The following is a 144,179-nucleotide window of genomic DNA, read 5'->3' on the forward strand; positions in this document are numbered from 1 at the left end:
TTGCAGTACGCTGACCATTTCAGTTGAGAATCTAATGTAACTCCAAGAAACTTTGTTTCATTGCTTTGTGGTACCGTTTTGTCACCATTGCGCACATACAATGACCACGCATTATTTTTACCATACACCGATAATACCGTCTTTTTGTGATTTAATTCTAAGGAATTATTCCTACACCATTGGTCCATTTTATAGACAATATGAGATGCTCGGGAGGATAGTTGGCAAACATTGGGCGCCGATATTATACATGAAGTGTCATCAGCAAATTGATAGACTGACGTTACGGGGAGTGAATGACTAAGATCATTGGTATAGAGTACGAATAGAATGGGACCGAGTATCGACCCTTGGGGTACTCCATGGTTAGTAGTTTTTGTTGTTCGTTTTACATAGGTTGTAAGGATTTGCTCTTTTATTTAATTATTCAAACATAATATATGCAATTCAGTTCTAAAAGAGTTGTAGATTTGAAAGAGACAAATTCATCAACGTAGTAACGTTCGAAATCGTAACTATATAGCCCTAAACTTTCGACCATTCTAGACGCACTTAGATAATTGAAACTACTGTAGGTAATTATCTGACCAATTCGTCCGAACTTTTTTACCACAATCCGAAGCAGGTATAATGAAATCACCGCAAGAGTCGTAGAAAGAGCTATTAAAAATCACAATCCATTTGCCAACCGGACAAGTAATACAGCAGAATAGATTGCTTCATATGTTGTCGATTATAGATCGAATTCGAAGAGGCTATACGTTTGCCGGTGGACTCAGTAGGTACCTAACAGCATACAGTAACATCCATCATTTACTGAAGTAATACGCCAAACAGGTGCTTTTCATTACATAGAAACATTCAAGACCATTTTCCCTAAATGTTAGCTGTCAAACCAGAACACAAGTAACCTTTTTAATTTCAATCAGAATCAAACGAGGCATTTGTCATTTTCTCCGAAATTGAGTAAATTGTAGTAAGTTTTAAATGAAAATGGCTACGTACAAAAGCACTTTATAATTGAGTGTCAAAAGCTTAAAATATTAATCATTTTTGCTCACGCGAAGAATAACAATTTGGGAGCTGCTAATGTTTCATAAATGCTATAGTTCATTACGGCAACAGTTTTAATCAACTGAAAATTTAATTACAACCTTTAACCCACAGCGACGAACAAAAATAGCAATGGGGAATAAAAGACGCGCTCATTTAACAAAGAATTGTTAACATTAACCTATTGAGATTATGTTGCGCGTAAATTTAATTTAACGTCATCTTTTGTTACAAGTAATAAGATTGTTTGAATGGTTTACTTTTAATTTTTGGCACTAAGTTCAAAGATGTGAGAGAAGTTTTGATCCCTCTTTAACAGATGCACGCGCTACAGAGCTTTCACATCCTATTGACCCTTTATTATATGACTCATAAGTGACAACCTTTTTTTTAGGTATAGTCAGGAACAAAGACTTCAGTTTCACCAGGTCTCATACGAAAAGTCATCATTTCTCCAATACTCCTGACTACAGGGTGGCACGGTTTTCCTGACCCTCTTCAGCCAGAGAACGGGAATGTAAGGATAGGGAACGGAAAGAATGTTAGGGTGCTGAGAGGGAAGAGTACTGCTCCAGCATTCGCCTCGTAGATTTCAACATAATGCATTATGCGAAGCTGCGTACGTCTGAGGAAACCCCCCTGACAAAACCCCAGACAGAGCAGTCTGCAGCAGGATTCGAACCCACAACGGTCAACGTTACCTATTTCAAAAATGATTTGACAAACGCTTATTATGTTTGTCCGATACTAATAAGTCGAAAGTAAAACGCACTGTATATCTTCTACTACGTGGCCGTTTTGGTTTGGTGGCCATTGTCAATAAATGGCCAAAATAAATATTTTTCATTTATTCCAATAATAGGACAAAGAAAAATAAAGTTTGTCGTGCTCACGAACAACATAAATAAATGTTCTATATAAAATAATACATATTGAGTGAACAAACATATTGTAAACAGTGAATAATGCTTAAATTGTTAGTAAAAGAGAGAGAATTGTTGGAAAAGTTTATTAACTCGGCACATCTTATTGGAAGACGACTAAGGACACCACTACCCAGTATTGTATTGCATATGTCTTCCAAATGCATATAATTAGAAAATTCTTTTGGGGAGGATAACTCTTTCTGTAGCCACTTCCGGGTAAGTTATGCAAACATCGCCCTTCTGACGTAAGGCCTGACACACGTAGGAACGTGTAACATCAAAAGATAAAAAACAGCAGGAGAAATCTCGGAATATACGGGTCCTCCAATATCCACATGTTTTGCAACATTTTTCATGTAATAGTTTTATTATGTAAAAATATGTGCTATTGTTAAAAGAAAAATGTCAAAGAATGATTTATACCACCATTTATTCATAGCTGCCACTGATATGATTTGATATAAAACGGTTTTTTTTCGATTCATTCGTATCGCACGCAAGAAGGTGGAATTTTTTGTCACTTGAAGTTTTATAATAGTACAAGGAGACGCGAGCAAGGTATAAAGTTTAGCTAAGAACATTATTTTATACCTGTCATAAATTTTAATAGATTTTCAAAAACGACCCCTGAATTATTCATTTATGATACGGAATTTTCTTAAACTTATATACTTCTTTCTTAGAGCTTTACGATCAAACGCAACCCTTAAAACCTTGAATAAATTGAATATCTATTCTTTGAACTGAGTAGGTATTAACTGGATGAAGCTTACGTTGAGTTACTGACATATGCTATCGAGAATCGATGCGAAATTTTTTACATCTACTTAATGCGTTCCATAGACTTTCGCAGGGATTTATGGATAATTTAGTGTCATCTTTTAGAATATATGGTACGGTACACAGAACATGTGCATCTGCTGAACAGTCCTTCATAAATCGAATTGCAACTCAGTACCTTCACATTGTTTATATATACTCTAGTTGGGAGATGTTTTCTACTACTGAAGAGAATAAATTGCGTTCGCAGTTATTATTATGCAATACAAATAAAGAAGAAAATGAAGAGTTTGGACGGATTCAATCCGCTTGTGCATACTAAAAATAACACTTCATAAGAGCGGAATGAATAACCATACCTAGAGGGTTTAGTATCGAAAAGGGAGCTTTTCTGAAGCGGAATAGTCGAAATTTATAAAAAGACGAACCAGTTATCATAACCTCGCAGGTAGGTTCATGATTCGGAAAAGACACACAAATGGACTTATGTGCGTAATAGTTCACTCATTCTAGGAAATATAGAAAAAGCAATTCGTGTACTTCTGCAGGGGCACCTCTAAAAAAGCATTATGCGGGTCACTCTGTAATTGGGCGTAAGCCTGTTGAGGGCCTAGAACAAGAGGACAATAAATAAATAAATAAATAAACTTCCAATTTTTTCGGGAATGTGTTGCTGAAGGTTCCCTGATGATTGTGTTATCAAGTCCCGAGCGACTTAGGTGCCGCCGAAGGGAGGGGAGAGGGTTGAAGGTACGGTTTTTCGGCAATATCTCGAAAATGGTGGGCCGTAGGATTTTATTAAATTAATATTGAAAGCTTCTACAATTTTCTAAACATCAGAGTTGGATTCTTTTCTAGATACTGTATGCGGGTATGCCAGCGTTTCCAATTTTTTAATTAGGCACGAGCCGACATAGTAACAAGAATAGATGGGAGTGGTCGATTATTTATTTTTAGCGAATTTTTTTAAGAATTCTGCCGTGTTGAACTACCTTTAGGGGAATTGACCCAGAGTCCGGGAATTTTTTGCAATAGATAGCCTATACCTACCTTGAAGGTGTGCCAAACGGCAATCAAATTTTATTTTCTTAAGGGCCCCCCGATGAATTATTTCCTGAGATACCTGTTTTTGCAAGTGAAATATAACCAATTGGTCTTAGATTATGCATGCCTTTAGTGGCAGCAAATCAAACTTTTGAAAACGAGGGGCGGGGGAGAGGGGTGAACAGAATTTCTACCCGTCATGATATTCTAATGAAAGGTCGCAATGAAAGGAATTAATTTCTATAAATTATACTTCTTGTTGTCCTCGATCCCTTATAATGGGCCGGAAGAAATATTTCCATTGTATCTCTTAACTAAAAAAAAAGAAATATCTCGGTAACGGTTTGTGTGAGGAAAAAACTCACAAAGGCAAGATGAAGGGTCTGGATAAGACATATGTATTGTTGAAGGTGAAGCGAATATCTTGAAAACGATGTGTCAGAAGAGGGTACACATAAAGGGCAAGACGAGTCAGATCTACTGGTGATGTCAAAACTTTCAATATCTACAGAACGCAAAGTCGGAGGAGAGTACTCACAAATGGCGGAACAATGTTCTAAACGAAACACATCTCTTGGCGATGTAAAAACTTAATTGTGAATATCTGTGTTGGGAGAAAGTACCAACAAAGGGAAAAACAATATTTAGGAGAATTCCTTTAAGAACTCGATTCTTGTGGCATTATATAGCGTAAATTTTGAATGCATGCGAAGCGGCCTTTAAACGTTTATGTATCTCCTCCTCCCCATTAATCATCTAGAAACATCGATAAATATACCATGCTAATACCTCATATAACCAAACAAACTATTCACTAAGCTATCTCGTTTTTAAAAAATGCACTGTATCTGCACAAGATTTGTGCTCCATTTATACTTGTTTATTACGTTGGATGTTGAAGTTTGGTCAAACAGCGGTTTCTTCCAGTTTAAGATCTAAAGTTGAAGGTTTTTTTGTGGTTGCACAGTTTTTTTAATTGAGTCATTCAAGATAAAGGGTGGTCTTATTAATTGGCAGGATTTCCTAAACTTTTTGGTTGTGTTGAGTGGACGAATGGTCCTTAAATGAGTTTAAGGCCCAGTGAGTTGCGGGATGTGGCGTGATTGGTTCAGATTACAGGAAAATTGTTGTTTACCTTGAAGTCGCTGCCGCAGTGGGAAGTTGTCTGTTCTGGGAAAACCGCCAGGCCCGTTAAACCACGAGCGAAGTTAGGTGAAGCATCTGCCAATTAGCGCAGGGTGGTTTTGTAGTAGAGATGACACTCGAAGATTAGAGTGTTAATCGTTTTTTCCGAGAGTACTATCGCTGATACCTTAACGAAGTTAACCTGTACAATTAAAATCGAGGGTGAATCAAATTCTTGGGACCAGTTTAGGTATAATTCGCAAAAAAATCTTATTGCGAATACGGACAAATAAGTAAAGTTTTAAGCGCGTGAAACGCCTGAAAACTAGAAAACTTTTTTTATCATTTTGATCAATCAGTATTTCGAGTTTTAACGACCAAGGGATATATCGCCATACCATTAGTATTGCTGCGAGGGGTAAACCGCGATGGGAAATCAGTGTACACGTTTGGGGAAATCTATGGGAAATCATAGGAATTCCGGAGGAACTCCTAGGAAAGCTAAGAATTCCAAGGAATTCCATGTGTATTCAGGAGGAATTCCAAGAAAATCACAGGAACTCCGAGGAAATCAAGGGAACTCTAAAGAAATCAAAGGAACTCGTGCTGCATTTTATTATTTAAATTGGTCTTAACTAATTTTTTTATTTGTTTATGGTATTTTTCTCATTTAATAATGAGTTTTTCTCATTGCAAATAGGTCTATTAAAATATAAAATAGTGTTTCGTCTAAGGTCGTGTCTTTATCCGTCCGTCCGTCCGTCCGCTAACTTTCCGACGCTACTAAGAGCTATTGTTCTACTTTTTTCGCTATTTGGTTCGTTATGGTGTCGAGTCTTGTACCAAGGAAGGAATTTTTTCTGTACCGCTTACAAAAAAAAGTTATTGTAAAAAAAAACAAAAAACCGTTTTTTACATGTTCCATAATTTTACCCTTTTGCCGTTTATTAACGATCCTAGAGATCATTTATAATTTTGCATTGCTATCTGTCGCCTGCCGGTTGGTCTCTCCGTCTGTTCCTTTGTCTGTCTGTCCATCTATCTGTCCGTGTGAACGATAACTTTGTTTAGAAATGTTCTATCGCTTTTACATCTCCGTTAGTTATGAACTGAATTGCATGAAATTCAATATGGGCATAGATTTAGCCATATAATACGCAATGCCAAAAGTTGGATCGAATTCAAAATTCACAGTGCCCTTTTCGCATCTCGACCATTTATAAACCGAATTGCAAACTTTTTTACTTATAAAAGTATTTGAATGAAATTTGATACATAGGCACTTGAAATAAAGGAAAATCTAACGCCAGTTTCAAAATTTGGTTTTGCGCATGCGCAGTGCCAACTTTTTTATTTATGGAAGAATTTAAACGAAATTTGATACATAGGCACTTGGGATAAGGGAAAATCAAACGCCAATTTCAAAATTTGGTTTTGCGCATGCGCAGTGCCAACTTTTTTATTTATGGAAGAATTTAAAACGAAATTTGATACATAGGCACTTGGGATAAAGGAAAATCAAACGCCAATTTCAAAATTTGGTTTTGCGCATGCGCAGTGCCAACTTTTTTATCTATGGAACTATTTAAGTGAAATTTGATACTTAGGCGCTTGGAACAAAGGAAAATCTTAGTTTATTAGTTAGTTATAGTAAATTAGTTTTAAAATTTTGGGTTGCGCATGCGCAGTTCCAACTTTCTTATTTAGAAAAGCATTGAAATGAAATTCTTCTCATAAACTGAAATTGAAGTAGCACGTCAACAATGGATTGCCCATCCATGTGCAACGCTATCTTTCATATTTGTGGGCGGATTTTTACGATTTTAACAGAAGTTGCATCTTACAAATGGGAAATGAATGCAAGTGGAAATGCGCGCTTTATGTAAATCGTTTACGATTACTTTTTAACTTGACACTTGACACTTGACACTTTTATATTTTTTTTATGGTTTTACCTCGGGTTTTACGTACCAGGAAATTGTTAAATCAACGGAATAACAATGAAATAATTAAAAAACTTTAAAAAATCAGAGGAACTCACAGGAACTCCAAAAGAAAATCGAGGGAACTCCAAGGAAATCAGAGGTTTTCCGTGGAAGTTGGAGGAACTCGGAGGAAATCAGGGAAACTCCGAAGAAATCAAATGAACTCTGAAGAACTCGAAGGAACTCAGAGGAAATCTAATATTTATAGGAAATCAGTGTACAAAATTTGGGTTGCGGTTTACCCCTCGAGTCACATTTTTCTGTGGCACAGCTAAATATCCCAGGCGGGTAAATCTAGTTCCAAAGATGCTGTATCATTCAAATGCTTCATGGAGTAGAGAAATCCAAAAGGGTTTTCGACGATTGCTCATTAAACGTAATATAGAAAACTATATCGACATGAGTACCACATCTTTCACGCACGTTAACTCCTGAGGCGTGCTGTAGACGACAATTTGGACACCTTCCGAATTCTATTGAGCCATTTGCCGATAGAGTTTCGAATAATCGGACTAGATCATGACTTGTTAAATGTGATAAAGGAGACTTTATCGACACTAGTACTCCTTTGGACTCTGAGGGGTTGTAAAAGTAGCTTGATGGTAGGGCAAAGAAAATAATTGTTTTCTTCGTCGACAAATAAGAAAACTGCATACAGCTTTGCGTGAACCGTATGTTGCGGGCAAATTTTGACTTAACTGTGAATAAGTTGCCATCACGCTTAAGAGTCTTCTGTTCGACTGCACCCAATGTAAGGTTCCATAAGAGTGCCCGCCATAAAGACTGTTTCTCTAAAAAAATTTGTTTTAAGAACTACTTTATAAATTTAGACCTTTATCTACAAAATGTTCGTAACAGAAAACTCTTAAAGTGGACATAGCTTACTGAATGATCTCCATATGATAGCTTCGATGACCTAAAAACAAAGCATCTTAAGTACACATTCCTTTTAAATAACTACATTTCTTGTAAAAAATCTAAGCTTAACTTAAAAACCTACAAGACTTATGGCAGTTTTCTGATGAACAAAAATCTGTGTTTGATGCAAGAAATATTCCCAACATCATTTCATCAATGTTTGGCAGATTTGCTGCTATCAGCATTCGCATACCCACTTTCCATTCCTATCTGGTTTTAAAAACTAAACTTTAGGATAATATAATCACTATAAAAGGAACAAGCACTAAATTAAAAACGTAGACAAACTCTACAAACGCACAGAGGATTAGGATAATGACGTCACGCGCTCTGATTGGCGTTTGATATCACGTGACAAATGTCGTTATTTTTTAATTTTAGTTTTACTAAAATATAATAGTTTCTCATGTACATTACCAAAGAAAGTTATTTTGGGATACCCTGACACCTTACTCTATCTTATGAAACAGAAATTTATTTATTCCATTTCCACTGCCATGTACCCTATTGCACCGTCAAAATTAAGTAGGTATCACCAAGGATACTATATAATATAAGGATTGCTCGATCCCTATACTTGTAATGTTGCCCAAGTTTAAGTCATTTGTGACGTCACCAACGGACCCGGCTGTCAGAATTGACAGTTATAATTTGCTAAGTTGTGAACGTATTTGCATGGACGCCAGGACGCCGATGTGCTGTAACAACAGCCGTGTTTGCACAAAAATCACTAACCCGGAAGTCATTTACCATAACTTCCCTAAAACCGATGGATTAATACGCAAGGAATGGATATGGTGCTGCAAGCGAGATTAATGGACCAGTGTTTCTAATTTAAATGCCTGCCTACAACACCCATTTGAACGTATTTTATGGTAATCCTAAAGGTCGATTCTCATTAGAGCAGCACCCAGCGGCGCGCCGCAGAGCAGCGCGGCGCGTCGCTAGCAGCAAATTGTAGAGGGGTATTCCCACTTAAGCACCATTGGGAAGCGTGACGAAGCAGCGTTTCTGTTTGTGTTCAGTTTAAGGGAGAATGTATTCTTACACGCTCGAAGAAGAGTCATCATCGTCATCATCACCAGATGATTTCATATTTATAGCGGCGCTATGCCATGTATACGACGAAAAAAGAATAAAAAGAAAGCGGACGAGTACAATTAATTTTTCTATTCTTTCTCCGTCCATAGCGAATCTACTAACACACGTAAGCTCAACACAGAAGACAAATAAATGCTTTTCACAAGCCGCAGCACCACGCTGATTTGGCTTCGCTTCTCGATTCCCACTTGTCCGTCTACACGCAGAGCGGCGCGTTTCAAAGCAGCGCCGCGTATTCCAATGCTTCCCGACGCGTTTAAAATTTGCTGCGCTGCACCGCGCCGCTCTGCTCGGCACCGCTCTACCTAGGTGAAAACGGGTCTACTTATTTACATGCGAACAATTGAGAGCAGGTTTTCACCGCGCCGCGCTGCTCGATGCTGCTATAATGGGAATCGGCCTTAATCAAAGCATGCGCTGGTACTGGGTCCGCGAGTGACGTCACTACACGCGGCGAACAAATTCAGTGATCGAGCAATCCTTATATTATATAGTATCCTTGGGTATCACTTAAAGTTAAGCACAACTTAAATGCCATAGAAACGATTGTATTAATACCTAATCGTTGCCATAGATTTTAAGTTCGACTTATCTTTAAGCAAGGCTTAATTTTTGTGGTGCAACTGGACATACTCCTCAATTAATATTAGGGGAAAACTACCACATTTTCCTTGATGAGGATGTGGCATCTCAACCCGACATGTTCATCTTCACAGATGGATCTAAAACCATGGAAGAAACAGGCACTGGCATTTTCTCCAAAGAACTGAACTTCCTTATCACCCAACCACTAGGCAAGCTTCTACCTGTATTCCAATCTGAGTTAGTAACCCTTAGTGCAAGAAAAGTTCTTATGCCATAAAGAACAAAACTATCAGAATCTCCAGTGCCAGCAGGTCACTGTAAAATTACCTCTATGTTGGTTTCCGAATGTCACCATGCATTACCGCTGAATCTTAGAAATTTTCGGTTCAGGCGTTTTAGTGTAACACTCAAAAAATTTTTAACTAAATTGTTTCTATAGTGTTAATGAATTTATGTCTTATGTTAATATTGATTTAGAACCTTAAATTCTGTTGTAGTAGTATGTATAATCATATTGTTTGGCCTTTGACTTGTCCTATATCCGTTTAGGATCTTTTGGATAAATATATTATTATTATTAAAATAAAAAATAAAAAAAAGAGCAAGTAGCAAGCAGCTCGCATGGGTCAAAGGGCATACTGGAATGGAAGGTAATGAGAAAGCCGATGGGTTAGCCCGACTGACCTCAAAACAGGTGTTTTATGGTCCAGAGCCGGCTCTTCCACTTACAGCTGCAACTGTAAACAACTTAATAACTCAGGACACCTAAACCCAGCACATGGCTAGATGGAACATGATGTTAGATTGTCGCGATGCGAGAGAACCCTTCAAAGGACCATCTCGTAACCTGGGGCGTTTTTGCACAGGGCTATCAAGAAAGAACCTGAGGTTAATCGTGGGAATACTTTCTGGGCACAGTAAACAAAACAAACACATGCACCGCATGGGTTTGATAGAATCACCATCTTGTAGTGGAAGTTACACGGACGATGAGACGGCACACCACATACTTTGTTGAATGCCTCGCTCTAGTCCAACTCAGACGATCCATATTAAGGGTGTCCTGACCGGACATGGCTACGATGATTAGAACCGCCTCCCCTTCCAGCATCCTCAGGTTCATCTCACGTGTGGGATGGCTTGATTGACGTTGAGGGGTCGAACGAATCTAGTCAGAGAGGTAGTACAAAGGGCCCGAATTTGAGACGTAGGTACGCGTCTACCTTCCTATCGTAATCCAGAATCAAGAATAGGGCACAAGAATTTGATATCATCAAACATACATTCATTTTATTTCGTTCGTGGCCGTAGACGGAGAGGAGAATCTACGGGTACCTCTAGAGCGCACAGTTCGTGAATACACGACGTGGAGGCTGGGAGTCAAGACCACCAACATTTGTGTGCAGGAGCTATGGGGTACCTACCGTAAGACTTTTTTCAAAAGTTTGAACGGCACAATTCAGTAAGCATCGAGCGCAAATGATTGCCATTATTGCATTATTCCATATCTTCAAAAAAAGGTGGGGCCTAGGAGTCAAGTTGGCCCCCGAGATTTGAGTGCAGAAACTACCATGTAGCGGAAGACTATTTTCAAATATTTGATCGGCACAATCCAATATGCATCGAGCACAACTCGTTAAAGTAGTATTGGAATTTGTACGTTAAAAAAACCGGGGGGTTGAGAGTCAAATTGGCCCCCGAGATTCAAACGCAGAAACTACCGTGTACCGTAAAACTATTGTCGAATATTTGAACGGCACAATCTAATATGCAGTGAGCACAATTGATTGACCTTATTTAGAATTCCATATTTGTAAAAAACGTGGGGGCTGAGAGTCAAGTTGGCCCCCGAGATTTGAGTTCAGGAACTACCGTGTACCGGAAGACTATTTCCAAATATTTGGCCGGCACAATCCAATATGCATCGAGCACAACTCGTTAAAGTAGTAATGGAATTTGTACATTAAAAAAACCGGGGGGCTGGGAGTCAAATTGGCCCCCGCGTTTCAATTAAAAAAAAATTTATTTTCCAGATGAGCACAAATTAAAATGGAATCAGTACAATTTAGCACAACCCTAGCACTATACAAAAATGATCATTACATTTTTTTTTTAATTGCGGGGGCTAACTTGATGGAGCTCTTTTTATTATCAATACAATTTATTTATTTTTTAAGGAGCTGAACTGCAGAACTACTTGCAATATAATCAGTAAATCATTCTTGAAATACGACCCTGTGCGGATCGTGTAGGTATGACTCAAATGGCAAATACCCAGAAATGTGAGTTACATCTTGCAGCCCCCTTTGTGTGGTGATTTTGTAAGGTGAAGCGGGGAAGAAACAATAATATCACCTGCATACAGAATGTTAGTCATCAAAGAATAAACAAGAAACAACCCCCGGTTGTACAGCATCTTTTCCACGAATAACAAAAGATGAGTCATCTGTATTTTCTCCCTCACATTTTACTCACGGTCGCAGTTCCTGTCAGTTCAAACAGTTTTAGGTTATGTAAACAATCTTTATTTTGCCGCTAATTATTAATAACAAATTATATAAGAAGATGCTGGCCGAAGTTAATCAGACTGAAGAATTTACCTCTTTATCAAAACAACATGAAGCTAAACGATTTTACGTATTCTGCCATCACGTATTTCACATAAAACACCAACTGATGTGTTCGATATGGTAACATTTTTAATTTATCGCTTACAGTATTCCACGTTAACCTGATTTACAGCTTAGAGGTATATAATTCACCTACGGAACTCACAGATTGTAAACACGTATTTTGCAAAGACTGCATTGTGGACTGCTGGGAGTATTCCAAACCAAAATCGACATGTCCCGTCTGCCAGAAAGCATTCCAGAAGAATCATATTAAGGAGCATCTGTTCTTTAAAAAGCTCTCCGAGTTTATTAGGAATGCCCTGAAACATATTTATTTAGTGCTGGGAGGTGAATGCAATAGTAAGTATCTAGTGCCGGTTTTTCTTGTATGTATCGTTTAAGCTTATCTGATAGACAACCCCCTGTGTGAATACGTTTGTTTCCTTGTAAATTAACTGTCAGGTCAGTTTTAGTGGGACAAGAAAGGTTGGCCCTCAATTTAATAATTTAGCTATGTGCGTCTTGTGGTAGTAAGTTACCTTAAGAACATAATGTTTATAACCAATTAATGTGAATAATTGAGGGAAGGAAAATTTTTTATACATCCTCCCTGATAGCAGAGGTCCCTTCCGCCAAGTTTTAAAATACAAACTTATGTAGATTTGCGATTACTAAACAACTTCATTTAACGGCAAGTGTGGTTATAACTTTATAAGCATACCTTACTGTCATGAGACTCACATTCATTGGCTGCCGAGTATGCAGGTTCTACTTAGCAATCATGTGTGCTAGTGCGTTACTACCCTAAAGTGTACTGATCTCATTGTTCAACAGATTAAGGACCTATCTTGTATATTTCATGTTTTATTTAATAGATGCAGGCACCTTATATGTGAATGCATTGGTGTCCTGGAAATGAAAGCAGAGTCCTAAACACTTCTGTACCTACAGTGTTAATAGTAATAGCCATTGACTTAAATCGTTATTTTTTTGTTATTTGCGAGTTTGCGACAATGTTGATTAAATTAGATCACTCACTAGTAGGCGAGGGACACTTTGTGACCGTAAGGCACAATCTTCAAATGATTATAACTTTTGTTGAAAACTGATTCTAAAAAACTGTTCGACAGTTTTGTTCCTTACTTCATCAAGGGTGTACACAACAAATTTCGTCCATTTTTGTTGTCCAGCCAAGAATTGCAGTGAAATTTGTTTTTGAATTTTCAAAAACTAATTTCAGATTCCTGATTATCATGTTCAAAAAGCCCCAGATACCACTTTTCGTCGAAATCAGAATTTTTTTCGCACGCCCATTTAATAGGGGTGCGCCCTTTCATTGTAGGAATTTTGAAAAATTGTTTGCAAAATTGGAAAAGGCATATCCGAAAACCTATTCAAAGATGTGGCACCAGTCTTTCTAACTCATATCGTTGCTGAGAAAAAAATTAAAGAAGAAATGCAAATTTCACGTGACACTTTTTGGGGGTGGTTCCCAAACAAAACAAGTTGGACTCTCGGTTTATTTGGAAAAAAAGCTTGTTTTGTTCCTCTCTAACGCTCTTACATACTTATATGTAACACTATGTATATCTATGTGTTAAGTACCTATTTTATTTAGTAGATGTCCTCCCAAGATTTCCCCAGATCTCGCGTTTGAATATACAATGTGTCCCAGATCGCGTGGGATTGCATGGGTAACTTTGTTATTATTAAAGATAGAGAATTGGTTAAATGGGCAATGTTTTGCAGTTTTAGATGCTCATTTAAAATTTCCTTTTAGAAATTCAAAATGTCGCATAGGTTCGACGTAAATTCAAAAAAACTAAAATTGGTCATTTCCTTGAATGTCTTATATCATCGAAAGTATAAGAGATATAAGTAAAAAAAGTTTTATATAAAAGTGACTGTCTTTGATATGCTTAATTTAGAATTGATGTCAAAAAAAAATTCAACATGACTACTTTTGAGGAACATTTACCAACTTCCTAAAGTTGCGCCATATGGGATTTTTAGATTACTTGATAGATTTTTTAATTCTCTTTTCAACAAGCCATCATAACATAAGATTGAAAATAAGATACCAGTTATATCAACGGTTTTTATATTTTAATCAAGTAGGCTGTGATGAATTAAAAAAAAACAAAACAAAATCAATTCGAGCCAACAAAACAATGAAAATAATTACATCAGATGTTTAAAATACTGGCCATTATTAGTGAAACACACTCCAAGATAGTTTAGTTTAGGCAACGTGTTGCAGAAAGTTTAGTTTAGGCAACGTGTTGCCATTGATGATTATTATTGTAGTGGTAGCTACTTCCACTTTACTTTTATTTTTTAATTAAATCCTTACTTTTATAATTTAATGTACTGACCTAACCATAAGGAAATTTTAAATAAGCATCCAAAACTGCAAAACATTGCCCATTTAACCAATTCTCTATCTTTAATAATAACAAAGTTACCCATGCAATCCCAGGCGATCTGGGACACACTGTATGTAATAGTATATCACTGAGCGCGGTCAGAAATCATAAGTAAGCAAGTTGTAGTACACATAAATCGAGACATAAATAGTATACCCACAAATTGCATGAGATGCTGACAATTTTTGCGGCTCGACCAAGAATTGCACCAACAATTTTTTTGTTTCGAGTTTTAAATGAGACTGTTATGCTCTCTCCCAATCAATTACGATGAAATTTTGCAGGTGGGTTTTTAATCAAATTTGTAGATTGAAGTTTGTGAATTGTGTAGGCCAAAAAATAAGAAAGGCCCTTTTGACATCTCCGTTAGTTATGAACCGAATTTCATGAAATTTTGTAGGCACCTCAAATGAAAGTAAAACTAATGCCGAATCAAACAAATTTGTTTTGCGCATGCGCAATCCGATTTTTTTATTTTTGAAGATATTTCAATAAAATTTGGGAAATGTGCTTTTTGTAAAATCATTTGCGATTATTTTTTAACTTGTCATCTCGGCCATTTACAAACAAAATTTCATGAAATTGAAACTGGCCCTAGCCAGTACCATATCAAATGTAATGTCAGCGCATTGGCACTTTTGATTATGTATTGTTAGGGTGGAAAAAATGCTTTCCAACCATACCAAATAGCATTACATTTAGGTTAGTAATTATCGTGCAAATCAAAAAATAAGGTAGGTAATATGATACATTTGAAATCTGTCGTATTTAAAACGCAACCGGCGAACATAGACGAACTAAGACAGATAATAATTCAAGAATGTCGAAATATTGCAAAACCAATATTATTGAAATAAAAGCCAATTTTAGAAAATGCATCATATTAGTTTATTTTTTGATTTGCACGATAATTACTAACCTAAATGTAATGCTATTTGGTATAGTTGAAAAGCATTTTTTCAGAGCTTTCCAACGACATATCACACATGGGGGGTCACTATTAAGATTTAAAAGTTGAGGTGGCTGGGGCGCAGGGGGTTGGAGGGGGTGCGTCGCCAACTATGTCATTGTGATTCCCCCTCGGAATTACCGAAACGGATTTTGATTTTTTTAAATATCTCGTTAATTTACTAAGACATGGGGGGGTGGTAAGTTTTCAAATTGCCACCCTGTATATGTATGGTGTGTCCTTTTTTGGTTGGGACTGCAGTGTATCTCGGCTGACATTAAAGATAGACTTGTGGTTTTCGCGACCATGTGCCACGTTATGGCTACATTTGTCTCTGAGATACAGGGGAAAACGAAAAGTTTGACCTTTTGGGCCATTATCATATCTTACTATCCATGTAAGATGGATAAAAGGTAAAAACTGCCTAATTTAGATATTTGTACGTAGAATCCAGTGGCATAGTCAAAAAAATGTGTTGGAAGACCGTTTCTGAGATATAACCCAAAGTTTGTATTTTTGAAATGCGTGCATTTATATATTTTTTTTTAATTTTAGCCATGAACCAAGAAAAAAAATTTCATTTTTTTACGGGTTTGAAATAGTAGGCCACGGACTTTTCGTCTTCACCCCGTATTTCAGAAACAAACGTAGCTAGATTGATTCTGTTTGTGGTATTAAAAGTTTCACAAAAAAGGGCACAGAGTCGCGAAAACCGCAAGCCTCTCTATCTTTAAAAACAGTTGAGAGACACTGCAGTCCCGATCAACATAACATGGTACAGTCTAAAAAAGGCTCAGCCCAAAAACTGAACATTTTCAAAAAATTGCATAATTCGATTTCTTTTTAAATATGGCACTTATTAAAAAAATATCGCAAAAGAAAGAATGGCATCGAATGTTATCTTTTTCCCATACTGCAAGGTTTTTGACTTTCTCTATTTTTTCTAATGCAAAGTTCGGTATACCTAAATAACTTCTATTGGTTGTTTTGTGATATTTTCAAAGATAATGATCTGGTTCTATCCCCTTAGGTCACAGTGTTAAATAATTGATTAATGAATGACAAGTTAACACCGACATAACGGTAGCTGTTTTTGGGATAAATTCTTTGCTTTCACTTCCTTGTCTGTCCTTTTTTAGATTACGGTACTTATGAACGTAGCTTGGAAAGATGCAAAAGTCACAAAGATCTCACATTTCACTTTTGACACCCAAAGGCAAAAGATTCCCTCTAAACAACGGCGTTACCTTTAAGAAAATTCGGCTATGCCATGTAGGAAACGATTGTTTTCCCAGCCGACACAGCATATTCTGTTATCTACATCCAAAAATTAAAATTTAAATTAATTGTACAATCTGTAATTGGTCTTAAAACTCAAATTAATTAAATGCGCTTCTTTTGAGACCCCAGGCGACTATGTGGAATGACGTTTACTGCAACCCATTTACTGTTCATTGTCCTTACTTAATTGGCCAGATTGAAATGTCTAAAATCGGTAGTTCAATTAACACCTATTGCTAATTGCAATTCCTCGGGTTGGTACACAGGTCGCTGCATGACCTTGTAGTCTTAATGCTCGTTTTAAATTAACATAGGAAACCAAAATAATTACTTAACGGAGCTGAAATTCTAAAATATTAATACGCCCTCGTCTTCTAAATGACAAGAGCTTTCGGACGCAACAAAAATAATAAATTATTGAAATATCTTGACGGGAACGGTTGCAAACGGCGGATTACCTTTAGCTTCTATCTTCAATTCCAAAAACCAACACAGTTACGTTTGGCACGACACTTTTCGTAACGAAGTGCCAAACTTAAAACGCTTCTAGATACCGGGTGCTCATATATGGAGGGGTCACCAAAACTGGTGACTTGACGACAAAAAATAGGTGCTTTGTTACAACTGTATTTTCGTTACACAACAATAACAAGAGAAAGGAGAGAAAGGATAATGTTAACTGTCACGAAATTTGTCATCGCTGTAAAAAGTAGGTGGTACTAAAAGTCATAGTTTGTTAGATAGAAGGTGTGGTTTAATTTCAAGGTACAGAATCCTGTTATTCAATTACCAAGCCTTCTTCATATTCAAAATATCTTGCTCCCGTCCTAAAGATGCATTTTTTTTACAGAATTACCATCATATGTGCAAGTGCATCAGCTATGGGCGGAAAACTCTCATTTAACTGAAATATTTAATAATATTAAAAACATTATAGAATCTCCTGTCACCGCGATAAAAGGCAGTGCTGTTTTAAATAATCACAAAATTGTAATTGAAGCAAATCAAAAATTTTACTCAAACTCCAGCACAGCGAAAGGTAAATTTATTTCCCCATGAAATCATTATGAATCAATCTTTAGTTACAGAAGATCCATTTGATGTCCTTTTGATGACGCCTACAGCAAATACATTTTTCAAAAAACCAAGACCGTCTGCTAGTAAAGTATATCATGCTAAAAGGAGTGAAAAGGAATACACAAAACCTCGGAATACGGGCACTGTGCTACAGTTTGAAAACGAATCACATAGGACAGACATTTTACATTGGCTTGAGGACAGCAACAACCGTTTCGATTGCAAGGTATTTACGCAAACTCAACAAATTGTCCCGGATATCCCTGACTTTGATATGCCTTCGGCTTCTCAAGCGGTTAACTTTATGAATCCAAAATTTAACAGCACCAACAGTACGGAACTAAAACGTCAGAAAGACATGCAAAACGAATCTAGGGTAAAATCCAATATGTTAGTTCGATTAAGTCGACCTGTGCAATTTGTTAGTAATAAGGTTGAGCGACCTGAGAAACGCACACGGTCTTTAGAACACAATGTGACCACCTCAATTGCGAATACACGCCCGAAGCGGCATAGTTTACATGTATGTAGTCAAGATGAGGAAATTGTAATTGATCAGTTTGATAGCGAGAAAGATGCTCTACCGACAGATAATCCGCAGAAGGTGGCTCTTGTAAATTTAATGGAGAACGAGTATATCAACGCAATTGACAATGAGGTGCGTGCGTTGAAGACGGTGGATAAACGCAAAAGATCTTTGCGAAATTCTAATGAGAAGGTCGACAGCAATTTAAATGTTTCTCGTGGTTGGAATAGATTGAAAGCGGTTAAGAAAACCTTTGCCCAAACCGAAAAGAAGTCTTCCAAATTAAAGGTGGTGGTTGGAAATGCGGTCAATCAATCACAGAACAATTTGCGATCGAAAACCAAGAAGACTCCAGCGAAAACTGTTAAACCGGTTGAGTCACCCGTGAAGCAGAAACCTAAAAGTTATCCTTTAAATGAAATTGAACTTTACTTCAATTCTAAATTGCTGAATGATGAAGATCACGTGAAGGTCAATGACGAAATTCTGCAAACCACGCCCAAGAAGCATATGAGCGAGGAAGAACGGATCGAAGACAAAATCACAGTTGCCCAAAGTGGTGACAGTGGCAAGGTGGCACAACGAAATACTGAGCGGGCTAGCAGTGGTGGGGGAATGGAGAAAAATGAGAGTATATCTCACCCTGAGAGTATTAGAGATTTTATGGGGGAGCATCGTGTTGCAAAGTTAACTCAGGTTAAAAATGATACAAAAGAACACAACCGTCCAAGTTTTGAAGTAGTTGTAACGAAAGCGGTTATAGAAAATCAACATCTGCAAGAATCACATCCGATTGAAAAATCTGTGCATTGCACTCCCGCTCCCATTGCGGAAGATAAGTGTAAGGTGCAGCAAATCGATTGTGAAGAATTCATATCAAACACTCATCCATCCCAGACAATATCTACAAATGAACTACTCCGTGAAATTGACAACGATTTCATTTTTGCCTTACCTACTCCAACAATTACGAATAGCAGTATAATAAACCAGTTAGGTAGAAAGTTATCATCAATCAGTGATATTGTTAATGACCATCGTGACGATCCCGCACCACTGATGTACCAAATAAGGCAAATACTGAATGGAGCGCCGTTGCAACCACCTCCCGCGCCAGAAATGAAGAACACACACGTACAAACGGCAGTTAGTGTGGACGATACCTGTACCGTTGGCACACAATTTCCTGGTTTTCACTGCAAAGATATTGGTATACAAACGGATTCCTTCGATACTTCACATGGCTTTAGAATTTCATCAACGGAAATGTTCAATTTACAGCCGGTCGTTTCTTCTGCCATTCAAACTGATCCACTCGTTTGCGTGCATTGCAATCGCGAGGCGACAGGTGCATTTGAAGAAAATAACGCGCAAAGGTATGAGTTCTCGGCTAGTTTCGATAATCTCAACTTCGATACTCAAGATATCGTCTTGGGTCAGCAATTTGCTATGAGAAAAGGTACCCAGAATTCGAACTCCGCCGCGCAGTCGCAAGCGTCGAAAAATTTCAAGAGAATTCGACAGCCAAGTTCTGGTAGCGAGTCTGATAATGAGAAGGTTAAAGCGAATACTACCAAGAAGAATAAAATCGAGCATGCAAGTACAATTCAATTACTCATCGACACGAAAGCTAAGCTTAGAAGAGATTCTCCAGGAATTCGAATGGAAAATAACGATGTTTCAATTAAGCACGACAGTGCAGTTCAGTTGCTCATCGACAGAGAGGCCGAGCTTCGAAGATGTTTTCCGGAAATTGTATTGGAAGATAATGATCTTTCCCTTGAGTTTCTTTCTGATTTTAATATGAATGTTAGAGAAGAATCTCAGAAGGGTAACAACAAAGGACCTGTGGAACCTGAGGTATGTGTAATGTGTAATTCTTTAGTTGCATGTCAAGAGTGGGAACAGTGCCCCATACTGTTTCTGCACTTAATGTACAAGCACTTTGTGTCATTTAAATTTTATAGTTTTATTTTGCATTTTTGTGTGGATTGTGGTACAGTGATTACTTTAATGTACAAGGTGTATGAAAGAGGGCCTCAGTTGTCAAGAATTTTAAAAGTGACCGAATGTATAAACCTTTAATTATAAATTACCACTTTGCGCTATACCGTTCTTCAAGGTGGATCTACAGAAGGAATATTGTTTTTTATCTCATTTTTATTACATAAGAAAGACAAAGACTTAAATTCATTCTAGCAAATAATCAGACAATAATGCTCGACAGCTCAACTGAGTCATCACCAGAGTTGGACTGGGTCAAGCATAGAGTGACCCGGTGACCCAGTTAGTTTACTGATCCGGTGACCAGTTGACCCGGTGACCCAGTTGACCCGGTGACCCAGCTTGACCCGGTGACCCAACTTAACCCAGTGGCCCAGCTTTACTCGGTGACCCATCTTGACCCGGTGGCCCAGTTTAAATCGTTGACCCCTAGGTTGATCCAGTTGAATCCGGTGACCCAGTAATTAAATTATTGTTAGGTATCAAGTATTTAGAGGAAAGATTTATTTGGATTAAGCTAACTATTAGAAAAAAATTAAATGTGAATGAACACCTGTAAGCAAACTGGTAAGCCCTGAACCAAAGAAATGAAGGAGGGAACTGTTTAGAAATAACATTACTATAATACAATTCGGGACATGGAAAGTTTTTTACGGCAGTATTAAACATCAGAAGAATGGCAGTTGTCAAGCAATCAAGTATTATTTTCAACAAACCAGCATTAAGTTTCATTTATTTCATAATCTGTACACTTGAACCGACTTGAACACTGACTTAACTGCGTTATTCGATCAAACTAGGTTACTGGGTCAAATTGGGTCCCCAGGTCAAACTGGGTCGCTGGGTCAAACTGGGTCACTGGATCAAACTGGGTCACTGGGTCTAACTGAAAAGAGTATGACGTGACCCGGTGACCCAGTTTAATTAGGTGACCTAAGTGACCCAGTTGACCCAGTGACCCAGGCCAACTCTGGTCATCACATTCTGCAAATTAATTCTTATGTAGTGCCTTGATTACTGCCTAAGTACCAAATGTTAGGTAGTGGGTTTCTCAGTATACATATTTTGACACCCACTTATTTTCATTAATTTTGGGAAAATAATCTTTCTTTTTTTATGTAAAAGTATAGAGTGTAACACGTCATTATTTTCCTTTTTTGTCCCGTTTCATTCCTAAAAATCCAATATGGTGCCCATAAGAAAAAGAAAGTAGTAGCCTGTAACTTCGAAATCTATCATGCTATGGAAATTCTGATAACAGATTCAGATTCTTCGAAAAAAAATGCCCATAGAAGGGGCTAACGGGAACTGTTCATTTCTGACCAGTTGCTAGGGGAAAATGAAAACAAGATTTGACATTTTTAGATTTTCGGTCAAATCCCAGTTACTTTCAAACATTTTCTAAAGCTTTTTTCACAAAAAGGGGCAACGTTGTCCAATCGTGAGCCACGAATTTGAACCAGTGTAGAATTTATATTTTAGAATACTTTTTCGTAATCCCCCCGTACAAATTTGAAACTGTCTGAGACAGCGATTTGAAAGTTGGAGAAGGGGAGTTATACAATACTATTTAGTGCGGATGTAAACAGCCGTCCCCTCTATATTGAACAAAAGTAAACCGTTTGAAACGATTTGAAAGTGAGGGGGGTTGTAAAATACTATGTCTTGGCATAAAATTAGCAATTGTGATGGCAACTGTATCCCATTTTGAATTTTTTTTATGTTAGGAGGTAATGTGATACCTCATTTTGAAGGTCTTTTAATCCGCAGTTCACCTCCCCATTTGCAAATCGCCCAGCTAAAATGGCGCTTTGTCAAAATTTATTTTTTTTAATATACGAGGGCTATCCAGAAAGTAACGGACGTTTTGAAATAAAGAATTAAGAAAGTGTAAAAAACAACTTTTATTATATGCATTTGGAAGCTACACTATTTCTTAACATAGTCGCCATTCATATTGAGGCACTTATAGTGTGGTACAAGTGTTTTGATTTCAACTTTGTATACATCCGCCGCCTGAACCTTTAACCACTGGTTAACGCCGGCTTGAAGTTTGGCATCACTGTCCATGTGCTGTGTTGCGAGCGAGGTCTTCAACGCTGGGAAGAGGTGGAAGTGGCTTGGCGCTAGATCCGAATTGTATGGAGGGTGTTCCAAAATCATCCAAGAGTTGTCCAGTATGGTTGACTGTGTGCGGGCGAGCGTTGTCGTCCAAAAACAAAAGTTCCACCTCTTTCTCAGCTATGAAGACCTGACTCGCAACGCAGCGGTTAACTTCATGTCAGCGGTACCCAGTGCAGGTTAAAATCTCAGGCGGCTGATACACAGTTGGAATCAAAACACTTGTACCACGCTATGATAAGTGCCTCAATTTGTATGGCGCTTGTGTTGATAAATAGACCAAGAGTGTAGCTCCCAAATGTATATAGTAAGAGATTTCTTTACAAATTTACAATTTTTTATTTCAAAACATCTGATACTTTCTGGACAACCCTCGTATGTTGACCACATATCTAAACTAATTGTGTGTGGTTTTCGCGCACAACTGTAAACTGCGGATAAAAAACCTTCAAAATGACGCAAAGTCGCCGTCTTGGAAGTTTTTAAACAACCTGACACATAATTAAGTGGTATTTTTGTTATTAGAGAGCTTTTTATGTCAGAATAATTTGAAACCTTATGATTTGTCCGTTATTGGTTTAAGAAATTGTATTTGAAAGGTTGCGCCATTTTGGGCTAAGGGTATAAAGTTTTTTTTATTTATTTATTGTTATACTTATATAATATTAAAATGAATCGACCGTTTTGTCGCCCAAAACTTACTTTCGCTGGATTCTGTGCCCACAATTAATAGTGTTCATCTACGAGACAACCTGAACACTTCAGTATCAAATATTAGTACAGAATTTTTTTCGGTTATTATTTTCCCTTTGTAAATACCCTCTTCCGACATTCCATTTTTGAGTTATTCTCATTTTGAAGTTTTACTCCACCGACGAATGCGTTTCGTCGATATGTATCATTTTCGCTTTTCAAGTACCCTCTTCTTACACTCCTTTTTCTAGATATTCACATTTGAAGTTTTCCACCGAGAGTTGCTCTTTGTTGACATATATCATTTTCCCTTTGTAAGTGCTCTCTTCAAACATTCTGTTTCAAGATATTCACGCTTGACTATACCTATGGATGAGTCTATTGACACATTCTTACTTTTAAAATTTCAGAAAGATTGCACCACCAATAAGAAAGTTAGTTCTGCACATGTCGTAAGGAATCGTCTTCCTTTAATAGAAGGGGTCACTGTTGAAATTTAAAAAAAATGTTCCCGAAAGGAACTTGCTTCAATATATTTTTCTTCATTGGAGTTTTCCCGAAAAGTGGTTTTTTTTAAGGAGGAATGTGCTCAAAATCAATACAATATAATACACCGTAAACAATATTAAGTAATAAAACGTATAAGTATATGCTCTATTATGATCCATTTTTCTGTGTTCTGTCTTCTCTTTCAAATTGATCATAATACCTAAAACCAAAAGAAATTGCACCTAATCAGACAGACGCGCATCGGCTTTATGCATTCATAATCAGTATCACTTTCCCATAAGGAATGCTAATTTTGAAGTACCTACTTATTACAGAATGGTACTCTATGCAGTACACATACTGTGATACAGTATGTACTCTTGATTGTCGGCAAAAATTTATCAAACGCGAAATTTATTGGATATATTAGCGTCTCCTTAAACAATTAAATTACTTCATGGGTTCATGCATTAATTATGCATTGCATTTTTACTAGGTGATTGCAATTAAGCACCAACCAACTACAGAACCTACAGCGAAAGTGGTCACATCCGTCTTTGAAGAACCCTTACCAAAACGTGTTAAAACACAAGATTTATTAAAAGAATGCGAAATGATTATTAGAGGGGCTTGTTCGACGACTATGCGCATAGAACACACTCAGTCTAGTCACGGAAGTGTGAAGCTTTCGCTCGATGACATAGCGGATGAATTTAATCGTAATTTTGAGGATGGCAACAGTAATAAATCGTCTAACAATCCCGTTAATAACAACAAGCACTCTGAGTCAATTTTTGGTACCATTCACAACAAAAACTCGCAAGTGAAGAAACCGACAAGTTCCGCCCCAGGTGAAACAGATAATAACAGTATCGTTAATCACTTGGAAGGGTTGGATGAATGCTTTCAAGATGATTATGATCCAGAAATAGAACTGATCACCCGCCCAATGTTAAAAAAGGACGAAAATAAAGTTCATGTTGTTCAGGATATACTAATTCCAAAGCAGGTTGAAAATGGTTCCATGACTGAAGATATCCATGAAATTGTCGATTCGGATGATGAAGTGATTGAATCTACACCCCAGAAAAATAGAGTGATGGCACAACCTCTAGCAGCTGTGTAAGTATATTACCGCAATCTTCAATAACTGTGCCTTTTCTATTTCATTTTCCGCTTCTCTTATTATTGCATTGAAAAATATATATGTATTTATTTCTGTTTCTATTTCCACTCTTTCACATTTTCTTCTACCTGTTTCTTTTTCACCTGTTTCAACTTTTTCCATTTTTTATTCACACATATCTCTGATCCGTAGCCTTTTCTTTATCCTTGCATAAATTCATTTTAACATGCCCTACTTTAGGGATCAAAATGTTTGGCTCAGTATTAAAATAAGGGCTGTGAAGTTAACTGTACATAAAAAACATATCTCAAGACCTCATGATATCCATACTTGCTTTGTTAGGAAATCAAAATGGCGACCCTTGAGGTAAGTATACTGACTCGATTAGAACTTTTTGGCACAAATCTCACGACCATACGCGATGGTTAACGCCTCGTTTGGTCAAATTTGTGCCACGTTCATTTACCTCAAATCTTACAATCGAGGGCGTTAGTTAGTGCCTCGTTTGCATTGGTTAAAAGTGACATACAGGTTCCATTATAAAAGTAGTGCGCTTTTCTGGGAAAAATAGTTTTATTGATCATACCAGTACAAATGCTTTAAATTCCTCAAAATATCCCCCCCCCTCTCTCCCGCATCAATACTTTTGGGGAAACGGGTGTACCACGCCAGGAAGGCATCACTGAAACTCCTTGGCAGGAATGAAGACGATATCAGAAGTGGAGGAGTAATACCAAATAATTATTGGTCGATAGTTATTATACAGATGACCTCTATCTTTCGAGTTCCATAAGGTCTATCTGCTTGAAACTCTTCAATATTTACAATTCAGCTATTTTGCATTTTAAATATTCGTACAAGAACCATTTTTCACTCACATTGTAAATACTACGCAATGCATTCAGTATCTTTATATATAAAAATAAACCCCTGTTTCTTCTGGTCACGCAATAACTTTAGAACGACTTGACCGATTCCATTCATCTTTTTTTTTTTTAAGTTTTCTAATACTGTGTAGAAGGTTCTTACGGCAAGAAAAACTAAGAAAATCGCCCAGAAAATTGGAAAATTGGAGAAAATTTATCGACTATTTAAAACATCGCGCGTTTGACGGTGCGACGGCAATTGTTTTAACAGCTACATCGATCGGCATAATATATCCGTCAAAAAAATTAATTTATTCATATCATAGTGTGCTGTCAATTCGATCGGATCGTTTATTCAGATTTCAGTGAGTTTTTTTAGAAGTTTCGAAGTTATTTCACCGCAATAATATTTGATATACCTAACATCCATTTTTGGTAAGTGTTGATAGACTAAACGCGTGGTATACATAGTTAGGTATACAGAAACACTAAGGGAGACAATTTCTATTTTCAGTTGAATTTTAGTTTTTTTTAAATCCTACTTATGAGATATATCAACATATGGTACCAACTTAGGTCGCAGAATTCGTAATCCTACAAGTCAAACATATACCGGGTGGTACTCGGTAAGTAAGAGTAAGAGTTAACAGTTGTTCAGAATTAAAAGGTGCATGCAAAACTGTTTTTATTAAGCTTTAGGTATACCCGCAAATTTTAAAATAACCATGACTTTTGTTGTTTTATGAATTGCTACTAATAACAGAAATGTTGTAATTTATTTTTAAATTTGCGGGTATACCAAAAGCTTAATAAAAACATGTAAAAACAGTTTTGTATGCACCTTTTAATTCTGAACAATTTTAAACTGTACAGTTTTTTCTGTAAAATGTACAGGAGAGCAGGATATTGCTTAAAACTAATTTCCCTTGTTAAATCCCCATGTTCCTATTTACCGTGCACCACCCGGTATACGAGTAAGTCAAACTGGCGAGCAAAGCGAAGCGCGAAACAAAGTTAATGGGATCGATATGAACAACGCAGAAATGTCCCCTTTAATCCCTATCGAGCTGCATTTAATTATAATGTAGCAATCGATTATAGTTTACATTAAATCGTTGCTATTAGACCAAAGAACTTTGTGTGTCCACATTGCAAGGCTACTGAAGCTCCTGGATTATGTTGCGCCATTGGCCAAGTGAAATTGATGCCATTGGTACGGCCACCAGAGCCACTACATTCCTTGGTTTCCGGAAATGGGTCAGATTCTATACATTTTTTTACTCATATCCTGAAATACAATAATTGCCTCGATAATTGCTTTCAAATTACGGCATTTGGCGCAAAAAAAAGGTACGTTGCTCGCTCTGAATCACCAAAAGCAACTATAGAAGTGAGTGCGTTTATTTTTTATTATTTTTGGGAGAGATGGGGAGATTTTGGGGCAAGTGTGTCAAAATCTCTTTTCCGGCTAAACAGTTGAACCGATTTAAACCAAATTTGCTACACATATTCTTAGACATAAAAGGGTAGAATCGCGCATAAACAGGTGGGGCGGGTGGTACCTGTGCTAGCCACAGCAATTTTTTGTTATTATTTATTCCAGTCCGAATTGAATAGGTATTCATAGCTAAGAAAGAGGACAACGTCCGTCGAGTCAGCTAGTTTTCTATATGAAATTCATTTGTAAATGAACTACCTTTACCATCACAGGGTTTAACTTCTCGGAAAAGAAATGGGTGCCAGGGGGCCGCTTACGTTTTTGCGTCTTTGTTACACTTACTTGTGGAATTGTTAACCTCTCCTCTCCTCTTAAACCTTACCATTATCGATCAATTCACCAGAATTTTTTGCTACCATCTCTTTCTCGCTCATGTGTAGACGTGATAGAGAATAAAGAACTTAGTTCACAAACTACTGACGCAGAGCACACCTTTCGTGAATTCAACTGTATATGCGATTGATTACCTTTCAAGCATAAGCCATTAGAAGAAATAATCCTTTATTTGCAATTTTGGATTTACCTATTTTTATATTCTCGGTAGATTCTTCTCTTTTCCCAAATTTTTTAGGAAATATCTAGCAATACTTAAAAATTTGAAGTACCTACTCTTGCATACCAAGACTGGGCCACCTCACCAAAACATGTACACCTACTTCGACCTCTTCGAAGTACTCCTAATACTTCGACAAGTACTTTGTGACTACTTTGAATAGTTCGAGAAGTACTTCGACTCCGTTCTCGTAGTTCTATTGTACCGTCGCAGACAAAAAGTTGTAACGTGCGCATGCGCGATCACCGTCAAGCTTTATGTTTCCGTACTACTTCGACTACTTCAAAAAGTACTTCGAGTGACTTGTACACCTACTTCGACTAGTGGACCAGTCTTGCTACATGCTAACAAAGCTTGAGAGAATCTTTTTTTCTAATCAAATAATTTTTGTACTTTCAGTTCCGCATTGTCTCAGGCGTACTACAATCCAAGTGCTCTAGAAAAACGACCACCTTTGTTACAAAACAATGATTTGATGCCTTGCGAAACTATACAGCCTTTAGACGCGGATCCTTTGACATGTTTAAATGAAGCATTTACTCCTCCTCCAGAATTTCAAGACCCTGATATTGAAATTGTCGAATCTCCGAAACACAATAATGTCGAAGATGTGGTACCTAACGCGTCTGTAACTCCCGATTTGTTAATCCATGACGCTGAATTACCAAACGAAAACGCCGCTTTCATAACGAGCACACCTTTTTCCTGTGCTTCGCAAGCACTGTCGTTAAAAAGATTGAATTTGTCGCCCATTCGTTCATCGCACAAATACGTTAATCCGATATTAGCTGCTCAAAACGCATCAAGACTACCCTTGAACATAATAGAAACTCCTTCAAAACAGCGCGTGGTATCTCTTGTTACCTCTACACCAAAACGAAAACAAAAAAGCATTTTAAATTATGTGAAACAAGACGATACACACAAGGAAAATATTATTTCGCAACCGGATTTAATAAATAAAAAGCCTAATGTTTGCTACACTAGGCTATCCATGAATGAGATGATGCACGTAAATTCGTTGGCTAAAAGGAAACTAATAACGGTATCTAACACTTACGGTACATCAGTGACTCATATGATAGTTTCGGTCGACAAGCGCAACTGTTTAGAACATCACACAATGAAGTACATGTTGGCGGTTGCCGCTGGAATTTGGGTCCTTAGCTTAAAGTGGATCGAGGAATGTTTGAAACAAAACGAAATTGTACCCGAGGTGCACGGTATAAACTTGACATCATTTTGTAATTTAACCTGCGTGTCATTCTAGGAAGCGTACGAAGTATTGGACGTAACAGGCACTGATGGTCCTCATCGCTCGCGTTTAACCAGATCGAGAGCGCCTTTGCTGGAACGTTACAAAATATATGCAGCGCCCCCATTTAGGTCTGCAACAAAGATGGAGGTTGAGGTAATTTCTGGCATGTTTTACTTTTATTATGTAATTACATTTTTAGCATGTAATTCAGCTACTTGGCGGTGACGTGGCGTTGAGACCGGAAGACTTGTTGAATAAAAATGGTAAAATTTGTCTTATTGTCACCGAAAACAGTGAATCTCACGATGAAGAATATGAAGGTATGTCTCTAAATATGAATTAATGCTGATTAATTTCATAGTAATTTCGAAGTTGCAACTTTTTGATTATTACTTTCGTTTAAACTTGAAATTCTTACGTCATCTATTTATTTCCTTTATAATCAACTAGTTTAAACGTAAATTATTCTTGTAGTAGATTAACTTACTATTTTAGTTCTTTAGTTTGCCGTTAGAGGCCATTCGAGTGTTTGAAGTTTCTTTTACAATACTTCTGAGTCTTGTTGCTAGAGTTCGCGCTTTGTACCTTTCTGATATTAATTCTATTGCGCGCAGTTGCATTTCTTTTCCCTTCAGACAAGTTTCTGCCGTCGCATTGGTTACATGCAAATTTTCTCCTCCATTACTTTTACTGACTTCATGTCTTACATGGATAAAGGATTATTGTTTTGGCTGTTGCCATTTATCTTTGAAGTGGTTTCTCTTTCTCTTTTTGATGTCTGTAGCTGTGCTCCATTGAAGCATTTTTATGGTTTAAATCGTTTTTTAGGGCTTTACCTTCCCTTGGAACTGTTCTTATTGTTTCTCTTAAAATAATTGTCAGGGATAGAATCTCAAAAATATTACAAATAGGACACTAATGATATAGATCTGCGATGGCAATACTTAAATTTAAATTAATTTTAAGTAAAAAGAGTATCAACACGTGGTCAGAGCGAATATTAATATCAAAACAGGTTTCCGAAAAAACAACTGAGCTATAATCGTTAAATGACTCAAGCAAAGTTAAGAATTATAACTCGATTGTATTGAAAGCCAGTATGTAATAAAACGTAACACCAAAGAGTCGTCGACAAATTAAAAAATTACCTTTAAACTTCGGGTCGCACCCTTTTGAGCTCAAAGGGGCGCGTTTAGCCTAATCTGTAACAGACACCAACACAAACAAAAGGGGTAGTGAATAGCGCGGCACAAAATATATCGCATAAACAATGCTAACGTCTAACACAGGGTAATCGAATATTACACTAATAAATACTGTTGTATATTAATAGTAGTAGTGGGTTGTGAAATAGTTACTATGGTTTTTATGTTCAATAATAATAAATCTGTCATACATAAAAAAGAGGTGTATGTCTCGTGTTCTTTCCAATTCGAAGAATATATATTAATAATAATAATAATAATACAACACTACATGCTCACAAAATACTGTAATATCTCCACCAATAACCCAAGCAACCACACAAAAACAACTTACTGAACAAACAAAAACAATAAATACAAGTAACGCAACATGCACTACAAAGACAGGTCCACCCAATAAACGCTCTAGCATAGTTAAAAAATACAAAACTCCTTCTTCATAGAAACACATCACGTTATCACAACCCACTCGTATTCAACCCAAACGCAAATCCAAAGAAACACTTGACACAATAAACTGCATTTAATAAAATTGCTAAACTTACAGGAAATATTATAATTATTTTTTTTTTCCTCTTTTCTGATAGCGTTGGCTATTGTGCCCCTCAATAGCTATGTTGGTAAGATCAATAGCTATGTTGGTAAGTATGAATTACATACTATCCCTAGATTTGGAATGTGCGTGTGTGAATTTTTTTTTTTTAGGACCCTACATAACTTCACCAGACACACACACAAACACTAATCGTTAGTTGATTTTAATCCATGCGATTAGTTAACCAGGCTAGACCTGAGTTCTCACAAGAAACACCGACCATAATAATTACGGAATTCACCTGTTACATTAAATACCACAAAAAAAAACATGTGCTTAGCTAATTTAACATAAATTGATTTTCAACCTAATAAACCTTCGCTAAAAGACAATACAAGTAGAAAACTAGAAATCACACAAAAGAATAAAAACAAAAAATATTAATAGGCGCGGACGAATTTAGTTTCTTCTGATTAGAATTTGATACCCCAAAAACGAGTCCGATTTACAGTTTACACATCCAGGTATGAAGATTTTTTGCAACCCAGCCTCTGTTGCAATTATCATCGTTCAGTAGCCAGTTATAATTTCTCTCCAAAACTTTCTTATATGTAGAGCAATTTGATAGACATTTTTATTGTAGTAGTAAAAGCAAACAAAATGGACGTGCCGACAATTTTTTATCGTCCCACTCATATGATACCTGACTTGGATGCCTTTTTAGCGCATTTCCACAAAAATAAAAAAAAAATGCGCTATTGTGGCCACTTTGTCCGTCCGTCCGTCCGTCCGTCCGTAACTTTGCGACGCTACTAGTTTTTTATCTTAAGAGCTATTGTTCTACTTTTTTCGCTATTTGGTTCGTTATGGTGTCGAGTCTTGTACCAAGGAAGGAATTTTTTCTGTACCGCTTACAAAAAAAGTTATTGTAAAAAAAACAAAAAACCGTTTTTTACATGTTCCATAATTTTACACTTTTGCCGTTTATTAACGATCCTAGAGATCGTTTATAATTTTGCATTGCTATCTGTCGCCTGCCGGTTGGTCTCTCCGTCTGTTCCTTTGTCTGTCTGTCCATCTATCTGTCCGTGTGAACGATAACTTTGTTTAGAAATTTTCTATCGCTTTTACATCTCCGTTAGTTATGAACTGAATTGCATGAAATTCAATATGGGCATAGATTTAGCCATATAATACGCAATGCCAAAAGTTGAATCGAATCGATTCAAAATTCACAGTGCCCTTTTCGCATCTCGTCCATTTATAAACCGAATTGCAAACTTTTTTACTTATAAAAGTATTTAGATTTGGAATGTGCGTGTGTGAATTTTTTTTTTTTAGGACCCTACATAACTTCACCAGACACACACACAAACACTAATTTAGTTGATTTTTCCATGCGATTGGGCAACCTGAGTTCTCACAAGAAACACCGACCATAATAATTACGGAATTCACCTGTTACATTAAATACCACAAAAAAAAACATGTGCTTAGAATTTAAATAAATTGATTTTCAACCTAATAAACCTTCGCTAAAAGACAAACGCCAGAAAAAAGAAATCGCATGCGCAGTGCCAACTTTTTTATTTATGGAAGAATTTAAATGAAATGTGATACATAGGCACTTGGAATAAAGGAAAATCTAGCGCCAGTTTCAAAATTTTATTTTGCGCATGCGCAGTGCCAACTTTTTTATCTATGGAACTATTTAAGTGAAATTTGATACTTAGGCGCTTGGAACAAAGGAAAATCTAACATTAGTTTTAAAATTTAGGTTTGCGCATGCGCAGTTCCAACTTTCTTATTTAGAAAAGCATTGAAATGAAATTCTTCTCATAAACTGAAATTGAAGTAGCACGTCAACAATGGATTGCCCATGTGCAACGCTATCTTTCATATTTGTGGCCGGATTTTTACGATTTTAACAGAAGTTGCATTTTACAAATGGGAAATGAATGCAAGTGGAAATGCGCTTTATGTAAATCGTTTACGATTACTTTTTAACTTGTTTCTGTTTATCCCTTCTATCCCTTTTGAATTTTTATCTGTAAAGGCTGGGCAGCAAGACGATAAAATGCAGACTGCTCAATGGCTGAACCTGACTGGAGCAGCACAACAGATTAACTTGAGAATATACTAAAAAAAAATGGTAGCCACCTGACCAAATTTTGTTTTCCACAAATGATTAAAAAACTAAGCAATTATTATAAATATTACCATTGTTACAGCGTGGTTGGAAAAATTAAAAGTGGTTACAGTGGACTTGGAGTGGTTAAGTCGATCTGTTGGGCGGTTTCAAGTTTCAGGACTACGCCCATTCGCATTGTGTTCCGAAGATTCTTTTAGCGGCTTATCATATCCTGCCGAACTTCTCAGTGATGTGCCTTCCATGCTTACGTTAAATTAAAATAAGATACTTATGTTACTCTCTTTTAAATTTATAGATGACGCCATATTAAATACGTTATTTTTTTATAAATGTAGTTTATATTCAAATCTGTTTTATAACAGTTAGATGTCTGTTGTATGTAAGTATATGTATGTAGGTTTTAAAAGGTAATTAAATTTTGTTTGATTGTACAATATTTGAACATTTAGAACAAGGTTCATTCTCCTAGATTTACCATAATAGCAACTTATGTGTTCTGAGGTAATAGCTAATTTCATTATCAAAAAATATTAATTTTAAATTTTTCCTATTATTCCCCAAGTGCTTGAGAAGAACGACAAAACACATTTTCTTAATGTGTCATTTCTGGCTTACTAGCTTGTTCGTTCATTTGTTAGAACAAAATTTCCCACCTTAGTGCACGAGAACTACATGTACATTTCTCTTCGTGCTGTTTTAGTCAGTTATTGGGGAATCAAGCTTAGAAACTGACCGGTGCAATTTGACTACTTGGAAATAATTATAACCTGGAAACCAAGATGATGAATATGTCTTGCTAGACACAATAATTGTGACATTATTAACAATTGTAACAAATCAGCTCAATGATAAATTGGAAAAAACAAGGTGACATATGGAGCATTATGTTATGGCCACACTATCTTTATCTTGAACTATAAAGGAAAGGGGAGTGATAATATCCTATCAAGAGCAGTGCTGATATCCTATCAAGAGCAGTGCTGCACATTGAGACAAATTTTCATGTGGCGGCCATATTCTCTGTGCATAAGATAAAAACTGTTTACTTTTTGCATACACCCTGTGTTCAAGATAGGATGTCTTATCACGGGGATCTACGAAACCATAAAAGACAGGACTATGGTCAAATTAGAGAAAAAATGGCGCAATTAAAGTCATTAATCATGCTTTAAATAAAACCAAAAAATTCTGATTGTGTCCAAAGTATGGCAGAAAAACCGAAATTTGCGTAAAAAAAGTACACCATATCTAGTAGCTTTTTGTATTGCAAATACAAAAGTATATTGAAACTGTTGGTTTCAACAAGATGGTGCACCAGCGCACAACGCCTTAATCATGTGAGAATACCTATCGGAAATATTACCCGAGGAACCTGTAAAATAGGTATCTTGCCTCGATTTCAGCGTTTGTCGTGTCATGCACAATTTCTACTATGTACCTACAGTTGCTGGTTTTATTGTATGCATAGGATTGGGCAAGGAAATGAAGGTTTGAGTTTTGTTTATCCTACACCCCTACACGGTAAGGCGATAGGGTAACCAATAAGCTAAAAGTGATACCAATAAATATTACACATTTACTATTAGATACAACTTTATCAAAACATAAAATCTGAGTTTATTGAATTTGATGGGAAACATTATCCTCAAGAGGATTTTTGTGATCGTAAACGTTTGGCCGAGCCTCATAAGTACAAATGGTGACACCATGCCGATGAGCCTCTGTAAATTCGCCTTTCAAACCGATATAATAAACACGTGTTTGATCACCGCCGAAGTTACTTGGAAAATGGATACTTAAATGATGTACGGAACTAAAGAGTACAATCCTACAAACAAATACTGAGATCTAAAACCTATAAACTATCAGGTAAAAGGCATACTTCGTTGCATACTCTAAAGTGCCAGATGAGTCAGTGTGTAAATCGAACTCTTGATCTGCAGGTATACGAACATCGTCAAAAGTCATATGAGGCCTATTTTTGTACCTGCAAAGCCCATGGTTCTTAAGGTTTCTGAATGAATAGAGACTTACAGCCTCATTTTGGAAGGGTGTGAGTCGCTATCTTCTCCTACCACTATAATTCCTTTGAGTTTAATATTTCCCGTAAATGGAATATTAAAAAGTAATTCCTCATCTGCATCCGATTCAACATACTAAAATGAAATACCAAATCCATTAATTTATTAATAGTAAGTGCACAAAGCAAAAATTGTTAACCTCTACAAAATTTAGACGATCTTCCCATTGTTTAAACACCAATTTTCCGGATCCTTCCGTGAGTTCATTTAAACATTCTAAATTTTCTTTATCAATTTTTGCGTATAAGCTGTACTGAACCCCCATTTCAGGGGTGTCATCATGATTTTTATCACCTTCGCAACTGTGGTGGCCGTGGGGCGCCATTTTTTCAAACTACAAAAAGTGACATTTGTTTCTTGTTACCAACGTTGGACGCGAATTATATATAGGGTGATACATAATGTATGTATCACTCATCACAACTAATAGAATACGGACAAATACGAAAATGACATTCATGAGATTGTATATGAAAATATACTTTAAAATATCACACTTCACAGTTAGTTTTGTTTAAGTGTTAGTCAGGTCACCAACAACCATTTGGATTGCTTTAAAATAGCCGAATTGCCGAATGCCGAGGTATTTTTCTAACCTAACATTTTGTTGTTTAATTTTTAACTTGTGTATGGTGTCCGCCTGTAAGGTCTGTAATGATGCAGTATCCGTACCTTTACGAACCATTCCGAAATCTCAAGCATACATATCGGGGTGATCCTGCCGCCACCGCCACTGAAATTATAGGTTAGAATGAGGTTAGGTTTCCCGTTTGCTGTAAACCGTCGATGAAAAGTTTCCGACGAAAACGAGGATGCTCGGATTGATCAGATGACAGTTACCGTATCTACAAGTACAACAGTTACCGAACGCTACAGACGCTCCTGATTAATCTGAGCGAGTTCTCGAAAGCACCTTTAAGAGGTAAGGTGTCAATAAATTAGAACAAATTTTAGAAATTTTAGTAACAATATTATACTATAACGTAAATTTAATTACGTGATTTATTTATATAAAATTAGTTATTAATGTTCACCATCAACTAAATTTATAATGGTCTTTGAATATATTGATCGTTCCCTTACTTGCAGTAACTTTTATAACACTTCATCTACAACACGAGAGCGAATTTGATTATTTATCACTTCATCATCGATGTTAAAACTGAAACTAACACAATTCAATGTATATTGCAAACAGTAAACCTAATAAATGTAGAAGGCATATCATATATTTTCAGAAGAATGAGTCATATCCGCTTTTATTCCTTATCGCCGATGACTATAATCTTTGATCGACTTGATGGCCCCTTTATATCGTTTTAGAAACAGAGTTTAACATAATACATGTAAAAACTTGAACTTAAAGTGCAATTCTTTATTGGCTCAACGTTATGTAATTTTTCGTTTCATTTGCATAAACGCTGTGAAAATGTTATTTGTGTTATTTTTAAGTATTTCGTACATAACTACTTTTTAACTTTTCCCATATATCTAGTGTGCTGTTGCCCTGCATGATTCTATTAACCGCTTATACCGTGGAGAATGTACCTTAATACGTAGTTCCAATTCTTTGGTGTACGTACCTGTTCCTCTCTCATCTCGTGACCGGCGGTGCGTAAGCAATACAAGTGGGTCCTCTAATTAGCTTTTCTTCTATTTAATATGTGGGTCTGTTTGAGTGATAAATGTGTACCACCCAGTCTAAGCCGACGTACCGATATTTGAAGTGGGGCGAAACGTTTGTCATTTGACAGTTGCAAAGTGTAACAACTGTAAGTATTGAGTCAGCCCAAATTGAATGCCAGTTCGGGAATCTCTAAGGGCCGGTTGCACAAACGCAGTTTAAACTTCCCTTGGAATTAATCAGTGGATTACGGTCTATAAGATTTGTTGAAATTTGAAGTTTTTTCAAATTTCAACTAATCATAAGTATGTCTTAATCCATTGCGGTAATCTAAACGAGGTTTAAACTGCCTTTGTGCAACCGGCCCTAACATCATCACAAACTGAGGGAGGGACTCGTTCCTCGTTCGGAAAATGCAGCGTAAAGGTCAGATTCAACCAAAGTTTTAGATGTAATTATTTTAGTTACATAGTAATCCCATCCCTGGGATTGTCTCAAGAAGTCCATACAAACATCAAGCAAGGCAATAATTTCCATATACTTAAATGACTGCTATATAAATTAAACTTCGGGCCAAGATCTTTGTGGTTTTCTTTCTTTTGCAGTTATTGGTAGAGTATTCGTTAATTTTATGTATTACTCCTTCCTTCCACTACTATGTATACCTAATCAAAATGGGTACTCTTTGGTATTTAATCACGTGATACCCTTATAAATGTTCCAATTGCCGATTTACATAGTCTCTGTGGAGCATCCACAGTGGCTTCGATATTTCATTTAAATGCTTCCATAAATAAGAAAGTCGGCATTGCGCAAAACCCAAATTGGAAACTGATGTTACATTGGCTTTTATTCCAAGTGTCTATGTATTACATTTCATTTGAATGCGGTTTCGTAAATAAGGAAGTTGGCATTGCGCATGCGCAAAACCAAATTTTGCAAGTGGTGTTAGATTTGTCTTTAGCCCAAGTGCCTATGTATAAAATTTCATTTAAATGCTTTCATAAGTAAGAAAATTGACATTGCGCATGCGCAAAACAATATTTTAAAAACGTAGTAGGTCTACGCTATCTTCACACAACAAGAATACGGAAATAAAGTCAACCCGGCAACGTTTAAAAATGGCTACCCGAATGATGATTTCCTCCAAAATTAAACAAGATCCCGCTTAAATTTGAAAAGTGGCGCGTGATCAAACATCATAAGGCAGGGTCCCCTTACGTTAGTTGTAAACAACCCTATGACCTAAAGGGATTTGCCCCCCCCCCTCCCCAATATAAAATGCTGTATACAAAACACAAATACGATATAAAGAAATGCAAAAATCACTACCTGCATTAAATAACACAAAAATATCAACAAACATTTACGCAGCCACGTGTTCGCGACCGCCATTAAAGAGAAGAAACCAAACGTAACCCACATTCGCGCTCTCTAGATGGGCAGACAGCTTTTCCCCTTCATAGATATATTAATATATTCAGCTCCTAAAATTGCGTAGTTGCCAACTTTCAAAATTATGTGCATCGTCGCAAGTTGTATATACAAGGCGAACGTGGTTAATTTTACTTATAAGCGTAGTGTTTACATATAAAGTTTCATTTAAATATTTTCATAAACAACAAAGTTAACATTGCACATGCGTTAAACTAAATTTTTGACACTGCACATGCGCAAAACCAGGAAATATTGGTATGCACGGAATTCTTGAACCAATCCCTTTCAAATGAGCCTCCATATCGCTCAAATCGATTCAGTCGTGTAGAAGGAGTACCTACGTGTGACGGACGGACGGGCGACAAAGTGCAGCCAATAGCGATTTTTCACTTTAACCAAAATAGGTACCTACGCTAAAAATGCATTGCCGTTTCCCTATGGTCCGTTCTACCTGGGACACACTGTATAAGCAAAATGTAGCGTATATCAGTGAGTTCCAACTTAGATGCGCTTGTTATAAGTTATAAGTGATAAATAATAAGTAAGTACCTACTGTACTTTATTGTTAGTATACCTTAATTGTTAGTTAATTGAAAATAAATAGAGCTATGTAATTAAATTTATGATACCTACATTAAATTTTGATTTAATTTTTATGGAGAACAATTTTGTTATGGCCTAAATGCGCGGGAATGGTTATTACAATACGTCACCACCGCTTTGTTTTGTGGCTAGTAGATAGCTGCATATGCGGTTTTATATTCAGTATTGTTTATACTTTATATAAACATATTGAGCAACAAGACGTGCTCAGAGCGAATCTGACTACTTAATGTTTGCGAAAATAGCTGGATTCCTTATTCTTCATAAAATCATAATGTTCCTTCATTCATTTGCAGAAGTGCAGGTCCATAGAGATAGACTAATGAAATATTGTTTTTTTTAACATAAATAAAATGATATATTTTATATAAACAGCTATCAGTTTTACCTATCTACCTACTTATAGCATAGGTAACTATTGTGTGATAGTAAAAGAAACTACTTCGTTGGCAGCTGGTATCACGATTAATTTATAAATCAAATCGATTGAACTTAGTCATTTTCAGCACGAAAACCTAATGGGTCAATGAACTACGAATGTATGTATATTTTTTACTACTCGCAAATTTCAAATCTTTTTACACCACAATGCGCTGTCAGATACCGCCAGTGTTACGTCATGTGTTAGCGCACAGCGTCGCGGCGCAGTCTAATATTAGTGTAGTATACACACATTTCCTTATTACTGCATACCTCTATTAAAATGACCAGTGTTCAACAATCACCCAGAAATGTTTCACGGGGACGTAGACGCGAAAGGTAAGTTAAATTACATGTTTGCAAAATTAGTTGCGCTAATTTATTATAGGTACAAGTAGCATTCCGTAGCGAATCGGAAATCGATAGTTTTTGGTTTTTTTATAGTACTATTGTGTAACTGATTACAATATTATCACGTCGAGTCCACGCGTAACTGATACTAAGATTTTTTAATCGATGGTACTTGCGCCCTTCAATAATTAAGTCGCTCTCAATTTTGTTTAAAAAAATGTAAAACTATTCACCGTCACACCCCAGGGGAGGAGTACCGCGTCCTTGTTGCTTGCTTACATTATTGATCAGGCTGACTCAACGTTATCTATCAGGGGTTGTAAATATGGAGCTCGACAGCAGTTCGCGAAGTTAATTAATTCGCCACCATTGAAAACAATAACAGCTGTTTATGTTGTAGGGTTAATGCTAGTCAAAGAAGATGCGACCGATCGTCGGATTCGCAATTGCAAGTATTTAAGGCAACAAATATGGAAGACGAGAAGTATGAACTTCACCCTCTAATGCACGGTTGCGACGATTCGTGGACGTGGAACAGAAGAGAGAAAAGTCGGGAAGTTACTCTTTACGGAAATTCGTTCAATATTGCACATTTCCACCCTAACTGGAGTAGTGGAACGGCTGGTGTCAGGGGAACAAGGGTTTTAAATAATGGTAAATACTTCTGGGAGATTCATCTATCGCAGAGAATTTTTGGTACAAGTATGATGTTTGGAATTGCTACAAAATACGCTCGATTACACGTAGATTCCTTCACAAATCTTCTAGGTGAGGACTGTCACGGATGGGGTTTATCGCATAAGGGCTTGCTTTGGCACGGCGGTACTTGGTATCATTATACAAAACCATTTCGGGAAAACGAAGCAACCGTGATTGGCATACTATTCGACGGCGTCGACGGTACCCTTACGTTTTATAAAGACGGCAAGTGTCTCGGTATCGCATTTAGGGGCTTACACGAAGTTAAGCAGAGTTTATATCCAATGGTGTGTTCAACGGCGGCAAAAACGGAAATGAAGCTGACGGGGATGAAACGCGACTTTGTTAACTTGCAAGACCGCTGTCGGGCTGTTATTCTCAAATGTGTAGTTGATAAAACTTCTATTGACGAACTAATGATACCCCCTAGAATTAAAGGTTACCTAAAAGAAGGAATAAACGAAATACGGATGCAACCCTTTCAACCGATAAGTGAGAACGAGTATCTCCTTGGTACTTAAATTCGATTAGTCCACGTGTAGTAAATGTGATATTTTTATTTATTCTGTAACGGTTGTAAAGTAAGCAACCGTGTGTTCATTTAATGGACCCCGTGATTGTCATGATGCCATATTTTGTAAATATCTGCCCACCTATAGTATTAAATGAGCGTAATATGTTGCTTGGTAGAGTTTAGGACGTGAAAAATTGTTTAGTAGATCGTAAAGCGACGTTATCACGACTTTTTCATTTCCAATTTTTGGAAGTTGAGGTAAAAGAAGATGTACATACAGGTAGGTTAACGGAAGCCCACCTCAACATAAATAATAACCTAGTTAAGATTTTCTGTTTAGTATTTTGTATTGGCCATTATGTGCAATATGCTTGATACACATTCGTCAATAACCGTTGGAAAATCTGCACTATTATTGTTCGGACATTTTTAATGATCTCCATTGTGAATTTGCGTTGAAGACAGGAATTAGGACGAATAAATCTTGAATTTATAACTTTTTGTATGTTTGTACTAGTTATAACTACGGTTCAGAATTTTTAAACTTGTACCTATAGTACATATATACCTATTCGAATATTAATTGCAAATTTTGTTAAAAACCTCGCCATTCTTGGATCGCCCGTATCCGGTCTACCCCTGTTGCAACTTCACTTCTCATTGGAAGCGGTTGCATTTCTTCGTGATCATCAGTGCTAAACTCACAGTTGGTAACTTTACGTCTTCTTTAGATATTTTTCAAAAGATCGTCTGGTGACATGTTTTCCACAGGAAACCAATTAACGCCACAGAAAAAAAATACGACCAAATGCTGAACGCATTTTTCTGGAGAGGTTCAAACTCAATTTATCAGAACCTAATCACTCTTCATACCGAGAGTGAAGAATTACTGTACGAAAACTTCTTACGGCATATTGTACATGTATGTACATAGGTATTTCCAATTTTTTTAGGGAAGTTGTTTTCGGGAACAACTGAATTATATTCGTGCTTATGTTTTCACGTAGGCGTTACTCGAAAGTAAAATTAAAAGAAAGATGCCCCTTACGCAAGAATAACATACTTTAAGATAAGTGCGAGATGAATAATTTTTTTTACGACCCCCCTGAAGATGAGGTCATTAACATAGATAATTTAGAGGCATGATATAGTACCATTACTTACACCCGTGCGTAATGAAAAAAATTATAATAATACGTTAGTAAGGGAATTCTCTACAGATGTCCAAACTGTCAACAGACTTCATTTTGGGTTTTGCCCTATTTTCATTTCGAAATTCACGGAGGTCGTAGAAAAAGTATGGTACGTATATAATTCGGTTGTATAATTTACGTATTGCAGGTTCGTAGAATTGCCGCACCGGTGTGGCATCGTGCGAAATTATTCTATTCATCTGTAATATACTTATTACAACCTTATAAAGTATACACTATAATCACTGCCCATACAATAGAATAATACCTACTGGTTGTTACCTTTGTTTATCTTTTTCACTGATTGATCCACTGATAAAAATTCAAATTTCCGGTTAGTTACGGAGTACTTTAAGCGTTGCCGTCAACGCCTCTGCTGAAATCTAGACCATCGATTTTAATCATCTAATAGGTACGTAAAAACTTTTTGGGTATATTCAGATTTCGTTTTATTTTTGCGGCAAGATTTTAGTTATTATCGAAATGAATTTCATTTTTTTTACATATAAAAATTCTATTGTTACATAACTTCTAAACAGTTTGGGTGTTCATTTTAGTCCTTCCTTGGGCTTTTAGAAAATAGGTACACAAACAATCGAATAAGATGAATTTGCAATACCGGAGAATGGGGTCAATTTGTGACTAAGTATTAGGTATTATTGCAAATAAAAATGAGTGTTGATAGCTAAGGGTGAAATCCGAGGTGAAATCTTTGATTCCACATGATAAGTTAAATAATCCGTGTGAAAGGGAACGGTGGAGAAAAACAAAGAGAGATGCCATATTGCAAACCTAAGCTATTATTAAAAAATGACAAATTATAAATGTTATAGAGTAAAAAAGGAAAACAAAAAAGGTTCTGTACTTACATACAGGGCGTTACGAAATTCGCGCCCACTGACAATGGGGGCTTAATTCGGAGACAAAACCGAATAGAAAACCCTATTACACTTTTGCGATCAAACAAATATACTCAAGATATGAGGTTACAAAGGAAAGAGAAGCAAACGAAGAATGAGAATAACTAATAAACCGAAATTGTGGCATGAAATAAATTTAAAGTGTAATGGCTCGTCAAAATGGCCACCATTTGCCGCTAAACAGGCTTCTATATACACGTGTTTGGACATGTTGAATGGCATTATTTTTCATTTCTGGTGTTACATATGCCTTGTATTTTTATCATTTTCAATTTTCATAATGAAAATAATCTGGGCTAATGGAATAAGTACCTGTAATCATCACCATAGAATTAGTTTCAATTTATTCGCGGCACAATTAAGTGCATAGTGATTATTATAAAACAAAAAATAATTCTTCACTTCTTTCCCATTTTTTGCAACTTCGTATCTTGAACAGTACCTATTTGTTTGATCGCAAAGGTCTAATAGTAGGGTTATTCTATTCACTTTTGTCCTTGAATTATTAAACCACCATTGTCCGTGAGCGCGAATTTCGTAACACCCTGTACTGAATAACGTTTTCCTGGTTGTCGTGGTTAAAAAATCCTTATTTTTACAAATATTTGCACGCGAAGGGAATGCATAATATAATTGCGTAAACTTTATAGATTATGAGAGGCTGATAAAACTGTTAAATATGCTAATGTTAACGCCTCTGTAATTGTAGCCGAGTACTGTGCAATTAGGAGCGTCATTTTCCAAACACATTTGAAACAAGTTAAAAAGTAATCGTAAACGATTTACATAAAGCGCATTTCCACTTGCATTCATTTCCCATTTGTAAGATGCAACTTCTGTTAAAATCGTAAAAATCCGCCCACAAATATGAAAGATAGCGTTGCACATGGGCAATCCATTGTTGCCGTGCTACTTCAATTTCAGTTTATGAGAAGAATTTCATTTCAATGCTTTTCTAAATAAGAAAGTTGGAACTGCGCATGCGCAAACCTAAATTTTAAAACTAATGTTAGATTTTCCTTTGTTTCAAGCGACTAAGTATCAAATTTCACTTAAATAGTTCCATAGATAAAAAAGTTGGCACGGCGCATGCGCAAAATAAAATTTTGAAACTGGCGCTAGATTTTCCTTTATTCAAAGTGCCTATGTATCACATTTCATTTAAATTCTTCCATAAATAAAAAAGTTGGCACTGCGCATGCGCAAAACCAAATTTTGAAATTGGCGTTTTATTTTCCTTTATTCGAAGTGCTTATGTATCAAATTTCGTTTAAATTCTTCCATAAATAAAAAAGTTGGCACTGCGCATGCGCAAAACCAAATTTTGAAATTGGCGTTTGATTTTCCTTTATCCCAAGTGCCTATGTATCAAATTTCGTTTAAATTCCTTCCATAAATAAAAAAGTTGGCACTGCGCATGCGCAAAACCAAATTTTGAAATTGGCGTTTGATTTTCCTTTATTCGAAGTGCTTCTGTATCAAATTTCGTTTAAATTCTTCCATAAATAAAAAAGTTGGCACTGCGCATGCGCAAAACCAAATTTTGAAATTGGCGTTTGATTTTCCTTTATTCCAAGTGCCTATGTATCAAATTTCATTCAAATACTTTTATAAGTAAAAAAGTTTGCAATTCGGTTTATAAATGGTCGAGATGCGAAAAAGGCACTGTGAATTTTGAATCGATTCGATTCAACTTTTGGCATTGCGTATTATATGGCTAAATCTATGCCCATATTGAATTTCATGCAATTCAGTTCATAACTCACGGAGATGTAAAGCGATCGAACATTTCTAAACAAAGTTATCGTTCACACGGACAGATAGATGGACAGACAGACAAAGGAACAGACGGAGAGACCAACCGGCAGGCGACAGATAGCAATGCAAATTTATAAACGATCTCTAGGATCGTTAATAAACGGCAAAAGTGTAAAATTATGGAACATGTAAAAAACGGTTTTTTTGTTTTTTTTACAATAACTTTTTTTGTAAGCGGTACAGAAAAAATTCCTTCCTTGGTACAAGACTCGACACCATAACGAACCAAATAGCGGAAAAAGTAGAACAATAGCTCTTAAGATAAAAAACTAGTAGCGTCGCAAAGTTAGCGGACGGGCGGACGGACGGACAAAGTGGCCACAATAGCGCATTTTATTTTTATTTTTGTGGAAATGCGCTAAAAAGAAGTAACATTAATGAGTGACCTTGTTTGTGGTGCAAAGTCGTATAGTCTTGGCGAAGGGGATTCTCCGTTGTGACGTAACTAATAAGTGACCTTGTTTTAGCGCAAGGTCGTTCAAAACGAGAAAAAGGTTATTGCAATGCTTTCATCACAGATCTGTAATTTGATGTTCTCGGGAACGTATTTTAATTATTAATTTCGAGGACTTTGTGCCATGTTTCATTCAAAACCATAAATTTCTATAGGAAAGAATGCTTTCCAATACATATTTGAGTGAATTATATGATAGAACTTCTGACTGCGTAGGATTTGGTTTAAATTTATTACAAATGGAACAAATTGTTTAGTAACTCGTTCAATGTCCTTGTCGATCTTTGGCATATATATTATATTATATATATATTATATATTATTTATTTACAAAGGTAGGTATTGCATTGGGGTAAAAATGACCCCCCCCCCCACTTTTTTGACGGAAATACACGGTTTGAAGCCTCAGGAATCAAAATCGTCTGTCGACACTGTCATTTTCTAGCTAAACACCAAGCGGATTGGAACAAAAATTGGCACATATATTCTTAGACATAAAAGGCAGAGCTGAACCGCAAGTGTGTGAAACGCTGATTTCCGGTTAAACTGATTGGAAAATTTGGTACACATGTACATAAAATACATGAGCTGAAAAGCTATTTTGCAGAATGCACATGCGCAGGTGTTGCCACAGAAAATTTTTGTTGTTATATTTCGTTACAAGCAGTGTATACGCTCCTATTGTACCAAATTTGTTTATTAAGGAAGTGTGAATCATTTCCATACCAATGAAATGATTAATGATTTAATAATGAGTTTAATTAAAGTACAAAGGATGTTTCACATTTTACTTTATCTATTTATTATGACATTAAATATTACTCTTAGACTCCTTGGCATTCTGCAGAGCTTGGGTAATATACAACTTTGCCAATGATTGCGAGCAAAACTGAGATATATGCTGGCTGTATGTGTTAATTTGTCCCGCAATAATCATCGGATTTAATCTTGGTGGTACTGGCTGAGGACGGAACAGTTTATTAACATCTTCCTCAGGTAACGGTGGCTCATCCTTGGCAGCTCTTGAAGCGTTTTCTTGTGAACGCTTCAACATCCAGCGATGCTTCTCTTGCTGTTGCCTACTCACCAACTGTTGATATCTATTAAACTTAATTGCCTCTTGATTAAGTTCGTCGACACGATCCATCAAACACCTCAACTGACCTTCTAATACTGAAGCCGTGCCTAAATCTAAGAACTTCGAACCTCTTTCCTCCGGTACCAACTCGGATAGCTCGGACATCATTATGTTGGTTAAAGCTGAATTCTTTATGACAAAGGGAACTTCGACAAACAAATTTTCAAAACCAACTTTTAGCTTGAGTAAGGTTTCAGGAGTAAATTCGCCCTCCTTGTACATTTCTATCGCTTGCGGTGTGAGTCGGTAAGCTTTGAGCGTTAGAAATCCACGAGACGACTTCTGCGAGTCATAGATTAAAACAACAGACTCCTCAATTGACGTTTGATAGTGATATTGCGATTCCAGTAGAGGTAAACTGAGAAAGTTGCCAACGTCTGCACTTTGATACCATCCAACATGAAAGTGATCTACATTTACACGTCTCAGTCTGCGCATCATTGCTAACTGATATTCTTCCTCATCTAAGGAATCATCGCTATGTTTCGGAAACGGAAAACAGTTGGTTATTTCCAATCGATTATCAACAACTAATCCCAATAAAGCTCCTTGAGCTATATCCATGTTACTCGCTGTTTCCTCATGGCAATGCTTCACTATTTTCATAACAGCCTACAAATTTGAAGGTTATTGACAACATATGTAAAGATACTTGTGGAGCTTTTGCATGCTGGGGACTTACCAAACCATCAGCCTGGACGAAAGCAATTGTGGAGTCATTTTCTTGTAATCTTCGCGATTGCCCTCCGCGAGAAGCCATTTTTGAGTTCATTTTGTCGGTGTTCGGCAATGAAATTATATTATGTTAATGGTCTTGGGTAGTGTTCCAACTAAACTTTGAGGTTAAATCGAAGACCCGTTGGAACTATTGTACCATCAATATTGTACAGGGTATTGCTTTTGTTTCATCATAGTTCTCCTTCTCTTATAAGGGGGAGGTAAAAAATGAGCACCCACTTTTTTGTCGGAAATACACGTTTTGAACCACCAGGAATTCAAATCAAACAAAATCTCGGTGACAATCAACTCGTTGTGGGTGTGGATGTCGGTGCGAGTTTGTAGGGTGTAGGCCGTCTATACCACCGTGGTGTAGGCCAAAGAAATATTCCGTAATTGAATTGAATTATTGAACCAATCTATCTTTCTTTGACTTACACACCCTACAAACTCTCACCGACATACTGATTTCATTTTTACGGCCAATTGGAACAGTTCTGTGGTGGAACTTTTTAGATGAAAATTTCCATATGCCATTTCCTCTGATGTTTCTCATCCTTTTTACTTTTTTAATTTTCTAGTTTTTTCCTAGAATTCTATGCGTTTTTTTTAATTTTTTGGATTCTTCAGTTTTTCCGAATTCTTATTTATTTTTCAGATTCCGCGGAGTATTTGATTTTTTTGTGCCCTTCGGATTTAAAAATTATAACCTTGTGTTCCCAACTCATGGACTATTCCTTCGCATTCTTTCTGTTCTCCACTTTCAGGTTCTTCGGATTATTCAATTTTTTCTAATTTTTTAGATTCCTCAGGTTCTTAGGATTCACTTCCAAAAGGTTTCGAAGTATTTTTATCATTTCTTAGTTTCTTCAAACCCTTTGGCTTTTTCTGATTATTTTGGGATTATTATGCCGTCGGATTTTACCGCTACTTATGATTTAAGTTAGTCATTTCAGTTTGTTTAAATTCTATCCATTTTTCTGATCCTTCAGATCTGTCAGATTGTTTAAGTTTAATTTATATTTATTATTATACAACTATTATATTACGTGTAATGGCTATCCTTCGACTCACCACCCGGTATGTGGATGTGAGACTTATGACACAACTCGTTTGTTTCCGTTATAGATTGCAGGTCTGTCAAATGTCAAATTTTACAAGAATCCGTATAATCACCTGACGTTTCCCTTAATAATAATGCTCACCAATTTAAAATTTAATTATTCTTGGCTTTTAATAGCTGTAGTTTTATTAGCACTATTGGATTCATTACAAGAAGCCAATGCGGATGACGTTCCTAAATCAAAACTTAGTCAAAATATCGGCGGACCTACGATGAAATTCTTATATTGGTAGGTAATCCCTCATTTATTATTAATAAATGTTACCTTACAGCTATTCCTGTGGCTATCGAAAAATGTATGATGAATATGCGCAAATTATACAACAGAAGTACCCGTACATGGCAGTAGAGGGTCAAAACTACGACCCACCAGGTCTTAATATGCTCTTATCGCGTTTGATTGTAAGTTTTTCCATTTAGCAAGTGCATATACTTCTTATAAGGCGGCAAATTGTAGGGAATCGCTAAGATGCTAGTCATTTGCTGTATACTGGGCGGTGTAAATATTTTCCAGTATATTAATCAACCGCAACCTTCGTGGTGGTCCTGGTGTATTGAGAATAAGATATACGCTTGTCTTATGTTGTTCTTCTTTTGTAATCTCATAGAGGGACAGCTGATACAGTCTGGTGCATTCGAAATATCGTTAAATGACGTACCTGTATGGTCTAAACTAGAAACCGGTCGAATACCTCAGCCTCCAGAGCTTTTCCAGATAATCGATAGTCACATGCAGTTCACTGATAGATCGGTTGAATTTAATAACGGTTTTGCAAAATAATGTTAATGTTATATTTATTAGGTTATCGTTTGTATTATAATTATTTCTGGTTTTATTTAGGTACGATTGACATTATGTGATTGAATTAATAAATTCTTTTTTCTATTAATGTAGTTATGTTAATGACCATTAGCAAAGAGAGGGAGAATTGGCATATTGATCCCGAGGCCTATTTCGTTTAGTTATTTTACAATTTTTCAGATAGTATTTAGGCGGTCCATAAAGAGTATTTTGACATGTAATCAATGATCGCACCCCACCGCCCATATAGTGATATAGCAATGTATCTAGGACTTTAAAAATTCTTGAGTTTCCTAGACCCACCATTCCGACCCCCTCCCCAAAGGTTTACAGTTCTTTTTAGGAACATTTTAACACATGTAGTACGTAAAGATCATTCTACATAGACCTTTTGCTTGAAGTTAATCCCTTAGAGAAGAGTTTGTTGTTCTATATGTTATAGAAGGAAAGAGTGAAAGGCTAATCCAGCCCCACTAAATTTTGGCCAATATAAGAATAGACCCTTTTCACACCCACAAAATTATAAAAACCGCGAAATATAAAAATTGAATGCCACTATTATAGAAGTGACTAAAAATTACAAATAAATAATAAGGTATTTTGAGGAGAGGACATTTTATAAATAAGATTTTATTACCTAGTCAAAAAAATTATTAAATGTTTGTTAAATTGTCTTAATGAATATTGACTTTATTGGAACCACTGGAAAGCATTTCATTTTTCAGTAGCTTTCCAACGATGTGTCACAAGTATGGAGTTGCCATTTAGGATTTTTGAATATGGGAGCTGGGGAGTTAAAGGGGGGAGGGGGTTGGCACTCATAACGTCCTTCTGGTTCACCCTCGATACCCCCAAAACGGTTTTGCGCGATTTTCAATATCTTCTTTAGTTTGGAAAATATGGCCGACTGCATAGTTTTAAAATTGACACCCCAGTGGTATAAGGGCATTACATACCTAACTGTTGTATGTATACTCGCTAACAATAAATAAAAAATATTTACTTTGGCGTGTAGGTAGGGCATTTAACTGGATTCCCCAATAGCATTATCAATAGGATTAAGTACCTACTATTGGGGGGTCGTGGTCATAAGAGACATAAGACCCAGAAAATAGGGGGTCGCGTGATTACAAAAAGGTTTAGAATCGCTAATCTAGACATATGGAGCTGTATACCCACTAAAATCCTGTGCTTTTAATCTTTTATTGGTGTCCTGTCAACAAAAAAAAACGGGAATCGCGTAATGATTACATCCGGCTTTGGAATTAGGATTAGAAATTAGCATATGGATATCTCCTAAAGACTGTTTCCTTTTTAATAATCAAATATCATTTGCCTAGGGGAGGGGGGGGGGACAATTTTTTAGTTATTCGCCTATTAGGTCCACCCTTGACTAGGTCAGCTATAGTTAGATAGGTACCTGATGTTTCGTACATTCTTAAAATTTTTCAATTTTCAACATTCTTAACATTCTTTGTATTCTTTGATTTTCTTTCAACTCTGCTGTTTGAATTCTTCATATGCTTGGGTGTTTTCGTAGTTTACAGATTCTTAACCGTCTTGAAATTTTACAACTCGCTTTAAGTTTTTCAAAAATTTCGCTAAATTCGTGACATCCTTTAACCATCAGTTATTCTCCAAATACTTCAAATTTGTTTCGTGTTTCGTTGCTTCTAATTCTTTCAATCCAATTCCTTCTGTTTCTCCGATTTCTTCCCATTCTTTGAGATCTTCAAATTTTTTTAATTTGTCAGAGTCTCAACATTTTTGGAATATTTTGTTTCTTCAAATTTGTGAGATTTTAGATTTTAATCACTTCTTGAATTCTTTGAATGGTTCGGGATTTTTCCAACATCTATAGGTACTATATATACCTACTTGGGATATGTCGCTGACAATATATTCCAGAATAAAGAAAACTGTCGCGCCAATATGTGATGTGTATCTACGGATTGTACCACAAATTGGCAGAAAGGCATTAAATTAACATGGAGAGCGACCTGGAATAAAGCTCACTCAGCGTCAGTCAAGGTACAGACAGACCGTGTGACTGGGAGGGGAGCAGAGTCTAAGTACGTGCATTCATGTTCCCCTGGTCCCACAAGTTTTGCGAAGTATACAAATTCAGCATCTACCTTTCCCCTTTCTGGAAATTTTATGCATAACTTACAGATACTGAAAAACTTTTATTTATAACCAACTCAAAACGTGAAAGCAATTATCCTTCAAAACCAGGTCGCTGATCTTAAAATAAGCTCAGGAGAGTTGGTAATCCAGAAAGGATATTATAGGACTGCTTACGTGTGTGTGATCATTCTTTTTTTCCTTATCAACAAATTTGGAAAGAAATAATTTTGTCTTCTTATGTTGCTGTTACAAGATGTATACGATTTGAATGACCTCGTATGGATGGATCAGGTCAACCAAAGAGTAATACTCTTTGGGTCAACTTAAATAAACATTGAATAGGTTTCTATTTTACACTTTTATTCAATTAATATAAAACAATTTATAAATTGGATAAACGGCGTAAGTAAATAATTACTATGGCAGTGAAAATTAAATTACATCTTAAGAATCACATTCGTATAAGTGACAAGCTAAACTAATAATGGCACTATATAATTATGTTACAAAAATAAATTGTCATACACTTGAACACAGTTTCATATCATATTTTGACAAAATAAGTAAGTATATACACGATTGTACACATCCAATATACATTTAACGGGGAGGAATACTAAATCTAACAACACTTCACTAATAGTCAATAAGGCGCACACCATTCGTTTTACGAAGCATCGACTTCATTTTCAGGTTTGTTTAGTTTTTCCTGTCCCCTTTTCCTTAGCCTTTGGCGTCTACCCCCATTCTGTCTTCTTCGATTTTCTAAATTATTTAGGTAGAGGTTGGGGTTTTGTTGGTTGCTGTATTGGTAAGGAGTTTGGGCACCTGGCTGAGCTTGAGGTCTGTATTGACCTTCGCCTCTGTTGTATTGGGGCCCATATTGAACTGACCCACCTGTCTGAGAATGTCCTCCGTATTGCCCTTCAGCACCACTTTGTGTTTCATAATGGGTTTGGGATCCAGATTGCCCTTGGCCTTGATATTGTGTACCATATTGAGTTGGAGGTCTTTGTCGAGTTTGAGGGCCGTACTGGCGCTGTCCACCATATTGAACCTGACCTGCTGATCCACTCTGCGTTTGACCAGATTGACCTTCAGAGCCATACTGATGAGTCTGGCTTCCATATTGAGTCTGAACCCCAGGTTGACCTTGGGATCCATATTGAGCCTGACCTCCATATTGGCTTTGACCGCCCGATTGAGTTTGGCCTTGCGTTATATATGAACTTTGTGCTCCAGACTGACTTTGGGATCCGTATTGACCTTGAACACTAGATTGACTTTGGGATCCGTATTGACTATCAACACTGGATTGACTTTGGGATCCAGATTGACTTTGAGACTTGAACTGACTTTGTCCCCCAAATCTGTTCTCAGTGCTTACACCAGATTGACCTGCCCTGCCAAATTGCCGAGGATCTCCTGTATTATATCTTCTGTCAATAGGGTATGTCTGAATTTCGCTAGGCTGAGGAACACCATAGGTAGGACCCCCACCGGGGCGTGGTTGTGACCTTTCTGAATGATAACGACGCCGAATACATACTGCGCATCGACTGATGCGGGAAGTTAAATCCATTCCTGCTTTTAATGTTTGTTGGCGTGGTTTTGTAAACATGGCATAATCTTCAATAGTGGCTAGCCAGTATGAATATGCGGTAGTAAAGTAATTGCATCGACCATGGGCGTGACACTCGATGAAAGGTCGTGGTCTAAATTCTTCCAAACAGGAACCTGGAGATACCAAAGGTTGTCCAGAACCTTGTGCACCAGCATCAGTGTGCTAAAATGAAACATATTTTATTACCGGCGAACTATTACACACTAGTTTTTACCATCATGAAACTGTAACCAATCCATAGTTCTTCCCAACCTGTAGGACATTCTGGTATAGTTTGACTTTGACTGTGCACTGCAATAATTCTTGTTGGAGCTTCACATACAGAACACCTGTTGAACGACAACAATAGTAAAGTATAGGTGTGAGAACTTTTTAGAGCTTTTTTACCTTGAAATGTATCTTCCTACTTCAGGAGCGGGTATGGGAGTCATCATTACAGGCATTGGTTCATTCGTGGATAACCAGTAACTATAATCATTTCGTTGCGCATAGTCGCAAACATCATTTAAGTTACAGAACAAGTATGGCATGGTGCTGAATTTTCTTAAACAGCTTCCTGGTGCTCCTAAACATTTGATTCAAATTAACTTTAATTAAATAGTGTAGTTATTTACCTAAATCTTGGCCATGGGCTTTCGAATCTCCCATAATGTGCAGTAATGAATATCCATCCCACATTTTTATAGTGTCTTTGGGACAAATCGGTGTAAGTTCAGATTGAGAGTGTCTTGTAAAGTAAAACCCTCTACTTTTGGGACCGGGCGGTGACGGAGCTGGGTCACCACGGATTCCAGGAGCTCCAAAAGCACCTTGTAAACCGACTTGTCCTGGTAAACCGTTGTCACCCTGCACGCCTTTAGGACCTTGGAAACCTGGCAACCCTTGCATGCCAGGTAATCCTGGCTCGCCTGGAGCACCAGAGTAGCCACGTGCACCAGATTTTCCAGGTATGCCTTCCATGCCAGGTAGGCCATCTGCTCCAGCAAATCCAGTATCACCAATTAACCCGGCGATGACTTGTCCAAACTCTCCACGGTCACCTTTTTCACCTTGAAAACCTACAGAACCTTGTGCTCCTGGAAGGCCAACGTCCCCAGTTGGTCCCCTAAGACCTCTTGGGCCAATTGGGCCTGGCAATCCTACACTTCCTGGCTCGCCTAACTCGCCTTTAGCACCGTTAGGGCCGGGCAAGCCTCGGAAACCAATATCGCCCTCTTCGCCTTTAAAATTGATAGAAGCAGTACCAATATCTCCCTGCATACCCTTAGCCCCTCTGGCGCCAGGTCTGCCGTTGTTTCCTGTAATAATTATGCAGATGTACACAACACCAAAAGTTATTATCATACCCTACCTGGTAACCCAAACTTTCCAGGCCTGCCAGGTTGTCCCGGGAAACCGGCATCACCACGTATTCCCTTAATTCCTACAACAACTGGGCCAGGTTCTCCCGGAAAACCAATGGCTCCGTCCGCTCCGTAATCCCCAGGAGCACCTTTCTGGCCAGCCACACCACTCAAGCCAACTAAGCCATCTAATCCGGCTCGGCCTTCGTCACCTCGTTCGGGATTTACACCTGGTAATCCTGGAAGGCCAACTTCTCCTTCTTCTCCTCTTATACCTAAAAAAGAGATAGGTATATAGATTATGACTATCAATTTCTTCGATCACACCTTTAACACCAACAATTCCAAAATCTCCTTGCAAACCAATGAATCCAATATCTCCTGGCAAACCTCGAGGCCCTGGAGCACCGGGAAAGCCTGGCACGCCAGGTTCTCCAATAGCTCCAGGTAATCCGTGAATTCCGGTCAAACCAACGTCACCTCTTTTGCCTTCACCAAACGAAGCAAATCCGGGCAGCCCTCGTTTACCTTTTATACCAGGGACACCCTGTGGACCTACTGCACCAGGTAACCCAACATCTCCAGGAAAACCGGGTTTACCAGTTCGGCCAGGTTCTCCAAATGCACCTATATGTAAAGCACTTTCACGAATCTGTTGATCGTAAAAAGGACTTTACCTTTCTCTCCTTTTGGTCCCGAAATTCCTGGCAGACCTGGCCCGCCCCTTTCGCCCTTAAAACCTGGTATTCCTCGTCTTCCCGAACGTCCTGGTTCACCTTGAAAACCTGGATCACCGCGATATCCTGGCGGCCCAGGTAGACCTAAGTCTCCTTGTTCTCCCATTAATCCAGGTGCGCCATTTCTTCCCGGAAATCCCGCGTCGCCTTTAATACCAGTTGCTCCATATTCTCCAGGCCAATTTTGACCTAGGTCGCCACGTTCCCCAGGTGCCCCATTAAGTCCCGGAAGCCCATCAAATCCTGGTAAACCTCTGTAACCTGGTTCTCCGATATCGCCTTGTTGCCCGCTGAAAGCCGGTTCTCCTTTTTGTCCGCTAATACCAAAAGCACCCGGATCTCCTTGCAACCCTGGTAAACCTGGCAAACCTGCATTTCCAGGCAACCCTCTCAACCCTATATCGCCGCGAGCCCCCTTCAATCCTCGTTGACCAGGGTAACCTTGTTTCCCTTCCAATCCAGGTAGCCCAGGGAATCCGTCATCTCCCTTTAATCCGACCTCTCCCGGTCTTCCCGGTAGACCCATTACCCCAAAGCGCCCAGGGAAGCCTATAAAGAAACTTATAAACGCCACTTAAAATTTTATTAAATTACTACCTTCCTCGCCTATTTCCCCTATCAAACCTATTCTTCCCAATAGCCCAATGTCTCCTTTAATACCTTTCATTCCAGAGAAACCAGGGTAACCGTCTTCACCTTTTTGTCCCGTTTGTCCCATCATTCCAAACAAACCTGGCAATCCAGGCTCACCAGGAAGTCCTGGAGGCCCTACTACTATCGCTCCCGTTTGTCCTTTGGTTCCAGTTACTCCTAGTAGTCCTGCATATCCTGGTGCACCCTTCTGACCTTTGATACCTACAAAAATGCACTAGTAATTTTTTATAAGCAAAAAAAAGCATTCAATACGAACCTTTAACGCCTGATGTACCTTCTCTACCAGGATAACCGTCAGGACCAAAATCACCAGGTTCTCCTTTTCTGCCAACGAGCCCTGGTACTCCTATTTCTCCATTAAGAATACTTAATCCTGTATCACCGCGGTTTCCTTTCAGGCCAGGTAGGCCATGACTACCATCAGTACCAGGCCTTCCGGGTAATCCTGGATGACCACGTGGACCTTCCATTCCGATTGTTCCAGGGAAGCCTTTAAGTCCGACAGGCCCTGTAATTGATGGTCCCATACTTCCCGTTATGCCGGGAAGACCAGGGAAACCAACATCTCCAGTCGGACCACTTTCTCCTTTAAAGCCATCCCATCCTAGTAAACAAAAAGAATGTATAATTTATACTTTAAATTGTAACTATACCTCGGCCCCCAAGATCTCCTTTAATTCCACGACTTCCTTTAATATCTGCCAAAAATATGCCAGCATCTCCTGGTTCACCTTCACCTCCATATTCTCCTGCTGCTCCTGGTTCTCCCCTGTGAAAGTGCGTTAACACAGATTTCAAACGAACGATTTTTCTTACGGGTATCCATCGAATCCACGGTCACCTCTTAAGTACTCTTTAGGGACTGAAGCGGGATCTCCTTTTAACCCAGGCAATCCATTCAATCCGGGGAATCCATCCTTGCCTGGCAATCCTTGTGGACCAATTTTACCTCTTTCTCCCTTTGGACCGTCTAAGCCAAGAGGTCCCTGTGGGCCAGTAGGGCCCCTAAAGCCAGGGAGACCTTCTTTTCCAGGAAATCCAGGATACCCTGGTTCGGCGGGTTCAACTTGACCAGAAGGTGGATATACAAGCTCTCCTTTTCGTCCTTTTTCTCCAGTAAATCCTTGTAAACCAGCAGCACCAGGTAACCCTTGTGGCCCCTGTTCACCAGGCAAACCGGTTTTGCCAGTTACCCCCTTGGGCCCTCTAGGCCCAGGTAATCCTGCATATCCTATACCTCCGGCCCGGCCACTTCTTCCTGCATCTCCCAGTTCACCTTTCCAGCCAGGAGCACCTTCAAACGGAAATTAATATCCAAAGACGCTATGTTAGTTAGATGGTTACCTCCTCTGCATATTCCGCAATCGTCGCCTCGTTTTCCCTTCTCACCAGGAAGACCACTAAAACCTGGTGTACCAAAATCACCTAGGAGACCTGGAAGGCCAGGTGGACCCGGGTCACCTGCGGGACCAACAATTGCTTGACCTTGGCCAGAGAAACCTTTTGATCCAAATTCTCCGATATCACCTCTGTCTCCAATTGGCCCTGGGAACCCTTCAATACCTGGTAATCCATCTAATCCTGGTGGACCCTCAACAGTTAAACCTGGAAAACCCTTTTCTCCAATTAGTCCATCTGGTCCTGGTAATCCTGGTTTTCCTTGTAAACCATGGAATCCTGGCAAACCATCGTCACCTCTTTCTCCTAAATTTGATGTTGAGTGGGACAAAATTAATTATATGAAGAGGTTCGTACCTTTAATACTAATTCCTCGGATTCCTGGTAAACCTACATCACCTGGGATGCCAGGTAATCCAGGTGGACCAATTGGACCTGGGGGTCCCGGTCTTCCCGGTGTTCCGGCCATTCCCCTCTCTCCGACAGCTCCCTCAGGACCTTGCTTTCCCACCACACCCAATTTACCTTCTTCATCCAAATATGGATCGTAGATACCCGGTTCTCCTTCTATGCCCTGAACACCGGGTGCTCCCCTGAAACCGGCGTCTCCAATATGTCCCTTTTCTCCATCGTAACCTGCAGCTCCCTCATAACCAGGTGCTCCTTTATCACCTTTTTCGCCACTTGGTCCACTTGGGCCTACACGCCCTTGTTTGCCAATTTGCCCATCCAAACCTATTTACAAAAAGGCATATAATGTTGTACAAAACAGTTTTCTGTTTTACCTTGTTCTCCTTTTGCACCCAATTCACCACGAGCACCAGGTAAACCCGCCAGTCCACGCACACCCATTTCTCCCTTTCTTCCGCGATTACCTATTGTTCCTAGTGCCCCTTTCATTCCTTTTGGTCCTTTTATTTTTGTCACAGTTGGCGGGGCAATTATTGAACCACCGTCATTGACTAGATCGCCAGGTATACCAATATCTCCTTCATCTCCAGGTTCACCGGGTAATCCAGGTAATCCTTTGGTACTTTCTCCCGTGTCACCTCTGGGGCCGGGCGGACCTTGCTCTCCAACAATACCCTACACTTATGTTAGCTACATAGTAATTTATTGAATAGTGGGACGTTACCGGGTATCCTTGCAGTCCACTATATCCCGGCGGTCCAGCTGGTCCAGGTCGTCCGTATCCACCAGGGAAGCCGGGAAGTCCTGGTTCTCCCATATCTCCCTTTGTTCCAATAGAATTTCCACCACCTTCACCCGAATCACCAGGTGGCCCTTTTAAACCGTCACCACCCAAAGATCCTCGCACCCCGTGCAAGCCGGGAATACCTGGAGCGCCTGGAGTGCCATCGGTTCCATTACATCCATCCAATCCCTGAGGGCCTCGAGGTCCTGCTTCGCCTGGGTACCCCTTAAAATTGTCTATGTAACCTGAGTTTGGTGTGAAAATACATATGTTCTTACCGAATGGCCCATTGGTCCTTGTCGTCCTCTTTCACCATCATCGCCCTATAGACAATCAACCTTTAGCTTAGTTAGATAGAAAGGCTGCTTACCCTAGTCCCTTTCTCGCCATCTCCTCCGTAAGATCCAGCTTCACCTTTTTCACCTTTTGGACCGAATGGACCTTCTGGTCCAATATCACCGTAATCACCTTGGACAGCTTGCATTCCAGTGATACCTGGTGCACCAGGCTGCCCTTTTAAACCCCTGCAGTCGCATTTGTAACTCTTTTGGTAGCCAGCAAAAGGCGATTGTGCCTGTAATAATATAATGATGCCAATCAAGTTTGTAAAAAAAGAAAATGTCACATGTATCTTACAAATGTCAAGGAGTGGGAAAGTTGAATAAAGTTGTGGTGAGGCGCTTACCTCCGCATTTCACATTAGAGATTTTCATGGAACAGGTGACACCCTTGCCACCTTACAACTACATCTATTGTGTAAAGGGTGGCAAAGAGGATTACCCTTACTCCTTCTCTAGAGTTTATATTAATTTCATAAACCATGCCGACGTGTATGCATTTAAAGAAAAGTATGATAACTACGTATTTATAGGACTAAAAGGTGGGTTTAGCTTGCAATTGCATGCTCATAATCTGGTGATTTTTTAGGTACGGAATACAATGCAGTTGTGGAATTTGCGCCCTATCAAGAGGTACCTAATACCAGACTATTCCAAGGTATCAACGGATGTGGAACGATCTGTAGCGACATTTACTACCAACAATTTTTGAATAAGATAAAAAGCGATGGTCGTGATTGTTGGGAGAATTCGGAGTATAATCTACAAATAAATTACGTTCCAAGCCTAAATTCGGCGACGCCTCTTTTAAAGTTTATAACCGCAAGGAAGGCCGAGGTGAAAGCTCGTACGGAAAGAAAAAATATTAATTCCTTGGTTTTTGTGAATAGTTCTGTTAAGAAATCGGCGGTATCTAAAAGGCGTTCTTAATAAAACATTCGAACTGGCCTTTTTATATAGATAGTAGAATACATGTACAAATAGATTGTTTTTGATTGATTCTATTTGGCAAAGGGCCACGATTGATGGCAAAACATTTTCAAAATATTGAACCAACAGCTCACAAATATTAAATTTCATAATATACATTAATAACATACAGTGTGTCCCCGGATTGACTGAACAAGAGGAAAAAGTTTTAACTTTACGCAAAAATTTTATTCAAAGGTGTCTTTTTTAACTTGATTTGCTTATCAGGTTGCCATGGAAGATACAATGATAGTCTGATTTAATTAAAAACATGCAACTTAGAAAAATTTCCGCTGTAGATTTTGCGTTTTTTGTAATTTTCTCAGCTGCTAAAAGGAATATCTAGATTTTTATTTCAGAATAGGTGGTTTTGAGACAAGCAAAAATTTGTATAAAGATTGACATTTTTGCGTTAAGTTAAAATTAAAAATTTTTTCCCTCTTGTTCAGTCCATCCGGGGCACACTGTATAATAAATATATCAGTAGGTATCGAAAATAATGCAAGTGTGACAGAACGAGACACACGTTAATCTGCACTAATGGTGTTAGGCAACCCAACTTACAGTAGTGCATTACTTGTAATGAACTATAAGTACAATTAATAATAGGATAATATCGTTTGTATTATGTACCTAAATTCCCAGATTAGATGGAGATAAAATTGATCCATTTGACTGCGATCGGATAAGGCACAACATTTTGTAAAATTAAACTAATATGCATTATATCGTACCCAAAAAAAATACCGAAATTACAGAAAGGTCAAAAAGTAAATTAAAATGAAATATGAGAGAAGAGTACCAGGTGTGTTATTACGAAATACCACCTAATTCTCGTCATAATTGCTATGAGAAACGATTAGGTGAGGTTGTTCTTTGGTTGGCGGCGCATTAAAAAAAAGTTAAAAGTCAACATCATGAGGGCAATTTTATTAGTATAAGAATTAATATGATCAGGTCACCACTATAATAAGTGCAAGTTGCACAGTGGTTGCATTCCAAAAATTAATTGATTATCTTCTTCAATTGCAATTGAAAAATGTTTAGTTTAATTGGATTGTATGCTCGCTATATATAGAAAGTGACTTCATTCAATTTTCTTTCTATTGACTGTTGGAGTGCAATAGCGGGCAAATTATCAGCATTTATTTTCATACCTACTTCATATACCTATGTCATAAAACTTATCTAATGTATGCGAATCACGTACGACAACCTAACTTCTAACGTAAAATGTTCATAATAATACTCATTTAAACACCTGACACAAATTCAAAACATACCAACCTTACCTACTGTTACAGTAAATGAAAATTTAGTGATAGGGAAAAGTATTTTGAAAATTTGGGTACACTAGCCGAAATTTTCTAAATCTTTTACATTTCGATGAATTAGTATGCATTTTCAATTCTCTCTGTGTTTTTTTCAAAATTTTCCCAATTTTTTGCAATAATTTCTTTATCGTTAACGTTAGGAACATTACGCATCTAAAACGTTTCAAAACTAACTGGAAAATTCTATTACAAAAAGTTTCGCATCGATAACAAGAAACGTATTGGGGGGAAGCGACCGCGGTTGCTACGATCTCTTCGGGTCTAAAAGTTTGCGTTCGTTCCATTTGAGCCGGCTGATAAAGCCGAAAAGCTAGTTTTCTATTGGTCGTTAGGGGACGCCAGTCGAGGTGCGTTGAGAAAGGAAGGCCACTTGTTTTTTTAAGGGGCGAGATTCAAATAGGAAAAGAAGTGGGAGAACGATGATTCGGGAGCGGTACTTGCAATTAGTGAGTGAAATCTACCCAATAAACAGTAAAAAATTAGCAGTTAACTTCGAGAGAAAACATTATAGCGAGCGCTAGCGAGAACTCTTAAATTTCGAGAAATATTTAAACAAATTCTCTGCACGTTAACTGCAATTTTACGTGTAGACGAATTACAGTCGATTATGGGAAGAGGAAAAATTTTCTAGTAGCCTGTTTGCAAGGCTGGTTATTAACGAGGGGTAAAATATACACGAAGGAACATTTTTGTGTATGAGAACCGCTTTTCAAATAAAGAACGGAATTAAATAAACTGACATTAGAACTCATTGTGATAAACAAACAAGTTTTTTTCGGATCGCCAACAGCAACGGCTGGTGAAAAGCAAGTTCCTCAAAGTTGAGTGACGTCATTGGATAACGCATTGTGCGATAAATAAAAATTTTGTATACAACGGCATACCACAGGCAATTTAAAGACAATTAATCGGTGCATTTCACCTGCAACAAGACGTATAAGTTCATAAATTAGGCAAAATTAATTTGCTATTTTATCCCTGTGCCTATCACGATCTCCAGTATTACTTTCGCGAAATTGAAGCCAGCTTACTTGGATTCGCTATTCATAGGGACTTTTCATCCACTAAACCCTGAATTCGTTCCGATAATAACGATATCGACTGCACTACGGGGAGCTAGCCAAGACATTCCGAAAAATATTTTTATTTTTAAGTTGATAACTAACTAACAGTAAGCACTTTTACGTAGTTCTGTACGACTCCATAATATTTGTAGTTTTACCAGTATTTTTTGTTTTGAAAAATGAGTGAGCCCATCCCGCGGTTATAAAATTCCTCACTAAAAAGACACATGATGCGAAAGTTATCTATGAAAGAATGACCCAGGTGTACGGTACTAACGAAACAATTTCGATGAGGTCGAGACTTGTTTCAGGACGACTCAAGATGAGGAAGACCGGTTAAGGCATGAACTGGGGAATGATTTACTGCCGACTTTCTGGCCGACGAATGAAAATCCCAATTGTTGCAAAAGAAGCTGGAGTGTCAACGTACAAGATTCAACACGAAGATTTTAGGGCGAAAAAAATGTTTGCTCGATTGATTCCCCGACTCCTTACGCCAGAGCAGAAACGGGAGAGGAAATAAACTTGTCAGGAGCGTTTTGGCGAACAATCCATCTTACAGCCCTTATTTAGTCTTACTTCTTTTTGTTAAAAAAATTGTCTCAGGTGACGACCTGATAAACGCAGTAGCGTCGTTTTTTGATAAACAAACATATATAGTTTTTTAATGGAACGGCTGGAGGAACGCTGAACTAAGCGTATTAGTGTAGAAGTAGATGGTAGCTGTTAACGAAATTTTTTTGAAGCTTCGTACCGATTCAATTTTAAAAAGTCCTCGTATTACCACAACTTGATCCTCAAAGACTTCATGACCTTTTAGCGAAAGTTTTATATAGACTTCATGGTCTTTGAGAAGTCTTTTATTATATACACGCACATATAATATGCAATCCTTGACTAATGGTGTATAATTTGACGCAAAATCAAGGGACCTCCTACTGAAAGCAGCATCGTTACGAAATGCCAGACATAAGGAGGTGCAGGGTCAATGCTCATACCATACCAAAGAAATTCCACACTACCCAAGGAATGAATTGCATTAATGGGTCATCTTCATTCCTAAGATTTAGGTAAGTATCTACAATTTGTGGTGGCACGGTTTGCGCACAGCACCCATTTTTGTTGAGCATAGTTTTCTATTATTCTGTTTCCGGTGTTAATACACATAATTGAGAAATTGTAGGTACAACATTGAAAAAACCTGGTTAACGAAATTAGGTTAAAACGTATTAACCAATAATTGTGTCCTTATCAAAATTAAGGCTAAGTTGACATAATTATATGATAAATTTATTCGAAAAAACATGTAAAAAATTCCAACCAAAAAAATTATTGAGATAACCCCTTTGAGTAGTGTCAAAAGTCTGTCTTACTGACCTATATGAACAGAAATAAATTCATCTTTTAGCAAATCGTTTGATTATAGACGTCCAGAAAATATACCACTTGCCAACATCGCAACTTTCAGCAGATAAAAAAATCTATTATCCACTCTGCTCAAGTTTTGCCTCGTGTGGCAAATCTGGACAACGAGGAGCATGATCAAAGAAACAATGTTAGGGGTGAATTCAGTGATAAAAAATCCAGAAATTTGTAGCAAACAAAGAGATCCTGATTTATTCCATGCACATGATCATCAGCTTCCTATACTAAAAAAAACAGCTTCCATTGTCTATGCACATTTGTGAGATATCAAATGACCTACATTAGAAATGTTGTTATTACTCCGATTAACGTGCCTTTTCTGGCGAAAGACGATAATCACAGCTTAACAATGAAGGAGGTGACACGGTTTATTATGACCAAGCGTTGATAAAGGCTGAACTAATTTAGTTCCATGAACGTATGCGAAAAATCATTATCGCCATCAAAGATCTAAACTCTTAGGCTCTATGGTATGAACCGTTGCGGTTTATCGAAAATCTTTGCAGTTTAATTAAGGCGAAATCACTTCCTTATACTTCTCCCTGATCATTTACTAAAAAGAGGTGGAAGAAGGTCAAGACCACACATGCGAAATGAAACATTTATTTTCTGAGACCTTAGTCCCCAGAACTTTGGTGTAATATTTATTTACAAAGAATTGATAATGGAGCTTAATTTTATCAGTACATAGCACGCGTTTCCTATTTTATCATATTTTTATAAATAACTGTTACTAGCCTTTCGTACTTTAATTGAAATTGATGTATGATTTATTCATAAACACACAGTAATGAATGATCTAAATTAAAATTATGAAGAAATTGTTGTCGCCTTTTAACTTTGGACTATCAATACATATAAACAATAATTACATATGTTCCAGATAGATAAGACAAGTTCACTGTTAACCATAAAGATTGTTTTCCAAATTGTCCTAATATAACGGTTGCATTTAACTTTACGATTTAAACACAGAAGTGGAGAAATTAGAGATTATAGAATCTTCTTGAAGCTTCAAGGTGAAAATTTATGCAAGAAATAGTTTATAGCTTCATAAAAAGCCGCTTTTTGCATCGTAAAAAATGTACCGCGTACATCTGTTTCAACAAAATGCAATTTATTTTAAAAATTATGTAACCGCCAAAAATAGTGTAATGGTATTTTTTATACCCTAACGCCGGCTTTTTTCTTAAAGCAAAAAAAATTCATCAGATTTTGGTATAAGCAGATCATCTACGGATTGCGGAATAAATCCATTATTTACTTAACCATCTGTTAAAGTCAATAAAAATAAACTGAAGGTCGGTTTATTTTGGATTACAAATTAAATTAAGGAGCTTGGACCCACTCGTTAAGGACAAATCAATATTGCTCTTGACGACTATGAGAAAATGACAATTATCATCAAGCACGCCCATGAATAACCGGACTTCTGGGAACAAAACTGCATAGATAACACATCCGGTTACAATAACCTCGAAGATGAGGAAACTGAGAGCGATACTAAAATACTTATTTCACTATAATAGGTAATTCAAAAAATGTACCTACTTCAAAGAGCAACTGAAAGCTTACCAGAGCACATTAAACGCTACTCTCTTATCAACGATCGGAAATCGAAATTACTGTTTCTTGTGATAAACTGCATGTGGAAAGTGTGTCACTCGAAACACCTACGCAGGGCACATAGGGAGAGAAGAAAATTAATCTCGGCCGATAAGAACGCAGACGAACCTGGTGAAACTACAATCAGGAAGTGTTTCTCCAAAATTAGTTTTTAAACAGCGTTTACAATTAAACATTTCGAAATTGCAATTCTATTTTAAGGTTGACTGGCAGTGTGAGTTTACACACGCGATATTTTTGAAACGAAGATAAACACTGGCGAGATACTAATTGAAAAAATTGACTTCTTGACATGTGTACAGGCAGTCAATGCGAATCGGCAATCGCCATCTTTCTTCAATATACTATTTTTAAATCAATACGCCAATGTTGTCGGGGCCAAATTGTTTACAAACAGATTGCGGTTACCGTTGAATGTTGATGATGCAATTTTTTTTGCGTGGTTATATGCCGTAAAGGAAGTTTATGAGTTACGTAAATTAAGTGGTTGCAAGTTGTTATATCTAATATTCTAATGGGGTATAGGCGTCTACATGGATGATATAGTGCATTTCATTCTGTTGGGCACTTAGGAAGTTCAATAATTTAAATTTTAAACGATGGGTTGAGGCGGTTTTTGTGACTGCAATTTTAAAAATTGAACTCTTTTACGGAGAGAAGTACAGAGCAATTAACACTTTATGTACAAAAGTTTAAAAGACTTAATTTGCGATTTCGGGGTTCAAGTAGGAATGCAATGTTTCCCCCCCATACGCCACAAAGGGGTAAAACTGTGGAAATTAAATTACTATATCCCTGGATTCTCCACTCCATGGGCGTCCGTAGGAGATGCTACTAATTATGACCTTACTCTCTACACCCCAGGGTCGCAATCTATTTCCCTTTGTCATGTCTTGCACGTCTTGCGGATGGGCATGATTCATACCACAGTTCATACTCAGCAATTTATATCATGTCCACATCTAACTGTTCAATTGTTCATATCCAGGATAATACAACAACCAACCTACAGACTACCCTAATTTATAGCTATATGCGTATATGGAAATTATTATTTTCGTGAATGAGACATAGTAATCTTGAGGGCACTATATTGTATCATTTTTATTTTCTCGATTCTTGCTCTGTAGTAGAATATACCATAAGACACTTTCTGTAATAGTATATACATGGTCTAAAAATTAATTGTGTAAAAACATATGTAGTAGATGGGTCCTAAGCAAACATTTTTTTCCTAACTGAGGTCCTACATGTTTCACTTGGTTAACCAGTTAAATCGTTGTCTATTCTGAACTTCATTTTATTTCGTGCTCCGCGTTCCCTTTTAAAGTAAAATCATTTTAAGCATTGAATACGGAGTTGGATATTCAATGTTTTAAGATAGCGCTGCTTCCGTAAATACTACAGTGACTCTATAGACACAGTGTAGCTCGCAGTGTAGTCATACGGTGGTGTTGTGTATTAATTGGTAGTTGGGAAATCCGCCATGTTTTGACCAAATACACCTGATTGGTAGAAATTAACCTGAAAACAAAGGTGATCTTGTTTTCCACAATTGTGTTAGCATTATTTTTTTTATGTAAAAAAAGCAGCATTATTGTACTTATAGCAAAACCTACAAATTTAGCTCAACCAATCAGTTCATTGGGAAAAACATGACCGGCATGGAGTATTATGGCCACACTGTCTTTACACAGTCACTGTAGTAAATATCGGAAGCTGGCGCCATCTCGTTTTTTAACTAGAAACATAGGTGCCATTTTCTATTCTATTCTGAATTCTGCGAATTTGAGATTGACGTACATAGGTACTTTATTTTATGTCATAGTTTTTGACATAAATCAATTTTTCTTTTAAAATCTGGAGATACAAATAATATCTCTTAAACCATCCAAGATGAGTGAGTGCTCTTTTTTATAATCGAATCCTTAAAGTCTAAGGAATTTTTGGAGTGACCGCTGGAAGTTTTGGAAATGTTTTCAGGGCTGCTGTAATTGTTCAAATTTAGCAATAAGAAAATGTCCAAAAACTTCAGTTTTTCAAATTGCAACTGCTATTTATAGGCAGATATAGGTATACAGGATGCTAATAAAAGTCGTCCTAAAATTCAAACCTACATTCATTTGTAACTGTAACATCAGAAATACTGGCATTTTTTGATTGCTAATTTTGACCAATCGCAGCGGCCCTGGAAACGTTTTCAAGACTTTAAGGGTTCAATTATAAAAACGAGCACTCACTCACGGTTTAAGAGATATGAATTTTTGAATGGATGGATCTCCAAATTTTTGAGAGAAAAATTGGCATATGTCAAAAACTATGACAGATAGGTACGCAAATCGTAAATGAATTAAATTCAGAATAAAATGGCGCGATTACAAAAACATATAAAATGGTATGTTTCTATTTAAAAAAGCCCACATGGCGCCAACTTCCGGTATTTACGGAAGCACCGTCCTCTTGAAACTATTTTATTTCAATTCAAAATAGTCGATAATGGCTGTGAACCAAATTTCAAGTTTCTATTCAACTCCAAGTTTAAGAACTTGTAACGAACGGACTACGTGAATCACCCTGTATATGAGATCGTAATATCCGTCCATTCCATTATTCGTTGTTTTGTTTCTGGTGACGAATGATGACATGTACCTACTAGACAAATTCGAGAGAAATTAGTTTTCTTTCTCAAGTTATCGCGCGGAAGGACAGGCGGACGTACAAACACAATGAAACCAAAATTGCTATTGCTCAGCATGCTAATAATCAAATAGTACAAAAGTCAATGAATTGTTCTTTATTATTTTGATTTGATTACTGATCACGGGTCGATGATCGATGAAAATACAACGGTCCATGTTACTGAAATAACCGATTCGTGAATCAACTCTCCGATAATCGAATATCAAAATAGATATTCGCATGGGTTTTTAGCGCATTTTTTAAGAATTAAAAAATGTGCTATTGTTTGCGTTTTGTCCGTCCGTCCGTCTGGACCCACTTCTACCGTTTTGAACTACCTACTTCTAGGGGAATGGTCCTAGAGTCCTGTCATTTTTTGCAGTAGGTAGCCTATACCTTGAAGGTGTGTAAGACGGTCATTAAATTTCGCTGTCTAAAAGGAAGACCCCCCCCCCCACGAATTATTTCCTGAGATGCTGTTTTTGAAAGTAAAACGTGCATAACTTTTACCATAGTGTATTCTATTCTTTACACTAAGCTTTTACCTACATACGACAACAAATTGGTCTCAGATTTTGCATACGCATGCCTTTAATGGTGCCAAGTTAAACTTTACAAAAGGGGGGGAAACACATGTTCTACCCTTCATGGTATTCTGATGAAAGGTCTCATCGAAATAAATTAGTTGGTACACACTATAACTTTCCCGTGCGACTCTTTTTCGAGATCAGTGAGCGACGGGGCCTGAGGGGGGTGTCAACGAAAGGAACCGTTTTCTACCAACTACTGCCCTTCTTTCTGTCCTCTTATGAAAGTACGGGGGGGGGGGGGGGAGTGGAACTAGTGTTATCTTTCATGGTACTCTAATGAAAGGTCTCAACGAAAGGAATTAATTTCTACTAACCATAGCCCTCCTCCTCGACTTCTTATCGTGATCGGGTATATTCCCTTATACCTCAAGAACGGATTGTCGGAAAAAGGTACTCACAAAGGGCGATTGAAACGTCTGCAAGAAATATATCCATTGGTGATGTCAAAACACTATTTCGGTTAAAAAATGCGCTTTATCTGCACAAGACCTGTGCACAATTTATACTTGTTTTTTCTACTTCGACGCACTATAGTGGGAAGTTATTCTTGCCGTTACAGGAAGAAGTTTGAAGAGGATTCAGAACAAACGTAGGAGCGCTAGAGATGATGCTGTAAATACCAATTACCAATAGACATCATTACAAAGGAACTTTAGCTGCACTGGAAAAATTGACCAAAATGCATGAAAACTTGCACACACGGACAGTTACTTAGGATTCTGGAAACTGGTACTGCGTGAAGTCAATGATTCTCAAAATTACTTATTTGCAAACGGAAAGACATTGGCAATTGTATAATTTTGCTATTAAAAAACATAAAAGTACCTACATTTTTAATTAATAAAAAAAATTTAAAGCAACTTTATTTGGCTTTTATTAATTTTCTTGATTTACAAGCAAATTTCCGGTGGGCCCCAGACGTCGAAAGACCGCGCTACGCCACTGAATATTGCCATAGAGGAAATACAATCCTCTATGATATTGCCTATTATAGTCAAAGGCGCCGACTTAGGGGTGGCCGAGCACTTTCAGCCCCTCCAATATTTATACTGGAGGGGCTCAGCTCCCCTAATTCTGAATAAGTGACAATTATATACCGTATTCCTATTCGTGGTTACTTACACCAAATCTTGAAACTGCATAATCAGCTTTAGACTCAACAATAAACCTTTATACCTCTACCTCAAGATTTGGTTACCATACTTCGCGAAGAAACTCATATTTCCAGTGTGCTCACAGAACTTGTTCAATTTGTAAAGTTGGTTATGACAATTCCAGTCACAACTTGTACTGCTGAGCGATCTATTTCCGCGTTACGTAGATTAAAAAATTATCTACGTTCCACAATGAACCAAGTTCGTTTAAATTCTACAGCCCTTTTGAATTGTCATTCTGAAGAAGCTATGGCTCTAGATTTAAATGGTATAGCTGACGAGTTTATAGGCCGAAATGAACAAAGGCGAAATACGTTCAGTCAAAGTCAATAAAAGTTGTTATAAAAATGTTTTTTTTTACTTATACCCGTAACCCGATACCCTATGCAGGTACGTAAAAATGTTTGGGCCCCCCCAAAAATTTTGTCAAGTCGGCGCCTATGATTATAGTATACTAAATATAAACTTGGAACCGTTAAAAACATTTAAATAAAAGACTAAGGAAGGAGCTTATGTATTATTAGCTAGGATCCTATACTATTCGGCTTCTCAATATGGCGGACGTTCATACGCGCAGTGGCGTACATATATTTAATATATTTATTTTTTGCGGGTAGTACTGAAATTACATACATGCCAATCAAATCCATGTATCTCGCCATTCACTGTCTAAAGTAAATCTGAAAAATACATCTATTTCAACATGTTGTTTTACATACTATCGTTATACTATAACTTCGTTAGATTACACGACTTGCAGCTACCCATTAGGTTTCACTTCACCGTAAATGTCAATTAATTGTCAACGTCGGCCATATTAGAGGAACCTCTATGGAACATCCATTCTGAATGTTATACAACATACATGGAATATCGCCTTGTCATCTTTGCATATTATATATAGGAATATTGATGGCATATCCACTTGTCAGTATACTGATGTACGAAGCATGTATGCTGCATATACATGAATGTACATAAGACATCAACTATGCATTATGTGACGTCTGCTCGGACGTCTGCCAAACGTATATCCTTTGCATGTTACATCGGACATTTTTGACATACTTTTTCACATTGTATCTTATTGTATTGTCCAAAATCCCATAGATAATGTGCTTGTTATATTCAATGTATATAATTCTGCTATGTGAGATGTAGATCAAATAAAAGTTTGTGTAGAAGAAACAGCGATCCAAATTTTTTGGGGCTCACCTATAAAATTCTCGATAGTCACTTGCTGTCCTTATGGGCATGTCTACTTCCAAAATCGATTGTATTTTGCGCGCATTTTCCAACAAAGTCACTTTCTCTGTCCCCCCGTCTACCTATCCGTCCCTCCGCGGCCTTACTACAGTTCTACAGTTTTCAATATATTTATTTTGTTCTTTTTGAATTCGGTAGCTTATAGCTCTGGCACCTGGCGCAAACTACACGATGTCAACTTCCTTACTTGTAGAGATATACATTTTTTTAGCATTTTAATTACAGATGCCTCTAGGAAACGCAAACATATCTCATATTGTAAACATTATATGTGCACATGCGCAGTGCCAGCTTTCTTATTTATGAGGATTTTTTAAATTTATTATAACCATGATGCTTCTAGTAAAGAAAAACATATCGCATGTATAATAGGAAAAATCGAATGTGCCAACTTGACAAATGTCAACTTTCTTACTTATGGGGTGTGTTTTTAGAGCATTTTCCAACGAACTTTCTCTGTCTGTCAGTCCGAGGCCTAACAACTTCTACAACTTTCAATTTATTTAGTTCGTTCTTTTTGTATCTATTCCGCAGTTTAGAGCTCTAGCACCTGAACCAAGAAAATTCTTAACGATTAATGTGCACATATAATACACAAACTGCGCAATGTCAACTTTCTTTTTTATTGAAATTTTTTAGATTTACCACAGCTGATGTTTCTTGTAAAAGCAAACATAGAGCCCAGGCTTATGGCCTCAGTTCACGGGTTTATATAAGTGATGCTCATGGTCATCGTCTCCCATTTTCACTTTCACCTTTCTTTCTGGCGTAAATATCCTCTGATTTCATTTGTTTATGATTTTGGGCAAAACTGAGCTCATTTTTTGTATATTCTTAGAGGAGATCTCTGAATAACGAGGTGACTAACGTTTATTAATTTCTTGTCTTGCTACTAGGAATCGAGATAGGAATATATCGAAAATGTAAAATAATGTTAAATACTACTCAAAACAGTCTCCATGGGAGGTAGGTGGAAGAAAGCGTACACTTGAATGCAAAACCTTTTAGACAACTTTGCATGTGATTCTTTATAAAATTTCTCAACCTACAAACTATAAAATATTTATTTACGCTTAAGTTAACTTCAAACTCGAATAGAAAATACACTCTGTGGGCCATTAATCTTAAGTTTTTGGAATGCAGTTAGTGTTGTAAAATAGTTAATAAGTGGACAAAGATCAAATATATAAACTGCTTTAATTGTGAACTATTTAAGAAATAATTTTAGCGTATTAAAACCTTTTGATCATTTAATTGAATCCAACAGCTTAAACAATATTTACAATAGTATTACATAATCGTCAATTATAAACAGTGTAAAGATTTCGCCTTTTCAAGTTCGCGTACGTTTAAAAACACTGACAAATATTTAACCTTAAGATTAAATTGGTTAGATTGACTTGCGTTTACATAGTAATCAATTAAAAAATACTATATGTTTGTGTTTTTAATTTAATAGTGCGTACGTAATTGGCGACATTAAGGTTTGGGTTACACATTTTAATTCATTGATTATTTGTTCATACTTGAACTTAACTATATAATTAATATTGAAGATGATGTATATGAAAGCGGAAAGCTCTATCGAAAAGTGATTTTGTGCTTTGCTTATACCAAATTAGATATAAGAAACATTATTCCCAAGCATTACGTAATTGATTAAATACCTTTTCAAAACCGTGCATTAGAATTAATCCCATGGAACATCATATTTCAATTTTACAAATTTTGCACCTGGAATTGGTTTAGTTTTCCATCCGTACACTAGGTAGGTATTGTTATAAATGGTAACATCATGACCATTTTGATTACAAAAGCAGGAAGAGTATTAAATTTGTTGGCATTGAATCTTTTTCCATTACTATATTAGTATATCCACGTAGGTAATGAGTAATGCATAATTTGCAATATGCAGTTGCTATTAAAATTTTTAATATAATAAGTGACTAGTGACAGTGAAAAATATTGAAATTAATAGTCTCAGAAATTAATCGCTGTATTTACAACCACAAGTTAATTGAATTGATCTCTAAGATGGTGTTTAATAAAAAGGAGTGTCGCGCCGTTTAATTTTCGTGCACTCTATAAATAAGTATTAGACTTTTCCACCAGGAAACTTGAACCACAAAATTAAGTTCAAATAAAAGAGATTTTATAATTTGGAACCAAAACTTTCTTTTTTAACCAAAAATGTATCATTACAAAAAACGTGGGTAGCTCCTATCTAAAAATGAATGGTAGCTCTGAAGGCGGTCTGCAAGGGCACCCACGCTATCGCCGGCTATGACAGAAAGAGTGGTCTCTACGTATCCTTATCGCGAATGCAAAAAATAGTCTAGATATGTTATGCAAAAGTGCGGTTACGTGGGGGATTCATTTTTTGAGATACATTCGGTGCTATTGAGATGGACTAGTTTCCTATATGATTATCTGCAAAACACGGAAATATGTGGCAATTGTGCAAATTCTTATCGCATTTTTTTGTTATGTCGAGGACAGTATTGCTATGACGATAAGATTTACGCGCAGTCTATTTCTTGGACTTCCGTTGGCCGGTGCCGAAATCTAAAAATAATGTATGATGGGATGCATTTCTTGGAGACTATCTGACCTAATGCACACAAAGGCATACTGGCCACAAAAGTGTGTCGGGTATTATCTATGTGATCACTTTTGTTTACGAGCGCATCGTTCCACAGTCCAAATGGTTTGGCTTCCCTCGTCTGTCATGCTCAACTAATTTTACCGTAAAAAAAATCAGCGCGGTTGTACTACAAGCAATTACAGAGTAAATATTTAGGAATAGTTTCGAGATTGTTTATTAAACGAGTTCATTCCTTTACTTCCTATTGAGTGTTAATAACTCTTTTTGGGAATTTGTAAACAAAACACGTATGACATTTGAATGAATATAAAGGTACTATTTTTAACTATAGAACATATTCGCTATTCGCCAATAACTATATAAAACTGCTTTATTGTAAAAAAACTATGAAAATGTCTCCTTGAACACCCAATTAGTTTTTTGGAACAGGAGTCACCCGGAACCAAATGGGAACAGTACGGAAGTGTTGCAATTTGCAGCAAACGAACTGTGTTTTTGGCCTACCTACTGCTGCACAGAAGAGCAATCTGACAAGGTGCGTGCAGAAACCAGCCGTCTCTTTCCCACACTTCTTGCGTCTTATACCGAACTCTCTCATGTAGGGTTTTCAAAACTCGCTCATCTTGGCTCTTCAATCCCGGGCGAAGAATGAGCCTTATTTTTTTCTGATCGCATTATTGAATTTTCTTGAAAATCTGGTTCCCCTGCAATGGTTTCCATAATGGCAGAGCAATTCGCTTTTCGCATTTCTTTTTGCTAATCTCTCAGAAGCTTAAAACCGTTTTCGCGCACACAATTTCATGTTCAAATCTTCAATTTAAACGTTGTCGATTACCGCGAACAACCTCCCGAATTGTTGCAACAGTTTCGTCAGTGCGTGATGTGGTAAGACGTCCCCACTATATACATCTTCAGCAGCAACTTCCGGTTCCTCCCTAAATAGTCGCTCAAACACTTTCACGGCTCAAGCATAATCATCACCGTAAACTTGCTGCGGCATTTCATAAGGATACGTAGCCGTTTTTCCGAGTTTGCCCAAAAAATAAAGTAGGCCCTTTTGACATCTCTGTTAGTTATGAACCGAATTGCATGAAATTCAATATGCGCATAGCTTTAGCCATATAAAACACAATTCCAAAAGTTGAACCTAATCGATCAGCATTCACAGTGCCCTTTGCGCATCTCGACCATTTACAGACCGAATTGCAAACTTTCTTATTTATGAAGGTATTTAAATGAAATTTGATACATATGCACGTTGAACAAAATCAAATTTAACGCCAGTTTTAAAATTTGGTTTTGCGCATGCGCAGTACCAACTTTCTTATGGAGGGATTTAAATGAAATTTGATACATAGCCACTTGGAATAAAAGTAAATTTAACGCAGTTTCAAAATTTGGTTTTGCGCATGCGCAGTGCCAACTTCCTTATTTATGGAGGCAATTAAATAAAATTAGATACATAGGCACTTGGAATAAAACCAAATTTTACGCCAGTTTCAAAATTTCGTTTTGCGCATGCTCAGTGCCAACTTTCTTATTTATAGGGGGATTTAAATGAAATTTGGTACATAACCACTTGGAATAAAAGAAAATTTAACATCAGTTTCAAAATTTGGTTTTGCGCATGCGCAGCTTATTTATGGAGGCATTCAAATGAAATTTCGTACATATTACACTTTAAATAAAAGCAAAACTAACATCAGGTTTAAAATTTGGTTTTGCACATGCTATAGCCATACCCAGGAGCTCGTTTGCTATATTTGTTTAATTTATTATTAGATTACTACGGACACAACGATGCACGGTACACAAGAAAAACAAAAGTTCGAAACATGGTTTCAACAGGATGGTGCACCCTCGCACAACGCCCTAATCGTACGAGAATATAAATATAGAACATATTTTTCATTTTCCAGGAAACTTGACCGATTCTCGCAAGATTAGGGCGTTGTGCGCGGGTACCGCATCATGTTGAAACCAAATTTGTGTTTTTTTTGTGTGCCGTATGTCGTAACCGTATTAAAAAATGCTACTCTATACAATGTGTACTTTTTTTACGGGCTTTATAAAAAATTAAAATTAATGATGACTTCACCAAAACAAAACATTGTATTGAAAATCGCTCAAAGGTGTCTCGTAGAGCTCAAAAAGTCGCAATGAGAAAATGTATTTAATTTTGTTGTAACAGAAAAAAATTAAAACTTTCTAGCATATCTTCGGAAGTAATCGCATTTGTCTGGTTTTCTTTTCATCGTGATGTTTAATTGCGCATCTTTTCTCTAATTTAACAATCTTCGTATTTTCTATGGTTTCGGAGATCCCCATCTTTCTCTTGGACACAGTGTATATTTTATGTTGTCGCTTAATTGAAAATTACATTATTTAATTTAATTTAATTTTATCCCTCTCTTGTTTTGGGCCCTCAACAGGCATGCGCCCAATTACAGAGTGACCCGCATAATGCTATTTAGAGGTGCCTCTGCAGAAGGTCTTATATGTTGAAAAAGATGTATAAGAATAGTTTGATTTCCGAAGAGAAAGTTATAATTTTCCTGTTTCCCTCATTTGTGTATGGAAATAGTTATTAGCCATGCATTTAAAAATATCAACTTTGGGCCCAATCTCAGGAATGGTGGTCCAAATCCAAACAATTGGACGGTACGCCACTGGATTCTACGTAACCATATGTAGAATAGGCAGTTTTTACCTTTTCTTCTATACATGGGTGGTAAGACATGATAATTCAATTTCAAAAAGTCAAACTTTCCGTTTTCATCCTGTATCTCAGATATAAACGTAATGATTCTGTTTGTGATATCAAAAGTTTCACATAAAAGTGACACAGAGTCGCTTGAAATCTGTTTTATACTAAAATGAGACATGAGCCTTTTACAGCTTAGTCTATTTAGCAAAATAAATCAGGTTTTTCAGACTTTTGTTTATTCAGCAAGATCTAGTTAGTCGTGTAATGTTATGCTGAGAAATTAATGTAAAACATTTGATTTTGAAATTTTTCTTGTAAATTTATGTAACAGTATTGAGTGCGACACGTCATTCGTAAAAATCTAATATGGCGTACATAAGGAATAAGAAAGTAGTAGCCTGTAGCTTCTAAATTTAGCGTGTTCTGAAAATGGTGAAATCAAATTCAGATTTTCCGAAAAAAGGGCCCACAGAAGGTGCCAACGGGAACAATCCATTTCAGCCCGTTTAAGCTAGGGAGAATTTAAACGAAACTTGACATTTTCAGTTCTTCGGTTATATCTCAGTTACTCTCAAAGGTTTTTAAAAAATTTCAGATATGTTTTTTTGTCACAAAAAGCAGCAACTGTGTCCCCATTTAACCTACACTGATTATCTCACAGTTACGGAGATCTCATTGGTGAGCCTCGAATTTAAACCCCCCGTACGGTCATTTTAGATAATAAGGCAATTAAAAAGGTAAGCTGAAGAACATCGTAGTAGTTTGTTCACGTAGTATTTTGATCACAATCTAAAGAAATCGACGAATCTGATGAAGCGGAAAAATTCCAAGAAACGAAGGAAGCAGGGAGCCGAATAATTTGAAGAAACTGTAAAATATGAAAATCTGATGGAATCCAGACTTTTGTCTAATCTAATAAACTGTAGATTTGGGGGAACATTCAAAAATTCATAAAATATGTAAATAAAGATTAGGAATAGTCTGTATAATTTGAAGCATCCGCAGATTTTTCCCCACAAGATACAACTTTTACAAGAATTAGGCGAAGATGCCTACGATCGGAGAATCAACTTCTGCGAATTTTTGTCGCAAAGAATGAATGAAGATCCTAATTTTTCCAGAAGCCCCTGCTTTAGCGACGAATGTACTGTTTTCTTCAACGGATTTGTAAACAAACTTAATTTCCGTACTAGGATAACGAAAATCCACACGGTTATCTATGGAAACTTGATCGCACAATCTTTGGAGAGTTAAGTGGGCGTCAATGAGGACATGCTGCGAGGTGAAGCAACTGTGCACTTTCAATAACGTAATAAAAAAATCGTTATTTATGCATCAATTTTGTTGAGAAATAGATAGATAGATGAATTTTTGCCGACCAACATATTTTGAACTACAGTAGTCAAAATTGTTAATTATGCACGCTCATAAACGTATAGATTTTAAAGGCTGTCTGTCCGTCGGCCTATGTTAGTGGGTTGCACTTGTTTAAAATTCCATTTTTTATTTTGTAGGGATTTCTCTAAACAGAATTATAAATAGCGGAGGAGTGCATATTATAGTTTTAGATGGGGGTGAGTACAAATAGTAAAACGAAGGTAAACTTTCCAATAAACTGCCCCCTAGCGATTTAAATGCACGTGTTTTTGCAATAATTGATTTTTTATCAAAATGTCGGTTGTGAATGAAACAAAAGGGTCAAGAAAAACTACCTACTATCATACTGCATATATGATCCAGCTGAAAATTGCCTTCGCATACGTCATTGGTGATATACATAAATACTATAGTATAGTACACGCAATGGCCATTTCTGCATCGAATGCGGCGAGATTCTTTTTTTGTCTTGTTCTGCTTCTGTCAAAGTACTCAAGTTGTTCTAGATTGGGGAATACTTTTCTAATGAATAAACAGGGGCAAATCAAAAGTCATTTATGCTAAACAATATTTGGTAACAGCAGATACTCAAATCTGTGCCAACAGGCCCGCACCCTATAAAATTTGATTCTAAAAATAACACTTGAATGATACTTTACAATTATTTATGAGTTATTTGTTGACTTTTATAATGCAACATTAACGTGTGTTTTCAAAGAAATTTTTAGTGGGGTTAAAACTCCTTCAGCACTACAACCTCATTACCAATTTTCATATCTGTATTCATTCATTTTACCTACACCCAAGTCTTTCTTTAATTAGGCATATAATTACCACTTTTGCCTTATAGTTATACCTACTTAAAATTGTTCATTTGTTTCATTTGTTATTAACTTTCGAAATGCCTTAATAAGTAATGATCTACTTTTTCTGCAACATCTAATTCAAAAGGTTAAGAACACCTTCGGACACGCGAAAAGTTCGAGTAGAAATTATTTTTTTGAATTTCATTTTTATTTTTAGATTTCGAAAATTTACATTCAATCCTACATAAAAAAAGACTGACATTTAACTGTAAATGGACAATCATAGCGCAACTTTCAAGATCGTACACCTCCACATAAACATTTGTTTTTTACATTATATTTATAGGTTACTTATTCATTCCTATTTATATACGTTTTAAGCCTCGTACAGCCTTTGTCCCTTGAAATAACTAACCGCCTTTTTTACACGCCCCGCCATATTTAAGAATTTCTCAGTTTCTGGAGAACCAAGCAAGACGAATGACGATACTGCAAATCGTTGTCGAGGATTCGCACATCAGCAAAGCTGCCCATGAGACAGACAGACAATAAATAAGCTGCCGGTGCGGCTTTTTATCTTTAGAGATTCCACTTTAAATTCCAGGAATTCAGGTGCCTCTGTTTACATACAAAGCAGTGCAAAATTGAACTTTTTGTTTAGGTAATTTCGTAAACGCAATTTGCATTTCATGAATGGCACAGTGTGCCGTTAACAAGCAGCCTTGATCTACAAGTGGTAATATGCAAATTAGAAAAGCAGACGGCGCATTAAATTATCTCTAGAATGGGAGACTTGAATGACGGGTAACGCGAGATTTTCTAGGATAGAAAATTGCAGAATTTGGCTTTTGATCTGTTCGAGGAAACTAAACTTCTTCGCCGAGTCAAAAGGTTCAAATTCGAGCCGCGAAGTTTCCGTTTTCGATAAATTGTAACATACGGTTTATACTTAAATGTGTAGGTTATCACTGGGTAGGTGTAGTGAATACAATGAAAAATACATTGTTTAAATCTTCCAGAAGCACTGTAGCTGTAGGGCGCCTTTTAATGGTCATTTTTGAGTAAACATTACGAAATTAAATAAATATTCACGTACCCATTAAATCTCCCACTTCTTTTTCAAACTAATCAACTAATTTGGAAGAGTGGAGGCGTAGGTAATAATTTGCAAGGTATTAAAAGTGACAAATGGACTTTTGCGGCTCCCCAATGTCGCAAAAAACTAATCAAGATTGCAAAATGTGCACTTTCTTTGAGCCGAAAATCGGGAAGTCAATTTTGCAACAAAGTTTACATAAGTGTATTTATCAATGAAATTATTCCTCTATCCTTGACCCTGTTAATCAAATCGTGATCTTAATTGCACAAACCCTATGTTTGGATATTTATTTCGCGGTTATCGTGATTATATAATATGTACACGCTCCGTTTTTTCATTCAATAATGTGAATATTTGATTACATTATCCGGGCGGGTGGTTACAAACTGATGGGTACTTTAATTAAGTTCAAGTAAAACAATAATAATTACGTCTTCTCAAATAACCGCTTGTTTCCAATTAGCTTTATTTTTAAGTATGCGGCGCGTTCATTTTTAATTATAGCTTAACATTTTTTGTGTGGTGTGAAATCTCTTTACATCTTGGTAGATGAGCATCATCGAAACTGTTCCGATAGAAAACAATGGGAGATATTAGTAACGAAAGGAAATAAAATAGCTTAGAAATAGGTCAGATGCAAGTGTTTCCTGTTATGCAGGGATAATGACTTGTATGAAAGGTGAATAACCCAAAGTCTGGTTGGTATGCCTTTTTATAAGAATATGGATATTCAGCAATTTCGATTTGTGGAAATATGTGTTTACGTGAAAAGGGACTTTGACTTGACCGAAGTTAATTTTTTAATTTGCTTTAGCAAGTTCAAATGTACATAGCAAATGCAAACGGGAAGAAATATTTTACATATGTAGTGTAAACTAAATTCTCATAAAAACTATTTCCGGAATGTTTGCTTACAATTCTTAAAATAACTATCTCGTATTTCATTTAGTAGGTATTGATTCACTGTGCTCTTCAAGACTGTTTTGTAACTACCAATTAACACTATGCATATGAGAACAAATCGAACATAAGCTTAGATGGATTTAGTGAAAGACGCATGCAGGATGGCAAATCATTTGTGTTTCTCAAAACAAATCGAACATTATGAGATGGGTACAGATTTTAAGGAATTGTGGTCGTTGAACAATTATTAATAAGTAATAACTATGAATGACACAATTCTAACCAGAGTTCTGGAAGACTAGTTCTAGACAGCTTGAAATAGTTCTGGCAGTTACGTCATTCAAATTCAATGATTGAAATATGGCCGGGAGAGGCAAACCCACGCAATTAGATAATTTACGACTAAAGAACCTCTAAAAAGTTCTCCAGAACGCGCATGGGAAGGTAGCCCTTCATTTGAAATTTTCCAATTGTAGAGTTCTTGATAAAGTTTCGAAAATGAAGTCATAAAAATTTATTTTGAAAATATGGGGGGTCAGATTCAAGCAGCCTCCCATTACCTCAAAAGTCAACTTTTTTGTTCTGAAATTAAAATAGTAGTTCCACGAAAAATGAATGCAGAATATCTTAAAATGTTCTGGAATAAAAACTCCCAATATCGTTTCGACTTTACATCAGTTTACTAAATATACATTTTGCTGCAAGATCTTATAATAACAATTTGTGTAGGATAATCGGAATTGTGACCAGAACTGCAAAATATGTACCACCAAAAAAGTTCTCTACTAGAAGTTTCCGATGGAAGTGTTTAAGAAAAAGTGTGAAATGTTTTCAGTTTCAGTGCCTTGGAAGGACCATCCGACACTTTATACAAAATTCTAACAAAATTACCAAATACATCCCCAACAACAAGGATTAAAAATGACTTTATATGTAGATTGTATTCTTTCAACCTAAAACACCATCAAAGAGACTTTTAGAACCCTTAAGAAGTGAATCATTCCCCGCCCTATAAGTAAACTAATCGGGATATACGAAACTCTAATCCGAACTCAAAATTTGCATAAAAAATGTTGATTATTTTCTTTGCCATTTGAAATATAGTAAAGGAAGTGCATCGATAGCTTTTAAGTAAAGATCTGCGTATGATATTGTCAGACAAATACAAAACGCCCAAAATAGGGCTTTTATTTGCGCTACAGAACTTTTTGAAATGTCAAGTATCAAGAGACCATATGGTAAAATTTTCCAAAACTCCCTGTAAAGGATTAGTAGAGTAAGCCTATTTGAATATTAATTACCAACACGTTAATTTTTATCTTAAATCTTATTATTTTACTGTAATTGTCACTATAGTCTTTTGTTTTTGAGACCATATTTTTTATGCTGAATTTGGAGAGTGCATGAAATTCTAAGACCAAATACGTTCAAACAAATATGATACTGTATTTTGAAACATTCCAGAGAATTGCTTCTAAAGTTTCAAAACATTAATAATTAATTACAATAATTTATTATGTGGGGAATTTATACAATAGGTACTTGCTGTGACCCTAGAATGGCTGATGATGACATATTTGCTGGCGAGACGATTAGGTTTTAATAAACATTTTAGGTAGGTAAATGGTTTCTTGGTGTTTTTGTTTCAGTTTTGTTATTTTATGAAGGTTTAACAAAACTTTAATGGGCTTTCAAGTAAATGAATAAGAGAATTTTAGAGTGCTCGTTAGAGACCCTTACTCAGTGAACAAGTAGTATGAACTATCGTTAATTATCACGTTTCTTTATGCTATGCTTTGACCATCATGTTGCGGTTTAGGTCATATTTTGGTGGCATTTCATTTAATCACTTCCTTTTTAGCAAACTTACTTGTTCGATTATTGTTTTCAAATTGCTGTCGGCGGAAGGATCTTGTAAACGCGCCCATCTCACGCGTGAGGGAATTTGCCATACACAAAACGGCCATCAATGAAAAATTCTACTCTTTTGGCAGTCTTGAAGATGATGCGCGAAGTAGCTCGTGATTGAAGGTGCAAATTAGCTCTTATGCGGATAAATAGTAACAACGAAATCGAATGAGTTCCCAAAAAAATAGCCACTAAAGAATGTGACTAACATCTGAAAAATATTCTTGTGATTAACGGTCACCATGAATAGCCAGATGTGCTTTTTTCTACAGATAGGTTACCATATTCTTTGACACAGCACTGCTGGTGATTGATGAAACGCAAGCGATTTTTTAAAAACGTTGTGTAGTTTAAAGATTAGTATACATCATTTTACATCTTCAAAGCTTTGAAAAGTACCTATATTTGCGCCCACTTGTGAAAAGTAAACATGCAACTTCCACCAACTCTAGTTGTAAGAGCTCACATTTGCAATTAAACAATATTTTCACATTTTTGGTACTAATTTCGCCTTCAAAAAATTGGGTAGAATTTGCCAATATAACTGTAATAGAACAGAAAGAGCATTCTCACATACCTACTAAGTACTATATTTCTTATATTAATTATATCGTTTCAAAAAAGATTAATAAAGAAAACATCGTGATACCCCGGACATGCAGCGTGTAAATCCAGCTTTGTTAAAACGTGATTAAGGAGAAGTAATAAATCTTAGATGAAATGCATAATAGAATGAAATAATAAAGCAGGTATTTCTAAGGTTTTAACCTCTCTCGTAGGTTAGACGGTAAATGTATTGTGCCGGGTACATTACTGCACTCTATCCGATCCAAGTATGTATCCACTTAAAAGAAAAACGATTAAAAGAACACATTCTAATGAGTAGAATATAATAGGCGATAAAGGGGAAATAATAAAACTACACATAGGAAACTGTTAATTAAAAAGTTATTACGTACTGAATTGTTTAACCGTTATTTATGTCATAGGAATAAGTACTTACTTAAAATAGTTATGAGATATTTGTGTTATGTAGCAACTGTGCTCTAGATTGCTATTCCAAATTTTTGCTACTTTAATACCAAAAGCGTTTGGAACGTTAACTTCCAGTCAAATTTCTGATAATGCATATGTATCTCTGAGACAATTTTTTGCGCGTGGTTGCATGTGACGTGCCATTTCACTATGGTCCACACTTTTTCTTTTGGAGTGTTGTAAATTATATGTTACTAAAGCAGCCGGTGTCATTCAAATCTACAAAAAAATCCAGGTAATAATATGGCATTTCCTCCTCTCTTATTTATGCGGATAATTAGTTTTCTTTCTTTTAAGTCACTGTTTGCTACTTAAACGTATAAAAACAGAAGCCTCCAAAATACACACTTTTAAATTGCCTTATTTTAAAAGTGGCACACATAAACTTCTCATTAGTCGTTACCATCTATTCCAGGTGAGGAGAATACCATCATGGGATAATGTTGTAATTTACAACTTTGGCCCTTTGGTTAATTTAAGATATAAAACCCCAAGGATGAGACGGTTTTAATCCAACAGAATCGACGTTATAATTGCTTTTGTGAAATACGGCCGTACGTTCTTTATAATTGTGACATAAAACCACACGCGATTCAAATCACGTTGATCTCACTTTGAACTTACCGCTGAGAACTTGAGTTCTATTAAATCACTGCAATTTCCGCAAATATTTTTGATTTATTAACAAGTAACTATAGAAGTAATCTTGGAACGTGATACATACGTTTTGATAATCTACAATTTTTTAGGAATAAATTACAACTCAGAGGCATTGTTCAAAATTCTGTGCTGTCAATCCCCACTTTTAATACCCCAACTAACGGCTTGGGCAAACACAGCGAAGTTCTTGGGCGACAACACCAAATGTTCTTCGTATAAACCAACTTGATGTCTAGGTAAAGAGTTTGGGAATTGGCGCATGGTCAGCCGGTAAGGTAGCCTCTAATTTTGTCGAGATAAAAGTTCTTGATTATTCTTTCCCGCATCCATCTCTAAGACGAGTCCGAATCCCTAATAAATCAGTAGGAGGAGAAATCCAATAACCAGGTCGTTCCTTCTACTTGTTATAGATGGACTTTTTACCGTTACAAAGCGTAATTTTAGCGCCTTTATGTCTTGTTAGAAGGGGGGGGGGGGAATTTTTAACGAAATTTTTGTGTCGCAACTAGGGCTGTATTTCCTGGAAAAACGGCACCAAAACTTCACTATTTAAATCGTCTATCAATATGTTTTCAAGGTCAAGCTCCGCGTCAAGCTTCCGTACACCAGTATAGCAATCAGATTTGTAATGTAAACTAGGTGGCTAATAAAAATGGAACCAAAGCGCTGTTGGCAAAGCTTTTTATGATATCGTTTTTATTAACCGAATTTCAGAGCTTGGAGTTGTGCATATTCCATCCATCATGAAAAGTAATGTTTTTCCTTTATGGTTTTTTGACATAGCCGCCATTTTTTTTTAATTGCAACATAGGGCTTACACATATCATTGGAAAGCTTATTTGACGCAGATTATGAATTCTGTGCTGAAAAAGTGAGAGTACCCATAAAATAATAATGCTTACTGGAATTAAAATAGCACAATTTTATTTTTAGGGTAATCGCGCCTTTCCAAAGATTATGTGCAGCAAACCTTGAAAAATGCCGATTCTTTGATTGTAAGTACAGCGTGGTTCAAATTCGTAAACAGTTTTGAAAAATCTTTAAAAATATCTGAAATATCAAAGAAAAACAGAAAATGTCAAATTTCGTTTTCATTTTTCCGATGAGTTTGTAGAGGCTGGCGAGCAGGAACATGGTGCACGGGTGGCACTAACAATACCTAGCACTTGTTTTCATTGAGCATTCAAAAATAAAATAAAACATAGGAGATGCTCCCTTAAAAGACTAATGGAGCAATTTTCATTGAAACCAGAAATAATAAAAAATTGACATTAGTGAATAAATTTTGTGTAGTTTACGGTATAGCAGTTTGGCGATCTTGACTTATAAGAATTAAATAATTTGGAGATAAGGGGTGTTCCTACCCTCACACCCCTTATCTCCAAATTGTTTACAGTATACGCGTACCAAATTGAAAGGTTATAATATTCCGGAACTTTTTGCGTGCACTGTAGAACGGAAGAAATCAAAACTACCCCACAAGAAAAAATATAATCTCACTGTACTGTACACAACACATAGGTACGTTGCCAATTTCTTCAGGAAAGTTTCAATGTTTTCGCGTAAAAGTAGGTGTGGTCACTGTCACTGAAAATGGGGGATTTTGATAGTTCATCAAGTAACTGAATGAATCTATTGTTCCCACTTGAAAATCCGCTGTAATGTGCCACACATCAGCCATAAATCGAGCGCCATTCATCACTCTCAAACTACCCTACAAGAATGGTATATAATTAAGTTCTTAAAAGTTGAGATTATCTACACTAGGTTTATTAAGACGTACCAGAACTGGTCCATAAACAGACTTCGAGAAGTGTTTCGGCTTCAACGCTGTTTGTTATTACCTGCGGTATTAGGTAAATGCATAAATATGAAATGGTGCTGTAGTCTAAATTTGGCTAGTGTCAAGTACATCCACTTCACATTATATAAATCTTCGTAGCGCTTCAGAACCCAAAAACCCCACTTTAGCAAAAAGTCTTGCTTCCTTAATTAATATTTATCATCAATGAATTAACAGGGAAGGCAAACATGATTTCTTCCCACTGGTGTTTGAAGGAATTTCAAATAAAACCCACCTTACTCAGTGACGTTTAAAATATGATATTAATAATTCAATAATCGACGATGGTAGAAGATAATAAGATATCTTAGTAACAGTAAAAGAAGAAAAAGCTACACACCGACTTAAAACACTTAAGATAATATCTCAACTAGAGCAAGCCATACATCGTTCTTTTAAAAACTCTTAGCCATGTTTATGACTTTAACATTCAGATTATTTCTTGTCGTAAACTTCATGTTCAGTCACGACGACGCTTTACCGCAAAGAAAAACGGCCATCGTTAAAAAGTAGGAACGCGTCATAACTACGTGGTGCCAATAATTGAATAAAAAAACAAAAATTAGTTGTTACGCTTAGTTAGAGTAATTAGAAGCGATGCCCTTAAAAAGAATAATCTTTTCGAAAATCAAGTCCGACTTCTTTTTAAGAACATGAGAAAATTTGATCGCCGTAACGAATTGCTGTGGTTTAAATAGTTGCACAAGAAATACGAATGACCTGTCAAGGTTGGCAGGTAGCGTGTACCTAGTAACCCTAAAATTTTGTAGACGTATGTTGGGCGAAGACAACTGCCATATATGGGGAGAAAGAGCGGCCAACTTTTGCGGTGCACGAAAACGTCTCGGTTCTGTTTACACTCGCCTATTTAACGGGAGTATGAATGCAGAATTTCTGCAACAGATTTTAGAAAAATAGTGTAACCTACGTAAAAAGCATAAAATACACGGTTCCAGGAATTCAACGATGCGATCGTCTAATGAAGATAATGAGATGCAGTAGATTAATTTTTGAACAACGGATTGCATTATTAGATCTATTTCAATTTTCGAGGTCTCAAGGACTTTCTTCCTATTACTCCTCTGCTACGCCGATTCTCTTATGCTGTTTTTCTATAATCGAAGAGTTCACATTCATGTATTGTATTACCTACACACACAATGCTGAGCTGATTAGCAGGCACACGAAAAACACGTGCAAATAAATTTCTCAAACTTTGGAAAAAATTATACGACGCGACGCACCTATTTCATGTAGTATAAGGTATTGGCGGATCTATCCAAAACTACCGATTGCGCCTTGGTATTTAGATAAAACTGTACAATGTTTCAGAAATATTACAACAATCTCTCCAAATAAGATCTGTAGCTTAAAGGTCAGTCAAAGATGTTTTCGAAAAAAATTCACGTGTTAATAAATTTTTGTAGGGTGTGCACGGTTCAAGGCAAAAGCTTCTTAAGTTCCTCCATGTCTTCCCTCCCCCAATTTTTTTGAACCGCGTGAGTTCGCTTTTTGGGGTTGAAAAGGGAGAGCGAGGTAAACTTCGAGTTTATCGTCGCGCTCTTTTTTATCTTTGAACTGTTGCTGTTTCCCGTCAGCCGTAACAGACAAAAAAAAACTATATTGGGCAAAATTGGACCCGAGTTTGCTCTTTCGTTTCTGAGTTACGCGATGAAAATGAAAAGTTTGACTTTTTGGGATGTTGTCATTGTTATCGTATCTTATTACTATCCATGTAAGATAGAAAAAAGGCAAAAACTGTCAATTCGTCACGTAGAATCCAGTGGCGTAGCCAAGAAATATTTTGGACCACCGTTTTTGAGATTTGACCCAAAGTTGGTAATTTTTAAATTCTTTTTCCTGATTACATTGATGCATCAGAACCTATATATTTTTTATTTTAGCCATGAACCAAAAATAAAGATCCTATTTTTTACGGTTTGTAAATAGTAGGCCATGTATTCATGGAGATTTTGTTTAATTTATTGTATTGTATCCATGGCAACCGATACCAATCAATAAAAATAAAAATTTGAAAGTATAATATCTATATAATTATAAAAAAATGTAGGTTGTGAAACATCAATCTGATCAGGAAAACGAATGCAAAAAAATGACGTTAAGATATACAGGGTGTTGCATTTAAAAAATACCAACTTTGATTTTCACTATGTGCGATGTGATTATCTTTGCTAAAGACATTTGAATTTTTCGATTTTTACTACATGTGATATGTTTTTCTTTACTAGAAGCATCTATAGTTTAAATTTCAAAGACATGTCTGCATAAATAAGGAACACTGCGCACATTTAATAACAAAATTTTCGAAGGGTTTTTATTCGCTCGGCTCGTCAAAAAGGCGTTCACGTATGTAGATCAAAAGTAGTTTGGAATTTTCCTCCGCAAGTTCCGCCGTTTAGGAATGCGCTATCGTGGGATAGGATAGGGATTGGAAGATTTTTGTAAAATCAGAAAGAGCAGTCGCAGAAATTCAAATTGGTTAATTCCGTGCTCCTATGCGTTACTCAAATTCAAACAAAAACCTCAATTTTGAGAGTTTTAGGGCACCGAAAAAATGTTTGGCTTGGTCCCCTCTATCACCCCATTTTTTTATATAGTTAATTTTTTAATACAAATTTAAGAAAAATTTACATCTGAATAATTCGCTCCCAGAACATTAAGCCCCCATGTATATTCGCCAAAAGAATAATTATTCGCGGAAATTCGCCTACATTAGCCCCTAAAATATTGTCCCGCAGCCGAAAACCCGCACATATAATATTAGCCCTTAAAGAAACTAGTCTCCCAGAAAAATTTGTCTCCGCCGAAATATTCGAATAATTGCTGACAAAGAACTTGCCCCAAAGAAAATTCACGGCCAAGGAACACTCTCTTTTTTAAGTATTTTTTATTGCGAGGGGACAAAAGATTTCTTCTCAAAAAACCTCATGGGGTTCGATTGTGATCCATAGTTGTAGGTTTGTGAGCGTGAAGTGCGTTTTATGATGTAAATGTAAGAAAAATTTTAAGTCAGACCATTGAGTAATTAAATCTTGAATCAACGGTCAGACGATGGTAAATTACCGAAACTATCGCCTTACGACAGTCCTCCCAACCGTTTAAGCCAGAAAATGGGAATTCGCCGAAATTAAGCGACATCTCATTGAATTTCTTCCGCATAACTAAAAATAACGGCAACCATTTAAGTTATCGTTTAATCTATACCATGGTGCAACTGCAAATAGGTATAATTTAATGGATGGGATGACGTTGTATATATAATAATAAAAAACAATTTAAAGTAGAAATATGACCCTACATACAAGGGTCGTTGATTACATTTTTGGGTATGGATAAGAACTTTTTGATTTTTTTCAAAAATGAGCTCCCTTAAAATAGGTCACCCAATGGGCGGGAAATAGGAAGTGTTCCAGCTAATATTTACTGGCTATCTGAAGAGATCATTGAAGATCCAAAATAGTTTCTGAACACTCGGAAAAACAACAACGTTAAGGAATTAATATTCTTCTGAATAAGAAACATAGAGCAGTCTACGCACTCTACGCATACGTACACCTGATGTTTAAGATATGCGATATGGGTCAGGTGCCAAAGCTATAAGCTACCGAATGCAAAAAGAACGAACTAAATATCTTGAATTACCCATGGAGAATGGAAACTGTGCTTCTTGATTTGTGATCATATTTGTTATCCTTATTTAATTTTATTTAGTTTAGACAGATTCTCATTCGGAATACAACTATACAATTACAATTACAAAATGGAAAAATCATCAACCTCCCCGATGATGAATTTTCGTTGCAAACATATCAAGCGGTTAAAACTCTTATTTTGAGACCCAAAAGCTACATCAGAAACATGCCATCCTGTACAGTAAAAATAAATTAATAAAAAAGCTTATATATAAAATGTTTCCTACAGAAGTAGAGGTAGTGTCATTGAAATTTTATTTGGTGCCAAAAGCGCGATACTAAAGCCGTAAAGCGTAAATGGTAAGCAGCAGCAGTGCAGTTATCATAAGAGTTTTTTTAGGGATTTGAAAACCATTCCTATCTGGGTAACATTTGGATTTTTTGTAGAAGGAAGAAGGATGGGTAATTAATCTAAATAAGGACAAATTTTGAAAATATGTGCATTAGTCTACTCTACCTCACAGTCGCACTGACGTGATTATTAATTGAAAATATTTTTTCCCACGGCGACGTTCCCATTTATTTAATGTTTCACAGAAGGAAGGACGTTTAGTAAGGAATTCGTCGCAATTTCTACATCCACATATGGGACTGGGACAGGCACGTGGAAAAGAAGCCGCGAGCTTCCAAAATGTAAAATTTTAGTTACATATCCAATTAACAATGACAGATGAAAAGAACAAAAGAAAATACAATGACGAGTCATTTCAGTTTCTTCATTATTATCGTAATTTATTACCAATTTTTTTTTATGTAACATGATCTTCAAACAAAACGCTGCAGATGTTCCTCAAAAAAATAATCATCATATGATATCTCTATAACAAGTGCATGACAACTATAGAATAATGAGAAAAACGCTTGCACTGACCTTTGGATAATATTATAAATACATATAATAAAATATTATGTCAAAGCATGTGAATATCGAATACAGACTTCCAATTAGATCATAAAGAAAAGATTACCAAGTATTATTTGACCTAATTAATCACGAAAAACCTAAATAAACCACTTTTATAACTGTATACACATATGTGGTTTTAAATATATAAACAAACGCATAAAAAGATAGTGAAACTAGAATTATGTCATCAACAATTTCAAAAAAAAAACCGCAATGAAACTGTCGATGATGTAAGATATGATCTCTAGATCATAATGCCATTGCCGCAATTATCTTCTAGATTAATGAGAATTGCAAACCGCTGGCATCCTACAGTCTGGGTGTCAACTTTTAGGTAGCAAAACCAAATGCATGGTGGTCGAGAAAAAAATGCAGACACATTTTTCATGGGTTTTGCATTTACAGTTCTCATACGAATGCTTTCGGTTTCATCTCTTTTTTAGTGGGCGAGTATGAATCATTGCCTCAAAAAATTGCGGACTTGCTTTTCAGACCATCTGTATCTGGCACAAGGAAATCACTTTCAGGAACTATTAAATTAATAGAATTAGTCAACTGTTGGAAAACAAAGAGTACGTTAAAATTTACATGTGCTATAGTTTTACATTCCATAAACTTTGATTGCTGTTCAATGCACCTATAAAACCTGCTCGTAAAAGCTATAAGAAGACAGGTTTGCTAAAATACAGCCCTGTCTGCCGAACGCTTTTCTTTAGCCTCGACTTTAAATCTTAGTCGGACGCGGACAAGATGATTGCATAATGTTTGTTTTTTGGTATGCAAATATGACTAAACTTGGTCACATTCCTCCATACATGGGCAGCTTCTCTTCGTAAAAATCTGCTACTCTCGATCCCGTTTTAACAACTGAATGGATGGGATTCTTAATGAATTATAATTATATTCACGATAATCTTTATTTCTATTTACGGATTCTCAGAAGTTAAACAACACAATTAAATTATCCACTTTTCAATGACATCTGACCGAAATTGATTCGCGTCGGCTAATTAAATTGGATATCTGTGTAGCGATTAATGAATAAAATTAATTGCGGGTCAAATTTCCTGTCATCCCTAAATGCTGTTGATGGTGCAACTCGAGCACGCGTTGTCAAATAGAGGGAGTTTTGAAATTTCCCATGTGACAATCTGCGGGTTATCAGTGTTAGAAATATAATTTTTGGCTAAAAGTACTTAATTAAAATGATGGGGTCAAACAGCAGTGATTTTCGATGACAAGAAATGGAAAAATCGTGCACAAAAGCTAATAATCATATATCTTGAAAAACCTTCACCGACTTCCCGGTGTTTTTTGCATGGAATACATTTGCAAGAGTTCAATTAAGTAATACTACTAATTATGTCCCGAAAGTGGGCGAAAAACCCACCTTGTTCTACCATAAAATGTGTCTTTCTAACTTTCAATACCAGATACTAATGTGCTATCAATTTACTCCTCTTCACAGGTCGGTTGACAAGAATTAATGCAATAAAAAATCCTGAAGAAAGTACCAGATATCTTTAGGATCAGAGTAAATCTGAGATGGTCACACTTTTCTGTCGCCAATAATCAATCTATAAATAAATAAAATTCGTTCGTGTTGTAAATTAAACACATTAATTAAACCAAAAGGTCAATGCGGAAAACATTTGAGTACGTTTTGTCTCAAATTCCAAAGTTTGATCTTTTAAAAACGCCGCAATTGATCGCGATCAATTTTTGATCCGTACCAAATTGCTAAGTTTTTCCGGACAGGTTTGAGAGAAACCTAATTTTTTTCGAAGGACCAATTAGAAAATGGACTTTTTTAAGGAAAGCGTTACAAGAATAATTAATGATTCTTATAGTTAACATAAAAAGTGTCATTACCCCCTGCCGTTCACAAATGAGCTTAATGAGAAAGCAAATTCTTTACACATTTTTTACAGTGTGGAAATTTAATTACAGATTTATTATTATTGGCGGTAAATGGGCGCCGGTAATAAATCTACATATTTAAACTCTTAGTTGTATGCACCGATATATAAGTAAAAATATACATTTTATTTATAGGACGCACACCGCATCACTTTCGTGTGCTGACAGGAGAATCAACCCCCATGAGTAACACTGACAAGATTCACCCCCAATTGTGCTCTCAATTAATTAACATAAAAAATTACATGCGACTTAATTTATATAAAAAATCAAAATTACTTACAAAAGAATATGTGCTTTCAACGAAAAATAGTAGTATTAACGCCAAGGCGGCGGTAAACGCCCGGCAACATCTCGGCCACGGCGGCATGGCTTACTGCTCCATGTTCTTCGTTATCCAAATCTGCTGCTGATTCTCCCACTTTTTTACGTTTCTGCTTTTTGTAATCCTCCGCCGATTCAAATTTCAATTGATTATTAATTGAAATTGATTGAAAAATTGCTGAACTTTTCTTAGGATTCGGGCTTAGAAAGGTAATTGTGGCAGATCGGTCGTATAATAACTGTAAAAACGGCCGATAGAAGGAAGTTGCTGTAATGTACGCAGGTCTAACTTACGGGCGTAGTTGCTACTTGTAAGATTAGGGATTTTGTGCGCCTCTGGGATCAAGACTTCTGCGGAGGGTCTTCAGTATCGCGCGATACCGCGTGTGCAGTATCACATAGGATTAGTGTTGTGTTTAACCCCATAGGGGTAAACGGTCATTATGACCAACAACGGACTGCGGTAAGTTTTAAAAATTTTTCAAATTTATGTTGCGCTTCCGTTTTCGAAAAGCCGAAAAATCAAAACGCGCTCGTAAATTATACGAATTTTTTCGGTGATTTACTAACGTTGCAATTTATCATGATTGAATTTTAATTTGCAGGTTGCTCGCGTCCTTCTTAGGGTTGTTAGTGTGCGTTTCCGCGGTAAGTAATTTTTAAACCACCTGTTAACACTCTTAAACCTATTCACCCTCTCAGCGGGACTATTTGGCCAAGTTTATGCTCGTAACCGGATATTTGATTTATGATCATTGTCTAACAGCAAAATTCACACGATGTCCCATTAAATATTGACAAAAAAGAATTCTTCAGATTTTCTAAGAATAGGTCCGCTATTATCATTTTGTTGAAGAATTCCAGAGCAATCATAATGGGTGTTAGACCCTATAGAAAACGCACCACTTTTCAAAAGCGTTGAAATATCTTTTGCAAGGAACCGCTTGCTATATATTTTTTTAAATTCGTATTCACGTTCCGCAAGTTGCATCAATTAACTTCTGTATACCTGTATCAAATTGCTCGAATTCATTTATAATTGCAATTTAATCAAAAACGACACGGACCTACCGCATGGCCGTGTTTTCATTATAGAATTGAGTAATTGTGGAGTAAAAGCCCATTATTCTTACTACTTCCCATAAGTGCTATTTTTTACCGATCGGCAACACAGAATGAATTATGGTTGATTTGATTGAAAGCCGAAGGCTAGTAATTTAACGGCCCCATTCTAAATTATATTACCATCCGTGTTGCATTATTTGTACACCATAATTGGTTACCGTTTAATCATTTTCTTCGACCCAGTGCCGTATGGTTGATACGATTTCTTGAAAATCGAAATTATGGAGATGTGATCAGTTTTCACATGAAGGACAATTTCTTGCGTAACAGCTGCGATAACTACATTATTTATACATTACATAATTGGCAACTTATTTAATTTATTTTGTAATTTAAAATTAAATATTTCCATGTGCGTGAAGGGGTGGCATACGTACCCCCCCCCCTCCCTCACCCTTCTCGCTATAAAGTTAGTTTTGAATTTTTTCTAAAATTCTATGGGAGTTTGACGAAAGAAGTTCTGAATTAGGTACTATATGAATATTTTTAATTTTTTTGAAAGGATGTTGAACCATTTTTACTCTGGTTACCGTTTAATTAAACAACCGATTTTACACTATTTTTACTAAAACGGTGGCTAAAGGTTCGTAAAAGTTCAAATTCGCTGAGATGTATGTGTAGTTAAAATTAGAATTGAATTAAAAAAAGTAGGAATGCGCCTGCGCAAACATAAAAAAGTACGTTTTTTTTTCATTCGTGGCGATTTTTCAGTTTTATAGGACAAACTCAAAAATAATGCCGAAATGATAATCAAGATGGCGGCCAATACTAACTTACTTTTGGAAAATTCATCGTTAAAAAGAATAAAAATAATCTAAAAATTCAATGCTTCGCAAATTCACATAAAGGTTTTTTTGTTGACGCGATATTGAATTTTTATTCTTTTTTTTACCGATAAAATGAGATATTTGTTTTTTAAAAATAGACGTAATTTTTAATGCCACATAAAATTTGACCCAATCTCTATCTTCAATGATAACAAAATTACCCCGCCCGATCTGACACACCTTGGAGTAAAAGGTAAGTGCATTTCTAGGCGTGTCCTTTCGATTTTGTAAATTTTTTTCATTCATATCCCAGGACGACGAACCCTAACCCTAAGTGCGAAACAAAATTCGGATATCGGGGAAATGTTGTCTCCAGTGGTGTCTGAATAATACCTAACGAATTTAAACTTAGATTTTGAAACTTTTAAAATTCTTTGCAAAAATCATTCGGCAATTTTGTTGTTATGTAAATACACAGCAAGTATGCGAAATTCTTCCCGTTTTTGTTGTTTGGTCAAGAATTGCAGTTCTAATTTTTTTCGAGTTTTGATCTCTGCGTAAGCATCAATCATTTACAAATTCAATATTTCGCAAATTAACAAAAAGGATTTTTACTTGATTAAAATGGGAAATTTGATTTTTTGATAATAGGCGTTGTTAAATATTTTTTAAACATAATTTTTAATCGGGCTAGGATTTTTAAATTTTTTAAACCAAATTTTAAATGGCACATCAAATTTGAATATACGTTGTAAATATTTTAAAAATAATTTTTAATCGGACTAGAATTTTTAAATTTTTTCAACCAAATTTTAAATGGCACATCAAATTTGACTGGGAATAGGCGTTGTTAAATATTTTAAAAATAATTTTTAATTGGGCTAGGATTTTTCAATTTTTTAACCAAATTTAAATGGCACATCAAATTTGATTAGGCGTTGTTAATTTTGTATCTGTGTGTAGGAAAAGTTGAAAATTTCATACCCAAGTAAAACCTTTAATTCCATTTTTTTGCGCTTATCGAGAAAAAGAAAAGGCATCTATACATCTTTCAAAATATCATCCCATGCTCATCATAGTTGGATACACCACTAGGTCTGCTCGATCCAACCTAGGGATATAAAACGCATTTAGCCTCAAAAGTTTAAAATGAAATCACGAAAAAATTCCCAACGTTTACACATACATAGGTACCACAAATTTTCGAAATTAGTACACCACGATGATGCTCCCTAAACGGGAAAGTCAAAAAATTTGGTCTCTATGAGATTTCATTCTAATTTTTTTTACACACACTTGTTGTTACACCCTGTATAGTGTTCAACTTCACTGTAAAGGACGTAACAAACATTCATAGCGGTTTTAAGAATGAAAAGCCACATCGACTTACGGTTTTTGAACTTTTTATTCAAAAAGTATAGGGATACGGATTGTCACCCAATGACGTACATATATTTTTTATCTCTACCAACTGTGCAAGTTCTTAAATTTCTAGGTTTTTTTAATTTTCAATTTCTCTAAAATGTTCTAATTTTTAAAATTTAAATTCTTCGACTTTTTGGGAGAGATGCTTGATTTTTTTAAAAATTGTTCTGACTTTGGATTTTTATATACGTGGTTGTTTTTCGAACGATCTTCATTTAAACTAAAAATTAAAAAAAAATAAATTTGGTCGGGAATCAAGAAACACAATTTCCATTCTCGATGGATGATTTGTACAGTCTTTGTATATAAATGGTGCTCTTAGAATATTTAAAGTATTATAGAGGGTACACAACGATTCTAAAGTTTAGTTATAAATTCAGTGGATTTATTTTTATTTTAATATACGTACAGATAGAAACTCTCAGGCTGCGAGGGGACTCAACTCTAGAATTAGGGAAACCCAAAAATTCAATACGAAACAATTCTAAAAATTTAAAATAATTTAACAATCTGACAATCAAAAAATTCGAAAAAATTCAACCTGTTTAAAACGGCACTAAAATGTCACTACTCAGCAGAATCTAATCGAATGCTGTCGTTAGAGCGGTGTGTACGAATGAAATCGTCTAAGCTATTATTGTTTAGGATGAGAAAATCGTACCCCATAAATAAAAAAATATAAATTAAAAATTGAATATTTATAAAAGTCAGAAAAATTCATAACAATTTACAAAACTAAATAAATTCTGAGGGTATAAAACAATTTTAAAAAAATCGGAAATTTAGAACAATTTTACTTCTTTATTTTTTTTATTGGTTTATGTGATTTTAATATGGATGATGAAAGATGGACGAAAAGAAAAGAAACTTGTATGCGCAGGCACATTCCACTTATTTTTTTGTAAATATAGTTGAAGCGGATTCGACATGTATCAAATCTGTTTGGCGCATGTGCAGACTGAAGTCAAGGAAATTTTTCCGATTTCTATTAAGTGCATTTTAGCAACTCGAGCGAGTGAGATGGTTTTTGGCTTATCACTTGTTTTACAAGTAGATACAGTATTTGAACACTCCTATGCGTTTTTGTTAAAATTTTATCAATGAAGTTTGCCTTCAAACTTGATTTTTGCAAAAATCTGGTGCGCAGGACCTACTTGCATCGGCGCATAATAAGCGGTCGAGACATAAATGCATACTTACACTAATGAATGAATCAGCAACCAGGCGAACCTTGACATTGGTTAATCATAGAAATAGTAAAGAATATTAATAAACCAGTTTAATTTTACATACATACTCCTAGTATTTTTTGGCTCAAAGCCAAAATAAAAATTTCTCTCATACAACAACCTCATTTCATATCAAACGAATTCAGATAACTAGGACAATGTGGGGCCATTTAGTTCTTGATGTTTGTCTTAAATTTGATTTTGTTAAATTTTTTCGGTATCTCGCTCAAATAAAATGGAACTCAATTTTGTTAGACGGCCGAAGGGGACCGTGGTAATCCTCCGAGTTTCTTTTCTCCATCCACATAAGTGGGCATACTCTCTGAATTCAATCAATCTCGTAAATATTTTCCGAATAATAAGCGGTTTGAGAAATAAAGCAATTATTCTGATTTGATTACTAAATCTGTGCCCGATCTTTTCAGCAATTTTTCACATTATCAAGTGCAAACCGAACTGGATTGTACGGAAAAGACGATAGTTACAGTGGTAGACAAAATTATATAAGTAGTGATACGGACCGAACCCGTTTAGATCCATCAATATCATCCGATGGATCACATTCTTACGGTGCAGACGTGCATTATCCGCGTAACCCTTCCGAAGGGCAACCGCCGTCTGCAACACACGAGCAGGATCCTAGAAGAAATGAGGAAGACGACTCTGCAGAAGAAGACGACGATTTCGATGATCAAAATCGGGACGATAGGCAAGAGTATTACAATCATAACGCACCAGGTGGCCAATCATCGCGTAGATCATGGTATGAAACATCATCTGGGCACAGACAACCGGTCGATTACCCACCATCTGACAATGAGAACAGAGTTGATAGTGAAACCGATAACCGCTATCCTTATCATGAATCTTCAGCTACCGCTTCTCGTGGACAAGGCGATCCCAACAGCTATAATTACGGATCACACAGTCAGGCACCAGTGAATGTTTCCAGCGAAACGAGGTCGTATTATTATGAAAGTTCGAGCGGACAGCAAGGACAACCACCAAGCATTTCGGGACAAGCTCCAGACGAAGGCACCTATAGGCAAGGAGTTTCCAGATACGAAACCGGAGGCGGATCAAATCCATACTATGATCCTTCGAGGCCAGGTTCGCCGCAATCTCAACCGCCATATGCACATACGTCTAGTTCTTCGTCCAATTCTTACTACGAAACCTCCGGTGGTCAGCCAGCACCAGAATCACCCCAGTCGCCTGGATTGGACCCCTCACGTACATACTACTATGGATCGTCGAGTGGACAAGGTGCTCCAGGTGCGCCACAACCTCACCCGCCATCCGGCCATTCTTCCAGCTCATCAAGCAGTTATTACTACGAATCTTCAAGCGGACAAGCGAGCCCCGGTGGCGCACAGCCTGCCTCGCCTTATGGACCAGGAGGCGCATATCCAGGTGCGCCGCAACCATCACATGGACAAACGTCAGATTCACGCAGCTACCATTACGAATCATCAGGCGGACAAGCTGCTCCAGGTTCGCCACAACAACCGACTTCCGGTCAGACGAGTTCATCGAGCAGTTATCATTATGAGTCGTCAAGTGGACAGGCGTCTCCGGGTGCCCAACAGCCACCATCACCTGGACAAGGTTCTCCAGATTCAAGCTACTCAAATAGTTACTATTATGAGTCATCCAGTGGCCAAGGATCCTCACCCGGACAAGCACCTTCAGGCGCTCCCGGTCAATACTCACACCAAGGAAGAGGAGATGTCCGTACCGGATATGAATCTTCTAGCAGCCAAGTTTCTAGAACAGAACAGGACATTCGTGGCGCTTATCCTAGCGCTCCATACGCCGGAAGGAGACCATACGATAGCAGTTATGATGTTGTGGAAGCCCCCAACAGTGCTTTCGGACCTAAACGAGGAAATGAAAGATGCATACCTAAATGTTTTGCTGAGAAAGGAAGTAGAGTAAGTCTGTTCTATATTTTACATAATTCGTTTGACAATATCTTATTAAGGGCTTCCCTGGATTACCTGGTATTCCAGGAGAAAAAGGTCAGCGAGGATTTCCCGGCCCCGAAGGCGCAATGGGATCGAAAGGCGAAAAAGGCGAATACGGACCGATCGGTCCACGAGGACCTAAAGGAGATCGAGGCAAAATAGGCGTTCCCGGATTTCCTGGCATCAACGGCGTTCCGGGATTACAGGGTCCCCCTGGTGCACCCGGAATACCTGGTATGGATGGGTTTAACGGAACCGACGTAAGTTTCATATTTGCATATCCCACTTAATTTTACTAATTATTTGACACCAGGGTAGTTCAGGTGTGCCTGGTCAATCAGGAGAACAAGGCCCTAGAGGTTATCCTGGCAGCCCTGGAATGAAGGGAATGAAAGGTGAAGCTGCGCATTGCGAAATCAACTTGAAAGGTCAAAAAGGAGAGCCCGGACTTAATGGAGTGACAGGTCCGGCAGGTTTGCCAGGTCCAGTTGGGCCACTCGGAAATCCAGGAATAGCAGGAGAAGTGGGATTACCTGTAAGTTTCTCTCATAATACGCATATAGTATTAATAACAATGGCACATAGGGTCCAAGAGGGCCTCCTGGATTGAAAGGCCAAAAGGGTAACATGGGATTGGGATACGAAGGCCAAAAGGGCGAAAAAGGATCTAAAGGTCAAACTGGTATGAAGGGAGAAGCGGCCGTTTTACCCTTCGGAACTGACACGCATATTGTTGGACCAATGGGAGATAAAGGAGATAAGGGTGATCATGGTGACTATGGACCACTGGGGCAAAAAGGGGAACCTGGCCCAGAAGGCGACTATGGCATACCTGGTGGTGTTGGCATGAAAGGCGAAAAAGGATTACCAGGTGCACCAGGCCCTCGCGTAAGTTCCTAGATAAATCTAAACAATTTAAAATGCATGTTGTCTAGGGTAGAGACGGATTTCCTGGAATTCCGGGTCCTCTGGGTCAAAAAGGAGATCGCGGAGTTGAAGGATTGCCAGGATTACCTGGACGACCTGGTACAAAAGGTGAACCTGGAAGAGATGGTCCAGTTGGTCCCCAAGGTTTAAGAGGGCCACAGGGTCCACCCGGAGGTGGAAAAGGTAAACCCGGACCACCAGGACCTGCAGGACCTCGAGGGTACCCCGGACCTATGGGTCCAAAAGGAATGGACGGGTTCGATGGCGATCAAGGACCTCGAGGACCTATTGGACAGCCTGGAGGTCCAGGCGTGCCAGGTAGACCTGGACCAGAAGGTGCGCCAGGCGAAAAGGGACACAAAGGAGACTCTGGTGCAGTTGGTTTGCCAGGAGGCGAAGGTCCAAGAGGTTTCCCTGGTTCCCAAGGACAGCAGGGTCCTAGAGGTTTTCCTGGTGAAAAAGGTCTTTCGATAATTGTAGGTTATCTACAGATTTAAAAACGATTTTCTCGTCATTTATAAAATTCTCAGGGACAAAAAGGATCTGATGGACTTCCTGGTAGAGATGGATTGAAAGGTTTAAAGGGAGAAAAAGGTTATCCAGGGCCGCGGGGAATTCCGGGCGATTCTTTGGAAGGAATTCCAGGATCACCTGGTTTGCCTGGAAGACCTGGTGAAAAGGGAGCTGCAGGTAGACCCGGAAATCCCGGAATACCTGGATTGCACGGAGAAAAAGGAGATATCGGGGGTAGATGTCAAGATTGTTTACCAGGAGCCAAAGGGGAGAAAGGAGACCGAGGATTTGATGGATTACCAGGAACACCTGGAGCACGTGGGCTTCCTGGAGAAAGAGGATATCCAGGTGTACCGGGAGCAGATGGTTTATCTGGAGCACCCGGTGCGCAAGGACCACGCGTAAGTATAACAATATGCTTTAAGCATTTGATCAAATCCCATGCTTAGGGAAAAGATGGCATTCCTGGCAAACCGGGATATGATGGCGACAAAGGTGAACCTGCGTTTATACCAGGTGATTTAGTAAGAGCACCTAAGGGCGATAAAGGAGAACGTGGCTTGCCGGGGATAGCTGGTCCTCCGGGACCTATTGGACCTGTTGGACCGGTGGGACCATCTGGATTACCTGGTTTCCCAGGATTGAAGGGTGACACTGGCTATCAAGGCTTCCCAGGTCCTGATGGGCGACCAGGAGACACAGGAATACCTGGTGCCAAAGGTGAAAAAGGTGCAAGTATAAAGGGAGAACCAGGCTTCCCCGGACAAAAAGGCGCGGCTGGTTTTAAAGGTGACCCAGGAGCAACCGGTCCCAAAGGTGCACCAGGCTCGTGTCCCCAATCCTTTACAGAAGGATTTAAAGGAAATAAGGGCGAAAAGGGAGAGAAAGGAGAACTTGGTCCACCAGGTTACAATGGTTTAACTGGAGACAAAGGTCTGCGAGGTCTCACAGGTGAACCTGGTTCCCCTGGCCAAACTGGAGCACCAGGTCCTGTAGGTCAACGCGGATTGCCAGGTCCTCGTGGTGATAAGGGTGAGATGGGTCCTTTAGGATTCCCAGGAGAACCAGGTAAAGATGGTGATCGAGGAATACCTGGAATTCCTGGAACCAAGGGTGGTAAGGGAGAACCCGGGATATCTGCAATAGGACCACCAGGGCCACCTGGAATGCTTGGTCCCCAAGGAGAAAAAGGTTTGCCCGGATTCCCCGGAAAAACTGGATTGCCGGGGCCATCTGGCATGCCAGGTAAGACTTACTTCTATCTTTCAATTCAAATCATAATTTTTTGAACTGTGTGTAGGATTACAAGGAGAAAAGGGAGATGTTGGCATACCCGGATTGAGTGGAACGCCCGGTTATCCAGGACAGAAAGGTGATACAGGGCCATTTGGTCCACCTGGTGCGCCGGGTGCCCCAGGACGACCAGGTTATGACGGGCCAAAGGGCGAAATTGGATTTAAGGGAGAAATTGGTCGACCAGGGTTACAAGGATTCCCTGGAGAGAAAGGTGAACCAGGAGTACCTGGTGCAGATGGACCGAAAGGTTTCCCAGGCCCTAGAGGCGCTCCTGGAAAATCGGGATTATCTGGTGTCGATGGACGACCAGGAGAAAGAGGTGAAAAAGGGGACCATGGTTATCCAGGGCCGCCAGGACCACCTGGATTATTGGGAGCGCCAGGTCTACCAGGTTGGTATACGGTTTTAAGTAAGAGATGAATTTCTAATACATTAAATTTCTCTAAAGGACTTATTGGAGAGAAGGGTGATGTAGGACCAGTGGGCGGCCCTGGTCTTCCAGGTCAAAATGGATACCCCGGTGCCAAAGGTGAATCTGGTTTACCTGGCTTGCCTGGACTGAAGGGCGAAAACGGGGCGGCTTCAGAGAAAGGGCAAAAAGGCGAGCCTGGCATTCCAGGATTGAGAGGTTCACCCGGTCAGTCAGGACGAGATGGATTACATGGCGCTAAAGGAGAAGCTGGTATACCTGGTATTGGCATTCCTGGTACCCCTGGAGCGAAAGGCGAGCGAGGCATACCTGGTATTGATGGATTACCTGGTTTGCGCGGGCAAAAAGGGTTACCTGGTAAGTTAATAAGTAGTATGAACTTTTATTTATATTAATTAACGTTTTCAGGCTTGGCGGGACAATTAGGTCAGAAAGGTGATCATGGTTTAACTGGTGCTCCTGGTGCACCAGGCGTGGAAGGAATTGATGGTTTACCTGGAGAAAAAGGAGACATTGGTTTCCCTGGAATACCTGGATTCCAAGGCGCGAAAGGAGATGTTGGTTACCCAGGTCAACATGGTTTTGACGGCGCTAAAGGTGAAAGGGGAGCCCCGGGTCCTGCTGGACCCATAGGATTCCCTGGATTAGAAGGCAAAATGGGAGATCGTGGTCTTCCTGGACCACTTGTTAGTGTAAAAGGTGAAAAAGGTGAACCAGGAGCGTCTGGTTTGCCTGGCCGACAAGGTGAAAAAGGTGCTATGGGCTTTAATGGTGCAACTGGCATAGCTGGAGAAAAGGGAAGTGCAGGTTATCCAGGCCCTAAAGGTGACATTGGTCTACCTGGTGCTGCCGGACATAAAGGTGAATAATGCGGTTTGGTTGTGAATGCCTTTGCGACTATTACAAAACCTTGCAGGAGACAGAGGTTTCCCAGGTCAACCAGGACTTCCTGGTATAACTGTGAAAGGAGAGAAAGGTCTCCCAGGTCTTCCCGGAAAGAATGGCAGGGATGGATTACCAGGTATTGTTGGTGAAAAGGGCGACCGCGGATTCCCCGGTCTTCCCGGCGCGGTTGGAGTTCGTGGACCTCCAGGCCCAATTGGACCACAAGGAGAAAAAGGAGATCAGGGTGTGTCAGGCCTGCCTGGCGCGCCAGGGAATGATGGTTCACCTGGAAGACCTGGATTTGATGGAGCTTTCGGGCTTGCTGGAGAAAAGGGAGATCGCGGTCTACCGGGATTAATGGGTATTACAATTCTTTAAACAGTGTCAGCAATTGCTACAAAATCTTTATAGGTGCACCTGGACAGAAGGGAGAACGTGGGTTAACCGGAATACAAGGTCCTCCTGGTTTTAATGGCGAGAAAGGAGATCGCGGTTTGAATGGTTATCCTGGTGCGACAGGTCCGCAAGGTCCACCTGGGGAAAAAGGTTTTCCGGGTCCGTCAGGTCTTGTTGGAATTCAAGGATTCATTGGACAAAAAGGAGAGAAGGGAGAGATGGCAGTGGTGATACCCGGACCTAAGGGTGACCGAGGCTTCCCTGGCACGCCTGGTAGGCCAGGAGAGCGTGGTGCTCCAGGGTTAGATGGTCTTCCTGGACAGATCGGTCCTAAAGGCGAACCTGGTCCAAGCGGAAGAAATGGATCACCTGGGCCGGTTGGTGCTATTGGACCCAAAGGAGATAGAGGTTTTGATGGTTTGGCAGGAGCAGTTGGAGCGATTGGGTTCACAGGTGCAAAAGGCGAACCTGGTGCGTCTTGTGATGTGACACCTGACTACTTAACTGGCATATTGTTGGTCCGACACAGTCAAACTGTTGATGTTCCCACTTGTGAACCTGGCCATATTAAACTTTGGGATGGTTACTCATTGTTATACATTGAAGGTAACGAAAAAGCGCATCATCAAGATTTAGGATTTGCTGGGTCATGCATTAGAAAATTCTCCACAATGCCTTTCTTGTTCTGTGATTTTAATAATGTTTGTAATTACGCTAGTAGAAATGATCGATCATACTGGTTATCTACCAGTGCACCTATGCCTATGATGCCTGTTGAAGAAAGTGCAATTAGGCAATATATATCAAGATGCGTTGTATGTGAAGCTCCAGCAAACGTAATTGCTGTTCACAGTCAATCCCTGACATTACCGGAATGTCCTAGTGGATGGAGTGGTTTATGGATCGGGTACAGTTTTGTTATGGTAAGTTTTGTATCTTTATACCAAAGAGTAACCATAATACTCTTTGTTTATACTTTTACCAAAGAGATTATGGTTACTCTTTGCTTTTACTACATGTTTTACTGAAATATGAAGCAGTGACATTCATGATATCTTCGAACAAGGCGAACAAAGGAAATGCGCCTTGTCTCTTTTTTTAGATTCTGTTCTCATATCATCTCTTTTGATTTATAGCACACTGCTGCAGGCGCAGAAGGCGGTGGTCAATCACTGTCTAGTCCCGGATCTTGTTTAGAAGATTTCCGTGCGACACCATTCATTGAATGTAACGGAGCACGAGGCACTTGCCATTATTTCGCGAACAAATTAAGTTTCTGGTTGGCAACAATCGAAAGTAATCAGCAGTTCCAAACACCGCAAAGACAGACGCTCAAGGCAGGTAACGTACGAGACCGTGTAAGTAGATGTCAAGTGTGCATGAAGAACACATAGGAAGAAATGGGCACAATGAAATTTTAATTAGCACTTAGGTTCCACAAATTTTATGGTTCCATAAGTCATTGTAAAATAGACAATCTTTAGTTATAACTAAAAAGTCAATCGAAAATGGATCAGTAGTGTTCTTTTTAAACACCTTGTTGTGTTCAATTGAAAAGTTTTATTTTCTTATAGTGATGCGTTCCTTCGCTACTCCCTTTGTATGTAGTCATCTGATGTGATATGTATATGACAGGTGACTAAATACCTTGTGTATTGTAAAATACTTACTTAATAGGCTTTTATTGTAACATGCTAATTGATATATTTCGTGCCATTTTATTTTTTATTTTTATACACTCTTGAAAAGAATGTAAAAACTGTACCATAATAATTTACTTAGGTGCTAAGTTCTGTAATGTACTGGTATGAAATTACAAAGCTGAAGAGTTATTAATTAGCTTTAATGATCTGGATTTGAAAAGTTGACATTTTTTATTTGTAAAAAATATGTTTGTTATTTATAGTTAGTACCATGAAAATTTTATACAGGTTTGTCATTAAGGTAAGAAATTTAGTTTCTAGTCAACATATTCATACAAGCTTTTGTTATATTTAAAGTTCATAGTTTTTGCTCTGATAGCTCTACTAATAGTTATTGTATGTAAACACTGCCATTGTAATATAATGTAATACTTTAAATAATTATGGTGTTTGTCTTAATCCACCCCCTATGCTTCATAATTTGAATCAACTCCATACGTCTCACAAGCCGGTGTAAACAGGATTCAGGAAGTAGGTACAGTTTATGTTACCTACATTCAAATTTTTGGAGATTGTGTTTTATTAGTGTGTTGCACTGCCCAACTAGACTAACCCTGACGTAGGTGCTTTTTTTTGGAAGAGTAAATACTACAACTAGAAAAAATCTAATAGGTGATCTGCTCATTAGTCTGAGTACCGCTTGAATTTCTTGTGTTATTGTTTCACTCAGGGCTTCAAGTGTACATGGTTTGGTTATGTATACACGTTCTTTTAAGTAGCCCCATAGTCACAAGGTGACAGGTCCGGTGACCGAGGAGGCCACTCCACATCTCCACGCAACGAAATGAGGGGCCCAGGGAAGTTCTGCCTCAGAAATTCCATAGCTGCTCTGATGGCGATACCACGTGCAATGCTTCAGAGGAGTGTGGACAATTTCTACAACGTATACAGGAGTGTATGGACAAAAACGGACAGCATTTAACTGATGTTATGTTTCGTACGTAATCAATGTTTTAATTTTTTCCTCTTTAATTTTTATAATGGCAACATCTAAGGTACACATTAAAAAAATAAATTTTGAGTTTCGTTTAAAAATGAGTGTGTAACTGTTATTTCCAATCATCCATACCTCCCTGCCCAACCCTGTATCATTGAATTTATAAATAAATTCAATGCCTGTATAAATGGTTAGGCAACGCATTGTGCTCAGTTGTGAGGCGCTGCATTAACATATATCCTTCCACCATCTATTGTTGAAGGTATCTTATACCAGAAAATCTCTTTACTTTTATATTAGGAATCTGTTTAAATAAAATAGATGTCGCAGTAAGTTACATCTAACGTTTTAAAATTCGAAGATTACAGGAATGCAGTCATGTAGAGTCAATATACATTTAGTAGATCTTGATCTCTTCACTAAACTATTTAAACATTGAATGATTGTTGTACAAGTAAAGTGTTAGTTTTCCAGTGCGTCTGATTGATTGGATTGATATTTAAAAGAGGAACTGGAAAACTTACTTTGCTTACGCGTTGAATAGACTATTAAGAATTAAAAAAATGTGCTATTGTTTGTGTTTTGTCCGTCCGGACCCACTTCTGCCGTTTTGAACTACTTCTAGGCCTCTAGGGGAATGGTCCTAGAGTCCTAAAATTTGTTGCAGTAGGTAGAAGCCTATACCTTGAAGGTGTGCCAGACGGCCATCAAATTTCGCTGTCTAAAAGGGGGCCCCACGAATTATTTCCTGAGATGCTGTTTTTGAAAGTAAAACGTGCATAACTTTTACATACGACAACCAATTGGTCTCAGATTTTGCATACGCATGCCTTTATTGGTGGCAAGTTAAACTGAAAAATGCTCTACCCTTCATGGTATGGTAATGAAAAGTCTAATCGAATTGGTTTGTACAAACTATATACTTTACTTTCCCGTGCGACTATTTTTTGAGATCAGTGACCGATGGGGCTTGAGGTGGGGGGGGGGGGGGGTTAATCTCTCATTGTATTCTAATTAAAGCTCTCAACGAAAGTAACCGTTTTTTTACCAACTACTGCCCTTCTATCTGTCCTCTTATCAAAGTACGGGGCGGAGGAGGAGGGGGGGGAGTGGATTTCGGTTAAAAAAATGCGCTTTATCTGCACACGAGTTGTGCACAATTTATACTCGTTTATACCTATACCTATTTGCTCGAAAAGCTTCAATCAAAGTAGATTTATAAAAAGATTCAATTAGTGAAGAGAATATGGTCGATATTACAAGTAAATAGGTAAGAAATGTAAAGAAAAGTGATTCGCAAGATATGGCAGGTGCAGGATAAGAAACTATGAAATTTACAAAAGCAAAGTATAGGTACCTACCTATTTAAAATGATAAAACAATTCAATGTGGCCGAATTACCTATTTTATCTTGAAAAGCACAATTTTCAAATAAACGAAAGGGTTGACATTTAAAGATATCGACAACTGATCGCATTTTTCATGCAGCAGAACACTTTTTAATATTGCCAAATGAATCGAATTTTTGAAACTTCCCGAAAGTGTCAACCCAGCACCGAACCATTTAGGTCCACATATTGTAAATTGATTGTACCTATTTTCATAATTTAATAAATCGATTAGAATGATTTATTAAAACTATCATTTGAGCAGGAATTATTAGGAATTAGGACGTATACCTACTTTGATAATTAATCCTGAAGTATACACTACACTCATAGACTAAAAAAAACCCCATGCTACACTGTATCTAAGATAAGGATGTCTAAAGGCATAATGGGGATCTCGGAAACTATAGAAGATACAAAGATAGTCAAATAAAGGAAAAGGAAAATTAAAGAGTAATTATCATGCTGTAAAGATCAGAAAATTTCGATTACTTCCGCAAGATATACATTAAAAATCGAAATTTGCCGATTTTGTTTTTATTCTTTCGTGATGATATTTGAACAGATACAAAAAATGAAAAAATACTTTTTTTATTGCAACTTTTTGAGCTCTACAAAATAGCGTTAATGTTCGTACATTCGTAATCGTAATAACAATAATAAAATGTTGCACATGCAAAGACCTTTGAAAAGAACTATGAATCGCGGTAGGTACGAAGTCAACAAAACAAACATTAACATATAAAAACGCCGTCAATAGATGGCGATTACTGCACTAAATTTAAACTGTCCTCAATTATTTTGGATCACGGTGTATCGTGAAACATCAAGTACTAGTACCGTACCGTATCTCACTTTCAGAGTCTTCAATTTACCATTAAATTCTTTCAAATTCCCCTTAAGTTCATAACAAATCCACAAAATTCTTTTCTTGCTCCGCTCAACCTCCTCGCAATTTACTGATAAGCCGCCTTCGGGGTTTTCAAGTTTTGTTTCTTTTAAGCTTCTCTCACGTTTCCATCATCTTTCTGAGATTTCTCCCAAGTTCTCTTGTCGCTCAGGTGTAATGCTATGGGCGAAACATATGTAAGCCGTATTTTGTTGCACCTTGAGGAATATTTTTTTTCTTTTTTCAAAAGTGTGAAAATAAAAAGGCATGAGATAACTTTACAGCCGCGAGTTCGTAGGGCATACAAAATATTTGTAACTATCATAAGATTCAGCGCCACTCAGTTTCTTTGAAAGCTTCACATTTCCTTGTATAAAAGTCGGAAGATTCCGAGGAAAGTAATTATGAAATTAACCGATATATTACTCCGCAACAAACATGAATATAATTAAACTTATCATTTTTATAGCTAAATTGAGCTTTTTTTAAATAATAATCTTGGTTTAATTGTTAATCCATAGAAATCATCTTGATTTAGGATTCCCCTAGGTCAAGGCTCATATTCGTGGTATATGAATTTGACAGAAATGGACAGTAGTCTGAAAAATGTAGATAAATTTGCCCTGACTAGCCGGCTCCCGTTACACCGTGCTAATAAGGGCTGATTCTCCGTTGATTGAAGGTGTGGCCTGTACTCCACGTAGAACCACCACTCGGTTTTTTTAATGTTCTTCTTTGAAGTTTTTCAATATCTCTCTCATACGCATACTATAGCTGTACCATTTTTGCAATCTTCGTGGCAGTTAATTGTGTCATCTCCAATAGTTCGTGTGTCGATGGACTCGAGTGACCTCATTTCAGGGAATGTACCATGGCACTGAAACCACTCGCTGCCTCGCTGGACATGTTTTTGGTCTAATTTACTATCTTGGGTCACTAGCGAAGTCAATTCCACCTTATGGATAATCTACCACTGATCATTAAAGACCCTCACATCCTTTATAGTTTTGTACGGTTGCCCGCCCTTTTGTCCGCATGTTCGTCTCTGTTCGCTATAACTCTTACTTAAGATCCCCAGATAAAGTATTTAAAGAGTGTATAGCATTTAATTTTTGTCCGTCCGTGGGTTCGTCTGTCAGTCCGTGTGCGCTATACCTCGTCTTAAAGGTCGCCGATCGTGCTGAAATTTGGTGTGCGAGTACTTTGGACAGCGTTGGCGACGAAACACTAAGGTGCACAGTAGTGAGAGGATGCCCCCAAGGTGGGGTGTTATCACCACTTCTGTGGAACTTGACTGTAAACAGGCTCCTCTGTCGCCTTAATGACAGTGGCTACTATACGCTGGGGTATGCGGATGATATATCCATACTTATAACCGGCAAATTTGAGGCTACTTTACGCAGACTGATGCAATCAGCTCTTACAGTAACCGAAGAATGGTGTAGGGAACACTCCTTGTCCATCAACCCGACAAAAACGGAGATAGTTCTCTTCACAAGAAAAAGAAAGGTAGAGGGTATTCGAGCTCCCCTGCTATTCTAAAAACACCTCCAATTTTCAGAGTCAGTGAAATATCTAGGAATCACACTCGACAAAAAACTGAATTGGAGCAAACATATCCAGCTTAAAGCCGAAAAAGCAAATAGGGCTTTCTGGCAAAGTCGCCGCGCTATTGGCAAACTTTGGGGACCATCCCCGAAGGCTGTCCTGTGGCTGTACACTGCCGTGATTAGACCTATGTTCTGTTATGGAGCAATTGTCTGGTGGCCTAGAACCAGACTCTCCACAACTGTAGCACTCCTTAATCATGTGCAAAGACTAGCGTGCCTTGCCTGCACAGGCGCGATGCGAACGACCCCCACAGCCGTCATGGAGGCCCTCTTGGATCTGCCTCCACTAGATCTCCACGTGAGAGAGCAGGCCATTCTGGCATTCCTGCGTCTGAAAAATAAGGGGTTGTTGAATAGCAGAGGCATTGAGGGGGGGCCACTCCCGAATTCTGGGCGAGGCGATCAAGCGACTGCCTATCCTAGAGGGGAGATCGGACTCACTCACTCCTCAATTCATATTAGGGAAAAACTATCACATCTTCTTTGATGAGAATATGGCATCCCAACCAGATATATTCATCTTCACGGATGGATCTAAGACAATGGAAGGTACAGGCACTGGTATTTACTCCAAAGAACTGAACTTCCATATCACCCAACCACTAGGTAAACTTCCTACTGTATTCCAGTCAGAGTTGGTAGGATTAACGCTTAGTTCAAGAACAGTTCTTATGCATAACATAAAGAACAAAACCATCATAATCTCAAGTGACAGCAGGGCTGCCTTGCAGTCACTTGGTCACTGTAAAATTACCTCTAGGATGGTTTCCGAATGTCACCACGTACTAGAGCAAGTAGCAAGCAGCAACACCCTTGAGCTCGTATGGGTCAAAGGGCATGCTAATGAGAAAGCCGACAAATTAGCCCGACTGGCCTCAAAACAGGCGTTTTATGGTCCAGAGCCGGCTCTTCCACTTACAGTTACAACCTAATAACTCAAGACACCCAAACCCAGCACAGGGCTAGGTGGAACTTGATGTTAGATTGTCGCCATGCGAGAGAAGCCTTCAGAGGACCATCTCGTAGCTTGGCGCGTTTTTGTACAGGGCTATCAAGGAAGAACCTGAGGTTACTCGTGGGCATACTTTCTGGGCACTGTAAACTAAACAAGCACATGCACTGCATGGGTTTGGTGGAATCACCATCTTGTAGAGGATGTTACACAGACGACGAGACGGCATACCACATACTCTGTGAATGTCCCGCTCTAGTCCAACTGAGACGATCCATGTTGGGGGAATCCTGGCCGGACATGGCTACGATTAGAGCCGCCTCCCCTTCCAGCGTCCTAAGGTTCATCTCACGTGTGGGATGGCTTGAGTGATGTTGAGGGGTCGGGCGACCCTAGTTAGGGAGGTAGTACAAAGGGCCCGAATTTGAGGCCTAAGTACGCGTGGACACTGTTCACCCTCCTATCGTAATCCAGAATCCAGAACTTTGGACATTAACGTAGGACGCTATTGAAAGGCATTATTTCGATGTCAAAGACATGAATTTGATATGGATCCAAGTTGCAAGGTTAAAATAAATGGTCGTTAAAAAAGTGGTGAGGATCCTTCGATATTCCATTGTATTGATTTATTAGAAAAAAGCAAAGGCAACCGACTCTAATTTTCAGTACCTACATAAACTGCAGCTACAAACAAGAGACGTATCAATACCTAAAGGTAATGAATTCATAATTGATTAAGCAAACCCTTCTTTAAAATGCTGCGAAATAAACGCAAATAATCGTGGCATTGAATAAAAGCACTACCTATAGTGTTTTTCTTCAATGATCGTGGCCAATTCCGAATTCTAAATGTCTTCGGACTCCTATAACTTCATATTATTCAGGTTGCCCAGGTAACGGCTAGAAATTAACGTCCGATAATTTCTTTCCGACTAAATTACTGCCGAATTTAAAAAAATCATCGCCTATTAAAGAAATTTGCCGACAGGTTGAAGGTTGGCTAAAAAAAAGGTATAGTCTCGGATGTAACAGCCAGACGTCCTGTCTGATCCGTAAACGCTGTTAAAAGGTTGCTAACCAGGAAACAATAAGTAAAAAAGTACTATTTCGTTATTATAAATACATTATTTATATTGTGGGCATCCGAGACGTTGAAGTTCAGTGAAGTATACGAAGACACGTGTGGATGGCACATGTGGTCGCCCTCCCGAATCACACATGCATATCGTAGTTTTCTGCCACCGGCAGCTTGAAACTATAACTACTTTACGCCGCTACTCATGCGGTAATGTGTTTAAATGCAATTGCACTTCCCATTTGACCAATTGAAACAATAGATGTAGGTCAATCACTCATTACTCCTTATAGCTGTGCCCTGCTGCTGTGCTTTCATATCCGTAAAAAGTATGAGCAATTTGTTTTGTATGATTCTGTTTTTTTAGCATTTGCTAGTTCATACTTGGAATGGGGTTAATTGGACGAAGGTTCACCGTCACCTGCCATTTTACATCTGATTGCTAAAATTATATCATGCATTTCCCCAGTATTGTCACATAAAAGGGCTTAATGATGATTTCAACTTCGTGGTTCATTTATATTGCACAGGGCTTTTATATTTCAAACGGAACCCCCTTATATAATTCGCATTTCATTAGGAAAGAAGAAAAATACAACAAGTTAAAAAGTAATCGTAAACGATTTACATAAAGCGCATTTCCACTTGCATTCATTTCCCATTTGTAAGATGCAACTTCTGTTAAAATCGTAAAAATCCAGCCACAAATATGAAAGATAGCGTTGCACATGGGCAATCCATTTTTGACGTGCTACTTCAATTTCAGTTTATGAGAAGAATTTCATTTCAATGCTTTTCTAAATAGGAAAGTTGGAACTGCGCATGCGCAAACCTAAATTTTGAAACTAATGTTAGATTTTCCTTTGTTCCAAGCGCCTAAGTATCAAATTTCACTTAAATGCTTCCATAGATAAAAAAGTTGGCACTGCGCATGCGCAAAATAAAATTTTGAAACTGGCGCTAGATTTTCCTTTATTCCAAGTGCCTATGTATCAAATTTCGTTTAAATTCTTCCATAAATAAAAAAGTTGGCACTGCGCATGCGCAAAACCAAATTTTGAAATTGGCGTTTGATTTTCCTTTATCCCAAGTGCCTATGTATCAAATTTCGTTTAAATTCTTCCATAAATAAAAAAGTTGGCACTGCGCATGCGCAAAACCAAATTTTGAAATTGGCGTTTGATTTTCCTTTATTCGAAGTGCCTATGTATCAAATTTCGTTTAAATTCTTCCATAAATAAAAAAGTTGGCACTGCGCATGCGCAAAACCAAATTTTGAAATTGGCGTTTGATTTTCCTTTATTCGAAGTGCTTATGTATCAAATTTCATTCAAATACTTTTATAAGTAAAAAAGTTTGCAATTCGGTTTATAAATGGTCGAGATGCGAAAAGGGCACTGTGAATTTTGAATTGCGTATGCGTATTCTATGGCTAAAGCTATGCCCATATTGAATTTCATGCAATTCAGTTCATAACTAACGGAGATGTAAAAGCGATCGAGCATTTCTAAACAAAGTTGTCGTTCACACGGACAGATAGATGGACAGACAGACAAAGGAACAGACGGACAGACCAACAGGCAGACGACAGATAGCAATGCAAAGTTATAAACGATCTCTAGGATCGTTAATAAACGGCAAAAGTGTAAAATTATGGAACATGTAAAAAACGGTTTTTTGTTTTTTTTACAATAACTTTTTTTGTAAGCGGTACAGAAAAAATTCCTTCCTTGGTACAAGACTCGACACCATAACAAACCAAATAGCGAAAAAAGTAGAACAATAGCTCTTAAGATAAAGAACTAGTAGCGTCGCAAAGTTAGCGGACGGACGGACGGACGGACAAAGTGGCCACAATAGCGCATTTTTTTTTTTTTTGTGGAAATGCGCTAAAAACAGAGCGACTAAGATAGCTAGGGATTTTTGATGACATCAGGTACTTGTCGTAGATAATATTTACCTACTCGCATATTTTCAGGCATAGTCGCGTAACAATATTATCATATCCCCTTTGATGATACATAATTTTAATAGTCAAATAGAACTGTTCTTATAAAAATGTCTTGAAAATCAAATTCGAAATATGTATATGAGCTGATGTAGAAATAATTTAAGAAATTTAAGAAAAGTTAAGTTGGCCCTGACCGTGGTGCAGCCTAATGTCGTTGGAAAATCTAATTTTGTCTACGAATCAGCGTGAATCCATATTGTCATCCATTTCAAGAGAGTCTATAACTTCCTCTTTTGGAACATCCCCTTAGTAATCGATTTTGTGATTTGTGTAGAGATTGAGTGCCGGTACGATACAGCATATCACTTTTTTTGAATGTCATTGAACAGAACTCAACTAATGAAAACAGACAGTTGTAAGTATATTCTCTTCTATTCGTAAGGGGAGCCCCACCAGGCAGCACTTATTTATTTATTTATTATCCCTCTCTTGTTCTGGGCCTTTAACAGACTTGCGCCCAATTACAGAGTGACCCGCATAATGCTTTTTAGAGGTGCCTCTGCAGAAGGTCTTAAGTTGCTCCATACTACTTCGGTATTTCCCTTACGAATTAGGAAAACTGCAGGAAAACCTAATTCGGACTAGCGAAACCGGTCTAAGGTCATTCCTATCTCTGCCACAGATGAAAAATTCACCTCAACCCAGGTTCGAACACCCGACCTCCGGATTTATAGCCCAAGGCTCCACCTGCTTACACTCTTTTTTTCGTAACTTCAGAGCCCGTGTCACCCAGCCTTTAATCCTGGCACTGACAACGGAGAGCCAAATTCCTAGGGTAGGCTCGGCCCCACGACTACCTTCGCGTGCCAGCCCGTACGTTGGAAAAATCCAGTTTATGCGATTGAAAATTAAGTCGAAACCATCAGGGTCAAAACCAAAAGTAATTGTGGATTTTGGATTGTGTATCTTGTAAGTCATCATTTGAAAGTAAATACTCTAATGTTTGGCTGTTTCTATCCAAGTGATTATACCGTCATTTACCTTACAAATTGTGTTTTGCATGTTTTCTTTTTTTGTTTGCGCACATTTTGAATTTTACACCTATTCACGTTGATGTAAATTTGTTCGACAAAAAGCTTTTCCCTAACTTCAGATTCTGCTTCCAGAACCCAATGTACAATCTCTTTTTTTAAAAATCAATTTTATTTTCTCTTTATTAATAATGTCATTAATTGTATCACCATCTTCCTTCAAATGTTGTGTAATTGTGTCCCAACATCATACAATATCAATTTCGGCCCGTTCTGTTTCGAATTTTCTCAAAAACTGCTAGTCTGACAAGTAGTATATTATACCTATTACCTATAAGGAATTAAAGTGATACTTTTTATGGCGAGAGACTGATGAGCCATAAGAAGTCCCTTTGAGCTCTGCATAATCTTTATATATAAAACAAAGTCGTGTATGTAACACCATTTACAACTCAAGACCGGTGAACCGATTTTCATGATCTTTGATTTGTTGGATTGGTCTTCGACCCGAATAGCAGAATAACCATTAAAACCACGAAAAAACCACGAAAAAAATATGAAATTTTTTTTACAAAAGTAAATAAGAGATGGTCAACAACCGTCTAATCAATGTTTTCAGTTTTACCAACTATCAAATTAAAAATGATAGGTACCTATTTAAGTTATTGCTGTAAATGACGTAGTGTGTAATACTGCCCAATAAACGGTTGCCGCTTAAAAATACGCAATACTTCAAAAGATTGAAAGAGTGCACGTTGCAATTTTGCAACAAATCTTCACCATACTCTGAAATGACATCTCTTAAGACACAAGTCTTCGAGGGATTTAAAATGTGCACAGTGTGATTATACGACGAACGTCGAACATACTGTACTCGACGCGTAAGAAGATCACACACCCCCACTATCAATATTCTATTAATTGCCCCTATTAGTGTGCCACGAAGCCAGTTGTGTTCTCCTGGAGACTCTAAGTTGCGCATAGCCCGCTGTAGACTTCTTATGAGCCGATACCAGAAAGTTAAGTAGGCATAGGTGTTAATTCACAATACTCTCAAATAGTAAAAATATGCACAGTGTGGTTTTGAAACACATCACCATGTCCTGAAACGGCGCGGCATCTCTTAACTCATGAAACCTCAAAGGATTTAAAATGAGCACACTGTAATGGGATTTTATGGAAATGTTAGACAATGTCAATGTACCCATATATACAGGGTTCTCGTTTTTCGATTTCGAACATGGAGATCTCGGTTATTTAAAGAGATGCAATGTATTTTAAATTGGGGGTAAATTTGCCTATTTTGGTGCCCAATAATATGCTGTTACGAAAATACGGATTTCGGATTTAAACTAAAACATTATTAAAGCGCTTTTTATGAAGAATCCAAATATGTTACCGAACAATTATAGGAACTCTCGACTTGGGAGTTACAGTAGATAACTTTTTTATTTGTTATGGCAGCCAAATTTGATTTTAGCATTTCTGAATAAAGCTCGTTTTTCTGATTATATTGTTGTATCATATGGATATGTTTCAACTTTAAGATTCCGTCAAATTATGGAAAAACGGTTTTTGCGAAGAGTGCTTTGGAAAGAACATGCATTCTTTTGTTTAACAAATACACATCGTTGATAGTTCAGTAGTTGATGCTTTTTCTGGATTATTTATTACAAGTTTCTCAATAAGATGACGTTGTCAAATGAAGAAAAACGAGATATGTTAGAACTTAGAAATCTGTTACGGTTCGCACCGAAATTTCCATATAACTGCACAAACATATACTTAGAGCGGTATCCTGAAAGGCAACAACCTGCTCAAAATTATTTTTTATCCTTACATAGAAATTTGGGAGAGTCTGCTGTACCATACCGTAAAAAACCATTTCGTAAAAAAATTCCTGAGCTTTTGGGCAAACTGAGTACCTACCTTAAATATTGACCAAATGGGTGGCAATTTCACACCAATGATTCAGCAACCAGTATGCAAAACACTTGGATTCAATCGTAAGTTGTCCAACCCGTACATTGTAGGACTGTAAATGGATTTCATTTGGATATAAGCAAGAATCTTTTTGTAAATTAGAAAAACTTAATTTGTTTGATAACTTTGCAAGGAGACTGTAACCAAATGTGTTTTGTATATATTCATTTCAATCGCAAAGAAATTTGTTTGCCATAATTTTTATAGAGAACTTGAGAACATCACGATTGCTTCGTAAATATTTGCATTTTTGTGATTAGATATAATGTGAATCAGATGTCTTCTTTCCTACTCCATCGTCATAATTGCCTCTTCTCGCCACCCGTAAGACTATATGTACGATTAAAAAACGTTTACCTCTTCCCGACGCGATTAGAAAACATAAAATAGAAATTATCTATCTGCAGTACCAATTATTTCTACTTCTGCAAGCATTAGGTGGTACACAAAGCACAAATAAAACAAATCAATTGCGCCAACAAAAGTCTTTGCCTTTTTAAGTAGCTATGTCGAAGAAACAAAATAACTAGGCGGAAAATTAATAACAAGCACGGCGTCTTTCGTTACACCCCGAAGGATGCTACAATTTTCTAAACTGACCTAACCATTCCAAATGATAAAAAGAGACCACAACTTGGCGACAGCTCCTTGGCCTTACGTAAATCTATGACAAACTACCAATCATTAACACATCTGTCTAGGCGAGCTTTTTTCTTAAAAAAAAAGCTCTCGTCATTTATCCCGACAAATGTTAATGTGTCTAATCCGTTATCCCCTAGCCTAGTGACGTACTGACCTATTACCTTTTCCTCCCCGACGTGTAACGGATCTTCAGAGATCCGTATAATTAAATTGTGTTGTAAACAATTGCGATACTAAATAACAATGCGCCGTGGGTCTTCCGAACTCATTCTGCGTAAAATTGGCGACTTGTGCCATCTGGTTGGCGTGTGCTGGCATAAAGAAGGGTGTTACGCATCGTGCTTTTACTGAGGCATATTACCTACCCCTTAAAATTGCAATCTAATCAATTGTAAAATTAATATTAATTATTTTGTTTTGTTAAAAATGAATTTCAAGTGTTTCAGGGATAACCTATTTCTTTGTGACGTAACTATAACGGTAGCATATAGCTTGTTTCTTAACTAGTTAAAAAAGTGCCACAATTTTGAAAGTGATTATTGCAAATGTCCTTATAGGTACACATGTCCATTTTTTATTTTGAATGAAAATGCGCTTCTCAATTAGTAAACATCGGATATTTTCATAAACAGCTACGTGTATAAAATATAAGGCAATCAAGTTTCATTTCTTTATAACATATTTTAATGAAACGTCAAGACTGCTACAACCAGTAGCTGAAGAAGTTAAATTGATTCTTCACTTCTTGATCGGCAAAAAATCGATTGGCTGTCGAAGAACTGTTAGACTAAGTAGGTACATTAACACTTAGTAATATACTTGTTTGGTGCCCCAATTCCAAATTTATTGCTCCTTTATTTTTGAAGTACGTGCGATAGCAAGTTATGCTAGCTACATATAAGTATTCACCTTTAACGAGACTTCCAAGTACTAACACTCTAGAAACATTAACTTATCAATGGAGATTCTTCGGTTCCCACAACTATCTTAAACCTTTTAAATCTGTAACGAACGTATGTACAGAAAATTGATAGTGTAAAAAATGCATAATCTAAATACACAGCTATAGATTGTGTGTGTATGTTAGCATTGAAAGTAAATTAATTATTTCATTTATTAACGAGCTCCTAGGAATTCATAATTTTGCGATATCTGTCCGTTAGCACGATATCTCGAAAACGAATGCACCGATTACGATGACATTTTGCAGGTGAATTCTTTTATTAAATTTTTATATCGGAGTTTGTGAACTGGCAATGTAGGCCAAAAATAAGGAAGGCTCTTTTGACATCTCATCTCCGTTAGTTATGAACTAAATTGCATGAGAATCAAAATGAGCATAGCTTTAGCCATAACCTATGTTCATTTCAAAAGTATCAACCCTTAGAGAGTTTTAGGTTTCATCCCTCCCACATCAGGTCAAGATTAAGGGTGGATATTTTGGAAGTGAACACACAGTATAATACGCAATGACAAGCCATTGCCGATATGGCTTGTTTGCCATATTTTTTTACACATTTATTTATAACCCAAGTTGATTTAACCGTAAGAAAGCTAAGAGGGAATTAGCAATATTAAGCAACAAGCGCGGTTAGAAATGCAATTTTAATTCAGACGTTAATAAAGTAAGATAAATTTATGCTGCAGCACCTGTGTATACTCAGGATCACTGAGTCATTGTAATGAAAATAAGCAAGTAGAGCGAGTCAAACCACGCCTATGGTAACCAAACGTTAAATGACACAAAGCTTGTGATTGTGCGGAGTACTTACACCATTCATCTTTGTAAGATAAAGCGTTTATTGCCTGGTTTATTGTGACAGATTTGACTAGCGTGATACCTATAAATATGAGTGTAAATAGTGAGAAAGCGGCATTTTCGTTAGGCGATTGTACGCGGTGTCGAACCCCTGTGCTAGTTGTGTTTGCAAAATGCGTTTTTGAATTTTTCAAGTTAATCGATCCATTATGCGGATCTCGAGGAAAGAAATTTAGCCAAGAGAGAGTCATCGTCTATACATCAAGTTATCTTCGCGCTGCGGACGAAGATTTTTGCAGTGTTTCCAAGAAAGAAATAAACTTGAAAATTTCTTCAGCGGAGCTCCTCAACAGCAGCCACGCCCCGGAGGTCTGTAGCCAGTCCGTGTATTACGGATCATATCCAAGTCCACGGGGTGGAACCGAACCCATTCTACATGGAAGCAGCAAAAAAAGCATCTAGAACTCTTGGTGCACAAATCACTAAAATGTTTCAGTTTAATCGCGTCATAGCATTGCCATTTTTCGTAGTTTAAGCGATATTTTCGGGCCTTCTGTAGCTTAGGACTTCGTTACATTATACGATTTACAGCCAACTATTATGTTTAACTTTACCGTACAATTACTTATGCAACCCTCCTTCCTTAGTCTTTTATTTCAATGACCAAACCAAACATTTTGCCAAATAAACATACAATTCCAAATATTTACTTTAGGAGCTACGACAGCCCCAAAATTTGCGTTTTTTCTTGAATTGTTGGTCATAATGCATAATAGGATAGAACTAACAGCTTTGGCTTGGTTGTTGCTTATTTCCTTTTTGATTTCCGAATGTTCCCAAAAATTCTAACCCTAATATAGCGCTCCTCAAGAGGGCGGGGAAAGCTCTGATCTTGCCGAAATGTATATCTGGGTGTCTTTGAACATGAAACAACGAAATCCGGCAGTTTGTGAAAAACTAAAAAAGTTTCTGCAGTACTATGTAGACTGTAGAGCAACGATAAAATTGCGCAGAGCCCATACCATCAGAAAATACTTTAATATTCACTCTAAGCTGTCAGACACGTATTTAATTATAGTCATACTAAAAAGATACCGTGACTCGTGAGTCTACTTTTTATTTGCACATGCGCGTCTACTTCTAAGCGAGGCGAGGCATCGTGGGTTAGTTCTTTGATGTGCACCCTTTCAACATCTTATCCTTCATTATACATTTCCTTGTTTCCCTTGCCTCGTGTCCCCATTATCCCATTTTCGTTTCCTCTTTTTTTACCTTTACCTCCATTCTCCGACTTCTCTCGTTTCTTCTTCTCGTACGTTCCCCCTCTAAACCTTGCTCCTTTCTCTCCTGTTATTCTCTGTTCTATCTAATTCTTTTTCTTCAGTACCTCATGTATAATTTTCCACCATTAATTTCCTACATCTCCATCTTACTATAATTTATCCTCTCTTCTTTCTTCCTCTATAATTCTTTCTTCTTCTTTCGCTGAAATCCAATTCGATATGTATGTACATATATCTTGCTCTTCTTTAAGTTTATACACCCCTTATAATTTCTTTTCCCATGTTATTTCCGCGACTATTATTCTGTTTATGGATACTGCAATTGTTCGTGCCTATTCCCCTTTTTTTCCCACCTCCTTAAGTTGATATACTGTTCCATTCCGTTTCCTTCGTCTAGTTTTGAGATCCTTTCTATTAATTTTTCGTTTCGGTTTTCCCATTGATCTACCATTCCCTTCATTTCGTCGCATATTTCTCTTAGTTCCTCCATAATATTTTGTTTTATCTTCTCTACGATAGAGAAATTTTTTGACACTCGACTCACATTCGGAAATACGATTTTTTAATTTGGCTAATTTGGCACTGATCGTTGAATTCGTAGAAATCGATTGGCGAACGTTTGACATGACTGTCTCTTTTGGTTCTCGAGGTAGACGAGGAACAGATGGATGGACAAACGACAAACCCATCACATTAATTTCGAAAATTCCACTATAAAAATAAATAAATTCACATTACAGTATTAATTACTTTAAAATAGTCTCAATTTTGCAATGTTTTCGGCCGACATGGTGAAACCCGCTTCTATCCTTACTGCAAAACATATAATGAATCATGTTTAGATATGGTTAGGCTAATTGGTGCATTAGGATTACAGATTTCGATCTATGCTTTTAATTTATTCCAGGATACACATGTTCATGGGATTTTCGGATATTTCATTCCATTTATTTAAAAGAGAAAGCAAAATTGCGGTTATATATCCCATTCAAAGCGTGTTATTTACACCTTTCTTATTTATAAATTACAATCGAAAAAGGGGTTTCAAAGGAAAAGCTTTATTTATGTTACTTAATAACTGTTTTTAGTAAATAGGACAAAATCGAAAGCGTGAGATTTTGACATTTTTTTTATGCCTTCTTATGTGAAAAATTGAATAATGGTATTGTAATATCCGAATTATCAGCGCTTAACAAGATTGGTTTCATGAAAACCTGTTATCTTAGTGGAAATTAAATTGACCGCTGGTATTATGTAAATTTAATACCTTAATCTTCTTCGGTTGTTCTGTGGAATCAACAGCTGACTTATTCTTGAATCTTAATATGAATTTCAGTACGTAGCACCGTCGTGATTCTAAACGCCATTATTCTGAACACTTTCTCGACGTTACCCGCCAAAACTTTTAGTTTCGACCAAATCGAAGCCCCCGCAAGTACAACTAGCATGTAATCAACATATGCCAGTGTTACAAACTACTAATTACATAATTAAGCAAATATTTTTGAAAACACCTTCGAAATTTTCATAAAAGAAACATAATAGTAAAATTTTAAAAGTACATTGTTACTATGCCAATGGGGTAGAGTCTAGGAATGAAGCAATAGTTTAAGGCACGTGCCTTGCCATAATTACCTATGACTTTTTTTTGTTAACATCTGGCTAAATCCGAAGATGCTTAAGATTTCATTAGTGATGCATGTGCCCCTTTTTCCTAAATCAGTGACTATCAACCTAAAACTGTCCAAACACAACATTAAAAGCTCTCATTTCTCCGTGCACTCGATTAATATATACCTCAATAATAGAAGAATCTTACTAATTGCCTTTATTTATGAAGTATAAAACACAGCTGCCAGTTTAACATTTTCATTATATTTCTATAAATATCATCTTTTTCCTATTTTACGTCTAATTAATAACATAGTTGTTGAAAAAAGCGGCATCTGTGCCGAAAAACGTGTTTTATATTATGTACCCATAATAAATTAAATTATCGGTCAATGTTCAAATTATAATAAATTAAATATTAATATTAAGGGGTACCTCAAATCGTAAATGTGATAGTTATTAGTAGGAGACCAAATTTACACTAAATTTAAATTGAGCATTAATAATTATTTAAGAGGTATAAATTAGTAAATTTAAACTTTCACCTGAATTGGTTGACGAATAATTATGTAAACCCATTGCAAAGCGCTCAATTAATGGCTACAGAAGCACGATGCTTGGAGAAATTAACTTGATGTTGGTTTCAGATAATTTATTGAACTAGATGGTGCTAAAAATTAAAAAATTGCCGAATTGGTACATACTGCTTGCAGTTGAAGTTTCTGGTGGGCCGAAACCAGCGTTTTTGGGAACGTCATTTTTTTTAAAAACAGCAATGTGCGCTTCGTAACTTTGTTGGTATGCTCTAAAGTGTGTTTCCACATATCAGGTGTAACTGAATCAAAGGCTTGTCGCCACGTATCTACGCAATTTTCTCCGTCATAAGCTTTCTCGGCAACATGTCGGTTAGGTATAATGTTGTTCGCAAATTCCCCACATATTTTCCATGGGATTGAAGACCAAATGGTAAGGAGGCAACCGCATCACCACATGTTCATTTTCTCATGCCCTTTCATCAGCAGCATACCTATCGTTTTGAAGGCATGCTTCTGAAATAAGGAACTTTTAGTCTCAAAACTAAAAGTATTACTACGAATAAACCATGCTGAGCATGGAATTAAGGAAACAAACCTTGCACCAATCTCCAACAATTCCACTTTTAATGCATCATTTGGAAACGTAACATTTGTATGCTGCATCCCTGCCTGTAGTTGCGCTTTAGTCCAGGAAGAATTTGGTGGGTTTTCCAGTAAGTTACTGTGATAAAACAAGCATTGTCCATAATAATAAATCACCGATGGTTCTTCTAAACTCGCTAGCAAATGGTCCACGAACTACTTAAGAAAACCTTCCCCATGTAATCTGGATCATTTGTTTTTGAAGCAAAAATGCTCCAGTATAATTAACCCATTCATGTTTACGGCATGTAAAACAATATTTCTTAAATAGTTATAAGATGGTATTGTTCATATTAATACCAGCAGTTACCTGCGTCCCTCAGGGTTAATTTTTCTTACACTGTCGTCTTGCCGATGACTTACATATTGTTCTATTTTCAAATACTCTCGTTTCATCCAAAAAGACACCCACCTCTCATACTGCTTACCACCACAGTAGGTAATTCTTTCTCGTTCAAAATAACGAATAACATTAGAACTAAGTTGCTTACTTTTTCTTGGTAAACCCGATGACATTTTTGGGTTATACAACTTTTGGCGCTGAATATCGCAGTGAAACTTACGGAACTGTAACTGTTCGTTATGAAACTAACGAATTTTTTATCCGCTAATGTAGTAAAACGCGATAAAATAATGAAAACGGTAGCACCCAGTTGTCAAATTTGACGTGTAGCAATGTTAACGTAAGGCGCTTTCTTTCGGTGATCCAAACGCGTTTGGAATGTCAAATCACGTTCTTTCGAAGTGTGATCTTATGATCATGATTTCTAAAATCGTGAACAAACTACATAATAGTATATTAAGTATGGAGAACGGTAAGGGATTTTTACCGTTCGAAGACAATTGTTTGGAGGAGGAGCGAAGCGACGACTCCAATTATTGTCTGAGAACGGTAACCCTTAACGTTCGACGTGCTTATAAAATTTTTTGCGCGATCGAAATTAAAATTATCCAACCAATATAAATATGCACTAAGAAATTAACGAGCAGAATAAATCGAAATGATCGAAGTGGTATGGTGTACATCACTAGGCAACCAGTTTATTTGTCAAAATTGAAATTAATAATTTCATAAAAATGTGCATGTGTCTGATGTAGTTTACTAGCTTTGCACTTCCTTTATGACTTTATGAGCGTCTTGCTATAGGAAACAACAGCACAAATTTTACGTTTAATGTACCTAATAATAATTAAAGATTAAATGTAATGTAAGACTGTTGATTTTTAAAAAGGCGTCGGTAAGTATTTTTGCTGTTCTGTTTTTAGATCGGTAAGTAACTTTGGCGTCGTCGTAATCATAGCAACTGGTAAATTCTATGTACTGTCATGGAAACACCCATGGTAAATAGTCAGAAATGACCGATCGCGCAAAAAAGTTTTATGCGAGGTTTTATGATTTGTTTACCGATCACGAATTCCTAACCTATAAATGCAAGGATATTTTTTTTCAATTGTTAGGGTAGTAGTTTATACCTGAAGAGGAGCATAATCGTGCAAGTACTTCTACTTGTATTCAAATTATTTTCATAATCCAAACAAAAAATACGTAATTCGAATGCAAATGTGTACTCCCATACTTTGATTTAAATTCGCGCGTTCTTTCGTAAAACGTGATCCTAAGAAGCACGATCTTAAAATCATGATTGCGAAGTAGCCGAAAGAAAGCGCCTGTAAACTACCACAATTTCGATTGACCTTGACATTTTGTGAAAATATTAATCAGTCTAACATGAACACGTAATTCCAACGTTTATTGTGGTTTAATGTGATTTGTTTTATTTTGTTAATACGTTGGCGTTCTTTGATCAACTAATTGGTTGTACAGGGAGACGCGCACGTAGACTACTTCAGCGCATATTAGGAGATAATGAACACAGGGTGATTTCTAATAATTGACAGTTGTAAATGTGGTCAATTGGTGATACTAGTTTTTTTTTATATGGAGCTCCGATCATAAAAGAGTTAGCAATAATGTCCTAACTTTATCTTAAGCACCCTGTATAACCTCTAAAAATAGTCGAACATCAACGTGATATCATATACAATAAACAGCAGAAATAACGCAGTACGAAATGGGACTAAATTATACTAAAAAAAAAGTTGACAAAGAGTGTGAGACTGCAATGTCAATTTTCATTGAATTAAGGATAACTCTTATCATAAACCTATGTAAAGAAGTAGTAAGAAGAACTTGTTACTCTCTACATTGTAGTTAAAGGAGAATTTGTACATACAAAAATTCATATGGTATTTTTATCATGCGATTACATTAGGTCAAAGGACGCAAAATTGTGAAGGTATCAAGTGAAGTTTGCGTATGTGACCAGAGATACGACATACGGTCGTGTAACTACAGTGCGAGAAGAATAGCGAGTTGAGCGCCTGCTGCGTGGACGTTACACACATTCGCTGGTAGCCAGGTAGAATTTTTCCAACAAGTGGGTCCTTTCTGTTAAAGGCCCGATTTAGAAGTCGAAATTATTGAATAACGTGATGCAGTAGGTACTAATTTAACCGTGGTTGTAAACAATTGAAGTTATAGTAGCAGTGCGGGTTCTAAAAATATCAAAGTGTAAATTGTAAACTAGTGCGATGAAGTAAAATGAAGTCGCGCATCGTAGATAAATAAAGAAACCGAAGTGCTAAACTAAATGCATCGATAATTAAGAACAGAATTTCATAAATCGGAAATTATTTATTCGTTAATGGCTCTCCAAAGAAGCAACCCTTTGTTTTAAAAAGTACGGCGTGCTGTTTTTCTGTTGCTTGCGGTTTGTTTCAAATGCTCAGGTTTATGAATAACCCCCGGATTGTTTAGATGAAAATCGAGACGCTTGGGTGCTTCAGAGATATATTTCCTAACATGACTACGTAAAATCTATTTAAAAGAGGTGAACAGTGCGGGGCACAAAATAGATCTGCAGGCGTCGTTAACTGAAGCCAGATTCGAGGCGATTGTGCAAGCTGCGATATTCAAGCACGATAAAGTACCAAATTATACATTATTATTTCCGAATTATCAATGATTTGATGATTTAAATTTTACTTGTTTAAGAATACTTGTGATATTTTTTACTAAAATTAATTAATTATCTGGCCGGTAGGAATACACGTTGACTCGCATCTAAGGGGAGTACGCTAACATTGAAGTTACGTATTATACTTTTATGACACTTTTCCCGATACTTTTTATACTTGTGTATTAAAAAAATTAAAACCTGTCTTCATCTACTCAACCTTTTGTAATAATAGCAAAAAATAATGTTAATTCCACGTAAAATTCAAGTACCGAAGTTAATTAAAGTGGCCACTTTCTCCGTCCGTCCGTCCGAGACCCTGAACTACTCCTACAGGTTTCAAGATACGAGTACATATTTAGTATTATATAGTATTTTAACCAAAGATTTTCCTAGTAAAGCAAAGCATATCGCATATTGTAAAAATCAAATGTGCCTATTTATTGAGACTTTTCTTTTAAATTTATAAAAGATTCTTCTAGTCTACCATATCTTAATTTTAAACCTCACGTATGCACATGCGTAGACTGCGCAATGCTAAGTTTCTTATTTATGAGAATATTTATGCCATAAGTTATTTTCCTTTGTACACGTAAATAGTCCGTTACATGACCTTTCGGGAAATACTGACCACCAATTCATGGAAAATGCGCTAAAGTGACTCGCCTTAACCTTTTTATCATTTTTTAAACGTTTCCTTAACCAGTAATACAAAGGGTTACTATCTCTTTTACTAACAATTCATCTTTGAAATAAAATGAACCAAAATTCAAATAACCAAACTGTGCACTGGATGGGTCCACACATTTTCGTTTTGATTTTTTAAACCGGTTAGTAGACCGGTAAAGTAAATGACCGAATCTTAGAGTTCTTCCTTATTATTTGATAAAATCTAAATTTGCGACACTCTTAAAGTAACTTAAAGTCATCTCAATTATACAGCAATATTAATGGCCCTTGGTCGTTTAAACTCTGAGTGTAGTGGTCTAATAGGTTGATCCAAATGATCGAAAAAAACAGTCGAAGTAAAATCCTAGGTCTAGTGTAATGAATGACACCTTTGGAGGTTCCATTCAAATTTTACACAATCGGCCGTTTCAGACGTGCGAAGAACATGCAATTATCCTAGTTTTAAGGACAAAAATAAATGCTTGCTTGTTATCGCAACAAGTTGCCTATTTTAAGACACAGGAGTATAAATGATTATTAATGATATTTACCGAATTTTGAATGACGCACTTTACAATTTTTTCCAGAATTTCTTTGCCGAAACCATATTCTTTGAATCGATTTGCGAGACGTTTTGTCACTGTACCACGCCCACCATTGTTCGTATTTACCGTAATAGTTTTTAATTCTCGAGTTATCTCTTGAATTTGAGGGTAACCAAACTTAAATTCACGATTAACTCATTTGTCCGTATTTGTGAATTATCCCTTAATTTCATTCACACGTGATTTTAATTTTACAGGTTAACGTATCAGCGCGAGTTTTCTCCCAAAAAAAAAGATTAAAACTCTAATCTTCGGGTGTCACCCGGATTGGCCGCCCTGCTCGCTTTGCCAGGTGCTTAACTCAACTTTGCTCATTGGTCAACACATGCTCTAACACAAAATGAGATTCACCTTGCACGATAATTTTCAGGAAGTTGGGCCAACGCGAATTATCTGACGGTTTTCTCGGGACGGATAACTTCCCATTGTATACTCTTAGGGATCTCAGACAGATCTCATATAAAACTATAAGTTCGGTATAAAAAAGATGATAGGTAAGCAGTATAATCGTGTAACTATCCTTCAAATTTAATTAGTAGTAGATATAATTCTGACAGCCTCAATTAGAATGATTAACGACGAAGCAATTTTTTGTATTCCAATTTACAACAAATTAATTGGTGTTGTATTGAAACATACTTACATATACCAATTATTCAAGCAGATTAACAGACCGAAATATCCAGGTGTTGATATGATCTAAAGCAATTTGATAAAGTGCTTAATTTACTTTAGCGTTAATGAAACGCTCGATTGTGTTTATATGGAAAGACGCATTCTCACGGTTAAACAAATCGTTAAGAGTATTACTACCCTTATGTATCGCGTTTATCGATATTAATTAGGCGAATGGAAGCTTTGCAGAGGTTCCAAATCAAGGCGGTCGATGTATGTGAACAAGTGCAAGGTTAGAGTAAAAGTTTTGCATACACTGATGTAAAAACGGAATAATAATGTAACGGAAACAAGACGAATGCGGGGCCTTCTGCATTTGTAGGTAAGGTAAATGACAAAAAGATGTCCTCTAGAGACAATTGCTTTTATGTGGGAACTATGTACGTTACACCTGACTAAAGGTTTCATACAGTTTATACGTACATAAATCAGCATTTTATATTAGGCACTTAAAAGATTTACATTAGACATGTAGGACCAACGGAAAGGTAGGAATTTTTCCCCATAACTTCGAAACAGCAATCCACTATGTTTTCACCAAGCAGGTGGAAATGTTTTAATTCCTTACTTACATATATGACATATCCTAAGGAATATTAATATGAATACGAAACATTAATGAAGAAGTAAAGAGAATAACTTAGTGTGCGGACCTTGGATCATAAACAGAAACACCTTGTATATATAGGGAAAATACCAACAAATATATAGGCTGGCGCATACGGTGCTTATAGCACGAAGCCATGTCCATCCACATTAATAACACTTTAAAGAAGAATGAAAAAAAAATGAAAAATCATTTTGGTGTATCGAGCGAGTTGTGTGGCTCGTGCGAGTTATACGATTACACCCTCGCAGCATGGCCAGGTGAGGTCATTGATTTGCACACATGGCGCTATTAATTATAGGTTGCATCCAAGGGTTCCGTCAATTGGATTCACCAATCGACTAATCCTCTTATCTACTGCATTGAGAATTGTTTTGAATTTGTATTCTCACGCGAATGATCCTATACTCCCCTTTTAAGTTTCGACAGTTATCAAAATAAACAAGCAGCAGGCTTTGGAATATGCGTGCACGTAAAAGATGGGAGCATAATGATTTATATTTCCGGCATTTCCCTATTACTTATTCTCGAAGAGAAATTATTGAGAGAGATTTGGTTCCTAAAGTATTTACAAAAAAATAACCTGTTTATTAGTGCATATATCGGTCTGTCTGTCTTTGTGAGCACATTTTGAACATGCACTATGAAATTGAATTAGTGATGATAACGCTAACCAAAGTACGCATGCACGAATCCTATCTTCTTCAACTTTTCTATACCACAGTATTGGCACAAAAAGGTAAATGTTAACAACATTTACGTTTGTAATGACGAGTACTTGGTTTGCTGGTTGTTCAAAAAAAACGCAGAGGGACCTGTAGGTTCTTGAAAGAGTAAAAAGTCCAAATCGATTGATCAATGAGGTGGTCGTGGAATTTACACCGATAATTTAATTCATTAATGGCTTTATTGTTCTGTTTTTCTTTTCTGGAATTTTTCTGCAAATGTCTCTTCAGTAATTCGTCAATAAATTTATACAATTTTTTTAGAATGTTTTAAAATGTTTTAATAGTATGGTGACTGGTAATCAATATAGAGATTAGCATACTATAGTTTTATTGTCTGTATGCCCGCCCGTCCTTCGCCGCCCGGTAACTAAAGGGAATTTTCCGTTTTCGGTTAAGGAATAGCGAGCTCCCACGAGTTCGTTAATTAGCTAAATCAGTTATCGTTTGGGGGGGGGGGGGGTAAACGGCACAGAGTACGTACTTATGGGGGTTTATTTTAATTTAAATTAAACATTTTAAGTATTTCAAATGAAAAAAGAAATTTGATCCCCTTCACTCATTAAACGATTCAAATACTTTGTAACGTTATTTTCTTACTAATTGATATTCCTGATTGAAATTCTGCTGAAGTAACTATTTGATTACTGCTCATATTTAAATTCTTACTTAATGTATATTTATTTAATATTCTTATCTATTATTACGGTTGTAGTATACGATTGCCTCAGTGTCAGACGTTAGCATTGCTTACGCAATATATTTTGTGCCGCGCTATTCACTACCCGTATTGTTTGTTTGTGTGTGTTGTTGTCTGTTACAGATTCGCTGATCGGTCCCTTTTGAGCTCACAAGGTTGCAACCCGAAGTTCAAAGGTAAATTATTTTCGTCAACTCCTTGATATAACGTTCGATTACATACTGGTTTTCCATACAATCGAATTGTAATTACTACCTTTGTTTGAGATCCATTTAACGGTTATAGCTCCGTTGTTTTCTGCGGAAGCCCGTTATTGTTTATGATCTATCCAAATCAAATATTTTATTTCTTTAGTTTGTCAAGCCAGAACTAAGATCTCTTAGTATGGCCTTGTTTCCCCTTTTTGGCATTTGTTGTCCGTTATTTGAAAAGTTAGTACGTTATTAGTCTACCAAGCAATTTGTTGCATAGTGATATAAGGTTCTCTGTACATCAAAAATTATAAGTGTTCTACCGTCCGGAAAGCCACTAAATTTTGTAATCAAATTTAACAAGCCAGTGTTATAAAAAAGAAGTGATGTTGTGTGTGTGTCCGTTTTACTGAGCCCTGAATATCGCAAATTTGTTACGACCAGATTGATTGGACTATTTAATAACTGTAAGTAATTAAAATTTCTTTATTTAATTGTCTGTCGAACGTCTGTGCACGGGGTTCGTGTAAAAAAGGTTCTAAGAGCCTTTCTTTCTTTCAGCGTCCTGGTTAAGTTTGTTTTTCGTCTTTTGCGGAATAAATTTTTATCTTTGTCACTTAAACTGTGTTTAAGCGAACCCAAAGTGCGGCCCAGATAGAGTTTTCCTGTCAGATTTTTTATTCGTGCACATGAATTATGTCAGGTGTATATAAATTGAGCGTTTAACTTAACATAAAATTCGTGTATGCCATTACGTGGGAAATTCCAAGTCGGCCGTCGTATCTACATCCAAAAATTACAACTTCTTTAATTAATTACCCCCTTCTCAGGTGTCTTAAAAATGCGGGACCGGGGTCAAAACTCAAGTTTCTTAAGGTTGCACCTAACGGATGCAATCTCGACTTTGACTTAATCGGAGACTGTTACTGTAACCAGGACAGGTGCCAGGTAGTCGGTGCAACCCATATTTCGATGAAATTATAAGCAATCCGCTTAAATAATATTGTATTAGAAGACAAAGATCTGTAAGACCATCTAGCATCGGTAGCAGAAGCAGGGCGACCATTACATTTACATTTACCAAATTTTTTTAATAAACACCGTAGCCAGTAGCCCCGAAGGAAACAGTCCAACAGCACACTCAACAGTCAAGGAGTATTTAAAACATAGTATTGTTTTATTATTGAATATATTGCGGCGTGCAATGGCGTGCGGTTAACTACACCACTAACAAAACACCTGTCCAGCCAGCTCAAATAAATCAAAAATTGAAACTTAGAGTTTTTATGATCTCTCCGAAAATTTCAAAGAAATCAATTACACAATGTTTGTTGAACACATGAAATAAATCAGAGGCACAATAGAACAAAAATTTGAACATGAGAACTCTATCTGGATCGAACAATAGATTCAAATAAGCACACAATTAATTGATTGACAGTGACGATAAAAAAAATGCACTCCTAAACACATTCGCAGAGAATCATAAAAAGAAAACCTGAAATATTTTTACCTCGCACGCAGGTGTTCGATTACATATAAATAAGGAAAAACTTAAAATTACTTACAGTTTTTTTAAATAATCCATATTTTGGTCGTAATAATGGTTTTGTTTCTACTACACTGAACTCATTCACTTGAGCCGATTTGTTGAATTAAAAGACAACATTTATTTCTTATGGCTCTTCAGACGGCAAATACTTTAAACAACGCAACTTCGCACGAACTTTAACTGCACAGATTATTCTGATTGTGACGAAATGCGCCTTCAAATAACCAAAAGGCTAATTACTTGAGAAATTTTAGCGTACAAAGACGTACACGCTTTTTTCCCGTGGCGAGGTGAGCAGCATACGGCGAGACAGCCTCCTTAGGCGAACAAGCAACTTTTTCTTTCCTATTTAAAAGAACACTTAAATGTACTCGACATGATGTTCCTTAAATTTAAACAACGCAATTCACATCTTACAATTTAAATAAACAAATTTGCACGAATGATAAAATTTAATCAAGAATGCAATTACAAATTACAAATGTATTTGAGAATTACTTGAGTCGACGTGTACTATACAAATTGACGAAGGATTAACACTAAATGTGTTGGTGGAGGGATTTATATTTGAATATTTTAAATTTTTTAATAATAATAATAATAATAATTTTAGTTTTAGATGATTCTAGGTTAGATTATTCCTGGCTACCTTTGACCTGGGTATTACTACTATGTATTTAATAAATTGGTCTGTTGTTGATTTGTGACAATAAAACATCTCTCTTTTACATTCAAAGGCATCTATTTTGCTACAATATAATTAGATCTAACAGTAAAAAGTAATTAATCCTTTAATATTGTATGGCATCGATGCTTTTGCGCCATTAATTTTTGTGTAAACTTTCTTTGTTGGCCAATTTTAGGGTAGTAGCATTTATATACAAGTGTGATACACATATTTTTCAAAATGACGAGCACTTTCAAGACCTAGATCAAAAATCCAGGTTCGTATTTAAAAAAGTAAAGTTGGGGAGAAAAAGTTGCAATGAGAAAGTGTCATTCGTTTTAAAAAATCTTTTAAAATAAAGTCACAAAAAGACACAGGAGAAATTAACGAATTTACGCCTCCATTTCAATAAAGAGGGTGATTGAAAAAAATCACCACCTTCTAAAAAGAAGACAAGTAGAAACTTCGCTCAAAAAAATTATATGATTAAAAATTTCACTATCATTCCGGAACTTTCAGTGCAAGTGGCACTGATCCTTTCAGTTTCGTTTCCAATCAGTTGGTTACCCAAATCCAAAATTACAGCCCGCTGTCACTAGAAAGTGTAAGGTGCACGAGATTGTAAAGCGATGGTCTAACACAATCACATTTTGTGCAAGTGTTTTTGTAAAATGAATTAAATGTTTAAAATTTCCATTAACCTTCTTTAATATCTCGAATGGCTTAGAAAAAACTGTTTCATCCTTGTAACTAGTTGGAATTTACGATTCATCAGGATTTTCCGTCGCTAGAGAGGAATGGGCAGATGTTAAAGTTGTGATTACTTACTTATAAATAAAAAAAATCGCAGAAAATCTTAACAAGGTCGCATTACCATGATCTCATTTACAAAAATCATTTAATACATTCCTGAAACATCTTTAACACATTCAAGCGGCGGCGTTAGTTCGCAATCATTTACATTTTATTAGCTTTTTTTGTGAAAGACAAGCTGTTGTAGCCCATTAAAAGAATAACGCATAATTTAGGACTATTTGATCATGAGATCAATCGCCTATTTAAATTAAGTATACGATAATAATAGTAATAATATGTAATTATTAATCTTTAGTTGTAGGTACAAAAACACTGCTAGAGCGCAAGATAGCTAATTTAAATATTTTTTGAGTAATCTTTTCTTAGTTTTTTATAAAATTTTTAAACTATTACATAAACTTCACCTGCGTGATTATTAGAAACTTGTTCTATCACGATGTAATTTTTTTCTAAATAGGAATCTATGAATTAAAGTGGTGAGTTTGGCCAATTAGAAATAATTCAGATTCCGAAATGGGTTAGTAGGCTCGTTAGGGAAATATATTCGCTTCGTCGTGTAAAATCGAAACTGTGCAATTTTCGATTTGGTTATTATTTGCCAGTGCGAGACCAGCTGCCGATCGTCAATCGTGTTGTCATTTCTTCGGACGGATCGCAAAAAATTCTTACTTTGTTGAATAATTTCCTAAATAAATAGCTTAACTAAAGGCGAAAAATGACAATACGCTTTTTAGGTGTTCAATTATATATCACGTAATAAGAAGGACCGAATACCGAAATGAAAGAAGCCGCGATGCAGGCGTTAAGAAAGTGTAACTCTACATAAAGTGCAGGTGTAGCTGGAGCACCTGCCGTCCAGGTGCCCCACCCTCATGTAACCGTTGCCGTTGCCACACGCGCGCGAACCATCAGAATGCTGGTTAGTAAAGCCAGATTTACATTTCTTCCTGTAAGCCTGAAAGGATGGGATGTACGACATAATTTTAAGGTTGAAGAACTGAAAGCACGCGAGGACCATGAAACAAGTGCGGGCATGTCCAACTAAATTTGTTGGTATGCTGCTGCGTCTTTTGTAATCAAAACAAAAATCCGGAAATTTATTTATTTTCATTTAGTTTTTATTTTGTTTACTTCTTTCACATTCGGTATATTTTTGTTTCCTGATGTTCGTAACGGTTAAAGAATCACTTTTTGGAGATTCCAATCCATTATTTCAATAATTGCACCTGCATTTGGATTAAATCTGGTTCCTCTAAGTTGCATCGTTCCAATGAAGAGTCGATTGAATCATAGAATAATATATAAGTTTTTCTATGATTGAACGTATCTATATTTTTCAATGTTTGAAAATTGAAAACATTATCCAGAACTTGTGATAATTGATTTAGTCAACAACATTCTGTATGCATTGTGTACTAGATGCAATCCGTGTCTATACGCACCTGTACAAATGTTCCATGGTTACCATTACCTGAGCAAATACGGCTATTCGTTTCCTCAAATTACGATTCATTTTTTCACATTATATTTGATTTTGTTAATAATTACGTATTGTAGGTTTAATGTGTTTGTTGTATATCAGATTAATAGCTTTTAGTTTTACGTTTTAAAATTGTTATTTTATTTAATGTTCACTATGAATGCAACGGATAAGTGTGGACGCGAAATGGTGCTCGTCGTGTAGAAAATTTGAAATTAAAAAAATTATCGTCGAGGGCACTTCAGCGCATTTTTGTGTGGCAGATCAGTGTTTTATTAGCTAGTGTTGACTCCACCATCAATAAGATCTTGTCCACGGCTACCACATTCACTTTGTCGGTACCCATTTCTGACGTCCCGTCCACCTGCAATTCGTGTGTGAAGTTTTGACTCCACCATCAGTAAGATCCTGTCAAAAACAACCATATTCCCGCAATTCGCGTTTTAAGTGTTGACTTCACCATCAGTAAGAGCTTGTCGGGGGCTACCATATTCCCTTTGTCGGTACCCATTTCCGACTTCTCATTCACCCGCATTTCGCGTAGAAGTCTTGACTCCACCATCAGTACATAGTTCCGACGTCCCGCTCACTCGCAATTCGCATTTTGGTGGATTTCACTAGAAACCCGGCACAAAATGGTACTCAATTTTTGGGTCATACCTCGAGCTTCTATTGGCGACACGAGAAAGAGAGACCGCGATTTGAGTTCTAAGAAACTTTTGGGCGCCCAAAGTCGTCTACCCCTCGAAGCGCGCCTTGCAAAAGGTGGTTCATTTCTCCCCTAGGAAAAAAACAAAATTCCGCCACACAGGAGTTGTGCGCGTTGACAAGATGTGTCTGACGACACCAATTTGAAAACAATCGGAGAAAAACTGTAGAAGAAGATAGAAAAAAACTGAAAAATCTCCAGGTTAGTCAGGTTAGTATAGCACGCTCGGGGATGACGCCCAGATGTCGCCGTCTCCATATCTTGTAACTCTGTCCCTAAAATTGTTAATTACGGGCTCGCATTTACTGCCAGCCAGGCAACCAGCCGGCCAGTCAGTCAGGCAAAGTGAAATTAAAAGCTACCTTTTTACAAATTTATTTGTAAAAATGCGCTAAAAAGCCAAAGGAGTACAAGAAAAAATGAAGAAAAGAAGGATAATAGATAATAGTGACTGTGAAAAGTTAGTATTGTTAAAAAAATACCTTATTTTATAAAACAAAGAAATTTCAAAAATGAAAAATACGTAGGTACGAATTAAATATTCCTTCTAATTCTGTTGATTCGGTAACAGTTTCTAAAATTTAACTGCATTTACACAACAAATTTCTTAGTTTCTTCTCGTCAAGTTTCAATATTTTCGAAAACCCATGAAAACAAACTTTGACTCCACATCCAAATATTTTAAATGTTTTTGTTTGGAGGTTTGTGGATACATTTACTGTCTATGTGAATATCGACACAGCTCAGCTATACTTGCATATTAACGGTTTTCCTTTCGACCAATAGGTCTCTTTGCATCACCAAGAGAAAATTCCAGAGGTTCAAATGTTGATGGCAATTAGAGGCGCCAAGGCTATTTAAAGAATTGTAATGAGGTCTCGCTGTACAGGCATTTAAAATCATGAGTAACCCGAATTGGGATGTTATTTAACCGTAGCTAAAAGGGAATTAGCAATATACTATACAGTAAGAGCGCGGTTAGGAATGCAATGGTATTTTGCATGTAAATAGAATACAATCATAAATACTGCTTTACGTATGAGGTAATTTAAATTTCACTTTATTAAAATAACCCCAAAGAGAAGTCCATAAATATGTCTGTTCATATTGAAGTCGAATTGACAAAAGCTGATAAAAGGGGCGCGCCGAGCTTATAAACGATTCGTCGACGCGAGATGCCGGAACTTAATTACAGTAGATACTGAGAGAAGGGGTAGCAATATAAGTGAATTCGTGTTCGGAGGTGAGTGATTCCAGGGGCAATCTTAAACGCTGAATCTGCGCTAATTGTCTTACGGATATGATCCGATGTGTTGCTAAGGGAATCGTTTTCATGGCAATACTTAGAAGAACGAAGTTACGCCGAGAGCCAGATGTTGTAGTCCGATTAAAATAGACATAAAATTGTGATCAAATAACAAAAACTCCGGAAAAGATGAATGTTGGCAGAGACCTTGGATACACCAGTAGAAATAAAAGTCCCCATAGACTCCATGTGCTAAAGAAGTGATTCAAGGTCAAAGGTCATAATTTCCGGTATTTTGGATTTTTCTCAAAACGGTAAGTTTTATAAAACATATAGTTCAAACAAAAATTGTGGGCCTGAAGGATTTACATTCTACACGATATGCACACGAATGCCACGTATATATTAGTAAAAATGCCTATTTGTGTCTCTCATAGGTAAGTATAAAATACACAATTCAGAGAATATATTTTTAAATAAAAAATGCCATACGTGAATTCATTCTTTCTGGATATTAGTAGTCATTATTTTTGAATTTTATTCGTATTCCCATCCCTGTAGTAGTAGGTAGTACCCTCTATAGCATTTACATCTAGCGTGTTATGAAAATGCCGATAACAGAATCAGATTATCTGGAAATAGTGCCCATAGAAGGGAATTTCCGGTGGTTTAAGCTCGGGAAAACGAAATTTGACATTTTTAGTTTTCAGTGGTATGTTACCTCTCTTTACCTCCATTAATATCCTACACTGTACTGTGTCACTGTTACGGAGATTCCAATAATTGTGAGCCACAAATCTGTACCAATACCACTAGGGAATGCAATCCCGCCGCAAAATCTCAACCCCGGTATTTGCGGGATTGTTAGATGTTAATCCTGCGGGATCTCGGTATTTACGGGATCTTTCAAAACTTTAAATAAATTGGTATGCGGTTAACTTCTGCATTAAAATAAATCGCTAATTATCACAATATTTAACAAAAAAGTACCATCAGCCTAACTTAAAACTCAAAAAAACCTCACCTATAAAGCACAAAAAGGTGAACTTCTAAAGTGCCTCAAAAATCATAGTACATTTTTAACAAAAAAAGTTTAACAATTATTAAAAAAATAACTTCTCCGTTATGCGTTTGTTTATTAGATAGTAGAAATAATTTGTCCAAAACCGCCGTGAAATCATCGCGTACTTTATGAATTTCTTTAACCCTCACCTTAAATTGCGCTAAACTTTGAGGTAATTGTTTTGTTAATGCAAAGCAGTCTTGCAATTTGCGCCACAAACGCTCCTTGTAACCCTTATATTTCATAAATAGAGCCTTATCTTCTTCGCTAGGCGAAGCCATTTGCCTTATACTTAGTATAAATGAAATATGTAAAATTATCGATAACTGCAAATTATTCGTTCTGGATCGTGAATACCTGCGGCCACACCTGAACTATCATAGCTAGATAACATAACGTTTCTGTCAAGGGAGTTGTGAATATAAACGAAATTCTAAAAGATTGTACACAATAATAATCTAGAATTCAAGATTGGGATAATGAACTAACAACCTCAATTCTTTCGTTGCAATTTCTACAATCAATTAAATCAAATCAATCGTTATTCATATATCGTAATAATTATTGTTTTCCCCAAATCCGTTTCAAGTAGAAGAAACACAAGCTCTGCTACATTTATGTTTGTATCCAAATTTTCCGCGCTTCGTTCGTTCATATGGTAACAGTGGGACAGCGTCACTCTAATCGTAATTTTAGTTGTTTCATTCTCGGGCGGTACCTTGTTTCGGTATCTCTTCCCGTGACGCTTTTGAGAAGGAGGGAAACGGAATTGACGAACTTAATTTATAACCTATTTCCAACAGCGTTTTCATTAACAAAGTAAACAGAGTCGTCTCTAGGTCGACAAATTCCTCAGTTCCGCATAAATCGCGCGGATCCCGCTCATTTATGTGCGGGAATTGATCCGTAAAACTGCTGCCCGGCTCCCGGTATTTCGGGATCCCGCGATCCGTATTGCATTCCCTAAGTACCAATCCTGTAAAAGTTCCTTAATCAATTAATATGTTAGTATATAAATGATAATTCTAACGTATGTTACTTGAAATCATTCAAATTTTATGAATTTGGCTTTCTCAAGCTCAAACGTCAATTTTTTTACCGGAGTGGAGTAACTCGAAGTTTCTTGTTTTTTCTGTGTTTTAGTCCAACATTGCTGGAGAGCGTTGAACAGAACTTTTTCTACGTCAGCTATTAATTATTACAGGTAAGATTTTTTCTTATTATTTATGTTCATACGGCCATAACGACAGAGGTTTTTTGGCCTGACTTGATTGTTTACAAGTTATAGATAATAGGTAGGTATATGTTATACTTATAAGAGTTTTAATAGTCCTGTTTCGGTGAGAAATCCTATCAGATCTTCTACTTGGTGCTCGAATATATCCTTTAGGTTATCCTTTAGATGATATTTATTTCTCTGTCTTGTATATTCTGAACACATCAGGAGTATATGTTCCACAGTCAGGTGTTCGTTGCATTTCTCGCATGTTGGTTTTGGCTCTCTTCTCAATAAGTACGAGTGTGTGATTTTCGTATGGCCCAACCTTATACGAGTTAGTGTTGTTCTCATTCTCCGGCTGATTTTCATAGGTGATTGCCATTTGGTAGGTTTTTCTTTTATGGTTCGTAGTTTGTTGTTTGTTATGTCATTCCACTCTTTTGTCCATATTTTGCCCACTTGTACGTTGGCGAAGTTCTGGTAAGATTTTGGTTTTATTTTATTGGGATTCTTTCATTATTGGTACGATTTTATTCCATTATCAGTTTACATTTTAGCGAAGATTATTGCCACGTAATCTATCATAAATTAAATTAGTCAAGTTTAATTTTGTAACAAGTTTGTTTATTTGGTAATAATTGACGAATTCTTGATTATTGTATTAACGGTAAATAAAACATGGGATTATTTTGTTTCGGGCAATTGGCTTCATTGTATTTGATCGCACTTTCATTTAACAGTTTCCAGTTTCATAACAGAAAGGTTCATTATTTAAAGAAAGCGGGTGGCGCCCAACTTTATAGTAAGTTACGAAGATTTTTAAACCGTATTAACTATAATAATCGAATAATAATTGTAAGTATCTCATGCCTTATTACTGTCACATCGTCGAGCTAGGCCGTTTATGCGGCGAGTTTTGAGAAAAATTAGTGCTCTCGTCACGTCAGATACAAACAGTATAATGGAGAAGTAAAATATCAAACGATGACCAATGCACCGATTTCAATGGGAAAACGTTGGATAAATATATGCACTAATGTCTAATTAATTAACGAAAACTTTAGCTTGAGTGAATTTATGAGACGTATCCATCGATAGGGCCATAATTCAGATATCTAGAAAACGGAGTTTCGGAAGAGGTGCTCCCAAAGGGTTACTGGAAGGTTTGGATGAAACGTATTGTCGGTGTTCTACGTATTACTTCAATAATCCTTAAAGTTGTGGGAAAGATCTATAACCTACTTCGGGGGAGAGTGCATGTCCATGTCGAAATTACCGAAACGAATTTTCCTGTAATCGTTAAAATACAGCTTAGCATTTCTTGCACTATTTAATAAACAATTAATCATTTCCAGTGGTAAGTGCACGACGAACGTACGTAAATCAAGTAGCACATGAGGTTTTGTGCCTTTATGGGATGCCCAGCTACTTAGTTGCCATGTCCATGACGGCGAGTTACAAGATGTAAATAATTGCAATTAATTTTGTATCAATTTTCTTTTTTATTGGTGAACTACATACAGTTTATTTTATTTAATAAGGTTGCATCCGACTGGCAATTTAAAAAAACCGAATATATTTTTAAAAATGTTGCTTCTTCGTTCAGATTAAATATTGTAACGGTATGTTGCACCGATTTTCATAATGTAGTATATAAATACCAACTAACCAAATGTAGAAATTTAAAATGTTAAATATTTAGTTTTAGTTTACAAATGACTGGATCAAGATGAGATACCATCACAATAATTTGAAGTGATAGATTGTAGAATGTTCCTTTTCTAATTCGATAATTTCTTAATTACGTTTTGGCACACTTCCTGGGCATCCGCCCACATTTTTGCTACTAAAGGCGTCTTTCATTTCGCGCAAATATTATATACCACGCTCGATTAACAGCTGCCGCAAAAGCTGTGCGGTGCGGTGTTCACGGTATCTGCTTAATTATGGTTTAAATTAAAGATTGTAATAATTTATAAGCATTTGTAATTTAAATATTAAACCAGGTATTTGCTTAAGCAAACTGAATCGATAATAATTGGCTATTTCGTTCCCTTTGAAATATTATAATGTACCCATTAATTTGTCGGTGTTATTTTTGCTTTTATGTTTCAGCACATCATTTTCCACATTTAATTGGCTGTTATGAAATTAAGAACGAGGTCCCCGACGTCTTTGTCTTTAAATTCTTTAATTGAGTATAAATTAGCTTTTACAACGAGTGAATCCAATCTTTGGGTATCGACTCCTTTATACCTAATTATTGCCTTCCAAATTAGGAACTTACTTTTACTGCTTTCCTTTTTGTTTTTATACACTGAGTGCATTGTATAAGCATTTTGCACCATATCTAGGTTTTTGGGTATGTCCCTTGGTGTTTAACTCTGAGCCCCCTACTCCCCAGACCCCAAAGCGAAAAAATTTGGATCTCGAAATTGTCCCACAGTTCTAAAAAAAGATTTTTCGGTAGGGGTTCAGGCAACGGTAGTTGCTTTCTACCTTTGGGAATAGGGGTTTCCTAATCGGCGAATATATTCCCAATTAATAAACTATATCCATCTCCGCATTGAAATGTGAATTTTACAAAATAAAAAGAAAAAAATGAGTTTCTTCAAAACTGAACTTTTCCGCACGAAAGCATTTTGTTGCGACCCACCACCTTCCCATGTTGTCTTTACTTTTCATCTTGTTACATCTGCGCATATTGAAGTCTGTGCATTTAATTTTTACTATGTGCGATGTGTTTGTCTTTACTAATGGTTAAAATTACAACAAAATATAATAACAAATATGAAAGTTGATTGCGCAGGCTGTGCATGCGCAGTTTAATCGTCAAGATTTTCCTTAGCTCAGGTGCCGTTAATACAAACACTTTCGGTTACATGACCCTAATAAGCCCCCCAGGTGCGATCATGTAATTAATAAAAATGCATGGAGGGCACTAAGGTTAAGCATGTTCAACAATAAAATTTGCGGAAGAAGCCCTACATTTTTGACAATCTTAATCAAAAGTTCACTTCATTTCGTCGAAAGTGAGGTTATATTACTCCAACTTACATGGTTGTTTTTAAGTTGGTTATAGTGTTCTTTGTTCGTCCTGTGTAAATTTAGTAGCTCATAAATTCCCAATTTCGTTAGAGAAATTGCAAAATGCACAGGAGCTAAATTTTGTGCCCTTCCTGTCCTTTCACTGTTAGGGACTTTGGTAGTGCAACATAATGATGGAATTACAACCAACAAGAAATCAATTCTGTACTCTTCCTGTTTTGCCCACTTTGGGTCAATTTGGTAGTGCAATTTATTTAATAAATTTAGTCCGGAGACGGTAGAACACAATTGTGTTACATAAATGATTATCCTGATTTTGTCAGTTTTTGATCAGTGAGTGGTGAAAATCTTCATTTATTTGGCACGGAAATGGTAAAACATTGCTTAGTCTACCACAGGAATTTTACCACTTTCATAGAAAATATTAAAATACATTCTCTTAATCCCGGTGATATGCAGAAACTAAAAATGTAAAATTTTTCCGTCCTCTTGGTGTAGTCCATCTTTATTTCTATCACCACTTCGTCGGATAAATGACAAAACGCATTGTTGCGGCGCATGACATAAACTAAGTGGAGTACTCTTCCTGACTTGATGCACCTAATGACCGAGTTAGATGATGCTGGTTAAACACCGCCTATTAAACATAATTGCATATAACATCTAAAATAGAAAATTTCAATTTCCATTTCTTGCATGCACTGCACCACCGCAACCAATTTTAATGTTATACCTGTTTTGTCACCTGTTGATCATCCAAATGCCCATTTATGCACCAATTTCATTAGGGAAACTGAATACATGCTCTAGATGCGTGACAGGAAATTAATTTTGGGCTTTTCTTATTCAGGTCAGTTTTTTAATAAGGTGGTAACTGGTAATACAAAATCTTTATTTATTCACCAAATTTGTGGGATAAGCGGTAGAATTCCTTGCATGGTAACTTTTTTGGTCAGATTGGTAGTGCAATATCTACAGTTATACACCAATTTCCTTCAGAAATCGCAAAAGAGCTTTCTTGGTGGTCCTGAAAAAAAGAGCTGACAGACAACAAATTTCGCAGAAAACTATACGAAGGCGTAAAAGGGCCGTATGTTTTTATTTTATAATTCAGACTTTAAACTCGAATTTCGAGAAAGGGGTGGAGCCGAGAGTCAAATTGGCCCCTGCGTTTCAATTTTCCAGATCAGAACAAATTAATATTGGATCAGCACAATTTAGCACAACTTGGAGTGTATCGATTCTACACCCTATATATTAAGAAAATGTAAAGAATTTGGCAAATATATAAATCACTTTTCCAAACGGCAAACGCAGGGGCAAACGTAAGGAGAAATGAGACATTCTATACTACATACTGTAACTAGATGACGTATTCTACGGGTTTCTGGTCGGTAACTATTGGTTACGGCCTACATGGTCTGAAATCTTTATTGCATTTTGAATCTACAGTGCAAAATTTTATCTAAATCAATCCCCATGGTAATCTCTTGTGCTAAGTACGTGATTGTAGTGGGCATTAAAATCCTCTCACCTAAATATCAGTGGACGATAGTGCAATATTAGAAGATTATTACCTGCACCAGACGTAGGCACCCCCAAACGTCGCCAAAAGCTGTAAAATGACTAAAACTTATTCGTGGGAAAATTAAAGTTACTTACAAATTGAACTAAATTTAAAATCGGAGGTAGCCTTCACACAAGAGATTTGAACACTTCCGGTTGTAATGTTGTATGGGTAGATAGAATCATAAAAATAATACCGGCACTTAGCAGGTGTAAATGGATCGGGGTTAATATTCCCAACCATGCAATGAATTCTACCCACATTTGCTTCTAAGATTCTCAGGTAAAACGTTACATTACGATTATAAACACAACATTTAATTAGCTAACGTCATTCTGTTCTATAGGCTCACGTATTAAAAATCTGACCCCTGAAAAAGGGGCGAATGTAAATCACTTTACGAAATTGATTCAGGGAAGTGTTTTAGGGTTTGTAAATTACCACGACATATGCCGAATATTTTGGAGACAATAAAAAGGCTATCACTTTCGATTTTATTGACGTTGATGTGAAATCCGGATGGGCTCTCCTTGTATCCCTAAATGCAATGAATTTGATT

General features: G+C 37.0%; 7 protein-coding genes across 12 annotated transcripts; 4 read left to right on the top strand and 3 right to left on the bottom strand.

Moving 5' to 3' along the window:
• Positions 1 to 11,834: 11,834 nt before the first annotated feature.
• Positions 11,835 to 59,140, top strand: LOC116170478. 4 transcript variants are annotated; one of them, XM_031486908.1, is made up of 9 exons: positions 11,835 to 12,207; positions 12,260 to 12,489; positions 17,636 to 17,824; positions 17,868 to 20,248; positions 24,192 to 24,817; positions 28,138 to 28,954; positions 29,009 to 29,149; positions 29,196 to 29,316; positions 58,788 to 59,140. In XM_031486908.1, the coding sequence occupies exons 1-9, from the start codon at positions 12,083 to 12,085 to the stop codon at positions 59,126 to 59,128; spliced, it is 4,971 nt and encodes a 1,656-aa protein (XP_031342768.1). In that variant the 5' UTR covers positions 11,835 to 12,082; the 3' UTR covers positions 59,129 to 59,140. The 4 variants fall into 4 exon arrangements, 3 of the variants coding, with proteins under 3 accessions (XP_031342768.1, XP_031342769.1, XP_031342770.1); XM_031486909.1 differs by having other exon boundaries at positions 17,874 to 20,248; XM_031486910.1 differs by lacking the exon at positions 58,788 to 59,140 and adding an exon at positions 32,968 to 33,324 and having other exon boundaries at positions 11,837 to 12,207.
• LOC116170481 (PITH domain-containing protein GA19395) lies at positions 34,451 to 35,323 on the bottom strand. Its single transcript, XM_031486916.1, has 4 exons — positions 35,109 to 35,323; positions 34,923 to 35,044; positions 34,771 to 34,875; positions 34,451 to 34,716 (listed from the first exon to the last, which is right to left on the bottom strand). Exons 1-4 carry the CDS (start codon positions 35,292 to 35,294, stop codon positions 34,506 to 34,508), a joined length of 624 nt encoding a protein of 207 aa, XP_031342776.1. The 5' UTR covers positions 35,295 to 35,323; the 3' UTR covers positions 34,451 to 34,505.
• Positions 39,119 to 41,415, top strand: LOC116170480 (SPRY domain-containing SOCS box protein 3). Of its 3 annotated transcripts, XM_031486914.1 has the most exons (3): positions 39,119 to 39,392; positions 39,805 to 40,058; positions 40,173 to 41,415. In XM_031486914.1, the coding sequence occupies exons 1-3, from the start codon at positions 39,337 to 39,339 to the stop codon at positions 40,622 to 40,624; spliced, it is 762 nt and encodes a 253-aa protein (XP_031342774.1). In that variant the 5' UTR covers positions 39,119 to 39,336; the 3' UTR covers positions 40,625 to 41,415. The 3 variants fall into 3 exon arrangements, with proteins under 3 accessions (XP_031342774.1, XP_031342773.1, XP_031342775.1); XM_031486913.1 differs by having other exon boundaries at positions 39,210 to 39,392; positions 39,805 to 41,392; XM_031486915.1 differs by lacking the exon at positions 39,119 to 39,392 and adding an exon at positions 39,443 to 39,754 and having other exon boundaries at positions 39,805 to 41,389.
• LOC116170479 (eukaryotic translation initiation factor 3 subunit H) lies at positions 45,744 to 47,009 on the bottom strand. Its single transcript, XM_031486912.1, has 2 exons — positions 46,823 to 47,009; positions 45,744 to 46,752 (listed from the first exon to the last, which is right to left on the bottom strand). The coding sequence occupies exons 1-2, from the start codon at positions 46,910 to 46,912 to the stop codon at positions 45,814 to 45,816; spliced, it is 1,029 nt and encodes a 342-aa protein (XP_031342772.1). The 5' UTR covers positions 46,913 to 47,009; the 3' UTR covers positions 45,744 to 45,813.
• LOC116170482 (thioredoxin reductase-like selenoprotein T homolog CG3887) lies at positions 47,867 to 48,870 on the top strand. The gene is made up of 3 exons (XM_031486917.1): positions 47,867 to 48,209; positions 48,253 to 48,382; positions 48,438 to 48,870. Exons 1-3 carry the CDS (start codon positions 48,055 to 48,057, stop codon positions 48,759 to 48,761), a joined length of 609 nt encoding a protein of 202 aa, XP_031342777.1. The 5' UTR covers positions 47,867 to 48,054; the 3' UTR covers positions 48,762 to 48,870.
• LOC116170477 (collagen alpha-2(IV) chain-like) lies at positions 51,249 to 92,331 on the bottom strand. The gene is made up of 18 exons (XM_031486907.1): positions 92,072 to 92,331; positions 58,231 to 58,434; positions 58,139 to 58,183; positions 57,801 to 58,085; positions 57,451 to 57,751; positions 57,023 to 57,400; positions 56,612 to 56,971; positions 56,084 to 56,561; positions 55,921 to 56,036; positions 55,524 to 55,871; positions 55,211 to 55,468; positions 54,554 to 55,162; positions 54,204 to 54,503; positions 53,885 to 54,151; positions 53,148 to 53,831; positions 52,921 to 53,098; positions 52,748 to 52,862; positions 51,249 to 52,695 (listed from the first exon to the last, which is right to left on the bottom strand). The coding sequence occupies exons 1-18, from the start codon at positions 92,156 to 92,158 to the stop codon at positions 51,577 to 51,579; spliced, it is 6,132 nt and encodes a 2,043-aa protein (XP_031342767.1). The 5' UTR covers positions 92,159 to 92,331; the 3' UTR covers positions 51,249 to 51,576.
• A 120-nt stretch (positions 92,332 to 92,451) lies between these two features.
• LOC116170476 (collagen alpha-2(IV) chain) lies at positions 92,452 to 104,562 on the top strand. The gene is made up of 15 exons (XM_031486906.1): positions 92,452 to 92,575; positions 92,718 to 92,760; positions 97,084 to 98,592; positions 98,643 to 98,885; positions 98,939 to 99,160; positions 99,211 to 99,513; positions 99,561 to 100,028; positions 100,083 to 100,466; positions 100,515 to 101,310; positions 101,366 to 101,752; positions 101,810 to 102,148; positions 102,200 to 102,652; positions 102,708 to 103,037; positions 103,088 to 103,995; positions 104,209 to 104,562. The coding sequence occupies exons 1-15, from the start codon at positions 92,556 to 92,558 to the stop codon at positions 104,464 to 104,466; spliced, it is 6,663 nt and encodes a 2,220-aa protein (XP_031342766.1). The 5' UTR covers positions 92,452 to 92,555; the 3' UTR covers positions 104,467 to 104,562.
• Positions 104,563 to 144,179: the final 39,617 nt, after the last annotated feature.

Source organism: Photinus pyralis, unplaced genomic scaffold, assembly GCF_008802855.1.
Source record: "Photinus pyralis isolate 1611_PpyrPB1 unplaced genomic scaffold, Ppyr1.3 Ppyr1.4_LG5, whole genome shotgun sequence".
Taxonomy (NCBI): domain Eukaryota; kingdom Metazoa; phylum Arthropoda; class Insecta; order Coleoptera; family Lampyridae; genus Photinus; species Photinus pyralis.

Coding starts and splice junctions, on each gene's coding strand:
- LOC116170481 (XM_031486916.1), bottom strand. CDS start 35,294: ATGGCGCCCCACGGCCACCACAGTTGCGAAGGTGATAAAAATCATGAT. Junction 35,045..35,108: donor ATCGTCTAAATTTTGTAGAG/GTTAACAATTTT, acceptor ATTTCATTTTAG/TATGTTGAATCGGATGCAGA. Junction 34,717..34,770: donor ACTTTAGAGTATGCAACGAA/GTATGCCTTTTA, acceptor ATTTGTTTGTAG/GATTGTACTCTTTAGTTCCG.
- LOC116170479 (XM_031486912.1), bottom strand. CDS start 46,912: ATGAACTCAAAAATGGCTTCTCGCGGAGGGCAATCGCGAAGATTACAA. Junction 46,753..46,822: donor TCGTCCAGGCTGATGGTTTG/GTAAGTCCCCAG, acceptor TCAAATTTGTAG/GCTGTTATGAAAATAGTGAA.
- LOC116170482 (XM_031486917.1), top strand. CDS start 48,055: ATGCTCACCAATTTAAAATTTAATTATTCTTGGCTTTTAATAGCTGTA. Junction 48,210..48,252: donor ACGATGAAATTCTTATATTG/GTAGGTAATCCC, acceptor GTTACCTTACAG/CTATTCCTGTGGCTATCGAA. Junction 48,383..48,437: donor TGCTCTTATCGCGTTTGATT/GTAAGTTTTTCC, acceptor GGCAAATTGTAG/GGAATCGCTAAGATGCTAGT.
- LOC116170477 (XM_031486907.1), bottom strand. CDS start 92,158: ATGCCGCCGTGGCCGAGATGTTGCCGGGCGTTTACCGCCGCCTTGGCG. Junction 55,469..55,523: donor AGGTACATCAGGCGTTAAAG/GTTCGTATTGAA, acceptor GCATTTTTGTAG/GTATCAAAGGTCAGAAGGGT. Junction 53,832..53,884: donor TGGAAAGTTTGGGTTACCAG/GTAGGGTATGAT, acceptor TAATTATTACAG/GAAACAACGGCAGACCTGGC.
- LOC116170476 (XM_031486906.1), top strand. CDS start 92,556: ATGACCAACAACGGACTGCG. Junction 100,467..100,514: donor CCGGTGCGCAAGGACCACGC/GTAAGTATAACA, acceptor TCCCATGCTTAG/GGAAAAGATGGCATTCCTGG. Junction 103,996..104,208: donor TCGGGTACAGTTTTGTTATG/GTAAGTTTTGTA, acceptor TTTGATTTATAG/CACACTGCTGCAGGCGCAGA.
- LOC116170478 (XM_031486908.1), top strand. CDS start 12,083: ATGCTGGCCGAAGTTAATCAGACTGAAGAATTTACCTCTTTATCAAAA. Junction 20,249..24,191: donor AAGGACCTGTGGAACCTGAG/GTATGTGTAATG, acceptor CATTTTTACTAG/GTGATTGCAATTAAGCACCA. Junction 24,818..28,137: donor GCACAACCTCTAGCAGCTGT/GTAAGTATATTA, acceptor TTGTACTTTCAG/TTCCGCATTGTCTCAGGCGT.
- LOC116170480 (XM_031486913.1), top strand. CDS start 39,337: ATGACCAGTGTTCAACAATCACCCAGAAATGTTTCACGGGGACGTAGA. Junction 39,393..39,804: donor CGGGGACGTAGACGCGAAAG/GTAAGTTAAATT, acceptor TTTATGTTGTAG/GGTTAATGCTAGTCAAAGAA.